Raw genomic sequence first — 144,179 nt, forward strand, 5'->3', positions numbered from 1 at the left:
TGTTCAGTTGTTGAATACAAGCAGTTGGGACACTCAGCCCAGCAACGGAGATATGAGCAGCACCTACTACAGTTTACCCTTGAGCTGTTCATTTCCACTTGCTTCATATATTTGAGTTCACTCCATACATACATGGCTTCCCCAGGACCCAGGGTTGCAATTCCTAAGGGAACTCACAAGAGAATTGCCAGCAGGACGAACTTTAGCCCTCACTGCTGTAGCTGCTTCCAAGGCCATCATTGATAATCATCATGGTTCTGTACTATAACCATATTGGTCCATTTTCTGTTGCTATAATAAAATACCTGAGGCCAGATAATTTATAAAAAATGGAACGTAATTTAGCTAGAGGCTGGGAAGTCTAAGAATATGGTACTGGTAGTATCTTGTCAGGGTCTTCTTGCTGCATTATAACATGGCAAAGGGCACCAAGTTGGGACAGAGACAGAGTGCTGATCTGGATTTTTTTTTTTTTCACTTCTGATAAAGCCACTTATACCATCATGGGGGCCCCACCCTCATGACCTCATCTAATCCTAATTATCTTCCCAAAGTGCCGCAGTCTGGCTGGGCACAAAATCACGAGCCATTCAAGCAGGAACAAACTTTATTTCCAAAACTCCTGCGAATGCCACGCACACGGTCTTCTCCTGGGACACACTACACCAACAGGAACTCCCTCCTCCGGAATTCCCTCCTACCACACTTCCCCAACCAATGGGAACTCTCCAGGAGTCCCGCGAAAGCTCCAAAGTAGCAGGGAGAGCTCCAAAGTAGCAGGCCGAAGTGGACAGCAGGGGTCTAATCTCCAGTTGAATGCACAACTTAACATAATCATATCATCTCAATGGCTTGCTGGCATCACCTTTCAACCAAAAATGCCATGCTGTCATTCCTACTTGGCTATGGCTCTGGCACCAAAGCCCTGCCTCTAAACACCATTAACATACGAATTGGGGGGTTGAGTTTTCAACTCCTGAAATTTGGGAAAAAAACAGTCAAATCCTAGCCACCACCAGTTCCAGATTACCATTTGCAGGATCTGAGCCATTTTAGCATGCTCTTGTCAGGCACTGTTCCAACCGCAACTGAAACTGAGCCAGAGGACACCAAGAACCATCTCAGAGGCTCACGAAAATGTCCAACATGGGCCTGCCTGTCCCTAGTGTAAAGCAGCAGAGGCAACACCCTCCTGATGACCAGGACCGCTTGTTCCTCCTGGTAAATGTCGGCATAAGGAAACCTACATGATAGAGGGGCAGCCACATTGTTACATTTACTGGGATTCTGCTAGGGTGAAGTTCTTGAATGTTCCCTGAGGCCCAACTGTTAGGGGCTTGGTCCCCAGGGTGGTGCTATTGGGAAGTGGTAGAGCCTTTAAGAAGTGGGGTCCAGTGAAAGGCCCTTAGGTCCTTGGGAGCATACCCTAGAAAGCTATCACGGGACCCCAGCTCCTCTTTTGCTTCTTGGCCATGAAGTGAGCAGTTTGTCTCTGCCGTAGGTCCTGCCCTGATGTGCTGCCTCATCACAGGTCAAAAGTGATGAGCCAACCAGTGATGGACTGGACCCTCCAAAACTGTGAGCCAAGATAAAACCTTTTCTCTTGATGAATATATCATCTCAGGTATTTTGTTACAGTGACAAACATCTGACTAACAGATCCCAACGGTGTTCTTTGTTAGAAGCAGCCACCTCCAGAACCAGGATATCTAAAATCATGTGAATAAAAGATAAATTTCTTCAGTCAACTATGGTGATAGAGACAATGAACAAAGTTACCTCTACTTCCTGGAGCCAGGTTTTTGTTTGTTTGTATGCAGTACTGGGGATCGAACCCCATGCCTTGCACATGCTAGATAAGCACTGAGCTACATTCCCAGATCTTTTTAATTTTGAGACAAGGTCTTGCTAAGTTGCTGAGACTGGCCTCTAATTTGCTATCCTCCTGCTTCGGGCTCCCAACTAGCTGGTATTACAGGCATGTGTCAACACATCTTGCTTGGTGAGTCAAGTTTTCTACCTCTTAGAGATTCAGCCATGTAATAGCATGAGTTTAAAAAGCCTTCTGAATCCTCTCGTGCACATTAGACTCCCTTCAAGCCAGTGATTGAACGCTTCTTTAGGGAACTTTACTATTCTCAGGCAAACAGTGTCTGAATGACATGCAGCAGGGTAAAAACAGTGAATCCTGAGGACATGTGCACACTGCTGCATAGCCTTTGCCATAAAGTGAGGGTTTAGTCTAAAGAGATGTTAAGTGTGACCCCATTGTCACCGAATCTGATGCCCCAAGTCCTTGGATAGTGTGAAGGCCGAGGTTCTGTGAGTAGGAAAGACAAGTAATCACACAGAATATGTGTCAGACTCGGTGAGTAGGAATCTTTTCTCTAACCAGGAAGGATAGGTTTGCCACAAGAGCCTTGCTGATCTGCTCAAGGAGTTCATCTTGTTGAACTGACAGATCTGACGATTAGCAGCAGCAGAGTCAGCCTGGGAGAGAGGAAGCCCATGCCCCTGGGCTTGCTCTTCATCTCCATATCTGCCCGCACGGCTGCTCCACCCATGAGTCCTTTGCTGGGAAGCCAAGAACAGGGGCTCACATCCCCTGGCCAGTTCCTCCCATCTGGTTGGTTATACTTTTGCTACAATGGCTCATGGGGTGCATTTACACACAACCCCAAAGATGGGCATCCTTCAGGACCTCTCCCACAGGTCCATCCACATACTTCTTCCCAGAATTTTTTTGTCCCCACTCCTCCTATGCCCCTTTTTGGTTGCTTCCCAGAGCCCATGTCTGTTCCCACCTTGACTCACTTCTCTTCCTCTACAAAGCGGGCAGTCAGAGGAAACTGTGGTATGAAGTTATATCCACGGAAGGGTTCCTTTTGTTCAGTGATGTTTTTCAAGGTCACAAGAGAAGCAGGAGTGTCGCAACAGATTTCCATCTTGCATCAATATAGCTAGCTGATTCAGGTGTGAGCCAAGCTCTGTTTTTCTCTTCCCTCTCTGATCACAAGATAACCCCCTATGTGGCAACAGGTGTGAGATGAGGGAAAGACATAGGTGCAAAGTAGCAGGTTGCATGGAAGGCCAGGCCACCTGTTTATGTAGCCTATATGTCGCCTCCCGACCAGCTCAAGTCCAATCCAGGTTGTATCGCTTCAGTCTTAAAATGCAGTATCTCTGGGCCTTCCTGTCTTTTATCTTGTTGGGGCTAATAATTCTCAGCTCATGAAAGACAGTTTGGCATGTGGGCAATTTATAGTCCGTCCATCTTTGGATGTTCCGTCTCTACCACTACTCAATAGCAGGGCAAGGGATGTTTTTCAAATGGCGTGTGTAGCACTCTGATTTAAATGTCATGACCTTGGGCTCCAGAACCCCAGAGTCTGTGCTGGAACTCTCCTTTGAGACTTTTTGAGCCACTCTAGGACCACTGTATCTGCAGGATCACATAGTTCAAACAGCAAGGATGCTTGTACTACAAGGACTTGTTTTACTCTGGAGCCAATTCAAAACTAGCAGCCTTCCATTCCCCCTTGGAAAACGAGTGAGAGAAATATTCTCAAGTGCAGAATATATCACTTCCCAAACTCAAAAGAGTTTTGACAGTTGCGGTGCTTCTCTATGTATAGTCATCAGTGCCAAGTATCTACTTGTTTCTGACTTTGCACTTTACTAAGAACACGGGGTCCCTTATTTTGGAGGGACCACCCTGGCATGCCCCAGATGGCAGAATACTTATAGCCTTTAACAATGTGGCAGGACCCTGAGTCTTTGATGAGCTTATGTCCCATTTTATGAAGCATTTTTTCTTACTGAGGCACCCAGAGTATTTGACCTAATGGATCAACGTTCTGCAGAATGTCAGGGCAGCCTAGGTCCTTTCAGAATATCTTAGGACAGAGCGCAGAAGAACTGACATATCTCTATGAGCAGATCATCACTATGCACTATTGTCTGTCCTAGATGAATGATAACTGCTTTTGTTCCTCCTTCCTGATAGAAAACAAAGCCCTCACCAGATCAATATCTGCATGCCTCATACCTAAAGGCTGTGATGACCTTCTCAGTAAAGATGGCGCTTCTGATAAAGCAGCTGTGATGGGAGCCATTGCTTGGGTAAGCTTTCCATAGTCCCTTGTCTTCTCCATGATTCATCTGGTTTTGGAAGGACTAGACTACCAACTAAGCTCTTCCTTCACTTTATATAAGTCACTTAGTGTACCAAGGACCTCTCTCATTTGTTCCAGATACCATACTGCTTTTGCTTTACTACCCTGATAAGGAAAGGCAGTTTCAGGGGCCTCCACTTGACTTTTCCTACTATAATAACTCATTCCACAGGTTAAGAAACCAATAGGAAGATTCTGTCAAACTAGGTATGTTCTTACTGATTATATATTCAGGCATTTGGGGATGACCACCAGTTGATCTGTGGACCAAAGATACCCACCATCAGATGGTCCGTGACTCTATGTATTACTTGCCCTATAAAAGCCTTTCACTAATTGCAACATGATAATGGTGCTTTGGGTCTCCCGGAATCCACATGAATTCAAACTTTTAACCAATAGCTATAGAACAAGCTATTCTTAAGAGGTTAGTTATTCAACTACATGACCACAGGTTCCTTAAAGAAAAAACTGGGGACAGCTCTAGTGCACACACTTGCCTCCGTGTCACAGAATCCTTCATTATTAGGACTTGGCCTTTAACCAATGGGTTCTGTGTCTGAGTCTAGGCCTGCGTTTGGGACTGGGCTAATAGATCACGAGTTTTCACTGGGACTTTGACCTTCTGTTTTCTTTTTCACTGTTGTTCCCTTCTGATGCCAGGTTTATAATGTGAAGCCCATGCTGGCACTATAGATATTAGGGTAGAAAATAGGTGTAGAAAAGATACAGTTTGGGCTGGGGATATAGCTCAGTTGGTAGAGTGCTTGCCTCACATACACAAGGCCCTGGGTTCAATCCCCAGCATCTCACACATACACACACACACACACACACACACACACACACACACACACACACACATATATATATATATTCCCCAAACTCCTGGAAATATTTTCTCCTACCTAGGTTTAGTCTGAAAGTCTATGTCCCCTCAAAGTTCATATGTTGAGATCCTAACCCTCAAGATGATGGTATCAGGAAGTGCAGGCCTTTGGGGTGGTGATTAAATCATAAAAGCAGAGCCATTCCAAATGGGATAAGTACCTTATAAAAAAGACCACAGAGAGCTAGGTAGCCCCTTCTACCACGTGAAGACACGTGAAAAGATGCTATCTATGAACCAAAGAGTAAGTCCTCACCGGACACAAATTCCACCTTGATCTTGGACTACCAGGCTCCAGAACTTTGGTCATAGGTATGTAGTGTGTGGTACTTTCTTATAGCAGCCTGAAAAGATCACAACGACCTTTTCTGGAACACCTTCTCTTAACATCACAGGCTGAAATACCAGAATGTAAAGACAGAGAATACTGTGGATTTTCAGCAGCTGACAGATTTGGAAGCAAAAATGACAATATGAGTAATGGTTAACATTGGGCAAGTATATTACTAAACATTCTAAGGTTTATCCTTCATTCTTTTATTTAATCTTTACAATCTGATGAGAGATGTTTCTTCACTTTGTGGATGGAGAGGTAACCAGGATTCAAATTGCCTCCCTAAAGTTGTTTATGACCACCCGAATAGAAAAATCAACAGAAAGAGAGAGAGAGAGAGAGAGAGAGAGAGAGAGAGAGAGAGAGAGGAGAGAGAGGGATTCAAGCTGGTGATAATTTGACCAGGGGAAGTCAAATTCTCCAGAACTCTTAATTTACAGACAGTGCCTATCTAAAAAATTCCCCCCCCCCTTATGATTCAAGCCAACCTAGTAATGCTAGGAAATTCAAAACTCAAGAGATTGCATTATCTAACTGAATGATTTCTCATTGGAACACCTGCCATGTACTGAATCCTCGGAAAAAACACACCATACCGTCCTGAACAGGAAGGGGTCACAGGAGTCCCCGCAGCCTGACTGGACACCAGTTTTCAAACCGAAGATCTCAACCCACTTTAATAGATTTTGACTCAGATTTTTTAAAAATGAAATAAACCACAATTAAGGATAATATTCCTAAGACAGAAAACTAGATAGATAGATAGATAGATAGATAGATAGATAGATAGATAGATGTCAGACTATATACCTTGTAGCTACAATAAATATTGGTTTGTGAAATTTTGTTACTTCAGATTAAGTAAAATGTATTTTTATTATAGGTTGAGGTTAAAAAAAAAAAAAGAAACTCTTGAAAAAAAAACCACATAGAACATATGTAAAATTATGCTCACAAGCAAACAAGCCAAACAGGCCAGCCTCCCATCAAGGGGCAAAGTAGGCCCTGAACTGGCATAATCTAAAAAGAAAATTGAATGACTAAAACAGAAGCAAATTCCTTGGCTATCTGAGATGACTATAATTATAAATTATAAGTATAAATGTTTCTATAGCCTAAAGAGTCATTTCCCTGAAAAGTAGTGTGGGGAACATTACATTTCAACAACAACAACAACAAAGAGCCGTTTAGACCTGCGGTGACCGTGACCTTGTCTCATGGACCTAGTAGAGACAGGCGTTGTGAGAGCATGAGGCCTTGCCCATCATAAAAGACCTGCTCCCACCTCCACTCACACATGCTGAGCACCTATCTCAGCATAAAGTGGGTTGGAGAAGACGATGTTAGTGCAGAGGTCTTCGCTGCCAAGCTGAACGTGAACAATAGTGTGTGTGTTAGATTTTCATCGCTGTGGCAACATATCTGAGAAGAACAACTTAAAAGAAGGAAAGATTTATCCTGGTTTATGTTTTCAGAGGTGTCAGTCTATAGTCTCATGTCACTGTGAGCTTGTGGAAGAGGAGGCAGAACATCATGGTGAGAAGCATGTTGGGGAGCCAAACTGCTCCTCTCATGGAAGCTGGGGAAGAAAGAGAGAGAGAGAGAGAGAGAGAGAGAGAGAGAGAGAGAGAGAGAGAGAGAGACCTACCCACTTTCAGGGCAGCCCCCAATGACCTACTTCCTCCAGTTTGGCCCCACTTCCTACAGTTTCCACCACCTCCCAATGGTCCATTCAACCATGAACCAATCAATGGTTAGTCCGCTGATGAGGTCAGAGCCCTCATCATCCAATAGCTTCCCAGGAGCCCCACCTCTGAACATTACTGTACTAGGGACCAAGACTTCAACACAGGAGTCTTTCAGAGGCATTCCAGATCCAAACCATAACACATAAGGACCCAGGAGGCTCATGTGGACTTGAGATACCTGTGATTGGTGCCTGAAGAAGGACTTTCAAGACCCCAAATGTCATTTCGTATTCCCAAGTGCCACTGTTTTGGTCTGCTATTTAGTTGGCCACCTAGATACCCAGGATTTCTTAACAATCCACTCACAACAAAGTTTCCTGACTTGAAATGTATTCTACTCCAGTCAAAGAAAAAAAAAAAGCATAAAAGGGAAAGGAAGAAACTTATAAGTTTTCAGCGCACTTTTCACTCAGGAAGGGCTCTCTATGAGTCATACTTCATATTAAATGAACACCTTCCTTCTGAAAGGTCCTGAGAGCTTTGCTTTGCTTATCGCTGCCTCCCACATGGGATGCACCAGCAAGAATCCTGGTTAAGGACTCCTTAGGGGCCCAGAGCCTAAAATAGGGGTGGGTCAGTGCGCCTGGGGAAGAAGGATATTCATGCTTCTATCCATCCTAAGATGCTGCACTTGCAAAGTCACAAATCATTTCCATAGCAGGCAATTTCATGCTTGATTCATAAACCAAAGCTCTGAGCTGCTGGAATGGAGGAAGTCAAGTCACGCTCTGCGATGAGAAGCACATTCAGAACTGATCTGCAAAGTGGGCTTTAGAAAAACAGTCCGGGAGTTTTATCCAGAGCTTGCCTGGGTCCTGTCCTTACCCGGAAGGGTCTTTCCTCCCACTCTTCACTGGCCTGGTTTCTTCTCATCCAAAAGCCTCCGCATAAATGTCACCTAATCAGAAAGCTCCTCACTGACCACCCTGCCAGAGCAACGTCCCCCAACCAATGCTTCCAACACATCCTCCTCTTTACCTTGGAAGCTCTGATTGCAATGAATAATTACATATGCTAATTGGTATGCTCACCTGTTTAATATCTGCTTCCCCAGGTGACTGAAACTCTGCGATAACTGTGGGTTTTCCCTGGACACCCAACACCTGGCACTCAGACGATAGGGAATGCTTGTTTCAGTAGTAAATGGGTCCTCTTTATAAAACTGAAGAGGCTGGGGGTGTACGAAGTGGGAGGGTGTTTGCCTAGCATGCATGAGACCCTGGGTTTGATCCCCAGCACCACAAAAAAAAAAAAATGAAATTGTGTTGTCTGTATTTTACCATTAAGCAATTATTTTTCCTTCACTTTTTGATAAGATTATATTATTATCAAAATATTACTTGTTGATATACATAGGTTCACAGCAACATTATTCACAATAACCAAAGGTAGAAACAACCCAAGCATCCAGTGAGGGATGAATGAATGCACAAAATAGGGACATTCAGTAGGAATACTACTGATGGTATTCAGCCTTCAAAAGAAATGGAATCATGATACAAAGTACAAGATGCACAACCTTGAAGATAGCATGCTAAGTGAAGAAGCCACATACACAGAAGGACAAATACTACATAATTCCATTTATTTGAAGATTACATATTTTAACTACAATTAAAATTGCAATTAATCAATTAAATCACAATTACAAATTTTTTACCTACAGTGGTCAAACTCACAGAGACAGAAAGCAAATGGTGGTTATCAGGGGTTGAGGGGAGGGAGCAGCAATGAAGAATTGTTCATTGGGTGCAGAGCTTGGGTTTGGGATGGCAGAAAGAGCTCTGGAATGGATGGTAGTGATACACACCGTAGTGGAGTTTATTTACTTATAATGGAGCCATACACTTAAAAATGTTGAAGATGGTAAATTCTAGATCATGTATGTGTATTTTACCATGCTTTTTAAAAACAGATTTTCAAAATGAATTTTAAAATATCAAGTGTTTATTAACCCACAAATGCATGTTTTTTGTGTCATGTTAGCATGGTGCATATTTTATATATTGGAGCATGGTGCATGTTTTATATGACATATAACTACTAAAAATGTTGGCCACATACAAAAGGAAAGTTTTGCATTCTGCCTGAAACTCTGCGATAACTGTGGGTTCTCCCTGGACACCCAACACCTGGCACTCAGACGACAGGGAATGCTTGTTTCAGTAGTAAGGGGAGCTTGCCGATTTCCTCTCCTCTGATCAGAAAGCCACATGTGGAGTCCCATGCCCCACACATGGCAGGTATTTAGAAATAAATACTCACTGGATGGACAGATAGAGAATCTTGAATCAAGAAATAGTTTTGAATCATATCACACTAGTGTATTCTGAAAGATGTGTTTTATTCCCGAAGAGTAAAAAAAAATCACAATTTTATTCTTAAAGACAAGTGTTTACAAAGTAGCTCTGATGATTGTCCATGCTGTACAGAAAGATAATCAAGGCAGAGAAGGTTCCATGCCTTGATTAAGGGTGCACAGCTCCAGAGCACAAGGGTACAAACCAGACACCATGATTTTAACCAGTGAGCTCTACTAGTTCTCCTGAGGAGAAACAAAAAGAGGGGAAATCAAATCCAGATTCTTAACATTTAAATCAAGTTATTGTCGACATTTTGGCCTCTTTTGATGGACACATGTTCACTCCAGTGGGCTTCTGTGTCTTCCTCCAGTTCGCATCTAGTGTCACCAGGTGGAGCCTGCTCTTGTTTCCCAGGGTGCTGCCCCCCTGCAGCTGCCATTAGAGCCTTGGCCAGAGGTCCCCCCACTCCCCCTCCTACACATTGCCTCACTCACTCTTCCTGTCACAGAGGACAACTTCCCTTAACACTCCACAGTTTCCAGAAGGATGCATTGTTCTCAAATCCCCATTTTGGAGTTCCAAAAGACCTCATTTCCTCTTGTTTTTCTTTCCCCTTCCTTGGGTAGGTAGGAGGACAAGATCAACTCTTCCATTCTCCTTTGCTCTAGTTCACTGTCTCTTAAGAAACCCTAGAAAGTATAATGAAAGTGATAAGGCCACCAATCTCATCAATACAAAAGCTTAACCCCACGTGCACAGACCCAGAACGTCAGCGTGGCATGGACAGCGATGAAGGCAGAGGGGGGATGTAGAATGTGCAATGTGGAAAATGAGGAAGGAAGTTGTGGAGAAAGAACTACACCCCCAAAATTTTTGAGATGACTGGCACAATGGCCTGTCACATCCCAGTGGCTCAGGAGGCTGAGGCAGGAAGATTGCAAACTCAAGGCTGGCCTGGGCAACTTAGTGAGACTCCTGTCTCAAAATTAAATGTTAAAAGGGTTGGGGGTGTAGCTTAGTGGACAAGCACTTGCTTAGCATGCATGAGACCCTGGGTTCAATCCCCAGTAATGAAAAAAAAAAATTTTTTTTTAAGAGGAGGAAGAAGAAAACAAAGAAAAGCTTTGCCTGTACCCAAAAATCTGATTGAATTGGAATTTTTTCAGATAAATATGTTTTATTATTGATGTCAAGGCAGGTCAGTTTGTATGTAAGGATAGTTCCTTCAAGTAATTTAAACAGAAAAATGAAAGGATTCAAGGAGGGAAGGGAAAACCCGGGGTTTACTAGCACTCTGCTCCCTTTGAGATGTAATTTATCACCATTGTTAAGGTGTCTGCCTGGTCTCCATTCTTTAAACAAGTCTAAGGGAGGCTTCCTGTGCCTGAGAGAAATGGTATTTGTGTTCTTCTGGGCAGACACCTGCAGCTTTGTGCTGGTATTTAGATTACACTAAACAGACCTTCCTTTTTTCCCCCCTCTCTGAATTCTGGCCATCCCCTGACAATGCAGACCAGTTCTCTGTAATGGTGAGACAGCTCAGTCACCAGAGGGTCTGGCCACAGGAGCCTGGGGCCATTACACACCTATTCTTCAGGATCAGATTCAAAGTGCTGGCAACCTCTCTCCTGGTCTTTGAGGCTACAAAATCTTAAAATCACCATTTTGATGTCTTTCCTTTATTTTACTAGCTGACTTTCAAAAGAAGAAACAAAAAAACATAGAACATCAGAGTGGAAAATGCAAACAATGGAAGGAAATGATGGAGACACTATGATATTTTAGCTCTTAGGAATGGTGCAACTTTAGTAAATGAGTCTCAGACCCTCCCCCCCTCCCCACCACATAACAATATTGAGGTCAGAGGAGAACACTGAAAGGTGCAGATCTCATCCAAAGAAAAAACTAAAGCTTTTACTTTTGCTTGATGCAATTTGCATCTCTATTGTCAATCTTCAACAAATAAATTTCAGGGTTTCCGAAAAATCAGAAAATATCGGGTAAACTAAGTTTTAAATAATACGCTCAATATTTCCTTAAACCTCCAGATCCCTTGTCAGATGAAACACTTCTGAACTTAAGGGATTAAGTCTAACCATTAGTCTGAGAAAGCAGGCTATATGTACTATTCAAAACATATACAAATACAGGGCAAGTTGTGTGTTTGCTGTACTTGAATCCAGCATGCCCTGTTTTTTGTTTTTTGTTTTTTGTTTTTTGTTTTGATCCCCTGTATTTCTACCCTACCCCCAATCCTTTTCCAAGTCATCTGCTTCCTTTTTGCAGTCACTGTGTTGGTTTTCTCCAGGAACCACTGAATACAACTTTCACGAAGAAAAATTGAAAATAAAGTCTCACTTTATTTGCAAAATGAATAAATTGCAAATAAAGTCTCATTATGCTGAAAGTAATGCCTGATTTTGCAATATGAAGTTGACCCAATGACATAAAAGGGAGCCATCCTTAGAGCATTGGAAAAACTTCTGCAACGATTTCACTTATTGGGAAACCTATGGCAATCCTGCTGATAAAGGCAGGGAGCAATATGGTGGGGGAGGCATGGTGTAGACAGGGAGGCAGGGGAGGAGGAGGAGGAGAAGTTGTTGGTCACATGGCACAAAGTTTCAACTAGATAGAAGAAATAACTTTCTTGAAATCCACTGCACAGCATGGTGGCTATAGTTAAAAACAATGCATTGTATATTTCAAAACTGCTAAGAGAATAAATTTCCAATGTTTTTACACACACAAAAAAGGATAAGTATTCCAGGCTATGGGCATGTCAATTAGGTGGCTAATTCACTTAGCTTAATCATTTCATATTGTCATACCATAGCATCACATTGTATTCTACAAACATACACGATCACAATTTTGTTAATTTATACTCCATCAATCAATAAGATTGAAAAACTCCTCAACTTGTTAGTTAATGGCTTTTGAGTATCCCAAGGGTAGAAAGGCCATTTCCAGCCCCAGGAGCTCTGGGAAAGGAATCTCTAACCTCTGAACTGTGGGCCTAGGGTAAAACCTTATGAGACCCTGGCTCTGAACTTTCCCCTTGAACTTATGGATGATGGAGCAGACTTGGCAGACCTGACAGCACCAGATGATCAGGCAAAGGAAGGCTTATTGACTGTGTGGACCCAGCTGAGTCTCTAAGACAGTGGATGTTGCTGGGCCCAGGCCTGTGACTTACTGGGAATGCTGGGAGATGTCAAACAAGCAAAGGGCATGTGACTGCACTTCTGCCATCCTCCTGAGAAGAAAAAGCGGTCAGGCCTGTTGCACCAAGAAAAGAAGTGAAACTAGGCCAAAAACCATGTCTGGCTGGAGCTCAGACCCTCCCATTTGTAGAAACTAACACGAGTCTGTTGTTTTAAATCTTGAGTTTGGAGAAAGTTTGATAGAATATTGAGACAATAGCTTAGTGATAGACATCCTGTTGGGCTTGCCCTTGGGGACACATTTTGATCCACTGCACTGCAATTATACTTAAGAAGAAACTTGAAAGTTAGAAGGCACTGGAAGAAGAATTAAAGAACCTGGCACCTGTTCTCTGCCCTTTCTCTATTGTCGCCCTTCCTGAATCTCACATGCTAGATGCTTAAACGGAAGAGATGTGTCACATGCAGAAGAAGCCATCCTCCGTCTTCCTTTCTTTGAACTCTAGAGGCCTACCATATTCCCTGAATCCCCTAAGGCCTAACTGGTAAAAAAAAAAAAAAAAAAAAAAAGTCTCTGTTGATGGTTTCTGGGCTGTTTCAGGGCTGGTCTGCCTCACTCACACTACCTTCAGAGAGTGAGAAGAGGCGGTTCCAGAAAAAGACTCTAGGTGCAGTGTTGAGAGCCACAGCCGAAGGGGCCCCAGCAAACTTTCAGACTGCCAGCTGATGATTGGCTCACAGCAGCCCCAGCAACATCTAGCTGATTGACTCCTCTGCGGTGATCTCATTGGACTGTTTCCCTGCCCTTTCAGGCCACGGAGCTGCTCATTGGGGGACTTTTTTGGCTCCGCCCACGCAACCCAGCCAATGGGCCTCAAGAGCAGGAGGATTGTGGGAGGTGGAGAGGCTGGTGGTTGGGGGAGTGGCTTGTGGGAAGCCGGTGGTGGCAGTTGGGCTCTGAGGGTTTTTCCTGAGGAGCGGGTTTTGTTTGGTATGTGTGGTTCTAAAAATAAAGTTAGTTTCTTTTGACAAGTGGCTCCTGAATTGTGCCCAGCCAGACTGCTGCAGTGCAGATGTCATCACAGGAAAGGTAGCTGCTAGTGAGGCAGCCACTTGTAATGAAGTCCTGTTTCCAGTTTCCCACTGACATTGGTCTGAGAAAGCACAGCAATAGGCATTCAAATGATGAAGACCCACAGAGGCAGGGGTGTGTTAATATGTAGCTCATCCCAACCCCCGGGGCCCTTTTTAGCTTCTGTCACCCTAGGGCCTTGACTGATCCCACCTTCTGGCCTCTCCCCTTGGAATGGAAGCAGCTCTAGTCAAGGGTAGAGTTTCGTCATCTTTGATGCTACATACACTTCCCAGGCCTAGAGCTGCTTTCTGGGCTAGCTATTTCTGGCTGGGTTGCCCCACCTGTTCCCCTAACATACAATATTTCTGAATTGACACAAAGATCATATTTGTTTTTCTGAAAACCAAAATTTCTACTGCTACGTTGTCCTAGGATTTATCTTATTTTTTTTCCTTAAATCCTTCTACCCAAATCCAGAAAACTTTCAATCCTCTACCTTCTGTATTCTAAAATCTTCATTTTATGACTTTCCCCCTATTTTCTCCCTTCATTTAAAACCCACGCCAATTGGTATTTTCTTGCTTCAATTGTAGTTTACTCCTCCTGAAACCCCACCTGTGCGATAGAAGATTTCATCAGTGAAAGCCACTAATCACCTTGCCCCATTCTGTATTGAATTATTTACGCCACCCACGCTGCTAGATTTCAAGGTTCCTCAATGGCCAGGAACTTTGCAATTTGTTTGGTTTATTTTCTCTGCTGTGCAGTTCTGTTCATTCACTACTCCAAACAGGGAATAATGAGGAAATAACAATGTGAAACTCAAAGGAATAAAACGATCCTTTTCTTCAAAGGCACGAGAAAAATTGGGGCATTATGAATTATTCTGCTGCTTTTCACTTCCACGGTGGCACAAAAGTGGACGGGTTAGCATTTTGCTCTGGGTGAGTCTGGATGTGAGCACAAAGAGGGCTGGAGGTGGAAGAAAGGAGGTGAGCTAGTCCCTGGATGGGGAAGAGCCTGCTTCCTGGGAAGATGGCCACAGTAAGCCCAATGAGAAGTGTTTGGCAAATGCCATGGTGCAGTATGGGCTTCTCAGTGACCAGAAGGACAGGCCAAGGGCACAAAGCCTTTTTTCCTATGACTCTCCTGACCCCAACCCATTCTCCCTAAGCCCAAGCTAAGGACTCACTGACCAAGTACCCAGACCTGGCATCCTATCCTATTTTGTTCTTGCAGAATCTTTCTTTCCTTAAATCACTGAAATTCTTAGTTTCTATCAATTATTATAATTAACTTAAATTTACTAAGTTGCTCATAACTATTTAGACTCTGATCAAATATATTCTGAATCTTAAATAAATGAACTCATTTAATCCTCACAATAAGCTGCAAAAAAATGGGTGTTATTATTATGAGTCATCCTTATCCTAAATGTTTGGGATCAGAAGTGGTTTAAATTTTGGATTTTTTTTTTGGGGGGGGGAATATTTGCATATACATAAGGAGATATCTTAGGAATGACCCTCAACTTGAAACAAGGAAGTTCGTTTGCTTCTTATACACCTTCTGCATGTAGTCCAAAGGTAATTTTCTTTAAATTTTTTTAGTTGTAGTTGGACATAATACCTTTACTTTATTTATTTATTTGTAAGTGATGCTGAGGATCAAACCCAGCACCTCTCACATGGTAGGTGAGCACTCTACCACTGAGCCAGAACCCCAGCTCCCCCTCCACGGAAGGTAATTTTTAAAAATATTTTTAATAATTGTGCACATTAAATAAAATTTTGTGGTGTGGAGTTTTCTACTTATGGTGTCATATCGTCAAAAGGGTTTCCAATTTTAGCTATGTGTGGTAGCACAGGCCTATGATCCTAGTAACTTGGGAAGCTGAAGTAGGAGAATCACAAGTTCAAGACCAGGCTAATACCTAGCCTCAAAATAAGATAAAAAGGGCTGTGGGATAGAGCACTAATCTCTAGGATATATAAATAATTCAAAAAACTTAACACCAAAAAAAAACAAAATAATCCAATCAACAAAGGAGCTAAGGAGCTAAATGGATACTTCACAGAAGAAGAAATACAATTGATCAACAAACATGAAAAATGTTCACCATCTTTAGCAATTAGAGAAATGCAAATCAAAACTACTGTAAGATTTTTATCTCACCCCAATCAGAATGGCAGTTATCAAGAATACAAGCAATAATAAGTGTTAGTGAGGATATAGGGGAAAATGTACACTCATACGTTGCCAGCAGGACTGCAAACTGGTATAACCATTATGGAAAGCAGTGTGGAGATTCCTCAGAAAACTTGGAATGAAACCATCATTTGACTCAGATATCCAATTCCTTGGCATAACCCAAAGGACTTAAGATCAGCATTCTATAGTGACGTGGCAACATCAATGTTTACAGCAGTTCAATTCAAAATAGCTAAACTATGGAACCAAACTAGATGCCCTTCAACAGATGAATGGATAAAGAAAATATGGTACATATACACAATGGAATATTACTCAGCCTTAAAGAAGAATGAAATTATGGCATTTGCAGGTAAATGGATAGAACTAGAGAATATCATGCTAAGCGAAATAAGCCAGTCCCCAAAAACCAAAAGCCAAATGTTATCTTTGATAAGTGGATGCTGATCTACAGTTGGCCCAGAGGGGGTGGTGGGATGAAGGAACTTAGGTTTGCATAAAGGGGAGTAAGGGGAAGGGTGGGACTGTGCAGATGGAAAGGATGGTAGAATGAGACATTATTACTCTGCATACATGTGTGATTACACTACTGAACTGACTCTGCGCTACGCACAGCCAGAGGAAGGAGAAGTTGTGCTTCATTTGTGTATAATTTGTCAAAATGTATTCTACTGTCATGAATAAATAATTAGAAAAAATATAAATAAATAAATAGATAGATAGATAAATAAGATGATTTGGGAGCCTACTTAAAAAAAAAAAAAAAAAAAAAAAAGACTGTGGGAATAGTTTAGTGGCAGGGGGCTTGCCTAGCATGTTCGAGGTCCTAGGTTCATTCCCCAACATCAGAGAAAGAAATGTTTCAGATTTTTTAATATTTCAGGTTTGGGAGTTTGGGATTGGGTTACTCAATTGGGTTACTCTGTAACTTTGTTTTACAAATGAGAAACTAAAGTCTGAAGAGCATTCATAACTCACCCAGTTACAAATCCAGCTGAGACTTGGTACCAGGTGACCATATCCCCAAACCTACACCTTTTCAGTGATTTGCATTTCTCTTGCACAGTGGCTGATCTCAGTGAAGTCTTTCAATGGTGTGGCTAAGATTTATGAGGATGTTCACTTAGTAAAACAGTCATCCTTTTAGGCACAGAGCTTCTTAGCACTCTAGAAAGCCTGATGCCTGTATATGTGCTCAATAAATACCGGTTGGATGAACGAATGAATGTCCTGCTTGTACAGTAACCACCTTCTTAGCCCAGAATTGCATCACTGGGCAGATCCTATCTTAATGGGACTTTGTCATGATTTCCTGGAACCCTAGAGGAGCCCAGGACTTTCCCCAGCATTAACTAGCCACTACATTCGTAAAGTACAAAGTACATCCATGTGCGCAAGGATGCCTTTACTTCTCCATAGCCAAGCTTAATGATCTCTCTGCACCCCCACCCCTACCCCCACAGATAAAAAATTTAGTCTGGCCAATTCATGATCATTTTTTTCTCAAACACTTTTGGATAAAGACAGTAAATTCAGAATTTCCTCTGGCCTTCTGCTTCCCTTCTCCTAGAGAGTGATCTAAGTTCCTTGGAGAGAAACATTTCTCCAATAATACTGAAATTATTTCCGAAGAAGGGATGTTCCAGTCCCTGCTGCGTGCTTGGCCTGGATAGAAACGGACATGTGAGGGTCACGTGGTCAGCACAGCGCTGCTTGGCCCAGGTGTTGATCTGCAGCCCCAGGGCCACCATCAGCTCCTGGGAGAGGCCAGAGGCCAGGCTGAGCCAGAGCCTCAGGAAAATTCCAGTGGCATCTGGAATTTCTGCAGGGATACCTCAGATGCAATTACATCTTCTGAACTCTTTGACTCAGAGGCCAGGTGTAGGAAGACCCTTCTCTCCCAGGAAACTGTCACTGATCATAACATGATTTTCCTGCTTTGTGGGAGTTATCAAATCACACTCACTGAGCCAATGAGAATTCAAATCACCCTAGACCTGCATTCCTGTATTCCTGTTTTTCACCCTACAAATGTTAAGGGAGCAAAGAACCCCAACATTTTTGTGACCTAACAATTAAAAAATATTTCTGATACAGAATAGAATCCAACCCCAGAGCTTCCTGTTGCCAGGCCCCCCCTCATCTGTGGCTGTACCATGCCACCACAGACGGGAGATCAGACTGGCTAAAGGCATCCCTTCTTTCAAACCCTCAGCCTAGAAGTGATACCTTTCATTTCCACTCATGCCGCTCTCTCTGCCAGCCTCTTCTGCCCTTCCCACAGATGACCCAGTTTCCTGGTATAGTTACCAGGGCCTCTGTAACCCAGTCACTCCCAGAACACCATGTCTCACCAGCGCCAGGTGGAACCTCACAGCTGCTTGACAGTCTGGGGGTTCAGAGTCAAATATTGGTGACGAATGAACATAAGTTAGAGTTCCTAACCCTCCTCTAACTTGCTGTGTGTCCTTGAGCACCTTATCAGCTTGTATGTCACAACTGTAAAATAGATATGATCTCCAACTCAGAGGGATATATCAAAATACAACTAGAACATTTAGCACAACCTTTGGGTCTGTGTAAGTTGTTAATAAATGTTAGTTATCATGTTTATTGTCTCCTGGTCAGTGTAGAAATGAGAGCTCTGGGCTGGGGATGTCCAGATGGGGGTTCTTAGGGAAATCCCTCGACCTCTCTGCATTCCAGCCTGAACCTATGCACAATGAGAGTTTTACTAGATCCTCATCTTTAAAGGTTCCATGTTCACCAAGAAGGTGTGGTTTGCTTGGCTGGTCAGCCCTTTTTTTTTTTTTTTTTTAAGGGTCTGCATAAGAAGACTCACCTCAAAGGTTGAGGAACCTGTGGAATTGAGCTTGAGGCGACCCGACCGCTCGGCAGTAGCCATGACATTTGTGACCCTCAACATTGTATTTTAATGCTTAGAACTCTAAGTGTCCTGTCGCCACTAATTTATTGGGTATTCATTGTAATTATCTCACTTGTAATGAATTCATTTGGTATTAATTTCAATGTCATATGTACAGTACTTTCATAAGAATTACTGTATGATTCAGCATTAATTTACTCTATCTTTAAAGTAAAATGTTAACAATCAATTCATATTACTCGGTTCCTTAAACCACTGGCGGAGCCTTTATTATAATTATTATTATTTATGAACTGCGCGAGGCATTTTCTATTAGCACATTCACAAGTTTCTCGTGACACCCCCTTCTCCTATCTATACATCACTGTTGCCTTGCCAAATAGATTTGTGGAATCAATACCTCAGTGTCCTTATCTTTAAAGATGTCACCTTGTGTTTGCAGCTGTTAGCCCATCGTTACATGTAAAGATTTCTGAGCGGCTTCTGTAGCAATGAAACGTATCATATTTTTGCACCACATTCATCTCAAGGGCCATCAAGAGAGGAAAAACATCAGGTTCTTTGCTATTAAACTATGAAAATATTCTCTTGATTGCTTAACACACATTATCACAGGATAGTCGATTCACCAGTAAACAAAATCGTGTTTTTAAATGTGAACATTGGAATGAGATTACCCTGAGAGAAATGATATTTTAAGGCATGTGATTTCATAGGAGTATATCTGGCATATAGCCTCAAATATCCTGATGACAAGTGAAAAATGAAAAACAATACAGATATTTGTCACATTATTCTAACCAGGTACTGGATATTGAAAATATACAGCCCATCAGTTCTCAGGTACAGATGGGGATGAAAGAAACAAAACACACCAATCCTAGACAAAGATATTCAGAAAAGAAACTGGAAACGGTAAATCATTATACTACTAATACTTCTTGAACTTGACCTTAAAGACCTCCACAGCAAAAAAGAATGATTTTTAAATGGGTCAAACTATGAACTTAATTTATGTAGGGTCTCGAGGCATAAACCCATGGCAAGGGTGATATACATATACCATTTTGAGTTAGACAACTCAATTTTATCAATTCTGTTCCTATTTTCGACATTTGATTAGGTCTTCAGTATTTAATCCCCAAATCCCAAGAGCAAATGTCTATGTCTATTGAATTCTCTTGTATTCTATGATGGTGGTATTGGTGTGTGTGTGTGTGTGTGTGTGTGTGTGTGTGTGTGTGTGTCTGTGCGTGCTCAAGACGCGACCTAACACAGGGCAGTGAATAGTTTATTATAAAATACAAGATCCCTATTAATTCCCATTCTTCTTGGTTTTTATCAGGAAGACAGTGTGAGCCCCCCGTGAGTTCATTTCACTCTTGGGGTGTGACAGAATATATATATGATGCATCATGCTCATTTCCTTCACGCATTCGTTGACCTACACTAGAACAGGCACGATATAATGGCTAATGGATAAAAACACAACATGACTTGCTTATTACTAAAGGTTTATTTACGGCTGGCTTCATGACCTGTATCCATTAGTAATCTCTCAGTTTCTTACAGGGACATTGGTAACAACACCTGATGTTTCAAAACTTCTATGGAACTTCAATAAAAAGATATTGCTTTGCTCTGCTTCTCTACTGCCTTCCTGAGATTCATTCTGAATTTTATCCCTACTTAAAAAAATAAAAATAAGTACGCTCTTTTTCAATGGGATTAAATTCTCATGATTTGATTTAGTTTTGAAATGTGCACTCACTGACCTAGAATGGAAAAAAAAAAATGCAGCTAAATGTTGTAGCTGTATTTCTTCTTATCTACGAAACTTAAATCCATCTTTGCTGGGCTTAGTCTCCGGATATCAAGCTAGTTTAGCTTCTGTGAGGTTACTACATACACAATACGGAATCAACCCAATGTCCATGGCATCCAGCAAAGAATCAGCATTGACCAAGCATTCCTGGGAGAAAACAACTGCAGTGATGAAAAGACTAATCAGAAAAAGCCCTGAAAGAGCATTTATTGATAAGGTCTCACCTTTCAAGTGCACAAGTAAAAAGTTCTCTTTCAATCAAGCCTTCCATCTGGGTGGCACACAAAGGAGCATCAAAACCTCTGGTATTAAAGTTTGCAGGTCCGCAGGGTATAACCCTGTACAAAATCATGTTCAGGATTTGCAAGAAAGAGCCATAAAGCACTAAGGTCTTGAAGTATTTTGTTCCTTAACAGGAAAGTGCTTTTTGTGTCCAGGTACATAAAGTTACATAGAAGACATCTGTTCCCATTAATAGCTACGATTTGCTGGTGGCCATAGTGTTCCGTAGACTCCAGTGCTAAGTTGTGGTTTACAGAGGATTCAGAGGATAAGTTAGGCAGAGCCCAGACCAGAGACCACCAAAGACCTCTAGTGTGCGGTCAAGGTCTTCCTCATGCAATTTCTCTACCTGGGAAGGTGAGTCCCAGGAACTTTTGAAAAACAGAAATTATTTTGAAATACCAAAATATACAGTTGATTGAATAAATTTCTTCACCATCTGTGGAAGTTTGCAAGGGCTACTATAAAAAAGGACCACAGACTGGGTGGTTCACACAACAGAAATGTACTGTCTCACAGTTCTAGAGGTTGCAAGTCCAAGGTCAAGGTGCGAGAGTTGGTTCCTTCTAAGAACTGTGAGGGAAGGACTGTGCCAGGCTGCTCTTCTTGGCTTGTAGACAGACAGCCACCTTCTCCCTGTGTCTTTATATTGTCTTTTCTCTGCACATGTCTGTGTGCACAGTTTCTCTTCTTAAAAGGGCACCAGTCATATTGCATTAGGATCTATCCTAAAAGTCACATTTTAACTATCTGTACAAAGACCCTGTCTCCAAATAAGGTCTCATTCTGAGGTAGTAAGAGTTAGGGCTTCAACAGAGGAATTGGGAAGGGGATACCATACAGCCTATCACACTGTCTCATGTGTGTTTTGGTTTCAGAAAGCATAAAGTCACAAGGTTAGTTTTTTGTTTGTTTGTTTGTTTTGGTTTTCTTTATTAAGGAAAAAACAGAATAAGGACTGACTCTGGGATAGCTAGCTAATGCCTGTTTCTTTGTCAACTCTTTTAATCTCTGTAAAAAAGAAAAAGAAAATAAAGGATTACTGGGGTAAACTAGAACCAGAAGGCCACAGCATTGAGGTAGGTCAGCATGAGGTGGGCAAATCCAGGCTGTAGCACCTGGGTCAGCACAGTGGCTGGTTGGTGAAGCCTTGTAGAACCTGGACTAATGCAATGCAGGCTCATTCACACCATGGCAAATCTTTAACAAAAGCCTCCCTAATAATAGTGGTAATAACACTAAATGACATGAACTATGAGGCCAGGATCTTAGAAGAACTAGCCTTCAGTTAACAGGTAAAAGAATGATGGTTCCACCTTGAACTTAACAACCTACAAGAAGAGACTGGTTTTTCTTCACATCACTGAGTAGCAAAGAAAGCACTCAGGCAGTCCTTTTGAGAATGGCATTTTCTTCACTAAATATAATGTCAGTAACAAGAGCCCCCAGCACCATTCAGACTTTTACTTTATTGCAATGCTGGGGATCAAACCCAGGGCCTTGCACATGCTAGGGGAACATTCCACCACTGAGCTACATCCCCAGCCCTCAATCTGGATCTCTCTCTCTTTTTTTTTTTTTAATATTTACTTTTTTTGTGTAGTTGGACACAATATCTTTATTTTTACTTATTTATTTTTATGTGGTGCTGAGGATCAAACCCAGGGTCTCACATGTGCGAGGCAAGCGCTCTACCTCTGAGCCACAACCCCAGCCCTCAATCTGCATCTCTTGAATTCAATGTTATGTTTTGTTTTGTTTTGTTACTTTAGTGTTGGTTTTTGCTGGGAAAATAAAATGATCTTGAAATCTCTGGAGATTTACAACCTAACACATCTAAAGAAACCATAAATTGTCTTTCTTCCAATCTGTCAATCTTTTCTTACATTTCTTTTCTGCACAAAACATAGAACAAAAATGCTTAGGAACTATGGGAGTGGAGAAACAAGGTGGGAGAAACAATTTCCTTTTAAGGAGAAGGACAGAGACTTCCTTTTGAAGATGAGAAAAAATAGATTAAAAAACTTTGAACCAGGAGACTGTATGAAGCATAATTTTTAAGAGGAGGTTTTCACTTATTAATGACAGAATAGACTTATGGTCACAGTTCTCCTGAGAAAGCACAAAATAGATCATCTTAAACTCACCAAAAGCCCAAAACACCATCTGTTGCTATGTTGAAACATTCGACTGCGGGGGGAGGGAGGAAGATGGCTGATAAACTGGAAAGCACTCAGACCCACACATATGCACTCTGCTCCCTCTATATTAAAAGCCTAGAGAAAAGGAACTTCCTGGATGCCTTTTGGAGATGCTTGAATTATTCTTTAAAATATGGAAAGCACATAAGTGGCACATTTATGTGACTTTATGGAAGCAAGATAGAACAAGCAAAGGCAGCAGAGAAGTTTGAATTAAAAAGAAATATTTTAATGCTGTTTGGAAAGGATTTCCCTCCTTCAACCAGATCACCATTGTCGGATGGCCGTTCATTTGTAAAACCATAATTAAACTATGATTAAACTGAATGTAAATTTAAACCAGCCTCTAAAACAATGCATGGCTTGCCATTGCCCTTACCACCCCGTTTCAAAAATGTTAAAAAAGATTTTCCCCGGAAATGAATTATTAAAATTAAAAAATCGAAAACACGACAAAATTATCACTGTCTTTATCTGGGAGGTCTTTTAGCACCAGCAGCCACTGTCTCTATGCACCAAATGGCCCCTTTGAACAGTAAGTGTGGATGAGCAGAGAAAGGGTTTGGGTAAGGAAGGGACGGCTTGGCTTTCCAGATCTGTAGGGCAAATGCGGTTCAATTAGTCATTTGGACTTTGATAAAGAAAGGGAGCCTCAGAACTCCACCAAACGTGTTGGCTTTGCAGGGGGAACCGAAAACACTCCCCCAGGCTCCGCCGCAGTCTCTCCGGGTTGTCTCCGAGACATCAAGCGAACCCACACTTGCAAAGCCCACGGGAGTAGTCAGCACAGTAGCTGACAGCATCGTCCCGTCTATGATTTTTATAGGAAGTGCGAAGTGGCCACCCTGGTTTTCCGGTCGACTCCCCCAACTCCGAAGCGGGTGGCTGATGAGGGGACTCCGGGCGCGGTACCAGAGGCGGCCGGTAGACGGCGCACCAAGCTACCGACTTAGCCGAGAGAGCCCTGAGCGGCTGCGAACCGCGAGGCAGGCGAAGATTTTGATTCATAAAAAACATAAATTCTACTTGATGAACAATAATAATAAAGGAAATTGACTACTGGGCACCATAGAGATGAATTTTTAAAGCCCCGAAATCAAGTTATTTGAGATTATTTAATTTAATTTACTAAATTTGAATAACTGTGCGATGTAATGGTGCATGGCAGGGCACTTAGGTTTTATAGCTTCTAAATGCTTCTCTTTAGGGTGATTGCCGTCAGTTGCATGGTCGCCAGAGAACCCTGTCCCCGTCTCCAAGCTGTGTAAACAAATTGAGGAGAGAATAATTACACACTGGGAGAAAGGCAGGGACAATCTATTGAGGGCAGAGAATGCCCCAGCTACTAAATATCCCACTTTCACCTAATAAACTACCTCAAAAGTACTCAAACATCAATGCTAAAGACTTTATTAAAATGAGCCCACAGCCAAGCCTAAGCTAAGCACTTTTCAGGTGCTTCTGGTAATAGGCTCCTCATTTCTTAATGAAACAAATAAGATCTGTGACCATATTATGAGCCCCTTAACATTTTTTAAATTGATGAATATATATTTCCATTAGCTCCCCCAATAAAAGATGAGCACATTGAAAGAAAAACTAAAACTTTGATCAAAGACAATTTTCTGGAAGCAGATATATAAAAATGTAGCCCTTACATTCTCCTCAGTGTGGCTCCTGTGTGTTTGCATGAATGGGTGTATATATATTTGCATAGAGGGAGTTGCACACACACACATTAATTCAAATATATCTATGCATGTGTATACATAGAGGAGTATACATGCTGTCTGTGTACCACTCTCCTCTATTGTGTTCAGCATAACTGATTTTGGCACCAGCTCGTTAGCACTTTGGAAGGGCCTTCATTAGCACTGGGATAGTATCCAAAAAGAATCCAGAAAAATCAACACATGGCTGCTCTTGTTCTCACGATAAATGACAGCTTTCCTGGAAAACAACAACAGTCAAGAAGCAAAACAAAAACCAAAAAGCAACAAGAATAGCAATAACATGAATAGAGGAAGTCAGACATCACTACTCAGATTTTTTTAAAATTTGGGGTTTTTTTTTAATTCATTTTTTACAACTGTCTTCCTTTGTTGCTAAGCCTATGGATATTTTCAAACAATTAAAAATAGTTGTATGATTAAAAAATAAACAAAAGTTTACAAAGAACCCCAGGAAAAGACAATTATGCGGGCTGTTGCAGACGCAAACATGTTAGGGATCTGTATGGTGTAAACTGTCCAATAAACCACACCAGCCCCTAAATGGAGGGCTGTCCATTGAAACTTCCACACGGCTAATCCACAATTCTTTGGTACCAGAGTCCTGAAGAGATAAGCCTTTCTTGGAAATCAGAATCTCCTTAATTACTTGAAAAGTCTCGTCATGAAACTGCTAGTAAGAACTCAGATTGTTCAGATGCCATGAGAATGTGCAGTGATATCTAAACTAACCAAAATCCAGTAAAATCCAGGAGGTGTGGATCTACATGAGTATGGCCTTACGTCATGCCTTACTTTGTAGATAATGCATCACACTTTGAACAAAAGCAATAACCAAACTACAGACGATATTGACTCAAAGGATATATCGCACTTTTGGACTTCAGCTGTCAAAACAATAGTGGAAAACTGAAGTAAACGTGGACCTTCAAGGCTGGTGACTCTTCACAGGGGAACAGCCATCCCCGTGGGTCTCAAGAAAAGAGAAATAATCATGCTCTTTACTCCTTTGATTCTGTCTCCTTAGTTTCTCAGATTCTCTCAGTTGTTCCCATTGGAGGATCTTGAAATTTTTCAAGAAAATAGGAAAAGGAATAGAAAATAGTGAAACTTTTTTTTTTTGGGGGGGGGGAGATAAGTACATAGAATCTTTAGGCATGTGCTCCAGAAAAGGAAAATGATATGTGCAATATGGGCTAGAACAGTCTTCACAGGGACTCCTCCATGATACAGGTGGTAAGGTATTAAGGAGAAGAAAGCTGGATGAGAACTGGTAGCAAGAAAAAGCGTATGAAAGAGTCAGATCTTAAATTTAAGACATCTTAAAAGTGTGACTCTAGAGTAATTCAAAATATGGAAAGAGCCAGAGATGATGGATCACAGCAGAGAAGAAGCTAAGTATCTCCAAATTCATTCATTCAACAAATATTTATGAAGTGCCTCTGATGTGATGGGCACATATCAATCACTAGACATGCAAAAGTAAGTGAAATATTTCTCCACACTGCCTTCCTTATTAGAACGATGGCCACCATTTTGTCTGACTTCAAACTCAATCAATGCACAAAATTCTGTAACCCAAGAGGCAGGAATTAAACACTTCATGAATCTGTGGACTGAGGAAAATTGCGCCTCAGAGCTGAGTATTCCTAAAATGACTGTCCAGCACCTTAAACTGCCTTGGAGTTATTGGTAGGCAAAATGAACCTTCTTTAAGGGGCTAAGCCATTTTTCCAAACTACAGCTGAAGTATCTGTTGACAACGGTTTGTCTTTACAAATGGCTCCATTTCAGCCTATTGCTGATAATTATTATGAATAAACTAACACAATCTCATGTTTGACAGAACTGTCTCACTCTCCAATAGGGGCCAGAAAGCCAACTGAAAGATTTCCAAAAAGGGGAGAGATTCCAAGTAGAACTGAGATTACTTCTCAAAAACCTATTCAATAACCCTTTTCTCTTTTATCTCCCCCAACATGAAGTTTAAAACAGACTGGTGTTTGGCAAGGAGACCAGTGTCAACACTCTCTATATTTACTTATTTATTGGCAGATTGGAAGGCAGCCACCATTTACAGTCCTTCGTTCCCAAATAGAGGGAGCAATGGTTCCTGCCAACAGTGTCTCCAGGCCACCTGACTGGCCTCTCTCTGCATAAGCCAAGAGGGGACTGAGTCCAGGACATTAATTGTTGGCCTCCATGTTTCTAACACAGTTAATATTTCCTATACTCTAAAAGGCTCCAACCACAGAAGATGGTGGGCTGTGAGCTCCCTGAAATGGTTTCATTCTCATAGAAGCAAGGCTTGGAAAGGCAGAATTTCACTATATCCATACCCAACCACATACTCCGCCGCAGATAAGCCTGTGCTATGGCTGTGTTTAGATGGTGCAATTACAGTGTGATGTGAAGACTTTGGAGAGGGTCCCAAAGTTTCACGTCCATATCATGATGATATATATTTCTGGGGAAAATGACATTCTGAGAAAAAGCTGTTAAATTGGGATTTGTTTAATGGAACTAAGAGAGAAAGCAAGAATGGGAATGACTTGAACCCTTATAACAGTCTTTCGAATGATAATGAGAAAGTAAGATTATCCAATTGAATGAGAGTAAACAGCTGGTCTCAACTTCCAGCAGAGATAAAATAAATCAGAAAAATTCTAGAACTGATAGGTCCTTAGGGATCATTGAGTCAAACCTCTTCATTTGACCAATGATGAAGTTTAGGGGAAGATTCTGAACTAAAAGTTGCCCCTCTAAGTCTCAATGGAGTGTTATTGGCTATCATCAGCACCAGAAGGATTTATTTAAACATTATTAGAACCATGGACTTGTCACCAAAGGTACTCCATACCTCAGATTAAATTCTAGAATGAAGTAGACAAGTTTGTCGAGTCAGGAACACAGCACACTCCTTTTCAGGAACCTAGAAGTTTCCGGAATACTTAGGATGGAATTTCACCACTCTTGATGAACTGCCTGTAAAGTGCATAAGAAATCCTGTCAACTTTCAGAAGAGGGTACAGGACAAGCGCATCTAGTCCAAGGCATAGGAGAGGGCAGTTGTATTAAGGCTAGAACAAGCCTCCTTGTGAAATCCATAGAGCCTTCTAGAGAAACAGCTCAGCTGCAGCTTCCCAGGTTGTCCACGCTTATGGGCAATTTCACGGGAAGCAGGTTGTGGATACACCATGTAAGTTACTAAAGCTCAGTTGGCTGCCACCACGGCTGCAGCATGAAATTTCCCGTTTGCTCCACAACCTCTGAATTCAGAGCAAAATTGCCACCAGCTGTGCTCAAACTGATTTTCCCAATTGCATGTGAAGAGAAAAATATCTCAGATGATAATGTAACTGGAGAAAAACTGAGGAAACACCTTTTGACTTAGTTGGTCAAGGTTGACCAAAGTCAAAATCAATCAAACCACTCCTAAAGATGCCACCTGATCTCCAAGATGATCCTGTGTAGCCCAGTAGATGAAAGGATTGGACCAGACTTGGGGGTCTAGAAAACACACAATGGAGATATGATTACTTCCATAGGAGAAATAAAAATCTCAAAAAAATTTCAGCAGGGTATCCATTAGTCATTGTTGTCAAGTGAGGTAAAGAGTATATTTTCTGTTCCTGAGATATTTTTCTCTCATTTTTTACTCTGTATCTTTGCACACACCATTCTCTCTACCATCTGCAACCCATCTTCCATCTCCACTGGATCAACTCCTGCTCATCCTTCAAAACCTAAACAAATACTATTTTCTTCATGAGATCTCAGTGTCCCCAAAGTAGAATTAGGCTCCCCTTACTGTAATTCCAGATATAAAATATTATATATTATGTATATAGGGTTAACACCCATCACATTAAATTATATAAGACAGTCAGGAAGATAGAAAATAACATGAGCTTTGGGGTTGGAGAAAAGAAATTCTATATCCCAACTCCTTAGTTTACAAATTCTGTGTCCTTGGGTAGATTATTCAATCTTTCTGATTTTCAGTAAAATTTCATTTGTAAAATGGGGGCAATGATGTCTACTTTAGAAAGTTCTTGGAAGGATGACATGTGATTGGCAGATAAAGACCTTAACCCTGGGCTGGACTCAGCCAGTACTCAATAACTCCCCTTTCTCTTGCATCTTTCCTCCAAAGGCAAAATCTCTGTGTCCTCAACATTAAGCAAAAACCTTCAGTAGGGACTTAGTACAGATGGTCCTCGACTTATGATGGGTTTGCATCCCAGTAAGCCATCATGAGTTGAAAACATCAAAAGTCAGGAAAGCATTTAATTCACCTAACCTGCCACACATCATGTCTGAGCTACAAAATGTGCCATAGTGTTGAAGTGTTGGTTGTCATTTGTCACTGATCTCTGGAGGTCCCAGGGCTGACCAGGAGCTGCAGCTCACTGCCTCCACTCAGTATCATGGGAGAATGTATTGGACTGCACATCAGTATCCTGGGGAAAGACCAAAAGTCCAAGTGCACTTTCTATTGAATGTGTCTTGCTTTTGCACTATTGTAAAGTCAATAAAGATGGACCCATGATAAGGTAGGGTCTGTCCACACAATCACAAAATGAAGGTGATAACTAGGGTCAAATAAGGGCCAGTTTTTTGTTTGTTTTGTTTTTCTTTGCTTTATTTTGAGTACTAGACCCTAGGGGTGATTTACCACTGAGCCACATCCTCACTAAATTGCTTACAACCTCACTAAGTTAGGGCTGGCCTCAAACTTGTAATCCTCTTGCCTCAGCCTCCCAAGATGCTAGGACAACAGGCATGCACCACTGTACCAGCTAAGGGCCATTCTTTAATTCATAGAATAGCAGACCTAGAATGGCACCTAAACCAAAGGCATTTGACCAGATGATCAAGGAGGAAGCAGTTGAGAGACAGCAAATAGCAAGCAACCAATGAGCCCCACACACCGCCCATCCTGCTCCCAGACCAAGGCTTCCCTGCTATTTCTCACTACCAACACATGCTTCCCCGCTTCAGGGTTTTGCAGATCCAAGCCTGAATGGCCCTTCCTGGGGATGCATTTCCACTGGGTTCTTTGCTTCTGGACCTGGAGACTAGTACCAGCCTTTATGGCTGCTTTCATATGAATCCTGTCCAGCTCTTCGTGGTTAAGGGCAATTTCTCATCATCCACACTAATATGGCTTCATTCAAATTGGAAATGATAGATGATTAACAGGCACGAGAAAACATGTTGTGCTACATTCAGAAAGGATGCAAATGACAAAAACATGTTGCCTTCTGGACAGGCAGGGAAATGGCATTCAGCAGAATACACCCGGCTTCTTGCACCTCCGTGTCTGGCTAGACGGTTTTATGGCATTTAGCAGCACTGTGCGAAGGCACCCACGGCATACCATAACTCTCACAAAACAGCGTTTTCATGTGCTAATGGCAACTGAATCAGAAACACATGGATTTAATTTCCTTCATAATACCCACGGGTATAAAAATCAATGCAGGAAAGCCATTTGGCTAACTATATTGGGGGCTTTTCTGAGCCCAAAAAATTGTGAGAAATTGTTGGATATGGCTGCCGAGCTCCAAATCCCACCAGGTTCATCCCTTCCCCAGCACAGCCCCAGCCTAATGTGATGTGAAGCCCCGGCTGTCTTTTTGGAGAGAGGCAGGTGCTTGCTGTGTGGTACCTTAACGGCTGCCATCTCTACAGATTTCCTGCTTTGTTCATTTGCTCAGCGTCCCTCACCACATTGCCGTCAGGGAGATCTCATTTTGGCAGCAGATCGGGATCCCTGCCTGAAAGTTGATAGAGGTTGAGCTATTTGCAGAAATAATGCTTTCCAGACGTACCAAACAGCACCCCTCTTTCCAGATGGAGTGGCATTAGTGTTGCTTCCAGCCATTTCCTCTCACCTTCTGGTATACTTGTCAGTTCTCCCATATGCACCACAAGCCTCCTGTATTCTGGGGAATCTCGGAAAACTGCTCAGACCCTCAGCTTCTCATCACTTGTGTGCAAAAATGCACGGGCAGGGCTGGGAATGTGGCTCAGTGGTTGAGTGCTTGCCTGGCATGCATGAGGCCCTGGGTTCGATCCTAGCACTGGATAAAAAATGCGCACACACACACACACACACACACACACATCTACATAGCTTCCACTCTTACATATGCACACACAATTTTCTTTCTCCCTGCATCCTTAGGTTTTTTGACAAAGCTGATCACTGAAAGTAATAGTTTAGCAACTCAGGGATTAGACAGGAATGAATACATGGGATATTAAAGAAGCCCTTTGGCTTTGGTGGTTATTCTCACCATCCATAGCCATCAATGACTCTGTTATTCTTGTTGCCTTTTGGTAGTCTCTAGTTTAAACTTCAGAGGGAGCCCTTGGTGAAGAGGTTGTTGCCTGGCCCAAGAGGAACCTCAGAAGATGGTTTAAGTCTCTTTCTGTTATGACCCTGCTATAGTTTGAATGTCCACTCATGTGGAAACTTATTTGCCCTTATGACAGTGTTGGTGATGGGTGGAGAGTGGGACCTTTACAATGTGATGAGGTTGCGAGAGCTGTGTTCTCCTGAATGGATTAATGTCTTTATCCTGGGAGTGGTTAGCTACAGCAAGAGTGAGTCCTAATATACTCTACCTTGCATACTCCCTTGCCTTTCTGCCTTCCATCATGGGATAACAAAGCACCAAAGCTCTCACCAAATACCACTGCCAAGCTTTTGGACTTCCTGGTCTCTCAAACCTTCTAATATCCAGTCTTGGATATTCTGTTACAGCAGCAGAAAAAAAAAAACTAAAACAGACCTATCTCTAAGATGCTTTGGATTGCAGGATCCCAGAATACTGCATCCATATGCTGTTTCCTTAATGAGAAGTTGCCCAGTTTGCCATGTTTTATTAATTCTGGATGGTTTAATCATGCCCAGGCCAGATAGCAGGGACTTCAACCATTCATGCACTGAGTTCCTTCTCAGCTCTGCAATTCAATGTTCTCAGGACCCTGATGAGCTACTGTCCCACACTCAGGCCATCTATCGTTAGCCATCACCTGAGTCAGACAGGCCCAGGATGGGTGGCCAGGTTGAAAGCTATCACATTTTTCTATAATAAGTATCTCCTTTGGTTTGCCATTCGGTCTTCTTTTTCAATTCTCTCCTGAAGCTCAATGTCCCTTTTTGAAGAAGATAAGGTAAGGAAAAAGAGTTTCATACAGTTTCTCCTCCCTGTTACTCTCATGTTTTAATTTGCCTCACTTTTATCCTCGAATATGTTCAGAATGGGAGGGTTCCTCCAAAAATCTCAGATCTACCCTACTTCCACTCTCTTGGAGGAAAGACTCTGTGTCCCCAGGCAGATGAGGGGTTGGGATAAGGGGAGTTGAACACTACTATACACCATGAGTCAGGGTGGCCAGCTGAACCTAATTAACACAATTAAAACAAGATGAAAAAGAGAAATGCATTTAACAAATACAAACCCTCAGATATAACTCATATCTCCCTTCATCACTCAACTCTTCAATTATTCCTCAAATAGTCCTGCATGACCTGAGACAAGGTATCCTCTCTGTGTCTCAGATTCCTCACCTAGTAAATACCTCCTAGGTCTATCATGAGGATTTAGTGTGATGAAACATATAAAGTACTTAGTGTAACTCTGGAGCGTAGAAAGTGGTCTCTAAGTATGGGCTCCTAACACAACCACCAATTTTCCTTTATATCCAGGAAACCTTACTTCCATGCTTTTAGGGATCGAAAAGACCCTAGCTCTCAACCCAGCAATTGCCACTGGTAGATTTGATATTTATGACACTTGTGGGTCATTGAGGTCATTGGCTTTCTTGTCCTCTCCATGTGAGTCAAATCACTGATGGCCGGGCCCACACAGATAGGCGGCTTCTTCCAGAGAGGCATGCTCCCTGGTCATGTTAGAAAGGAACTCATCCATTCTAGTCTCATTTCTTGATCTCCACATTTATTGATCTTGCTAGAAAAACAGAGAGAAGATCATTTTGCAATCGCTGTGCCCAACTGTAGTATGTCCTTCTCATCAGGGGAAAGTCATCTTAGTAATCAAGTTTATTGGATCAACTGTGCTTCACTCCACCCTCACCGAGTCTTCAAACACCCTCAATCTTACCCAAAGCTTTATGGTTTGGGCATGCTTCTCATACTTTGATCACATAAAGCACATGAAAAACAACGAATGAAAGACTTATCACAAGTCATAACAATTTCTTTTAACATTTCAAAAGGTACTCTGTTGCTTGATTGACATGTACAAAGAGCTTAAAGGTACTTATCAACTGGTCCTTTTTCATTCCTGGAAGTTGCAAAGAGCAAAATATTACCCTCCCTGATTCTTTCAGCTATGGCTATTGATAAAAGGAAAATGAAATGTGTTTGTCAATCTCTACCCATCAACTGAAGCTTCTGATTACATGTGAGACATGCTCATTAAAGCAGGTATGGGATACAGAGCAGGAAGGAGGGGTTTCCATTTAGCCGGTGATGGGAGTAACAAGTTGATCAGCATGACACACCAGCTCCACGAGGGGAAATACCTTAAACAATTCCATCAACATTGATTTACTTTAACCAGGTGATATTTTAATGAGCCAACCTCCATGCTCCCTGGATGACATGACTCCTCAAACTAAGAGAGCAAGCCACCTTTACAAGAAAAAAAAAAAAAATCTCTAAAAAAGGCAGAGCGTTGACACTTGCAGATGAGTCTAATTCCCTTTGTCCTGTGGATATGTGCCTGTTGGGAGACCTCCAAGTGCATTGAGCTGATATCTGCTGTCATCAGAACTGACCCTCAGTCCCCCAGGAGGCCTGCAGCCTGTCTGCTACAATGACAGGGAAAGGAGCCAGGCTTCAACTTGGGGCCCTCAGATGTGCAGCACAACAGGCCATGTCCAACCCCGACGGGGGCAGCTGGATCACATGAATTTTTAAAAGTAAAACAACTGATTTGGGAGAGGGGGAGGGAAGGGGGATATATTCTTACTTTTTCCCCCCGTGAAATCCCCATGGAGGAAATGCACGGACCAGCGTGTTGATTTTGGCATCGGCACACACAGTGCCTCTGTTCTGAAGAGGAGCTGACGCGTGCAGATGTGCAGATCAGCCATTTCCAAAGGTTAATTAAATATTACCATTGTTTTCCAAGCTATTAATGTCTGTTCTTTTATTTCTTCATGTGAAAGGCTTCACCCCACTCAAAAAAGCAGGGTTTGAATTTGCTTCCCAGTCCCTGCCCCTTTGTAAAACCCAGAAAGAGAATGACCAAGAGGCTCAGAGAGAGAAAGAGCTTTCGAGGAGAGAGAAGCAGAGACTCCCGAGCTAGAGGCAAATCGTAACTCAGAGCTGGGGAGGGAGGGACAGCAGCCACCATTGTCTGAGGTGGAGCCTCTGAAATCCTCTCTCAGCAACATCCAGGGATCAGATTCATATCATTCAAAGAAGGTTCTATAGGCCCCTGGAAGGAACCCCATGTCTCTCAGACTTTATTTACGAGTGACATAATTGATTGTGTTGGAGCTCAGGAACACAGCAGGTCTTTGCCTTCAGTGGTTCTAGGGGAGGATGGAGATGTGGGTCATCCTGAATGGGCAGTGAGGACACAGGCAGAAACATGTAAAACTGTTTTACAAGTCTATATGTCCCCTGCCACCTCCAAGTGACACGGTTCTTTCCCTGCCTGGGATAACCTGATGTTTGTAGGATGAGGACCTCTGTGCAAATGGGAGAGGGATTCCAAGATGGACAACAAGGGATAATAAGACAGAGGTCAGGGAGAGGACAAGGTTCCCTCTGGCAGGAAGTGCCACCCTCTGTGACTGCAGTTTACAAAAATCCTGAGCCATGAGCACAGCAGTCTGCAGGAAATCTCTACAGACAACCCATCTTCCAGGGTGAGCAGGACATGTTTTGTTTGCAAAATAATAATCCCTCCCTAGATGTGGGAGGAAACAGCAGACCTACAGCGTAATGAATGAAAAACAAGGGAGCAGAATGAAGGCAGGTGATGATGGAGTGTCATGGGGCGGGGGGCTGGCGCAGATGCAGAGAGGAAGAGAGAGCATAGCACCAAGTCTGGTCAGGGATAAAGGTGGAGGAGTGTTCAGTCAGTGCTGCACAGGACACCCACCCTGCCCACACACGTGCCATGCCCCTGAGGTTGTATCCTTTGAAGGCTACACGGTGGTACAACATGGTGCCCACAAATGCAGGCTCTGCAGTCAGAAGATCCATGTCCAAAGCCATCATCTCACTCTCTGGCCAGATTTCCTTAATATGTCTGATTTCCTAACAATCCCAACTTCCATTTGAAAAAATGGAAATAAATATGTTCATGCTGTAGCATTGTTAAAATGATAAAACTAAACAAAGGTATGTAAGATACCCACTATATAGTAAGTGCTCTTTGAGTGGGAGGAAAAAGAGAGAGAAGGGGAGAGTCAGAAAGCTCAGGAAAGCAGAGGGAAGACAGGCAGAAGCAGAACAGGGAGGAGTGTTAGAAAAAAGGTAATAGGAAGGGCACTGGGGGGATGCAGACCTGGGATGAAGGAGGAAAGAAGGGAAGGAATGAATGCAAGAAAGGGAGGTCTGAGATCCCTTTGCCCTTCTGGGGCCATCTGTTAACAAGAGCCCTACAACATGCTGGGCCCTGGCTCCCTATGCGGGCTGTGCCCAATGTCTGGTGGTCTGACCCATGTCCTGTCTGCTGCATCAGCCCCAATACCAGCTCCCCTTGCTAGAAGGCATGTATACCTTCCATAAGGGCATCCCACCAGAGCAAATTTGTGTGGGTATGAGGCTGGGTGATAAAAGTATCAAATACAAAGGGATATTTGTGCAAACTAAAACTGTAAATTAGAAAGAAAAATCATCTGTGCAACCTCTCCAGAGAAAAGTGCTGAGTCTCTCATAATCCAGCACTGGGGGGCAGGTGTATAAGGAAAATCATGTAACAAATATGGGGGAACTTAGACAGAATTTATACCCACCAAGTGTGCCGTGCCACCTAATGTGTGCTGGGCTCCTTATGCATAAAGTGTGGGGATGCACTAGAGAAGTTTCCACCAGGCCTAGCTCATCATATAACTTGGTATCATGGCATAAAGAACAGGGACCAAGATAGTGAACAATGACAGTGAATCTCAGAGGGCTGTCCACAGCACCAGAAGTTGCCCTGAAAACCAAGCAGAAAAGCTCACAGAGAGCTCATGGATACCTGAAGTGCATAATTTTTTTATGAAAAAATATTTATAACAAATAATGGAACCTGGGCTCATGTCCTAGCATTTCCCAAAAGTAAGGAGATCTTTGCAAAAGAAATATAGATTCCTATTGTTCAACCTCATTAATAAGCAAATACAATTTTTAAAAATATCAAAATATTGGGAGCATGGTTGTTGTTTTTGTGGGGGGTTTTGTTTATTTTGTTTTGGTGGTTTAATTTTGGGTTTTGGGTTTTTGCTATTTGGGGGTTTTTGTTTGTTGGTTGGTTGGTTGGTGCTAGGGATAGAACCTAATTGCTAAGCAAGTGCTACACTCCTGAAGTACATCCCCCAATCCCCAAATACTTTTTTTAAACTGTTAACTTGCAAAAGAAGGAAAATCAGTTCTACTGACTGCCAGAAAGTTTGCAACAGAGTGAGTACTCTCTGGCACTGAGATCCATATTCCTAATTTACAAAGAACATCCATAAAATAACAAATACGAAGAGCCAAAGAATGGGTGAAGAGTTTGAACAGACAATTCACTGAAGAGATGCCAATGGTTGAGACAGATTAGGTATAGATATCGACTCAGATGTGATAGAAACTCAGATATACACAAATGTTTCCCATCACAATTAGAGAAGGTCAAAAAAAAAAAAACAAGATAGCAGTTATTGGCCTATGACATCATAAATTTGGGAACTTCTATTCCTGAGAAGTTACTGTGGCTTGGAAGAGTGTTTTCCAAAGGTTCAGTGCTAAAGCCTTGGTCTCCAGCACAGTGCTATGGGGAGGTGCTGTAGAGCTTTAGGAGTGGGGCCTAGCAGGAATCTCCTAGGTCATTGAGGATTGAGGGCATGCCTCATAACTCCGAATCAGACTGTGGTATCCTGATTTATCCTCTTTTTTTTTGTTTTGTTTTGGTTTGTTTATTTGTTGTTGTTATTGTTGTTTTTTTGTTTTGTGTTTTGTGTTTTTGCTCCCCGGCTTGTAACATGAGCCATTTTGCTCCATCACCCACTGCTGCCATGACATGCTACCCTTGCCAGAGTTCCAGAGCCATGGAACACATGAGTTCAGAGTGGAACCTCATAACTGTGAGACAAAATATACCTTTTTTTCCTCCTCACAAGTATTTATCTCAGTTATTTTGTTAGAATAACATAAAGCTAATAGAGAAGGATTATTAGTAGGTATATATATCACTACAGCAGTTTTGAGGGATAACTCATCAGTGTTAGTCAAAATTACCTAAAATCTCTGATGTCTCTGTGTTTCTTTCTTGAAGATAGAAAACTGTTATTTAGGACTGGGGGTATAGCTCAGTGGCAGAGTGCTTTCCTAGCATGTCCAAGACTTTGGGTTGCATCCACAACACTGGGAAGGAGAAAGAGAAGGACAAGGAAAAGGAAAAATTGTTTTTAACACTCCTCCTTTTAAAAGTAAATTCCCAAATTTTTACTGTTTCAGGAAATAATCATTACCCCAAAGTCCTCTCTTTGCTAATTTAAAAAACACATTTAAATTTTTTTTCAAACAATAGGGTTGTTTTCCCTGTGTTTTGATTCATTTTACATCTCTTCCAGGCAGTGTGATGAATCATCTCTCATTTTTTAATATTCTATTAAGAGTACGAGCATGGCAACTATTGTGATACCATATGACCTTTTTTTTTTTTTTTTTTTAATTTTGGTACTAGAGATTGAACCTGGGGCCTCGCACATGCTCAATACCCACTCTACCTCTGAACTGCATCTCCAACCCCATATTACTCTTAAAAAACATATAATGAAGTAATGATACATTCTGCAATGATTGGAAAATAATGACTGTGTTTGAGTACACAGGAACTCCTGCATCCTGGGCATCCAAGTTGCCCTGCTAATATCTGGCCTGTTCCTCCTTTTCTATCCTTGGAATTTTTCCCACTGCCCTTTCAACTAAGCATATATTCCCTCCTTCAAGATTTCCTTGGTTCCTGGGCAGGAGTCCCTGTGCTTGGAATCCTGCCCCATCCCATCCTGTCAAGCTGTCTCCTGTGATCATTCCAGCAGCTCCTGAAATCCTGCTTCCTCCACAAAGCCCTCCCCAGCTGAGAGCAAAGTGATTTTCCTCCGGCTTCCCACCTGTTCCGAGCGTGGGCAGCTCCCTCCTTCCTCCTACCCCATGTGCACCTAAGGGCAGCAGGCTCAACAATGTCCTGCTACTAAATGGCTGCAATGTCCTGCCTGTCCTTTTCTATGCATCTGCGTCCACGATGGCAGAGGCTCGTATTTATAAATGTGTTTTGCTTGTATCAGCAATGCAGGAGAGCTGAGTGGTGACTGTTTATGTTCACTGGAAATGACCTTGCAGAACACCACCAAGTTCAAAGTTCCATGGTGCAGTAATGGAGTTTTTGCATATGGGGCCAAGTTTGCTGCCTGTGAGATTTACTTGAACCCTTCTCCACCTGTTTCAAGTTTCCATAGAATAGGGTAATTATCATGTAAAGTGGCAAGATCTGAACATCAAAGTGGGGGATTTGCTTTTTTTCCAAAATGGTTAAAAATACTGCTAGCCATCAAATCTGAATTTTAGAGTCTCCTCCCACAAATATATTTCCCTCCTGTGATTCAAAAACACTTCATTAAACTGGTTAGAAATCTAGTATCTAGGGCTATAAAACACCTTCAGGTGCTTTAAAAAAAAAAAAATGAGCTTTCTTTAAATTCCTTTCTCTGATCTTGTCTCTGCCCACCATTAACATGAACTTCACACCCTTTTCAACATTGGGGAAATGCTTACTTTTATAGCCTTCTCCTAATGTCAAAACAAAAGTTCCCTTTTACTTCTTAGCCTCTCCTCTATTTCCGATTAAGAGGAAAACAAATGTGCTTGAATCTAGGCAATTCAGGAATACTAAATCCCAGCAGAACCAACCCTCTTCAATTTCCATGAATTGGTAGCTCAAATATTATCAGGCAACATGAAACAAGGCAATGCAGGAATTGTATAATTTTCTGTTATCTTATCCTTAATTTTTCCTTCAGTGTTACATGGATTTTTTCAAAGCCCCAGTTTTGAATCTGTTGTAGTATAAAGTGAGATACAAAGACATTTTTACATTATCGTGTAAGACTGTGCTCTGTAGTCAGCAGCTCTATAGAAAAGCAAAGGATTTTCTCTCCCTCCTTTAGGAGGGAGCAAGAGAAACTGAACAAGCTCAGGTTCCGAATCTTTGGTCCACGCCGGTGGCATTTTTCTATTGTATATAGGTCCCTAAAAATATCCCCAAGGAGGACAAGCAATAATAATACACAAAACATTATAGATGTTAGAAAACTGGGAGCATATTAGGCTTTAGCATTTCTGCCTTCTAAGAAACCAGTGGGAATGAGATGCCCGTCTTCATCTGTCTGCTTACCACCGTTTGTGCATTCACACCCACTGTGTCGCGGGTCACCCGCACGGGACCTCAGCAGACAGACGGTAAAAGCAGGTGAGTGACCGCTGACTGCTGAACCCCGCCTCCCCCCTCCTCGGGGCCATCTGACTGGATCCAAGGGCATCCTTGAGAGTGGGGAGAGATGAAGAATGGTTCTCCTCTGGGTGGCAAGGAGGGGCACCGAAAACCCGCAGATCCCCCCCCCCCCCCCGTTTCTGCATGACCTTTGTCGGCATCAAGGGTCCTCTTCCCTCCCACACCAAGCAGACAATCCTTTCCCCCAAATCCAGAAGATCAGCAATAATTGATTTGGCTTCTGGCCCGTACCCTTCTGGTGCAAACGCAACAGCACAGTTCACTAGCTCTTTCCGATTTGTCCCTGCCCTCGCTTCAAGTGACTCCTCGCGTCTGATTAAAATCGGTAATGCGCTAGTCCTGGAGTGAAGAGGCGCTATTTATTTCTGTCAAGTTCTGCTTGGAAGGTTTGAGACTTCCTCCTACCAGACATTTTACTAGTAAACAGAAAAGTTACCCATATTGTCATGCTTGCCCTGACCTGCAAGCTAGTGAACAATAAATCTTAATTATAGTTAAATGCCAAAATCTGCGAAGAATGAGGCAGCACTAGTCAACTGTGAATTGGTCTGACTCCTCCGCCTGCCTCAGCCGGGCTGCAGCTGCAGGAATACATAAATTAGTTTGTGATTTGTTTGTGCCGGAACAATCAGTCGAGGCTGTTTCTTAAGAGCATTTCCAGTATCAGTGGACGCACTGGCATTCATCCTATTGCCATGTCAGATGCAGGTGGCATCTGGGAAGTTTTATTTTAAAGGACTTTCAGCATTATGCTTGGGTTAATAAGAAAGCGCTATTTTAAAAAATATCTCGGCAGTTTTCCAAAGTAGCGCTCAGTCTCCTGACATCTGCTCCGTCCGTACTTGTTACCTTGGGATTTTTTTCGGGGAACCGTTGAATGACCTTTTTGTTAGCAATCGCCTTTTTTTGCACCCTGCAGGGCTAGTGGAGTTCCAGACGGGGCATCCATACGGGGGTTCCCCCACCCCTTTTCCCTTCTACTGTAAAGTTTCTTGGTATTCAAGCATCTGCTTGTCATGATACTAAATAAAGCCGCCCTGTTGTCCTTTTGCCTGGGTCCTCTTGACATATTGGCACCTATGTGCAAGAATTAGAAAGGTGATTGCCGACATAACTCTGTTCAATGGCTTCAGGCTGTTCTATCAATTTTGAAACTGTCAGGAGATGGGAGATGGAACTCTGAAGACAGAATGGAGTTTGGGTTGTTGGGTACTCTGTCCCATGAATCAATCTGCAATCTACTTGTATTATTTTAGACGCCGATCCTGTTGTCATTGGGAGTCAATCATCTGCTAGATGCCTCCATCAGGCAGTTTTCTATATAATAAGGCAGGCTCCGATTTCCAGCCTCTGGGATCAGCAGAGTAATGGCAGGCCTGGGGGTGATATTCCACTAATGGCAAGGTGGATGTGTAAGTGGCTAAGAGGGATGAGGTAGAAAACCCTTCTCCCAACATTGGTGGCGGGGGTGGGCGGAGAGCTTGGGTAGGGAAGTTACAGAATAGGTAGCTTTCTGTTGTATTTTTAAGAAAAATGAAAAGGGGAGCTTTATTCAATCTTGAATATCAATGTGAATTTCACTCAGGGTCTGCACAGATTTACCTCCCTTCCTGTCCTAAAATGCATCATCCTGTCATCTCAGCTCCCAGGCAGCCCCCACCACCCCGGGCTCTTCCTGGCCCTCACAGGGCCCCACTCTGTCACCAGCTTCCTGTTGTGTCACTGCTTTGTTGCTTCCTGGCGGTCACTCTGAGCCTGCCCTTCAGCAGCGTCTCCACCTTGGAGCTGGCTTCCTTCCCAGTTTCTCTTGTGCTAGCAAATGTGACTCTGCCTGGGTCTATGATCCAGGCCTTTAAAGGGCAGGACTTGTACTAGAGTCTTTGCAGCCGAAAGCTATGTGGCAAAGACTGACGATTCACATGCATTCTTGCTTTCTGCACACCTTTAAAAAACTGAAGGGCTAGTTCAATGAATTTTTTTTTTCTTAATTTTAGTGCTGGGAATCAAACCTATGGCCTAAGACATATTGGGCAAGAGCTCTACTGCTAAACTGCCTTGCCAGCTCTTCAATGTATTCTTGTAGTTGCTGTCTTACTCTCCTCCTTGGGGAGAAGAGTGCAAGAAGGATTGCTTCTCCATTTATAGATTAAAAAAGAAACCGAGAGAGATTCAAGGATGATAGGAGACTTAGGTAAGAGTAGAAGGAGCCGGGTAAGGTGGCGCATACCTGTGATCCCAACATCTCATGGAGCCTGAAGCAGGAAGATCCTAAGTTCTAAGCCAGCCTCAGTAACTTAGTAACATCCGGTCTCAAAATAAAAAATAAGAAGAGCAGGGGATATGGCTCAGTGAATAAGCACCCCTGGATTCAATACCCACACCAAAAAAAGAGAGAGAGAGAGAGAGAGAGAGAGAGAATGAGCTCTCAATCTGCCCACCCTGGCTCCATATAAGAGCATCCACTATCATTGATAGCAGCCACCTGGGTACTTTCTACCATATGCTGAGCAGTTTGCATGCATTATTGCATTTAATGTGCACAAGCACCTTGCCAGGTGGGCATTATTGGGCTTATTTTAAACCAATGCTCACAGAACTTATTATTTTGCCCAGGGTCATGCAGCTGGTGCATTTGTCTCACTGAACTCTTCTCTTTGCAGATACCACAGAGCTTCCCCAGGGAGACACACTTCATCCAGGTCTGTGCTCAAATGCCACACCTTCAGATGAGGCTTCTTTAGATAGACTGCTCTGTCTCAAACAGCACTGTGTTACCTCCAGTCCCTTCAACCATCTTTCTCTGGAGCATTTATCACTACCTGATTTCAAATGTATATATTATTCCCTCAGTCTCTGTAGGAGATTGGCTTCAGGACCCCTGAAGATGTCAAAATATGAGGATTCTCAATCTCTTATATAAAATGGTGTGTGGTATCTGCCTATAACCTATGCATATCACACTTTACATCACCTCTAGATTATATCTTTTCATTCAGTACACAGCATATTTAAAAGATTTTTCCTTTTCCTAAACTTTAAACTCAGTGACAGTCAGGATATGTGACCAATGTACACTTATTTTCACATTATGAAGGGAACACTTAATTTTATACAGACTATATACAGATTACATTTCAATAAATATATACAAACATCCTACATGATATTTGGTAGACACGTTATATTTGATAGGTATAGTACTATACAATTACAGCTTTTCAATTTACTTCCTACCTCATTTTTCTTGAACAATATTTTAAAATAAATGTGAAAACACTATAAAATATTTAAATCATTGAAAAACTGTAGTACATAAAGTTTAATGATAAACAAAAGGTCTGTTCCCCATGTTTAAGATGGAACAAAGATACCTCATACAGTGTAAGTGCTTTATGAATGATTGTTATATGGAATTATTTAGGGAATAATGACCAAAAAAGAGTCTGTACATGTTTAGTACACATTTTTTTTCTTTTTGAATACTTTTAGTCTGAGTTTGGTTGAATCCACAAATGAGGAGTGTGCATATACAGAGGCCTGACTGTCTATGTATTTGTGCTAGTGTGTGAGTGAGATGAGAGATTCTGACTGTTTTTCACACTGCTGTATCTTCCTAAAGCATAGCAGGTATTTAAGATTTCTGTTCAGTGAATGAGTGAATAAATGAATAAATGGGTGCATGGAAGGAAGGAAGGAAGGAATAATGAATGGACATATGAATGAATGAGTGAATGAATAAATTGGCAGATGGATGAATAAATGGATGAGTGAATAAATGGATGAATAAGGCTGCTTTTATTTTCCACCTTGAAACTTAAATAGTCATAATGTTTAGTCAGATTGCCAGAAATGACAAGTAACAATCCTTCCTAGAAATGGAAAACTCAGAGGCAGCCATGTTCAGTATTCCGATACAGACCACTAACAGATCTATGACTAAACTATTCTGTTTGTGACTAACAGGTTGAGCTGCTTCCAATTATCTTAGCAGTGGCTTTCTATACCCTGCAAATCATGTCTGGGAGATGCTCTGGTAAACTTCTCAAAGTTTTCTTCCTGCAAAAAGCAAAATTCTTGCCTAGATGTTACCAATTGTACTGCCAGCACTTGGGGGACTCCAGAGAAGCGCCCGGCAGCAGACCTGTTGCACTGACACCAATGTCTTCTAGTCGAGGGGGGAGCATGGGTAACCCTCACTGCCCTGCCTCTAGCTGCTCGCCAGATCCATGTTGCCTTGCAGGTGGTGGGTGTAAGGGGCTCAAAAATGCATGTGGCATGGATTTCTACTTCAAAGAGATGAGCATTTTGAATTAGATCAGAACACAGGAACTAGAATACACGGTTAAAGGGGATTGATTGAAGATACTGATGTGTTCAAAAGCATGGAAAAAAAAAACAGAGTTGACAGATTAAGGGGATCAGGGAAGATTTCATGAAAGAAGTGGCTGCTGAGGAACGGCAGATTTCCAACAGGCAAGGATGGAAGGACAGCGTAAGCAAAGGCATTGCAGTGGAGAGCCAGAGCACCAATGCTGGAGGCAGGGTGGAGCCCAGTTGATTTTGGCCAAGCATAGAATACATGCCAAGGAATTTCAAAAGATAAGGCAGCAAGCAAATCAGGGTGCAACCAGCCAGCCAACAGAGCTAGCACTTAAAAGGCAAAAGGGAACGGGCCATTCCTTCAGTGGGACTGCTCTCCATAATAACCAGAGTGGGGTTTGGGGGCTCAAATATAAGTAGTCTAAGTCAACTCTAAACAGCTGATATTTGATTCAGTTATTGGAAAACTGTAAGGTAGGTTTGGTTTAGGAATCTTCTCTTAAACCTGGAAATCTTAGGAAAAGCTAAATAAAGATCAAGCATATCTGATAAATCTAACTTCCACATTGTGATGTGCTGTAAGACGTGCTGATGAGACAGACTGGATTTTGAGGCTCAGTAGGAAGAAAAGATGTCAAATACCTTATTCATCACTCTGATGTGGATTGTGTTTTGAAAATGATATTGTTTTGAATTTCTTGGATTGAAGAAAAATGCTATAGAAAGGAAAATTATAAAAAGCAAAAGGGGAACCATTGAAAGTTTTTGAGCTGGTCTGTTATATGAGTGAGGTGCTCTAAAATACAGATAATTTAGAAAATGTGTGTGTGGCAGGTTGTAAAGGGGAGAGATAGAGACAAGCAAGTCCATTGTAAGTTGTTTTTTTTTTTTCCCCTTGTGCTGGGGATCAAACCCAGGGCCTTGCACATGCTAAGCAAGCACTCTGCCACTGAGCCACACTCCCAGCTCTCCATATTTTTAATGGCTACACAAGAAAGAATCTGAATGAGTCAGTGACTCAAAGATATGTGCTCTACTTTGCAAATGTGGCTCAAGGGTGGACTCCCAGGTCTTAGGGATGTTCCCAGTAGGCAAACACGAACCCTTAATCACTCTCCAAATACTTCTCAGCCAGGAAAGTTCTGGGTTCTGTTGGGAGGGTTCAGTTACAGTGAAGGGTCAAAGATCACCCTGAAGGGTCCTGGATCAAACCTGACCCCTGATTTGACTCGAAGGCAAACCCGACAAGGTTTGTTATTGCATCTCGAGCTGGAATTTACCATTGGAAATGCAGCCTTTGTCACCAGCACAAGGAGAACTGTTTTGCATTTGATGACATTTTCAAAATGGTGTGAAAAAACCTTGACGTTTTTATTAGAAAATCTATAAAGCCCAAACAAATGGTTTCATGCTGCTTTGCCTCATTCTTCATAGGTTCATGGGCAATCCATCATCCCTCCCACTTCTACCGTGCCCTCCCACTCCCCTTGAACCCATCAGCAACAACATCTTGCCCACGAACAAAAGAACCACTCAGAGAAGCCCTTTCACCCTTGGTCGTCCCTTGCCTCTCAGAGTTCACCCCTTAAATCAACTACAATCATCCCCTTTTCACCAGCTCCCTTCCTGACGGGCAGAACAATGTTGTCACCTCCTTTGAGAAACTCTTTCCTTTACCTCTCATGACACAAATGCAGAAGCCTGACTTGCCTTCTCTTCAAGTAGAGCTGGAACACTCTCTCTCTCTCTCTCTCTCTCTCTCTCTCTCTCTCTCTCTCTCTCTGCTCTCTCTTCCATTTGCTTTATCTTCCGGTTTGAACCAAAGCACTGAATTGAGAGAAAATAAGGAAGTGTTGTCTCTTCTGGAGGGCAGGAGGAGGCAGGACTTAAGTCCCTTTCTTAGGTTGCTATTTTGAAAAAAGATCTCATCTGTCGTAAATGTCAGATATGGTGAACCACCTCAGTCTGCAGATGTAGCCCTCCCTTCTTACTCTCAACTCTAATACATCCAAGCCAACTCCACCTGTCTAAGTCATTATAAATTCTACCACTCCCTTCAGACTTACTATGTCAGTCAGCTTTTCATTGCTGTGACAAAACACCTGGGGCAATCAACTTAAAAGGAGGAAAGTTTTATTTTGACTCATGGTTTCAGAGGGTTCAGCCCATGGTTGCTTGGCTTGTTGTTTTGGGGTCTGTGATGAGGCAGAGCATCATGAAGAGGAGCACACAGTAGAGGAAAGTTGTTTACATTGTGGGAGGCAAGAAGCAAAGAGAGACAGGAGTAGGTCTGGTGCCTAAATCCCATTCAAGGACAGACCTCCAGTGACCTAATTTCCTTCCACTAGGCCCCACTCCTAAACACCACCTCCCAACAGCACCGCCAACTGGAATCCGAGCTTACAACACTTGGGACGATTTAGACCCAAACCATATCACTCACTAAACAGACTGTTGTTTGACTTTCTCCCACCCACCCAGTGGTGACCCTTCTCTCTCTGCCTGCCACTCATGCTGCAGTACGTGGGACTCCAGGTTCTCAAAGCATGGATCCTTCACTGGGCTGGGCCACTCTTTTTGCCATTTTGTGTGCATCAGAGCCTTTACCATTGGGCTTTTTCTTGGTTCTCTGCCCACCACCTCTATCCCATCCTCTTCCTCCATACTCCAAGACACTGGCTAGCCGCTTCATGGCAGGATTGTCCTGGGTGTCCCCAAACCACCAGGGGCTACAAAATCTTGGAAGCTTTTTATGGTATGGATGTGAAGTGTGCCCCCAAAGCTCCTGTGTTAATACAGGAACTTTCAGAGGTAAAATAATTGAATAGCAAGAGCTGTAACCTAACCTGTCCATCCTAGTTTGAATGGACTGTGTGGTGACTGGACACAGGTCCAGTGTAGCTGGGGGAGATGGGTCACTGTGGGGGCATGTCCTGGAAGGATTTATCTCCCCTTCCACCCCCTTCCCCATTCTTCCCCCACCCCCACACACCCCCCACTGCCATGAGGTGAGCAACTTCCCTCTGCCACACCCTTCCACCATGATGCTATACCTCACGTTGGGCCCAGAGCTATGGATTCCACTGACCGTGGATTAAACCTCTGGAACCATGAGCCAAAATAAACTTCTCTTCCTCTACATTGTTCCTGTTGGGTATTTTGGTCTAAGCAACAAAAAGTTGACTAACCCAGAGGCTCACCCATGTTTGTATATTTTCTCAGCCACATTGTATTTTGTAGTACTCCTGGGGGCAAAAAAAAACCCCAACAGGCAGAGTCTCTGGCAGCACAAGTAACTATACCTGCAAACAACACCATGTGAGACACTCAACAAATCTGCACTACAGGCAAAGAAAAACTTGCAAAAAATAAATAAAAAGCATTGCTTTTTTTGTGGACTGTCTTCTTTGTACACGGAGATTTGAAGGCCATGTTTACTAATTTCACTCCCAGGACCAGGAACAAACCCAAATAGCAAAAAATACAATATTACACTAAAAGGCACAAATTAGCCAGGGGATGGGAAGCAGTAAGTAGAATTCCTACAATCCCAATCCATCTCCTCTGTCCCCAAGTGTGACAGTCTGGCCAAACCAGACAGGAGAGCCACAGAGAAGAAGAGACACTCCCACCCTTATCTCTCACTCCAGGGACTGTCACCACCCGGGCAGGCATTCATGTCTTCCCATGAAACTGCAGATGGGTGTTCCTGTGTGACATTGAGGCAATGAATCAAGTCAAATAAGTCACCAAGCACAGTTGAGGGAGTTTAAGCCAGAAGATGTAGTGGGATGGGCAGGAATCAAGTTGGTCATGGGAAGAAGAAGCCAGCCCTCCCCTCATTGACATACGTTATGGTTTAGATGTGGTGTCCCCCAAAAGCTCACATGTGAGAGAGTGCAAGAAGGTTTGGAGGAGAAATGACTGGGTTATAGCCTTAACCTGATCAGTGAATTGATCCCTGATGGGATTAACTGGGTGTGAACTGGAGGCGGGTGGGGTGTGGCTGGGGGAAGTGGTTCATTGGGGTGTGTGGCTATGGGGTATATATTTTGTGTGTCTTGTGTGTTTTGTATCTGGAGAGTAGAGTTACTCTATCTCACTGCTTTCTGATCATCACATGAGCAGCTTCCCTGTGCCACAATCTTCCACCATGATGGAGCTGGCTCTATATGGACTGAGACCTCTGAAACCATGAGCCCTTAAATAAACTTTTCCTCCTCTATAATAGTGCTGGTCAGGTCCTTTAGTCACAGCAGCGAAAAAGCTGACTAAAATAATGCATTGCCCCCTCCTCCCTCTGCCTGTCCTCTCCCAAAGTGATTGCCAAGTTACATCCCCAGAACCGTTATGAGAGAACAAGACCAGACCCGACCCATTCTCCTGGTGTCCTGTCATCCCTGAGACAGTGCTCAATTAGGAGTGCACTGCATGGGTTCTTTGCTTACGGGAAGCAATGGGCTAAGCACCAACGCAGGGCATCTGTTTTTCTACAAGGGAGATGTTTTCCTTCCAGCCTCTTCACAGCCTTCCGACCACTGTAGATACACAGGCTTTCACCAGAAACCCTTGAGGACAAGGAGGACTCCTGAGAGGGCTGGGAACTCCTTTCTCATGAACTCTCCTACTTAAACATTAGAACATCTTTTGACAATGACCATTGGTTACCCAAGGTGACCTGTACTGTTTAAAAGAAAGTGTTCGGCTCTTCACAGCTCAAGAAGACAGAGGTTGGCTGGGCATGGTGGTGCATGCCTGCAATCCTAGGGACTTGGGAGGCTGAGGCAGGAGGATCAAGAGTTCAAAGCCAGCCTCAGCAACTTAGCAAGGCTCAGTCTCTAAATAAAAAAATTAAAAAGGGGCTGGAGATATGGCTCATTGGTTAAGTGCCCCTGGATTCAATCTCTGGTACCCCTCTCTCCAAAAAAATAAAAGAGAGCTTGATGGCAACATGTGGAATGGTGGCAGCCTCACCTTTTGTTGGTGGCCCAGCTTTCATGAAAGGCAGAGACGGTACTTGCCTGTGACTGTGCCTGTGCCTGGCTGGGCATCGTCCTTCACTCCAGCATGAAGTGTTGCCTTCCCAGATAGGCAACCAGGAGCTTGTACCTGAGGGCAACAAAGTTTGCAAGAGAGGGAGGCTGGGGACCTTGGGACTTACCAGCTCCCCTTGTTTGATTTTATTCTCATCAGTATATATTTAACAAAGGTGTACCAGTTTTATTTATTTATGCACAGGACTAATATACATGAATACATGTATATGCTAAATGTATAGACTGTTGGTTGGCCTGTGTGTTTGTCAGACCACATGCTCCAATTGCAGAGGCTGTGTTGCACTGAAAACCTATATTTTAGGCAAGGATGTCCTGCAATCATTTCTAGATGCTAATTGTGGCAGCTCCCAGGATTCCCAGCATGTCCGTCAGCTCTCTGAAAGCTCTTTGAGGGCTTCTCATCATTAGAATTCCCTGAGTTTCCGCTCCTTCCTTGCAAGCCATCTGGCCTCTCTGCACTGCAGCTGTAGTCCACCCTCCTCCTGCCCCCCACACCTGAGCCTTTGACATCCCCCACCTGAAGGGGATCCATCCATCAAGGAAACCCAAAATTACAACCAGCAATTTTTTTTACCCAAAAATCTAGAAATAATTTAAAAAAAAAAAACCTCCATTAGGTTTCAGCCTTAATCTTTCTTTCTCAAATTCATTATTTCTACTCGTGAAATATACATAACTGTATACTAGTGGGAAGGAAAAAAAGTCTACCTCCATTTAATCATGTTGCCCAATTAGCTAAGGCCTCTTGCCTCAGTGGTGTGCCTCTTGAACATTTATAATTGTCATTAAGTAAAAGAGCAGAGAAGGTCAGAATGCAGAGGACTTGGAGAGTCAGAGGTCGCAGGCAATGGTGCGGGGCTTGAAGCCTCTGTCTGCTTTGCTCCTGAAGAAGGGTAGGCGCCAACCAGCAAGTCCTTGCTCACAGTCATTAACCTCAGCAAGAGGGACATTTTGAGTGACAGAGAGCCACAAGAGCACCACAAAAAGGAATACATAACTGGTGGTGACATTTGTAGGATGCACGAGCCTGGGAACAAGAAGAGAATAAAGAAAATAGAAGCCCACTAGCAGCCGGGCCTGTGGTGGAATTCCCAAGGGACTGATCCTAGGAAAAGGACATTTGCACTTTTCTTATCTTTGGAGCCATGCAGCTCTTGCTCCCTCTTTTTTTACTTCTTTTATTGTTGTCATTTCAGCTATTTAGTTGCTTTTGTTTTAAGAACTGTTAAAAAGCTATTTTGCAAATACTGAAAAGCTATTTTGCAAAGATCCCACAAGCAACCTGAACAGCTCAGGACAGATTTTCCTCTATTCATAAGGTAACAACTGTGACCTTGTGTTCCAGAGACACATGGCATGTGACCAGTAAAAGCAAAATCCAGACAATCGAGATGATGTCCTAGAATTCCTAATAACAAGTGGCCTAAGGAGATTTACCAAATCAATTTTTCCATTCAATAGTATTGCCACACAAATTTTTTTTTTAAAGAAGGTATTAGCTCTTTCACCCCTAGCCAGTGGTAGCACATCAGAGAGGCAGGCACAGATGTAAGAGAATTGCACTGTGAAATAGAAAAAAATAAGGCCCAATTTCCAAATTCAGGCAAAATACAGTACAGTGATATATGTCAATGTATGAACAAGCATTTATCAAGTGCTGCTTTATTTCAAGTTTTAACACACAGTTTCTCATTTAACCTTCTGTTATGGGATGGAGTATGTCCCTACACCATCCCACCCTGAATTCATATGTTGAAATCTTAACCTCCAATACTTCAGAATGCGAGTGTATGTGGAAACAGAACTGTTAAAGTGATAATTAAGTTAAAGAAGGTCATGTGGATGAGCTCTAATTCAATATAGTTTATGACCTTATAAAACAAGATTAGAATAAAGAGGTATGCAGAGGAAAGATCTTAAGAAGTCATAAGGAGAAGATGGCCATGGGCAAGTCAAGGAGAGAAGCCTCAGAGAAACCAACCTTTATCTTGGACTTCCAGCCTCCAGAACTGTTAAAAAACTAAATTTCTAGCCAGGCGCTATGGCACACACCTGTAATGCCAGCAATTCAGGAGGCTGAGACAGGAGGATCATAAGTTCAAAGCCAGCCTTGGCAGATTAGCGGGGCACTTACCAACGCAGTAAGACCCTGTCTTTAAATAAACTATAAAAAAGGGCTGGGGATATGGCTCAGTGGTTAAGCACCCCTGGGTTCAATCCCCAGTACAAAAAAAAAATTTAAAAATTACATTTTTACTCTTCAAGCCGCCTGGTTTATGTCACTTTATTATGACAGCCTGAGCAGAAAAATAGACCTTTCCAGGAGCCAATATTCAATATCTCCTTTATTTACAATGGGCTACATCTTAATAATCCCATTGCAACTTGAAAATATTGTAAATCAAAAATGCATTTAATCCACCTAAACGACTAAACACTCCAGTTGAACCACACAGTGTGCTATAGAAAGTTGATACCCCTCATGATCATGGGGCTGACCAGGAGCTTCAGGGGACTACCACTGCTCTGCTAGCATCTGGAGAAACTCACACCACATCTCACCAGTCTGAGAGAAGGTTCAAATTCAGATTCAAAACATGGATTCTAGGGCTGGGGATGTGGCTCAAGCGGTAGCGCGCTTGCCTGGCATGCGTGCGGCCCGGGGTTCAATCCTCAACACCACATGCAAACAAAGATGTTGTGTCCGCCAAAAACTAAAAAATAAATAATAAAAATTCTCTCTCTCTCTCTCCCTCTCTCTTTAAAAAAAAAAAAAAAAAAAAAAACATGGATTCTACTGAATGCATATTGCTTTTGCACCATCAGGAGGGGAAATCAAGAACAGAACACCCATTGGTTAGGACCCATCTTGAATTCAATTTTGAAGCTAGGACACAAAGGCTCAGGAATGGAAAGTAGCTTGTTCAGAAGCCCAAAATTAAAACATGGCAGAACGAGAATGAAAATAGATCTTCTCTATTTGACTCAGGGACATTGGGAAGAAAAGGGCATTCCCTACCCCTAAAGACAAGAAAAACCCTGCCCTGTGTGCAGGCTGTTCAACCTGCCAGGCTATGGAAGCTCTGGACACATTACTGATGGGGCAGGTCAGTAGGAGGTGGTACTGCTGGCTGCCATGTTAGGGCTGACCCAGCCCAGCCACTCAGAAGAGTTTCCCTCCCTGGAGGCTGCTGGGACAGTCAAAAGAGCCAATAGTTGAGCGGAACAGATGCTCTCCTATGCTTTCATATGTGCTAAACCAGATAATCCTCACCACAGCTCAATAGGTTTTGGACGACCATTGTCCTATTTCACAAATGAAAAGTCCAAGGCACAGAGGTGAAGCAACTAAATCAGGTCAACAGTAAGAATTAAAGTAGGACAAGAGCCTAGGCTGGTTCAGGGTTCCTGAGCTTTCCCCTGCTGAAACCACTTCTGGAGTATATGCTGGAAACTTTAGCATAAGAATGTTCCATTCTGACAATGCCTTGATTTCCCCTTCTCTGCAGGGGTTATGTTCCAAAACTGGCAGTGGATGTCTGAGACCTCAGATAGAACTAAACCCTAAACATATTGTGGTGTTGTTGTGTTTTTCCCCTCCTGTTCAAGGGTACATACATTCAATGTCTTTGCCATTTTAACTAAGCAATTATCATAAATGGTGTTTGCAACTTTTGCAGTTTCAGGTAAAATAGCAAAATAGCATTGATTTCTTTTTCTTTCTTTACAACTTTACAAACAGAAGATTTGTTATTACTGTTGACCTTAGTGACCTCAGCATACAAGCTTTTTTCTTTCCTTATTGAGAACTTTCCCATTTTCACTTAGAGGAAGCAATTTATGGCTTCCATGTCTTCGGCATAAGTGCCAAAGTAGTGATATGCCAATATCACTACTTTGGCACTTAACAAAAGTAAGCAACAGAAGGATTGCATGCACGGAAGCACTGTGATAGTGAACCTGATGACTAGTTACTTGGCTACTAAGTAACTAATGGATGGGTAGCATATAGAGAGTGGATACACTGGACAAAAAGATCATCCACATCCTGGGTTGGATGGAGCTAGATACCCAAAATTTCATCACACACTGAGATTGGCATACAATTTAAAAGTTACGCATTGTTTATTTCTGGAGTTATTCCATTTAATATTTTAGAGCCACTGTTGACCTCAAGGAAATGAAACTACGTAAAGTGAAACTGCAGATAAGGAGGGAATACAGCATATAAACCAAGCAGAAAAAAAGATTGTGTAGTGTGAGGAAATGCTATAAATATCTTCAGAAAGTCAATGAGGGGCTAAAGACTAAGGCATCCTAAGAGCTTTCTCCTCCCTGTCATTCACTACTAACTGCAGTCATTTTTACATCAAATGCAATGGAAACAGCAGAAAACAAATTGAAGAAAGAAAAACAACCTACAACTTTTCAGAAGCAAATAATCTTTCCTTAGGCCCTTCCTTGTGAGGAAGATAAGAATATATATATATTTAGCACCTTCCTTTTTCCCAGCAGTGAAAACATGTGTCAATGAAGCAGATCACTTGCTACGAATCCTAGCCATGCTGGGGCTCCTCCCTTGTCTGTCCTTCCAGGAACCCCTCCATGCCACCCCCCACCCCTCAATGCAGCTGTCTACCCTGAAATGCTTCCCCAATTCACCTACTGGTTTTCCCCCATCTCATATCCCAGCTCTCGTAACTCACCTCTTTCTCTTCTCCTTAGTTTGTCTAAATCTGACGAGATCTTTAGTTCTTAAACCACCAGACTTTGTGAATGCTCAAAGCACAACGAAGTTTTCTCATGGAGGTTTTCGTGGAATTACCAGACCTCTGCAAACACCAACACCTCTCTAAGAACCCCTACATAAGTCGTTTCCCTTTACTTTTGAATCAACTTTGAAAGTCTTTTCTCTGCATCCATTTTTCCCCACAGCTCTCCTCTTCCTAGCACAAATGTTTGCCATCCCCTACGTGAAGTCCAGGAAGATCTCTGACTCCAACAGCCCTTCTTGTTCACCTCTTGCCCACTGGTGCCAATTCTTTCAATCATCCTAGCAGCAGGTTTTCTCTTTGTCTTCATTCACTTCCTGCAGAAACTCTCTCAGCCCCCGAATTACACGGATTCTATACATAAAAACCAATCCTCTCTTTCTTTTTCTGTAATGGTGGCTCCTTCACTTACATGTCCTGAGTTGAACTCCGCAAAATATGAAACTCAGGAAAAGGTGATGGAGCATAGGAAAAAAAGAGTTAGCTGGACTCCTCAGAGTTTACAGAGCAGTAAAAAAGATGAAATCAGATGATTGCACGCAAATGGGACATGTCACCCTGTCAAAAGAGAGTCTCAGGGTTTTCTGGAAGCATATACCAAAGGGGCTTAAAGCGAGTACCTGACTGGACTTCAGTCACTCAAGGAGATGAGGGACAGATGGCTGCCTGGGAAAGAGCTCGCTCGCACTCACTCTCTCTCTCTCTCTCTCTCTCTCTCTCTCTCAAGATTGAACCCACGGATGCTTAACAACTGAGCCACATCCCCAACCCTTTTTTATATTTTATTTAGAGATACGATCTCACTGAGTTGCTCAGGGCCTTACTAAGTTGCTGAGACTGGCTTTGAACTCTTGATCCTCCTGCCTCAGCCCCCACAAGCCACTGGGATGACAGGTGTGCTGTGCCTGGCAAGAGGTCTCTCTTGAGTATAACCCGAAGCAATGGTGGGACTTGGTCAGGCCACATGGGAAAGGAAAGCAAGCCGATGGAGCAAAAAATCATATTGGAGTCCAGTGTTGGAAGGAGCAGGGTGGAGCTGAGATCCTTGAGAGCATAACCTGGTGGGACTCAGGACTCAAGAGGTAGAGACTCTAGAGGGAGAACACAGAAGCCAGATTGTGGCTGTCCTGAAAAGCCATGGCAAGGACTTAGGATAATGAACCCTTCATAAGGATTCCATAGGAAGAGGAGCTTAGAGTGCTCCTCCTCCTCCTCCTCCTCCTCCTCCTCCTCCTCCTCCTCCTTCCTGTTTTTCAGGGCTGGGGATGGAACCCAGAGCCTTGCAAGTGCTTGAAGGTACACTGCCACAGAGCCACAGAGCCAAAGAACCACAGAGCCACAGAGCCACACCTCGAGTCCAAGCACTTGCTTTTTATTTTTAAATTTTTTTTTTAGGTGTAGATGGACACAACACAATACCTTTATTTTTACATGGTGCTGAGGATCGAACCTGAGTCCCGCCCGTGCTAGGGTGGGCACTCTACCACTGAGCCACAATCCCAGCCCCAATTTTTAATTTTTGAATATGGTATATATTCACATGTTTTCAAAAACCAGAAAGTATAAAAGCTATTCAGTAAAAAGCACCTCCTGGCCTGGTTCTCCTCCTTCCAACAATCAAAACCATTTTTCATAGTTTTAGTTTCTTTCTTTTTTTTTAATGCCAGGAATTGAACTCAGAGGCGCTCAACCACTGAGTCACATCTTCAGTCCTTTTATTTTTTATTTTAATACAGGGTCTCACTAAGTTGCTTAGGGACCCGCTAAATTATTGAGGTTGACCTTGAACTTGAGATCCTCCTATGTCAGCCTCCTGAGCTGCTGCAATTAGAAGTGTGAGCCACCGCACCTGGCTCATAGTTTCTTATATGTCCTTCCTAGCTTTATGCTTCTACAAACAAATATGAGTACATATTCTTATTTTTCTCCTTATACATTCAAAAAGTAGCATAACATGCATGGTGTTCTGTAATTTGAAATTCGAGGTCTCCCTTTGGACTGTTTTATATGTTGTTGACTAGCTTCTTATATTATTATTATTATTATTATTATTATTATTATTATTATTTACCTTTTCACACACAAGTCTCCTCTCTTCTACCAGATGGCAAGCTTCCTTAACAAAAAAGCTGTCTTAACAAATTTTGTACAAGATAGGTATTCAGTTAAAAAAAAAAAAATCTTCATTGAAGTAGGTGATGAAAAAAATATCTTTCTTTAATAAATCAGTTACTATTGAAAAGAAAAAAATACTTCCTGTGGCCTCATCTCTTGAATGTTTTTACTTTTAATTATGCCACTTTTCCAACATTCAGAAAAGTAAACAGAACATATAACGAACCCTTGGGTGTTTAGCCCCTGAGCTTCAGCAAGGATCAGCATTCTGTCATTCCTAATTCTCATCTATCCCACCACCATCCACTCAGGGGAAACAGAGGGCTGGGTGTTTTAAAACAAACACAAGACGTCATGTCATTTCCCCCATAAATACCCAAGAGCGTACCTCTAATTGATAAATGAAGCCTTTTTGCTTAGGTAACATAAACCACAGGCCAACAAAATTAACAGTAGTTCTTTAATATCATGTAAAATCCAGGCCATATTCACATTTCCCTGGTTTCTCAAATATGTCTTTATACAGTTAGGTTCTTGGGGTCAGAAGCCACACAAAGCCCATAGGTGACACTTGGTGGCTGTGTTTAGAGTTCTTGGTTCTCTCTGGTTTGATCATGGTCTCCTCCTTTCCTTCCCCCCTAGGTCTTTTGTGTCTCTGATTTGTTACAGAAACAAGATCATTTGCCCAGTACAGTGTTGGCATTCTGCAGGTCACCTTCTTGAACTGTTATATAACTTCTTTTCTATCCCCCCTGCTGGTTTTTTTTTTTTTTTTCCCTTGAAACTGTGTTTGGAAACATTCTTTTTTAGCTGCTGTGTAGAGAATGGGTCACAGGGTGGGACAGGAGGTGAGGAGGAGGCCATGTTGTTACCCAGGACCAAGATGCTCCTTGGACCAGAACAACAATCTGGAGAGAGGAATAAGCCAACTGGAGACATACTGAGGACAGAGGGTCAACAGGACTGGTCGACCAACTGGAAAGGAGTGTGTCTCTCCACACACTGGGAAACATCTGAGTCTTACTGTGAGACAAAAAAAAAAAAAAAAGAAAAAAAAAAGAAATCTACTTTCTCCTGGAAAAACATTTACTTGTTTACAGACATTCTTCTCACAATTATCATTTATGGTGAGTTTTAAAGGCATACAAAGTTGTAGTATTATTGTTGGTGTTAAATTTTATTGCTGTGGCTTTAAAACATAAACAAAAATAATTTCTTAAGTAGTTAGAGATTGTAATGATTCTCTTGGGAATAGATTTTACTGCTATGGATACTGTAAAGCACAAAGATAATAAATTTAAATTGCAGTATTAGTATTGGGAATAAATTTTATTGCTCTGGCTAGAACACGAAGAAGCAGGATTCATAACTCCCCTTCCCCAACTCTTTTTATTTCTTTCTTTCTTTTTCTTTTTTCTTTTTTTTTTTTTTTTTTTATTTCCAGCAGTGGGTTTATGTGTAATGGTATTGGGTCTGGTGTGCAGAGAAGATCAAAGGTCACTGGCAGGGCAGGTCATGGGTGGCAATGAGAAGTCTGGCAGGATTCTTACAGGTGGACAGGGAGCTACAGAGAAGCAGGCCTTGTCACCAGTATGTGCAAGGCAGACTGAGAAGAGGAGGTGCACGACATCACGTAGCATTGAGGAGAGGTCATCCAGGATGCTGTGAGCCCCATCTATTCCTACTGAGATTTTCTTCATCCCCACTTCCCCATTCAACTATGCTGTTTTGCATAGTTCTGATTTCAGTTCAGTGTTGTAAAACAAGCTCTGAAGATCACTGATTTGGATATCCGTGTTTGCTGTGGTTTGAATGTGTCCCCCCAAAAGAATGAGTTGGAAACTTAATCCCCAATGCAACAGTAATGGGAGGTGGGGCTGGTGGGAGGTGTAGGTCCTGAGGGCTCCACCCTCCTGAATGGATCAACACTGATTCCAGAGGCTTCAATCCAATCTCTTGCCCACGTGATGCCTTCTGCCACTTATGGCACGGCAGGAAGGTCCTCCCAGAGGCAGCCCCTGGATCTATACTTCCCAACCTTCAGAACCATGGCCAAGTAGATTCCTGTTCACAGGCAATCACCCAGTTTGTGGTATTCTGTGACAGCAACATAAAACAGACTGACAGTGTTGTGTGGTCTTTGACTTTGTGGGCATTCCCTGCTGCTCCCTCTGTGTCCATCTCAGCGGAGGAACCACCGAGCCCCCAACCAGACCACTGGAAGTTGTCTCACCAAGACATCCACACTCACTGACCCTGCCAGTACTGCCCACCACACAGCTGTCAGATCCACTGCTCTCCCCAGCCCATTTCTGGCCACCACCATTTCTCACTGGCACTTTGATTAGTCCTTGTCCTCCACACTCATTGTCATTATAATGATCACTGCTATTGAGCATGAACAATGCAACAGGGACTGTGCTGAGTACCTGACATCACTATCTCATTTGACCTTCATAATATTCCTTGAAAGCTTGAAAATAGGGATATGGGATATAGATATAGATATATGGAAATCAAGCTTCTGAAGTTAAATTTTGAAAGGTAGGTTTGTTTTTGTTTTTGTTTTTTGTTAAATCACCAGGCACACACAGAAAACAAATCTCAGATCTTTTCCTGTTCTTCATTGACTCCGCTGTTATTCTTTCTTTTCTTCCTTAAACAAATAAACTCCTTGCAACTAAGCGCAGGAGCACTGCCCAGTTCTCCAGACTGGACCATCACCACACCCCAAATGACCGTGGCTCTCACTAGTGGAGTTGCTTACTGAACAGATGCATGAGTAAGTGAATAGTATGAAACACAGTGAATTCAAGAGTAATTATTAGACCGCTTCGCTGGACCCCACCCCTGCTGCAGGGCTCCCCAGGCCACCTCCATTTTGGGACTCTGCAATTGCCACCCATAGCCCCCTCGATGTGGTACCTCCACCGTGGGACCCCAGACAGGAGCCACCTGCCACAGCACTTCCCACCACACCACTGCATCTCCAAACAGGCTACCCAATGCCACCGCATGGCCCGCACTGGCTGCCCCATCTCTGACAGCTGTCACCTCCATCTTGAGACACCTCCGCAGCCATCTTGGGTTACATCCACTGCTGCCATTGCCATCTTAAGTTGGTGCAGCTTCCATCTTGGGACACTGGCAGGGTCTGGAAGCCCAACATCAAGGTACCTACAGGTTAGCTGCTTCCGTCCCCACCAACTAGGGATGCAGCCACTTCCATTTAGGGACTACAGCCAAGGCCTGGTAGACCATCACCCAGGTCCCTGTAGGATTGGTTACACTTGAGGTCGCCTTGCTAGGTATACTAATAGTCACCATCTTGCTGCAGAAGCAGGAGAGAGCTTTCCACAGGATTGGGATTGGTAGGCTAGAAGAGGGTATGAGGGCATCTGGATCCTGGGTCACCCAGCCAACCAGCCTCGCACCCACTGGGTTCCCAGGACCAACTCAGGCAGCACTTGCTGGGACCCAACAGCAGCCTAGTCCTTGTCTCCGTTCCCAATCAGGCATCCACCCATCACCTGGTTGCTCAGATTTGGCAACAACAGGGCCCTCCGGCTCCCCAATCCTAGCCTCCCAACCCTTACCCCAGCCACCAACCTGGCCCAGCGCTTGCAGGCACATGGCCATCCCACAGCTCTCGATGCCTGGTCCTGATCTGCCTGATACAAAACAGCTGTCCGCAACAGGTACACAGGTCTGGAGAGAGTGGTTCCTGATTGGGAAATCAAAAGGGCTGGGGCAAGAGGGATATAGTTTAGAGACTAAATTAGAGACCAGGAATTATAGGGTCCACAGGGGAGGTAAGGGGCTAAGACCAGGCTCCCACATCACACAAGTAGACACCAAAGGAGATTCTTGGGGTACAGTCTTCCAACAGGGGCCCGCAATTGCTGTACCCCACCTCCAAGAGTTCCACCTCCAGGACTAACCCACCCATCCTAATAACCTCATCATCCTGAGAGTGGATATACCAGCAAACTCCAGACAACCCCACCTATCAGATGAGAAGGGATGCTGGGAGGATACTAAACTCCAACAGAAACAATGGTTCAATTTTCCTTTGAGATATTTTTTTTTCTTTCTTCCCACCACCTCCCGCCCACATCCCCAACATTTGTGAAACCAAGTAATTTTCATGCTTCAGGCTACTGAGAACTGGGATGTCTGAGTAGTATATTATGGTTTTGTTGTATATTATTTTATTTTATTTTTACATTTTTTGTTTCTTTTTCTTTTTTAATTTGTATTATTTATTTATCTATTTATTTATTTTACTGTCCCTCTATATTTTTGCCCATTTGTCTGTCTCCCTGGAATCTCTTTCTCCCTTTTCTCCTACTAACAGCCAATTTATTTTGATTCCTCTTTCACACTTTCTGTGATCTAATACTCTACGTTCTCACCTCTTACCTCAGTAACATCTCATCTTACACCCCTCCCCCTGTATCTCTTTGTCCACCATTATAAACTGTGGACATTTTTGCAAACCTACTGTTTATATTGTAGACAATAATCAAACACATCACTTCTGTTTTTTTGTGACAAAACTATAAATGTCTTAATAGGAGCTATTTGGTTTAAGGCTGCAGATTGTTTGTATTGGGTGCTGTTAATATTGATCTCCCCCTTAAAGACAAGGTATTAGAAACCTGCAGGGATACTATGAGTCTACAAGGTAGAAACTGTAATACCTATCCTTGATGAACATAGATGCAAAAATCCTCAATAAAATTCTGGCAAATCACATACAAGAACATATTAAAAAGATAGTACACCATGAGTGTACTACAAGTGGAGTTCATCCCAGGGATGCAGGGTTGGTTCAACATAGAGAAATCATATCAATAGACTTAAAGATAAAAATCATATGATCATCTCAATAGATGTAAAAAAAAAAAAAAAAGCATTTGACAAAATACAGCACCCCTTCATGTTCAAAGCACTAGAAAAACTAGGGATGGTAGGAACATCTCAACATTGTAAAAGCTATATATGCTACGCCCACAGCCAACATCATTCTAAATGGAGAAAAATTGAAAGCATTCCCTCTAAAAACTGGAACAAGACAGGGATGCCCTCTTTCACCTCTTCTATTTAACATAGTCCTTAAAACAATGGCCAGAGCAATTAGACAGGCAAAATAAATAAAGGGATATGAACAGGAAAAGAAAAACTCAAACTATCACTATTTGCCCATGACATAATTCAATACTTAAAGGATCCAAAAAATTCCACCAGAAAACTTCTAGAACTAATAAAAGAATTCAGCAAAGTAGCAGGATATAAAATCAACACCCAAAAATCAAATGCATTTCTGTACATTAGAGATGAATCTTCTGAAAGAGAAATTAAGAAAATTACCCCACTCATAATAGTATATAAAAAAAAAACTTGGAAATCAACCTAACAAAAAAGGTGAAAGACCTCTACAATGAAAACTACAGAACACTAAAAAAAGAAATTAAAGAAAACCTTAGAATATGGAAAGATCTCCTTTGACCTTGGATAAGCAGAATTAATATTGTCAGAATGACCATACTACCAAAAACATTATACAGATTTAATGCGATTCCAACTAAAATCCCAACAACATTCCTCACAGAAATAGAAAAACCAATCATAGAATTCATTTGAAAAAATAAGAGACCCAGAATAGTCAAAGCAATACTTTGCAAGAAAAGTGAAGCAGGAGGTTTCACAATACCAGACCATAAACTATACTACAGAGTTATAGAATCAAAAACACCATGGTATTGGTACCAAAATAGACACATAGACCAATGGAACAGAACAGAGGACACAGAGACAAACCCACAATTATTTCATACGAGACAAAGGTGCCGAAAACATACTCTGGAGAAAAGATAGCTATTCAACAAATAGTGCTAGGAAAACTGGAAATCCATATGCATCAAAATGAAATTAAATCCCTATTTCTCACCCTGCACAAAACTCAACCCAAAGTGGATCAAGGACCTAGGAATTAGACCAGAGACCCTGTTCCTAATGGAAGAAAAAGTAGGCCCAAATCTTCATCATATCGGCTTAGGAAATGACTTCCTTAACAAGATTCCTGAAGTGTAAGAAATAAAATGAAGAAACAATAAATGGGACAGATTCAAACTAAATAGTTTCTTCCTCAGCAAAGGAAACAATAATGTGAAGAGAGAGCCTACAGAAGGGGAGAAAAATCTTTACCACACATACATCAGATAGAACACTAATCTCCAGGATATATAAAGAACTCAAAAAACTTGATACCAAAAAAAAAAAAAAAAAAAAACCAAATAACCCAATCAATAAATGGGCTAAGGAACAGAGCAGACACTTCACAGAAGAAGAAATACAACTGATCAGCAAATATATGAAAAAATGTTCAACATCTCTAGCAATTAAAGAAATGCAAATCAAAAAATCCTAAGATTTCATCTCACTCTAATCAGAATAGCAATTATCAAGAATACAAGCAATAATAAGTGTTAGTGAGGATGTGGGAGAAAAGGCACACTCATACGTTGCTGGTGGGACTACAAATTGGTACAACCAATCTGAAAAGCAGTATGGAGATTCCTTAGAAAACTTGGAATGAAACCACCATTTGACCCAGCTATTCCACTCCTCCGTATATACCCAAAGGACTTAAAATCAGCTTACTCTAGTAATGCAGCCACATCAATATTTATAGCAGCTCAATTCACAATAGCTAAACTATGGAACCAAACTAGATGCCCTTCAATAGATGAATGGAAAAGAAACTTTGGAATACATACACAATGGAATATTACTTAACTTTAAAGAAGAATGAAAATGTGGCATTTGCAGGGAAATGGACGGAGTTGGAGAATATCATACTATGTGAAGTAAGCCAACCCCCCAAAACAAAGGCCAAATGTTTTCTCTGATAAACGAATGCTGATCCATAATGGGGGAAGGGGGGACAAAGGAAGAATGGAGGAATTTAAAGAATTGGGCAAAGGGGCTTAAGGGGAGGGGAAGGGTTATGGGGTGAGAAAGATAGTGGAATGAGATAGGCATTATTACCCTCTGTACATGAATGATTGCACAAATGGTGTGACTCTGCATCATGTACAATCAGATAAATAAAAAGTTGTGCTCCATTTGTGTACAATGAGTCAAAATGCATTCGGCTGCCATGTATAACTAATTAGAACAAATGAAAAATTATTTTTTTTAAAAAAAGAGTAATTATTAGAAAAATGAGACCTAAGCCTTTTGAGTCTCAAAGAAATATCAGCTCATGCTTTTCATTCAGTTGAAGGAACTATATTTATATTTATATACTGTATTTCGAATCCAATCTGCAATTACTCACCTGTTCTCATTCTATCATCCAGCACAATGTTACCTAGAAACTCAGGGCAGGATATAATTGATGGAGAATAAGCTGTTCCTTCCAGTGCCCTTTTACGGGTGCATGAAAAATAACACCCTAGTAACCACCCAAATAAATGTTGGGAGTGATGTTTACCGTGTTACAGCAAACTTGGAATGCTTCAAGTAGCAAAGAAATGAGAAGGTTTAGTAAGTTTGGATCCTTTCAAAGGCCAGAGTTAGCCTAACATCTGTGAGCTTTTTGTTTGGGGCAAAACTCCTAAATTCTCCAGTTATGTGAAGCTCCTTTCTTTGCCAATGGCCCCCACTAAGGTCATAAACTCCCAGAGCCACAAACGATGGAATTCAAGAATACGGAGAGACTGACATGAACCAGGCCTCCGACCCTGGCTGCTCATGGGCTGGTTCCTGACTCCATTACTGTTTCCATAGAAACAGCCATCTGATCAGCAAATATAAGTTTTGAGTTCTTTTCACTTTGTTTTCCTTTCTTCCTCCTTGAAGATAAACACGAGGCTTTGCTAATGAGAGGAACTGCGCTTGCGGGTGAGATTGGGGGTGCTTTTAGAAGTTCTATATCCCCTGAGTAGAAACAGAATGGCAACCCTCTCCACACACTGGCCCGCTCCATGGAACGGCTATCCATCCTTATCTGGAATAAGGTGTTCACAACCTCTGGATCAACAATCATCTTCCAAGTCACTTACAGCAGTCAAATAACCTTTATGACTGCAAACGTTGCTGGGTATTCATGATGGTCTCTATCAAACTGAGATGAATGTGTTCCATAATGTCTGTTTTTATTACATTAGTCCAGGAAGATGAAATCAAAAGGACTACTTTCAACAAAAATGTCCTGTGTCGACAGTTCAATACTCTTTCTACAGGCCCTGGTGATTGCCCTTATTGTACGCTGGATAAAGGCTAAACGTGCAGCTACCTGCTAGTTTGACAAGGCCGTTCTCGCACCAGCAGGTTGTGGGGCTTTTTTTTTTTTTTTTTCCTTCACAGCAGCCCTCTAATTCCACCAAACCCACTGGATTAACAAAAACCTGAAAGTAAAATAGCACAAAATGATATCCCTGCATGAGCTACTATTATCCTTCGCAACCTACAATTACATAGGTTCAATCTAAATGCCCCACAGCATTATTTCATTAATTCAAGCCATTGCAGAACTGGTAAATATTTTCTCTTTCGGGGTTTTCTATTCTTCTTCTTTTTTCAGCAGAGAAGGATGAAGCAGGCAAAGGCCACCCAGACAATCATCATGTGGAGTCAACTGCACAGAGTCAAGAGGACAGAGAAGGGCGGGGCCGGCTCAGAGATGGGGATGAGAGTGGACAAAGTCAATTTGGAGAAAAAGATCAAAAAGTGAGAGAGCAGTGATGATTAACGTGAAGCTCTCAGGGTGGCATAGGAGCTGTCTATTGCCTGCAAACGGCCCCAGTTATCCCTAAAGCACAGAGTGTACCACTGAACACACAGCCACTTGACATGCACAGAGGCTGGGGACTCGCAGCTAATTGAAAGCCCAATATTTGACACATCCTTAGGACTTTAAAGCAAGCCCTTTAAAGAGATTTCTCCCATAACAGAATCCTTGGACCAATATAGATACACAGTGTGTAGTTAATTGACTTTGTAAGTGAGTGTGTGGGGAGGGATAGCCCTAACATTCTCAAGTAGTCCCAAATTTTCCTTTTGAAAATAGCTTTTCAAGTTGGGAAACAGGAGTCGGGAGAGGATGTGGAGCTTGGGCAAAGGGTACAGGTGAACAGGTGCGTATTGGTGGACAGCTCAGTGTTGGGAGGAGGTGAGCAGAACCCAGGGTGCATCAGGATGAGGGTGAAGAGGAGATTTGGAAAGAGAGGGACCTCGATTCCAGCAGCAGCTCTGCCTCCACCTCACTGTGACTGGGGTTAAGTTATGTAAGTCCCATAAGCCACCATTACCTCATCTATAGGAAGCAAATTAAAACAGCACCTACCTCATAGAGTTCTTGGGAGAATTTAATGCAATGATGCAGATAAAGTGCTTAACACGTTGTTTGGCAGGTTTTGGATGTGAATGACATTTATAGTATTATTGGAAGCTTTTTTGCCCCTCCCCCCAGTATTGGGGATTAATCCTAGGGCCTGGAATAGGCTAGGCAAGCACTCTGCCTTTGAGCTACAGCCCCAACCCTGAAGCACTGTTTTAAATCATATGATAAGACTAGACCTTATGATTCTCTTCGAGTGTGGGAAAATGATCAAAGCCAGTATAGTTTTCATTCTTATTAGCAAATACAAGAACATGAAGTATCATATAAGAGACAGCAGATATTAGAATGGAAAGATGTCCTAGGAAGAAAAGGGGTTCCTCTGGGATGATCTGTACCATGTCTTCCCTCCATGAGGAAGGTCATTTGTGGAGACAAGAAAGGAGATTTGGGGGAGAAGGAGCATAGGGTGTAGACCAAGCTGGGACTCAACCAAACAAACTGGCTAGAATATAGGTTAAGTCAGAAAGACAAAATTCTCCTCCAGGAATATGTCATTCTAAACCTCAGAGGATGAGTGGGAAGCACTGGCAGGAAGAACAGGACCCACCAGGCCTCTGGTTGTGTGCATTGGTAGCTGCAGCTCAGGTACATGGCGCCATCTTGGATTGCACCCATGATCTAGCAACCAACAAAAAGGTTCAATTCCCTCTTCAGGCACCTGGACCCTGTATTTCTGAGGCTGTGGTGTAGCTCTCAGACACCTTCCTACTCCAGGGTAACCTCATGCATCTTGCTCAGACACCTTCCTACTCCAGGGTAACCTCATGCATCTTCCAGAGTCCTCCCTGGGGTAAGCCCACCCCTCCAGGGGATGGAGAAACAACTCTTGCTGGCTAGTCAAGGGCAGAGGATGGCTGCACACTCTGTGGCTCTTGGCTCTCCTGCCCTTGCTGGCTGCTGAGGAGGGAAAACAGCTGCATCCCAGAAAACAATTCCACTCCACAAACAATGTGGTGCCCCGACTAGTCATAATGAGGTCTGGTTCAAATGTTGGCACACACACAACATATTAATTAAAATAACGTGCATGATAAATAATATTTGGATCCAAAGCACAGAACTCCTCTAAAATCACAGTTGGTAATTATGCGAGCGCCTGCTAACACACACTTAGAATTCCAGTGTTGCTTACATGACAAAATTAGTCTCAGGGAGGTGACCTTGAGAGGTCGTCTTGTGTGAGCCTCCTCCTGCTTCTGAACCCAACAACGTCTAAGCAACCCTGGAAGAAGAGTATGCATCCTAACATTCAAGCCCTGAGGGAAGAAATTTCTAATGAGACCACAATGATTTAATTTAATCATTATTATTTGAGTTCCAGCTAGTATAGAGCTCTCTGCTTGATTTGGGATAAAAGGTTTGAGGGACTGGGAGAGATTTGCCATAGTTAATGTCTTCAAGAAGTAAGTAACTGGCTTAACATCTGTCCCAGACAGGAAGTCCTTCTCTATAGCTCATCTAAATTTTTCATGTGAAAAACTCATTGCCACTTGCTTAGTCCTTGATGGGGGATCTCACAGGATTCTAGTTGTAATGCTTTTATGGCTGTTATCACCCCAGGGGCTACGGGTAGGCTGACAGTAGGCAAGTGTCCCTAGTATAGTACTTCTACTCACCAATTATTCCCTCCAATTCCAACACAGTGAGGCAATCATGCACCACCTATTTTACTTAGGAACTCTTAAATTATTGCCAAATTTGACATTTATTGGCCCAGTTAGTACTGAAACCTAACAGGGAAAGGGCAAGACCCCATTATCTTGCTTCCAAAATCATTTTCCATTTGTGACTCAGTCAACATATCAGCAGCTCGGGTAAGTGTATTTTAATTTCATTCCCTCAACATTAACCCACGTACCACACCAGTGACCACAACTTTGGTGTCCCAGCTCCTAAATTCTATTAGCGTTCAGAAAGCCTCTTGGTTTCCACATAATGTTCCATCAGTGCAGAGAAATTAATTAAATTAAAATTATTTTTTATTGTGATTTAATTAGCTTGATTTAATTACTTTGTTCACTGACTGAGCATTCTGTTGTTACGGCCAGACCCTCGCTCTCATTCGTGGCATGAATGTTCCCATAGAATTACACATTTTCTCTGTTCAGTCATTGGAGCGGGCTGGTGGAGTTTGCCAGAAACTCACGATTTATCACAATCAGCATCATCACAAATTATAGGAAGCATCCAGCAATATGATAACTTCTAAATGAAGTGTCTGAAAGCAGGTCACACCACCAGCCTCGGCTGTTAATCCGTCATATTTCATAGTCAACCTGACACCCTGTCCAATTTGCCATGCCTGCCTTAACCGCTTGCTGCCTCCTACAGAGGCAGGGCGCGAGAGGACCCGCGCCTGCGCAGACCGCCGTCCTTGCAAACACCCTGACAGCTTGGCCCTCCTGGCCTTCAGGTCACCCCGCGCTCTTCCTTTGCCATTGAGACTGGGGTCTTGTGCCTTAGGTTCATGACCCAAAATTCAGCATTTTCTCCAATTACAAACAGGCAACCACAGAGCCATCTCCATAACTTAGTCACCAGGGGACACCAGATATTTTCCAGTGACTCTGCAGTCACTGTAAAAATCTGGGACTTCAAAACAAGAGGGAAGCGGAGACTTCTGTAGATGGCACATGGTCTCCACCTCCTTTCAAAGGCCCCTCTATCTTTCCTGGGTTGGCTCAGGCTGAGTCACAGCAACCTGCTGTGAAGTGCTCTGATGTCTTTCAAAAAATAATATCATCTCTAACTTCTCTGTATTTGAAATGCAGAACTACACCCCTAGTCTTTCTATTTTATATTCAGACAGTGCCTCTTTCGTTGCTCAGGCTGGCCTTGAACTTGCAATCCTCCTGCCTCAGCCTCCCAAGCAGCTGTGTTTACCACCGTACACCACCATATGCTGCTTGGAATGCCTTGTCTTGATTAATGTGCTCAAAGCCGCACCACTTTGTTTCTTTGTGTTCTAACAAGCATATTTCAGTGTCTTTGGCTCTCTGCATAATTCTGTGTATCTTATTGTAACAATTTAACATCGTCTGAGAAGGGATCTCTAGGCTTCACCAGACTCTCCTAACAACAGCACCCAGGCTCCTTCATCTCTGTTAGTTTCCTGTGGCTGCTATAACAGACAACACAATTCTGATGGTTTCAAACATCAGAATTTCTTCTCTCATGGTTCTGGAGGTCAAAAATTCAATATCACCATCACCAGGCCAAAATCAAAGTCTCAACAGGCCACCCTCCTGGGGCTCTAGAGGAGGATCCATTCCACCAGACCTCTTCCAGCCATTTCCCTTTGCTTGTGGCCCTATCACTGCATCTCCACCACCTTCTTGACACACCTCCCCTCTTCTCTGTGTCATCTCCCTCTCCCTCTCCAAGGACAAGCACCCCTTCTCCAAATCCTTAACTCAGTCACATCTGCAAAGATCCTCTTTTCAAATGAGGTAACATTTATAGGTTCCAGGGATTAGCAACCTTTGAACCTGATGTGTTTTGGCCACCGTCCAGCCCACAGCAGTCCCTATGCTTCATTTTATTTATTTATTTACTTGTTTACTTATTCACTTGATTTTTTTAGTACTGGGGCACTTAATCTCTGAGCCACATCTCTACCCCTTTTTTTTTGCACTTTATTTAGAGACAGGATCTGAGTTGCTTAGAGCCTCTTGTTTGAGTCAGCTTTTTCACTGCTGTGACCAAAGGAACCGACCAGCACAATTATAGAGGAAGAAGAGTTTATTTAAGGGCTCACAGTTTCAGAGGTCTTAGTCCATAGAAGGCTGGCTCTATTCCTCAGGGCTCAAAGTGAAATTGAATATCATGGAGGGAGAAGGTGGCAGAGGGAAACAGCTCACATCTTGATGATCAGGAAGCACAGAGAAAGTCCACTCACCAGATACAAACATGTACCTCAAAGCCAGGCCCTAAATCCCACCTCTTCCAGCCACACCCACCACTTCAGTTACCACTCAGTTAATCCCTATCAGGGGATTAATTCACTGATTGGGTTAAGGGCCTCTCAACCCAATCATTTGTTTTCTGAACCTTCTTGCATTGTCTCACACTTGAGTTTTGGGGGGACACCACATCTAAATCATAACACCTCTCTAAGTTGCTGAGGCTGGCTTTGAACTCACAATCCTCCTACCTCAGTCTCCCTATGCTTAATTTTTAATTGACTGTTCAATTCTGACCTTGAGTATTATTATAAAATAGATGAAATGATTTCAAGGATGTGATGAAGCAGGCACCAAATTAAAATAGATGCCCATACCAAAGCCCATTAAAAAAAATGCTCACCTCAAGTTATTTTGGGGGTTACATTGATGTACTTATTGTAAGTTGTAAAATGGCAAATGGAAAGTACACAAAATACTCCTGATCTACTAATCCTCAGGGCTTAGCCTCCCAGCACCCTGCAGAGCTTGGGCTGCTTCCCTTTGTGACAGGCAGCTGCCGCTCACTCTGACCAACCAGCATTGGGGCAGAGGGTCATGCTGCGTATGTCCAGAGGAAGATCAAAAGTCAAAATCAGAAGTATGGTTTCTACTAAATCCCTTTCACAGCATTATAAGATGTGTCCGCTGAAAACTAAAAAATAAATATTAAAAAATTCTCTCTCTCTCTCTTTAAAAAAAAATCATAAGTCAAATCATCATAAATTGAGGACCATCTATAATTAGTTAAGAGTCAAAGGTTAGAGAAAAGGGGAGCCTTTAACAGCTAAGCTTTCACCAAGGCCAAGGACAGGAACCTGGCCTTGTTTCCTCACCTCTGGAGAAAGAAAGCACACACTTTACAACCTGGCCACTGGAACACGCACAGTGCTTGGCCCTGAAGATCTCACAGGGCTCAAGTGAGGAGTTCCAATTCTCCTTTTCCCATCCTGCCCCAAGGATGCTGTATTTTGGTCTTCTGCAAAGTGTTCAGTGAGAACGTAAGTCACTGACCAGACACAGAAAAGGGCAGAGATTATGTCTTTCAATTAAGAAGAAAAAGTATTAATCTCAATATGAGATGGGTCAGGCTACTGATTACGACAAAATCCTCACAGTCTGGTGTGGCAGACTAGAGTTTTACTTCCAAGAAGAATTCTACAGTAACCTTGTCTGGACATCAACAAAATGGTCCAGGGGTTAACCCATGATAGCCTGATAGTGTGGCAAGATCTCTGGCTTCCTGTACCAGCCATGCCTCTTATTGTGTGATGTCATTCACAAAACCTGGTCTTTCTAAGTACCAGTTTCCTCCCGAGGTAGATATAGTATGTGGACTCTTTAAGGTAGAAAGAACTCACTCTGATTTTTTCTGTGTGCAGATTTGAGGACATGACGTGGCACACAAAAGGACTCTCCATGAATATTTGTTTACTTGAACTAAATGTCTCCCTAACCCAGGGCCTGGGAGGGATACCTCTGGAAAGAATCCAAAACACCTGACACAGAGGGAAGGTTTCTATATTGTGCAGATGTCGCTCTTGCACTAAATCATGTCTCAGCATCTCTTCCAACCATGTGATATTTTCATCTGTCTTAAAATGACTATCAGGGAGTACACATCTGCACTGGAAGTGAGTAAAAAGCAGTTTCCATTATTTATGCTCATCGATTCAGAAGGTGTGACCATAGTGCATTTCATAAGCTTGGAAGAGACCTTTGGAATTATCTAGTCCAACCCTGTGATGACTTGGATATGGTCTGAGTGTGTCTCCCAAGGGTTCATTGTTCCCAGTGTGGCAGTGTGAGGAGGTGGTGGACCTTGAAAAGGTGGAGCCTAGCAAGAGCTCCTTAGATCAATAAGGGCACTGACCTCAGGAAAGAGTATGGGATCACAATCTCTTGGATTTTTCTGTTTGCTAATATAATCTTTCCCTCTCAAATATGCTCTCAACATTGTAGTATCATCCACCATGAGCAAGATGATGCTAGCACCATGCTGTGAAACCTCCAAATCTGTGCACTAAATCAACTTTTTTTCTCTGTAAAGTTAACCTGTCTCTGGTATTTAATTACAGTAACAAAAGACTGACTAATATAAACATCTTCCCTTTACAGATATGAAAACATTTGTCCAATATTGCGTGGCTTGCTAATACAAAGAACCCAGACAGCTAGGACTCACTTTTACTGATTTCTAGTCTGCTAATCTCTCCATTTTACTATGTTCTTTCTTTAACCCAAGGCTGCACTTGGCCTTGTAAAAGTGACTCAATGCACTACCTCATGGCTAAGTTTCCCAAGTTATCAAAGTCTAGTGTATATAAATGGTTCCCTTTGTGATAATTCATAAATAAAAAACATTAGAAGGTGCTCTGAAAAAAAATGTAGAATGTTTTGGTAGTGCTTGGTTTTATAGCATTTTTAATTTCTTTTTTTTTCTTTTTCTGTATTTTTAAAGTTATTTTCTTAGTGATTATCTTGGGGATTACAATTAATATATTAAATGGGGCTGGGATTGTGGCTCAGCGGTGGAGCGCTCGCCTGGCATGCGTGCGGCCTGGGTTCAATCCTCAACACCACATACAAAAAACAAAGATGTTGTATCCGCAAAAAAAATTCTTTCTCTCTCTCAAAAATAAAAAATAAAAATAAATAAAGGCATTGTGTTGTGTCCTTCTACAAAAAAAAAGATTCTCTCTCTCTCTCTCTCTCTCTCTCTCTCCCTCCCTCCCTCCCTTTAAAAAAATATCTTAAATGTATTGCAAACTAGTGAGAATAATATTAGCCTACTTTCAATAATATAAAAACTCTCTACTTATATACATATCCTTTCCTTCTCCTTTATATAGTTATTGTCACCGATTATACCTTCCTATATTACATGCCCATTTACATAGACTTAGAATCATTTGGTACATTTGCCTATCAAATCATACAAGAAAAAAAGTGAACTTACACATCAAACCAAAAGTACCATGATACTGGATTTTATATTCACAAATTTAGTTGCTTTTACCAATGGTCTTTATTTCTCCTTATGGCTTCAATTCATTACCTTTGCATCTGAGACTGAAAAACTAACTGTGACATTTCTTGCAGAGTAGGATTGCTGGTGATGAACTCCCTCAGCTTTTACTTATAATTTCTACTTCATTCTTAAAAGTTGGGTTTTGCCATGCTTAGCGAGTCTTAATCTTTCAGGGCTTTATGTCAGCCCACTGCCCTTCAGCATCTATGGTTTCTGAAAAGCAATCAGTTGTTAATCTTATGGTGGAGACTTGGTAAGGAGTAGTAACTTGTCTTTTTCATTGCTTTCAAAATTCTCTTTGAGTTTCAAAAAATTATCCTCCTTGGAGTTCATTAGGCTTTCGGAATATGTATGATCATGTCCTCAAATTTGGCAAATATTTCAGCAATTATCTATTCACATTTTTTTCTTCCCCTTCTGTGACTTCTACAATGCTGATATTCATATTTTTATACTAATCTACAGATCCATCATGCTCTGACCATTTTTCATCTTTTTTTTTTTCCTTTCTGTTCCTCATACTGGATTATTACAATTGTCTCACCTTCCAGTTCATCAGTCATACACTTTGCCTGCTCAGATCTGCTGCTGAATCCCTACAGGGAGTTTTCTTTTTCAGTTTTTGTACTTTCCAGCTCTTCTGCTTGACTGGTTTTTATAATTTCTCTCTCTGTTGATTTTTCCCATTTTGCTCATCCATGGTGTTACTGATTTCTTTTAGTTCTCTGTCCATGGTTTCTTCTAGCACATTGAACATATTTAAGACAGTAAATTAAACATCTTCATCTTTCAATGTCCAGAATTTCTCAGGGAAACTCTTTCTACCTAGGAAGGAGTCACATTTCCTGTTTCTCTGTGTATACGTTGCTTTTCTGTTGCTGTTGAAAAATAGACATTTTGAGTATCATGATAGGGTGACTCTGGAGATTCAATTCTCCCGTACCTGATTGCTAAATCTTGCTTGTTGATGTTTCAAAATTAACTTTTCAGAAGTACTTTTATAATGTGTGTGTTTGTTTTGTGTAGTCACCGGAGCTTCTGTTCCTATCTCAGAAGTCAGCTACTGACAAGACCGAGATTTCCATACATGTCTGCCTTCCAAAGGGATTGGGGCTGGAGGATTAATGGCCTTGTTTATTTTTAAAGAACATATTTCTTCCCAGCATTTCTTCAATGCGGTGGTGGGGTGGGGGGTGGGTCTTGACTTTCTCATGGTATTTCATAAGGGATTAAACAACCCAGAGATTTTTTTGTTGGCCATCCTTAAGTTACACATACTCTAAAAATAACTATAGGAGGTAAGAAATATATAAAAATGCTATAAACATGATCTGGAAAATATCTTGGAACTCCAAGAGTCTAGTTGGAGGCTCAGAATTTGAGGGACAAAAGTGATGTCATTTCATTAGGTGCATCTCTCCCGGCAGTGAGAGAGGAAGCTAGTTCTCAGCATCAAGGGATGTTTGATCAAGAGAAAAACTGGGTTGGAGGACAAAGAAGCCCCTGACCTTCCTGTACTTATTGCAGGCACTCTTCCCTTAGCACTTGGCTTCCTGCTGGCTTGTGATACTCATTTTGTGGTCCTGTTTAGTCATTTAACTTGCATATCACTTACCTTCTGCTGGGACTTGTGTTCTTTGCTCCAGCATAATTAGGTCCTATCTTAAACATTATAATTAAGCTGAAGGAGGAGAAAGGAAAGAGAAAGACAGAATAAGGAAGGGCATATCTGTTTCCAATTATCATAAATTTGGTGGCTAAAAACAACAAAATAATTTATCCTCTCATAGTTCTGGAAACCACAAGTCCAAATTCAAGGTAGAAACAGAACCATGTTCCCTCTAAAGGCTCCAAATCCTTCCTTGCTTCTCCCATCTTCAAGTGGCTCCAGGTATATCTTGTCCATTTTCCAATGGCATTTATTTTCTCCTTTTTTTCCTGTCTCTTAATTCCAGTCTCTTATAAGAACACCAATCACTGGATGTAGGACAAACCCGAAACCAGGATAACTCATCTCAAAACCCTGTAGTGGTATGTGCAAAACCCAATAGTAGTACCCCCCTTGTCCATGCAGAATACATTGCAAGTCCCCCTAGTAGGTGCCTGTAACTGCAGATAGTACCAAACCCAATATATGTACACACTGTGGACGACAGGTACATACTTATAAAGTTTAATTTACAAATCAGACACAATAAGACATTAATAACATTAAATAATAATAAGAGAACAATCATAACAATAAACTATAATTAAAGTTATGTGTGACCTCTCTTTCTAAAAGCATATACTGGTAGTCAACTCTCTTGTCATGATGTGAGATAATACAATGCCTATTATGAGATGAAAGGAGGTAAATGACGTAGACATTGTGACGTAGTGTTAGGCTACACTGTAGGGGTAACTTGAACATAAGTACTACAGTACAACCACAATCAATTTGATAATTCAGAATGCTATTAAGGGACTACTGGATGATTAACATGCACAGGGTTGGTACACTGAACAAATGATTCACATCTGGGGCAGGATGGAGTTAAAAAAGGGAGAGATTTCTTTGAGCTCAGTATAGTTTTAATTTACATTTCTCTAATTGCTAGAGATGCTGAGCACTTTTTCATATATCCTCATACTTCTTCTGTAAAGTTCCTTTACTAACAGAGTTATCCTAAGTAGCGAGAAAAGTCAATACCTTCTAATTTTTTCTGATTAATCTCTATTCTGCTTTACAGAGCGGTTGCACAAATTTGCAGTCCCACCAGAAATATGTGAGTGTACCTTCTTCCTCACATTCTCACCAACATTTCTTGTTACTTGTATTCTTGATAATTGCCATACTGACTGGAGTGACATGGAATCTCAGTATAGTTTTAATTTACATTTCTCTAATTGCTAGAGACGCTGAACATTTTTTCATATATTTTCATACTTCTTCTGTGAAGTTCCTTTACTCACTTATTGACTGGGTTATTTGGTGTTTTGGTTTTTTTTTTTTGGGGGGGGGGTGGGGGAATTGAGTTTTTTGAGTTCTTTATATATCCTGGAGATTAATGCTGTATCTGAAGTGCAGGTGGTAAAGATTTTCTCCCATTCTGTAGGCTCTCTTTTCAAGTTTTGATTGTTTCCTTTACTATGAAGAAGCTTTTTAGTTTATTACCATCCTATTTACTGATTCTTGATTTTACTTCTTGTGTTTTGGGAGTCTTGTTGAAGAATATGCTAGAGACTTCTCTCTCTCTCTCTCTCTCTCTCTCTCTCTCTTTTTAGTAGTAGTAGTAGATGGACACAATACCTTTATTTTAGTTTTTGTTGGTTTTTTTTAGTTTTGTTTTTTTGTTTGTTTGTTTGTTGTTTTTTGTTTTTGTTTTTTTGTTTTTTGTTTTGTTTTTTTGGCACTGAGGATCAAACCCAGTTCCTCACATGTGCTGGACAAGCACTCTACTACTGAACCATAACCCTAGCCCCCATGATAGAGACTTCTTTTGTTTTAGTTAGGTGTGAGGTCTTTGCACAAACTTTATTTTAAAAAAAAATAAAATTTCTTCAAAGACTTACTCCACCTGCCCATCAATCCTGAGTTACATTGCAGATGTTCTCTTGGGAGAATTGGCATGAAATATGGATAACCTATCATAAGGGTACACTCAGTGAGCTGATGAAATTGTGATGGCCCTAGAGGTGAGCATTCAAATTCCTGGAACTCACTTGTAGGCCCCTCTCAGTTCCCTTCCTGGAAAGTCCCCTGAAGTTTCTTACTGTTAAAAAAAAAAAAAAAAATGGTGTTTTAGATTCATGGTCAAGGTCAGGCAGCCAACAAAAAGAAAACCATTATTCTCTATCTTGAGAGTTTCTCCTTTATTTCACTTTACTTTTCCCCTCTTCTAATATTCTCCCTCCCTCTCTCTCTCTCTCTCTCTCTCTCTCTCTCTCTCTCTCTCTCATAAAAAACATTCACATTCACAGGCGTGTGATTTTTGTCCTGCATCAATGCTATGAGGTAGGCATCCTTGTTACTATTTTGCAGAGAGAAACAGCATCCCAAAGAAGTAACATAAGGTTACACAAACATCCTTTGGAGCTGAGGACACAGGGATTAAATCCGGTGCTCTTCCCTCTTCCTGGTGATGTCTTCCTTTTTCCTTTTGATGTTTCCTTTGCCTCCTTTTCCCCTATTCCCAGGGCACTCACAGGCTCAGGATCCATAGTTCTCAGCTCACTCAATTCCAAATCCACCCCAGGGAGTTTGTATGAAAGCTGGTGGCTGAGCACTGGCCCAGCCAATCAAATCATAGCTTCAGGGGTGTAGCCTGGCCACTGGCATTTCGTCAACACACCCCCTGCAACCAGGATTGAGTGTCCCTACTGCAGGTGTTTCCTCTCTTCTTTTCCATAGAAAATAAAATGCCCATTCTTTTCAACACAATCAAATTTTTGGAGCATTTCTTTTTAGACCCGATTCAAATCAAGAAGAAAATGACCAATGAAACTTAAAAGATGGTAATTTGAGCTTGTTTAAGGCCCTCCCTTCCCAAAATCTCAATGAAATGATATTAATAGAGTTATCCTAAGTGGTGAGAAAAGTCGATACCATTAATGTAAATTAAGGGGGAAAATGGTCTCAATGGGCGAGGAACTTGGAGGAAGGCTGTGTGAATAATGGTGGAAAAGACAGATCAAAGTACTGACAACCACCATTCAACAGCAACAAAGAAAGCCCCTGTGGGAAGTAAGTGGGTGGAATCCTGCCCAAAGATCTGGGAAGTTCTGGGACTTGAACTGGAAGAGAATGGGACTGTGGCAAGTGAGAGCCATGCCCCTCAGAACTGCCAGCTGCCCAGGAGGGACTTGGGGAGACCTGAGGTGTCCCATCAGTACCTGCCCACAAAGGCTTATAAGGAACTGTTTTGAAAAGCAGTGAACCCCTGAGAAAAAAAAAAAAAAACTGCCCTCCAAACCAACTTCTCCCAGATGAATGGACACCCAAGAAAGGAAGATAAAACCATTCACTAAATAAAAAAATTTACCCTTTGGAACTAAGATAATAGGAACCAACACTATCACTGACAAAATCATCTTAAGTCTCCAAAGTGAATGAATTTAGATCCCCTTCTGAATTAAAAAAAAAAAAAAAAAACACAAAACATGAAAAAAAAAAAGACACAAAAAGAAAGAAAATGATTTGAGGACTCAGGGAAAATGTTTATTTATTTATTTTAAAAATAATTCTATGTTAAGTAGGCTGGCCTCGAATTTCTGAGCTCTTTCTGCCTCAGCCTCTTGAGTACCTGGGACTACAAGTGCATGAAAGATTGGCTGAGCACAATCTTTCATTTGAATTTTCAACAATGTTGCACGGACATTATAAAGAACAGCTATAAAAAGGAAACAAAATTGATAAATATTCCCATCCAATGAAAATCATGCTCACTAAAAGTTCTTTTAAATCAATTTTAATTTGACAGTGCAGCAGATTAAAGTTTCCAAGGATGACATTCTCTAAAGCTACATGATCATTTGCAATGTGGCCTTCCTCTTCCATCCAGAAGATGATAGAAGTCTCTGCCATGGTCGAGCACTTGCCTAGCTTGTACGGGGTCCTGGGTTCCATCCCCTGTACTTCTATCTTTTCATATCCTTGAATCTGAGGGACAAGGCAAGAGAACCATGCCAGTTCTAAGCACGAGCAGCTTCTGCTTCATGCCCACTGGAAGTTGGCAACACGTAAATAATGTGACCACACAGAGACCTCCATGCTGTGAGAAGCCCAAGCCACACAGAGGCCCTAGAGGGTAAAACACCTTGGAAAAAGATAGGCAAAGGCAGAGACAGAGACAGAGAGATGGAAAGAGACAGAGAGGCCAAGGAGCTCCAGCCATGCAGGGAATAAACCACATAGAAATGAACCTTCAGTCCCAGCTGCACCAACTGAGGCCATGTAACCCAACACACCACCCAACCAAGCTTGCCAAAAGCCTGATATTAAAGATCAGGAGCATCCTAGTTGGCATACCTTATATACAAACAGAGATATGATAAATGGTGGTATAAAGGTGTATTAAGAATTGTATGCAAAAAAAATAAGAGAGCTCATGTGTAATGGCATAATTTGGTGTGAACATAGTTTACATACAGAGTTATAAAAAACTGTGCTGTGAATGGATAATTGTGAATGTAATGTATTCCACTATTGTTATGTATGTTAGAAATAAATAAAAAAAAGAGAGAAAAAAATCAGAAGCAAAATAAAATGGTTGTCTCAAACCATGAAGTTTGTTAATGCAGAAATAGATACTGGCAGAGGCAGCCAAGAGCAGGCTGGGGTGCCCTATGAAAACAAGGGCTAGTGAATGTACACATGTTAAATGTTGAAATCCCAAGCCCTCAAGTCAACTCCCAGGAGTCAGGCAGCCAAGATTTTACCTGCCAGACTGACCAAATCTCTTCTGGGAAATCTGACCAGCTCTCCAGGAAATACCTAAAGCAACTAACTCACTTGAGGATTTCCCCCACAGCACCCTGCTGTTAGAAGGTCAACCGCATGCAACTAAACAGGCACAAACAACCCCAGAATTCTATCCATCTAGAGTATCCTTTATCATAAAGAGATATCAAACACACAGAAGAAATGGAATTGGGAAGAAACAGAGGGTATGTAAGGAAAAGAAAAACATTATCGTTCTTGAAGAAGGAGATATAGAAAATACATATCCATAAAACAAGAGCCAGATGCAATTAAAAAGGAAAGATAGTCAAGGAGAAAAAAAAAGAGCTTTGAAAAATCAAAAATATGATATATAAATGAATAACTCAGCAGAAGAGTTGGAAAAAAAAGCTAAACTTTTTAGAAAGAAGAGCAAAAGACATAAGTGGAAAATAAAAGAGAAAAGATATGACAATTTGAGACCTGTAGAGACCAATAACTATTTCATGCAAATGAAAAGAGAAGAAATGGAAAAAAATGGAGGGTAGGAAATCACCAATGAAGTAAGTCAAGGAAATTTCCCGAAATTGAAGTGTGTGGCTCACACCAAGACACATCATCATGAAAGTTTGCTGCGTTGGTGAAAAAAAAAAAAAAAAAAAAAAGGTGATTCTACAAGAAGACAGAGAGCAATACCTGCAAGAGAAATGGTGCATACAAAGGATAACAAATCAAACGACTTAGAGCTTCAACAGCAACACAACAAGTTGGAAGACAATGGCACAGTGGCTTCCAATTTCTGAGAAATTATTTCCATACAGGACTCACCTACCCAGACAAACTACATCAAGGGTGTATAGAGAATTTTCAAATGTAAGAGGTTGCAAAAAAATTACCTCCCACACACTTTTCTTAGGAAACTACTGGAGAGGGTGTTTCATTAAACAAAAAGGGAAAAGTCATAAGATTCGGTAAACAGGCACGAACACAATTGAACAATGTAAGTATTCCCAGGATGTTAGTGAAGGGGAGCCTCAGGATGACAGCTGCCAGTCCAGATGAGAGTTCATCAGAGGACACAGGATACAGAATGCTGGTGGGAATGCCCATCCCAAGAGGAAACTCAGAGCACTGCTGTAGGATTGGAGGTCGATAAATTCACAGAAAAACCAAACAAATAAATGAAATGTAATACCACACAGCCATATCCAATAGAAATGTGCCATTTTCAACAGTTTATAATCATGTTTTTAAAAGCCAGCTGAAATTCATTTTCATTTATATTTTCCCATCACTCCAGATGTGAAACACCTATAAAAACTCAATTTGGTTTTTTTTTTTTTTTTTTTGGGGGGGGGGTGTTGGAGGTGGTTACTAGAGATTCAGTTCAGGGGTACTCGACCACTGAGCCACATCCCCAGCCCTATTTTTTGTATTTTATTTAGAGAAAGAGTCTCACTGAGTTGTTTAGTGCCTTGATTTTTGCTGAGCCTGGCTTTGAATTCAGGATCCTCCTCCTTACCCTCTTGAGCCACTGGGATTACAGGTGTGCACCACAATGCCCAATTGAAAACTCAAATTTAATAGATAATATATAATTATATAGCATGTAATAAAGATATGATATGATAAAAGAATATAATTCTAATAATACTAATTATTTTAATAATATGTAAGCTCTGGATTAAGTTTTCCAATCTATTTTAATGCACCTATGTCAATTTTGTTGAAATATTTGCAGAATTAAATTAGGGGGCTGGGGATATAGCTCACTTGGTAGAGTGCTTGCCTCACATGCACAAGGCCATGGGTTCAATCCTCAGAACCACAAAAAAAAAAAAAAAAAAGGAACTTACTGGGTTAATAGTACATCATACTTAATATACCCAAAATATGATTTCAACATAAAATCAACATAAATATTAGTAATGAGATATTTTATGTTCTTTTTTAAACTAAATCTTTCAGATCCAATGTGTTTTTTGCATTTGCCACCCATCACAATTTGCACACTAAAATTTCTTAGAATACTTATTTCAGCTATATTGAGTTTTCATTAAATTAGAAAATGAAAAGCGATTTACATACCCAAGGTATGCCAAACATACTCAAAAGTTCTCAAAAACTGTCCATTTTTAAGTTTAGATGTAAAAACAATTAAAATTGAATGATATAAAGAATTAATCCTATAATTGCATTAGTTATATTTCCACACTGCTGGTAGATATAGCCACCAGATCCAAAGATCAAAAAGTTACCCGGAAAAGAAAAAAATAATCATAGTTGCTGAAAGGCTCAGTTTTGAATAACATACTCTGAATATTGATCCAACCAAATTATAATATATAAAGTACCTGGGGAAACGGGGGATAGGAAATGTTCGTGGCTAAGGGAGGAAATGAAAAGAAAGCTAACTGACCTTTTGCTTATACAATATGAGGTCCATAGATAGTGCCTAAAACGAAAAAATCAAAAGGCAGCAATATCACACCCATTAGGCAGAAATATAGATGTAAATGCAAAAGGAATCTATCCACACAGCTTCAAGTGACTGTGTCTGAGCAGGGAGAAATGGGAGGGAGGGGACTGGGACTCCTGGTTTGCTTAAGAAACCATAGTGAGTCAACTCTTTAAATTCCCACAAGTATGATTTTGACTTTTAAAAAGCTTTTTTAAATGATCACTGGAAGATCTGTCTGTGGCATGCAGAGAACTGTCTATGCAACGTTGCTAATGTAGGCCTGTTGCCTTGAGACGTGACCCCTTCCCTTTTTCTCACAGAAGGAGCAATGGAGCAATGTTGGGAGACAGCCCAAGTCTGAAAGGGCAAATAAAGTTACAGGGATGCCTGTGGTGACCAATAGGTTCTCGTGACCAAATCCCAAATCCCACTCTCAAGCACCCACATGCTGAACAGGGTGCAGGAAAGCCTGAAGGAGGTTTTGCCAATGACCTCCTGCAGAACCCTGGGGACAAGGCACAGTCCCCAGAGCTGAACGCTACCAGAAGGTAAGTGGATACTACACCCCAACTCACACCTCAAACTTGCATTTTCTGTGGGATCTGTCCCTGAATACAGCTGCTCCCAGGCTTCAGTTCTCTATCCCTCCACCAAAGCAACCCCCATCTCCTGTAAGGGCCAATGTAGAGCGTCTTTCTCTAGGAAAATTTCTCAAACCACTGTTTTCCTTACCATCTTTTTTTTTTTTTTTCTTTTCAAACCTCATGCAGCTCATGTGGTATATCTTCCACAGTTTGGGCCTTAATTAAAAGCTGTTTTGAATTGCAGGTTATTTTTCACATAAAATTTCCAATCTGCATGATAAGGCCAAGGACAATACCATATGCTCTCATATGCTTCTGTCATATCTAGTGCAGGACTAAACCCACAGTATAGGTCTAAAGAGTATTTGATGACTGATTGTTGATGATAATATTATATATGAATTGTGCATTTCTTTAGTACTTCTTACCACAGAAACCCTGCTATTTTTTAGGCAGGTAGATAGGGGAGAGACAGAAAAAGGAAAATTTTATACTTACGAATTTAAGTGCAAAACTGAGTTAATGGCTTCTTCACTCTATGGCACATTAAATTATCATCATTGGTCAGTTCAAACCATACCACTCTCTTCTTTATTTAATTTTTCCCCTTTCTTCTTTTCTTTTTTTTTTTGTACTGGGATTGAACTCAAGGGCACTAAGCCACTGAGCCACATCTCCAGACTATTTTGCATTTTCTTTAGAAACAGGATTTCACTGATTTGCTTAGTGCCTCACTTTTGCTGAGCCTGGCTTTGAACTCGCAATCCTCCTGCCTCAGCTTCCCAAATCACTAGGATTACAGGCGTGCATCACCATGCCTGGCTCCTTTTATTCTTGATACCCAGGGTCTTGTCTCCTTCCTTTCTCCCCACCCAATAGACACTCATCTAACGTATTAGGAATTTGCCCTTGGAGATATAAAAATACAGTATTGTTTATATTAATATACATTCCTTAACATTATTAAAGTGGTATTGCTATTGCTTGTATCTTGAATGTCCCAGTCTTTAAAAAGTAGGGCCTAGTAGAAGGAAGTTAGATCATTGGAGACATGCCATTAAAGGGGATATTTGTACCCCAGCCCCTGCCTACCTTATGCTTCCCTACGTGAGGTGAGCAGTATCCTTGTCACATGCTTCTGCCATGATATTTTGCCTCCCCATAAGCTTACAGCAACCATGGACTGAAACCTCTAATATTGTGAGCCAAAATGAAACTTTCCTCTTTTTTAAATTGATTCATCTCAGGAAGTTGTTACAGTAATGTAAAGCTGATTAACAAGTATCATTCTATAGATTGTATTCTTCTGCTGCCTGCATTTTCATTTCTTTCTAAAGAAACTGTGGTTCAGGGCTGGGGTTGAGGCTCAGTGGTAGAGAGCTCACCTCGCCCATGTGAGACCCTGAGTTCGATCCTTACCACCACATAAAAATAAATAAGTGAAAGAAAGGTATTGTGTCCAACTACAACTAAAAAATTAAATTAATTTTTTAAAAAAGAACTGTGGTTCTTCATGATGACAACTGCTGCATGGATATTCCACCATAAACTCCTGCCACATTTTATCCATTCCCCAAATTTTGAGTACTTATGCTGCCTCCAACTCCAACTGAAACATCTTTATACATTTGTTTCCATATACACCTATGCAAGAGTTTCTCTGGCATCTATAGGAATGATGTGCCATGACCTATTCAGATCTTTAATTCGGCCATACTATACTTTTGAATTGTTCTCTGTATCACTCCACCCATTACTTCTACCAGCTGTGTTGGAGAATTTGCTTGTATAATTGGGAAATCGCTGTGACAGAAACAGCTCTGGCAATACAGTTGAGCACTTCAGAAGATAAACTTTTCGACGATTCTCATCATCTCCATGAAAAGGAAAGGGCAAAACAACAGAGGCCATTACTTTGAGGACCACTTGCCTGGGCCGTGTTACTTGCATGCAGAGACTGTCGAGGGTTCTGTGAAAGATGTTCCTTCCCCATCTCCCCCTCTGTGCTTGCTAGCTAGGGAACTTGGGCGGACAGCTGTTTTCAGTCTTGTCTCCAAGGTCCTCTATCACGCGAGAAGAACCAAAAAGGATAAGAAAAATAAGGGTTTAAGAATGCTGAACTCGGTTTCTTAAATGGCAAATGGGTAAATACGCGTGTGCACAAGTAACTAGATTTGCATGATTCTGAGGTTGAGAATGACAGTTTATGCCCTGCTAACCCAAGAACTGATGAGCCCTTGGCAGGTGAGCTGAGAGAAACATCTGTGTCTCTTCCAGCCCGCATTTTCTTGTTTCACCCTCCAGTCCTGCTTGGTCTAAGCAGCATTATTTACCCTCTTCATGCCCTCCCTTTGGGGGTATTTAAATGGGGTTCCTCCGAGTGCTCTTTCGCTGTCACCTTTCCCCTCCAGTGTGTCATGCACCCGCCACATGCCCACATTTGAGCTTGCAGATCACACTCGGGTCCCCTTTTCCTCTCAGCCTCCGCTATAGAGAACTGGGAGCGGAGGGAATGCAGATGAGACGCAGAGATGGAAGCCAAAGCACCGCAGAAAGAGGCGAGGGCCTCCCCAGAGCCCCCTGTGCCCCCTCCGCTTCCTGGTTCCCACCATCTGGGGTCCACCTCTGAATTGACAAACTCCCGCTTGGTCACATCTGGTTGAAGAGAAAGAAACAAGGAGTTCGGAGACCTACCCTAATAGGCAGCACTTGGCACGCACAATAGAAGCAGCTGCTGTTTATAGCCCTTTATAAGGGTGGCCTCAAGCCGGACCTCACACTTCCCCTCCCTGTGGGGCATTGTTTTTTACAGAGAGCATCTGGAACTTCACAATCTTGAAGCTTAGGGGGGGAAAAAAAGAAAAGAAAGAAAGAAAATCACGCATGTCCTGGATCTATGAAATTTATAACAAATTCTTTTCTTGGGAAAACTTCCCAGTTGTGCCATTTCCCTCTTATTATAAGGCGGGTCCATACAGTTTCCAACTCCTCACTTTCTCTGTCCGCTAAATGGGAATAGAAAGATGGGCCAATTATGCAATGAAAGCAATATTCCATGAAGCCTTTCTCTAAATAACAGCTTACAAGATTTGAAACATTTCCAATTTCCTAACTGGGGGAGAGGGACAGTGTGGAGGGACCAGCATGCATTCAGGTTGCCAGTTCAAGATTAAAATGAAACTGCACAAAAGGCAAGGAGCAAGGCCCATCCTGCTTGGTATTGTTATCTGTGCGCCTTTTCTGACCCCAGGGTTTCTCTTCCCTGGCCTCGTACCCATAGAAACAAGCTTGGAGTTGGCAGGCGGCAAGAAGACTCTGAATGCATCATCTGACTCCACCAGCGCCCTTCCAATACCCATCCTCGATTTCAGACGCCTGAGCTGGCTCTGCTGGGCAAGGTGGTGCCTAATTACCTCCCTTCTGTTTTTTCCCTTCTCTCCTCTCTTGTCCTCTCCCCTCCCCATCCCCTCAGAGGACAGCCTTTCCAAGAAATAACACACACGCACACCTGGCACGGTGAGATAGGGAAGCTCACCATGGATACCGGGCTACCATTCCCACTCCGGCTGCGGCTCCTGGGAATAAGTAACTATCTCTAGAATGCTACAAACTCCAGATGTGCACCGACTAGTGCCTTGAGACCCAGCTTCCCTGTCTCATTATGCCTATTTTTTTTCCACAAGTTTCATATATGCATATCAAGCTTTCAGAAGGGGAAAAAATTGGAAATGGTAATCTTCCTTTTAATATGCTACCACATGCCAGCCCCGAACAGCTGTGCACACACAACACGTTGGACTGGACATGAAATATAGCCCAGGACCATTTTTTAAGCATTCATTCCCAGGGCTTACAAAACACATTTACTTGGAGGGAGGTCACACAGTCTTCCTTCTGAATAAAAAGGTGGCTTTGAAATAGGTACAGCCATCTGGAAACAGCCTCCTCTGCTATTGATATGTAAAATGCACATATTACACCATCTTGCTCCGGACCATGCAGCAGGAGGCTGAAATACACACAGGCCTGTAATTGTTTAAATATACAGCCTCGGGTTCTCTGCAGTGCTTACCTTACTCTGAAAAACCATTTGCCAGCAGCAGAGGTGATTTTGGACAGGCTGGGAGGCAATTTGCTTAGAGAGGTATTCATCTACATGTAGGAGAACTGTCCTAAAGCTCAGATTTTTGGGGAAAATCATTTGAACACTCTCCACCGCTGTTCCAAGCTTGCTAATAAGAAAGAATATGTCAAGTGCACAACCAGGAGTCAACAGCAAACACACCATCAAAATAATGACCCCTGCTTTTTTGCTCATTATAGCCATGACTTTGCCTCCCGCCCCCACAAGACTTAGATACCACACTAATAACTGGTTTTGTCCTGCATTTAAAGAACAAGGGCAACGGGTCCTGTATTGCTAATTGAGCTTCATGTAATCAGGGGGATGATGGTAAGTTTATTAACATTTGCTCTTTAAGATGAGCAGTCTCCCCTTCAAGAGTCTTTTTTGCTGTGCAAAGCTTATCCAAATAAATTCTTGACCTCTAGGGCTATTTAACTTTTGTGTTGTTCTTTCCATTTTATTTCCTGGGCTTGTTTTTCCATCTGTGTGTGTGTGTGTGTGTGTGTGTGTGTGTGTGTGTGTATATATATATATATATATATATATATATATATATATATATATATATATATCTTTATACACACACACATACATACAAGATGTCTGGTCAAAGAGGATGAAGGCTCAGTGAGACAGGATGAATAAGTTCTGGAGATCTATTGTACAGCATTGTAACTATAGTTAATAATAATGTATATTATACATGATAATGGCTAAGAGTGTAGATCTTACATGTTCTTACCCCCCACACACACACACACACACAAACACACACACACAGTGACAAGTATGTGAAAGATGGGTAGGATAATCAGCTTGATTGTGCTAATCATTTCACAATGTATACATACATTGAAACATGCTGTTGTCCATGATAAATATATATATTTTTTAAATGTCCGTTGTATCTCAATAAAGCTGGAAAAAAAATTGTAATGCTCTCCCAAAAGAAATCCCAGAAAGAATACAGAGCCTTGGATTGACTCAAAGGGTTAAGCTATTAAATGCACAAATAGCAGAGCTCCTGTTACAGAGAGAGAAGGAGCCTGCTGGAAGGAGGAGACAACTGTAGGTCAACCTGTCCTTTACATGGTGAAGAGCTTGAAAGGGGCTAATAAACCCAGCAGCCTATGGCAAAGGTAATTTATTTTATATTCCTAGTCATCACATGCAATATTTTTTTGGAGGGGGAGAACAAATATAATTCAAAGGTAGTGATAAACAATAAAAAATATATATATCTAGTGATGCTTCCGCCCCCAAGTTAGAACACCATGTGCCTTTTTCTCTCTCCTTGTGCTTTGCATCCTGTTTGTGCAACAACATTTTGGAGGTTCCTGCCTAAGAATCTGAGGCAACAGCCGCTTTACCCAGTGTGGCCCAACTGGGGTGGGGGAGGAGGAATCACCTGCGAAAAGCAAGTTCCAGGTGTGGGTACACATGTCTGCACAGGCGCCTCCCAGCTCCCCTCCCAGGAGAAAACATCCACTTGGCTCTGAGTCAGCTCTGGGCTGGAAATAATTACTAAGTGGACAGCTCTAGGGCTGATTCCCTGAGCCCACATGGAGGACAGCTTCTCCTGGACTCCAATGAGAGGCTGGCCCTGTTCTGCTCCCAGTTCCCACATGCTACATTTTACGTGGATGAAGTCATTGGGCTGCAGATGAGGTAACTGTGCAGCCTGCCCGTGAGCTGGAAGAGGTTACCATATGACCATCCGTGTAAACACAGTGAAGTCCCCTCGGGGCTGCAGACAGCTGGGCTCTGCTGCTGGCTGTGAGCAGTGGGAGCCTTGGAACACTAGCAGCCTGTCCCCACTCTTAAAGGAGCCAAATCGCTGCCTGAGCTCCTGTCACACCATGAGAGGGGTCCACCCGTCTCAGCTGAGAGCTCCTCCCTGCAGGAGGAGGGCTGGTCCTGTGGCAGGTTTACATGGGGGCATCGGTGAATAAAAAACACTTCCCCATAAAATAAGGCAATTTCCCAGCAGAGACACTGCCTACCCAGGACTACATGGCACTCCACAAATGTAGCTCTAAACCCCACTACAGGTTATCTGGTACCATTCAGATGTGTAGACATGTCTTCTAATGTTATTTAAGTTAGAAATATGGCTGAGAAACCAGCATTTTTCCCACATTTTTTGTTGGTGCATTATAGTTGTACATATTGATGGCATTTATTATTACATATTCGTACATGCACACAATGTAACAATATAGTTTGGTCAATATCACTCCCCAGCATTTTCCCTTCCTTCTCTGCCTCCCACTCCTTGGTCCTTTTCCTCTACTGATCTTCCTTTAAGTTTTTAGGAGATCCACCCCCACCTTTGTTTTCCTTTTTTCCTCTCTAGCTTCTGCATGGGAGAAAACATGCCTTCTGAGTTTGACTTTTTCACTTAATGATGGTCGCTAGCTCCATCCATTTTCCTACAAGTGGCATAATTTCATTTTTCTTTATGACTGAATAAAACTCTGTTGTATGTATATACTACATTTTCTTTACCCATTCATCCACTGGTGGACACCTAGGCTGTTTCTATAGTATAGTTATTGTGAATTGTGCTGCCATAAATATCGGTATGCATGTATCGCTATGGTAAGATGACTCAAATTCTTCAAGGTAAATTCTAATGCTACCCCAAAATTACCCTAAATTCTTCAATGGTATAGCTGGGTCATGCGGTGGAGAAACCAGCATTCTTAAGGGTAGATGAAGGAATACACTTACTAAAGATCTTCTAAATTATACAATGACTGGTGCATTGCCAGAGGTGGAGCTGTCTTGCTTGGGTGTTTCAGGGTCCAGGGTCCCTGAGACCTCAAGGTCAGAGTGTTCTTCCCAAGATCAAGCCAGATTAACTGACTTCTGCATCTGTCTCAGGTGTTCCTCATTTTTTACTGAGTCCTCCCATTGCCAAGCACTGTAGAGAACACTGGGAGTGTTGTAGAAAACAGGGCAGTGGTCTCCACAATGGTGGAACTCATGCTCTCACAGACAGTCTACCAGGATGACAAAGTGGGTGTGTGTCATCAAGATAGAGCAGGGCAGCAACAAGCAGAGGGCATGGGGAAGCCATTCAGAGAACCTCATTGAGACCAGATGGTGAGAGACGAGTACCAGGTACTACAGGGCAAAATACAAGTCTCCAACAACCCACAAGAAGTGAAGTTCACCATGATCCCCATGTCACAGGTGCTCACTGAGCTTACAAGAAGTTAAATAACGTGCCCAAGGAAGGAATAGTATCAAGATTTCAATGAAGAAGGTAGGACCCCAGAGCCGAGAATGGCCATGAGCCCTCATGAGTAGACTAGTGCCATTATAAAAAGGGCTGTGGGAGTAGGTTCATTCTCTTGTGCTCTTGACCTCCTGCCTTCCAAAATGTCCCATCTGCTGCCAGACTTGATCTGGGATTTCCCAGCCTCCAGAACCACAAGCCAACAAATTTGTGTTCATCATAAATTATTCCTCCGTTAGCACAGAACAGTCTAAGACACTCTTGAATGTCTTTAGGCAGATCAATGAGGTGATAGTTTCTGTTTGAGACAAGGCTCTGGCTGCCGTGTAGGAGGATGGATTGGAGAGCATTGAAAAGCATGTTGCAATAATCCAAGTGAGAGATGGTGACTGAGGAGTGGTGGGTACCATACCTAGACAGGAAGTTGAGCTCTAGCTACACAGGAGGTACAGTCAGCAAGCCTGAGCTTCCAGTGATTGCTTCTAGATGGTGGGAGGATGGGAGAAGAGAAGGGAGATGGAAAATGGAAGGAGTGTGTTTTGATGGAGCTGCAGGATACTGGAGGAAGATGGGGTTTGCGATGTTCATTAGACACCCCTACATGCAGAACTGACCCTGTGGAATAAGATCTGGATTGAAGATAGAGAATAAGGAATCACCAAAGTATACAGGGCCTTAGAACCTACTGTTGCTAAACGTGATGGAGATATCAATGATATCCCAATTCCTTTCCCTTTTTTTTTCAATATAATTTTTATTAAGAAATTTTGGCAAATTTGGAGGGGGTTTTTTTTAAGGATTTTCCAAAAGATAAATTATTTTATTTATGCTTTTACTAGTACATTAGAGTTTTACACCACTTTGGAGTTCATTTTGACATATTCATTAGTACACATAACATACTTTGCTCCATTTCAATCCTCAGTACTACCCTTTTACCTCCCCTCTACCTTCTCCCAATCCTCTTCCTTTACTGTATTGGTTTTCCTTCTATTAATTTATTTTTTCTAATTTATTCATTTATTATTTTTCTAAAACATTTTATTAATTCATTTTAATTTATGTTCAATAATTATATATAAAAATAGAATTCACTGTGATATATTCATACATTGACATAGCATAATTTAGTCAATTTCATTTTGTAGTTCCTCCCCTTCCCCATCCCTCCTTTCTTCCTCTAAATTATACACAGTTATACATTCTATTTTCATTAGGTTCCCCCCTCCCTTTTTTTGTTCATTCCTTATTTCTCTCTAGTTTTCACATAGGAGAGAAAACCTTCAACTCTTGACTTTCTGAGTCTGACTTATTTCACCTAGCATGATGTCCTCCAGTTCCATCCATTTACCAGCAAATGCATAATTTCTCTTCTCATGACTGAGTAAAACACTATTGTATATGTATACAACATTTTATTTATCCATTCATCTCTTTTTTGGGGAGGTACCGGAGATTGAACTCAGGGGTACCCAGCCACTGAGCCACATCCCCAGACCTATTTTGTGTTTTATTTAGAGACAGGGTCTCATTGAACTGCTTAGCTCCTCGCTGCCTCGCCTTTGCTGAGGATGGCTTTGAACTCATGATCCTCCTGTCTCAGTCTCCAGAGCCACTGGAATTACAGGTGTGCCCCATTGTGTCTGGCTTCCATTCATCTTTTGAGGGACACCTAGGTTCCATAATTCGGCTATTGTGAATTGTGCTGTTATAAACACTGGTATGCACAAATCACTATAACTTGCTGATTTTAGTTCTTTTGGATAAACACCAAAGAGTGGGATAGCTGGATTATATGGTGGTTCCAATCGTAGTTTTTTAAAGAATCTTCATATTGCTTTCAGAGTGGTTACACTAATTTGCCATCCCACCAACAATGTATGGGCATACCTTTTTCCCCACAACCTCACCAACAGTTATTATTATTTATATTCTTGATGACTGGTCATTCTGACTGCAGTGAGATGAAATCTCAGGATAGTTTTGATTTGCATTTCCCTGATTGCTAAAGACATTTGTAGAAAGGCACATTCTCCCCTAGTGAAATATAAGCCACATGGGGACAAGGATATTTTTCTCTTGTTCTCTTCCTCAGTGCCCGACAAATGGAATGTAGGAAATGTTCCATAAATATTGTGAAATAAAAGAACTACAGGATAACTCTTTCTAAAGCAAGGTTATAAAAATGATCCAGAGGCCGGGTGCAGTGGTGCATGCCTGTAATCCCAGCAGCTAGAGAGGCTGAGACAGGAGGATCACAAGTTCAAAGCCAGCCTCAGTAAAAGCAAGGTGCTAAGCAACTCAGTGAGACCCTGTCTCTAAATAAAATACAAAATAGGGCCAGAGATATGGCTCAGAGGTTGAGTGCCCCTGAGATTGAACTCCCTAGTATAAAAAAAAAAAAAAAAAAAAAAAAAAAAAAGATCCAGAGAGTTTTAAAAGTTTTAGAACATACCAAAACTTTTAAAACATAAATTCTCCCTCAAACTCTCACCCCTCATACTACTACTAATTCAGAGACAAGATTACTCCTGGAGGGTTTTGTCCTCCCAGCCACAGGCAGCTGTGTGCAGACCTCTGAAACTCCCAGATTTGTAAGATTCACCATTTTCCTTAATGATAGCTGGGACTTCCTTGCTGTGTCAATGTAGGTTGACCCTAAAACTTTAAACTTGGAAAACATGTTTACAATACTACTGATGCTGCATAAATACTACACACTATAGCACTGATTGTTCTCACTGAAAAGACCATCATATCTCTCTCCCCCACACACCTTCTCTCTCTCTCTCTCTCTCTCTCTCTCTCTCTCTCTCACACACACACACACACACACACACACAGTAACAATTAGAGGTAATGGTTATGCTAATTAGCTTCATCATGGTGATCATTTCAAAATGTATACATATATCATAACATCAAGTTGTGCATCTTAAATATATAGAATTTTCATATGTTAATGTTATCTCAATAAAGCTGTTTTTTAAAAAAATCTCAATATAGCAACTGGACCATGTGTCATTAAACCTCTGTTGTCTAAAGGAGGATATTCTATGCACCAAAATCAAATGCATTCCCTTTCCTTAAATTACATCATCTCCTCTAAGCCATGCCACATTTCAGTTTATGTCATATTTGAAAAATGAGTATCTTATAAAATTCTTATTTTCCCCACAATTTCAAAAGGTTTTGACTATCTCATGTAGTTTTTTGAATACTGTACTGAAAGTGGAAAAACTGAATAATTGCTCAGGTATGCTTTCACACCATTATAAAGTTGAAAGCTCATAAGTCTAATCATCATTAAGTCAGGTGGGGACTGTCTATACTCCATCCTCTGACATAACAGAAAAGAAGTCAGAATCTTAGCATTTATCATTGGAAATCTTGCTATTTTGAGACTATAAATTCTCAGAGGCAAAAGAAACTATAAATTGTTATGACAAGATGTTAAAGAACTCAAGAGATGCTTAAGGAAAATCAGATGGCTATCATTTAGCTAACTTATGAGTTTTTGTTGAGCTCATATATCAACTAAAGAGGAAAGAGAAATTGTGGGATTTTGCTACAGGAACGATAGAAGATATTTTTTTTTAAATCCTTCCATTGCAAAACACTGAGATGTTGGATAAATTGAAATGTTAAATGTGTCAAATGAGTTTATTAACTTTCAAGATAATAAAGAAAATTTCCAGAAATATAAAAAGTAAAACAAAACAAAATTAACCATGTACCTTCCTCCTCCCCCAGAAAAATAAGAGTTGATGCTATTCAGGAAACACTAATACCAGAATTCCAGAACAGTGTTGGCAAAATAGCGCTCAGGCCAAGCACCTGTTTTTATAAATAAAGTTTTATTGGCACATGGCCATCCCTATTCATTATGCACGGTCATTCATGTCCATTTATTTACAAACGGTCTATGTCTGCTTTTGTGCTACAATGATAAGTTTAAGAGGTTGCAATTGACCCCATATGGCCCACAAGCTGAAAATATTTATTGTATGAATCTTTAAGAAACTTTTCATGATTGTTTAGGTAACTATGGCCTTTGGAGCCTGCACAAAGAGAAGGAGTAGACCTGAGACTTAAATAATGCTTAAACCTTCAAAGAAGCTCACTTGGCAGTGAAAGAGTGGACTAGGAAAAAAAAAAAATCCAACTTGCAAAACAAGCCAAAGGGCAATTTTCCATAGCTCCAGTGGAAAATATTAGTAGTAATAATGATAAAAATAACAAAGATAGTTGTTTTAGTCAGCTTTTGTATCATCTAACTAGAAAAACCTAGAGACAAAAAAGAATATGTGGGTTCTTGGTTTCCGAAGTCTCCATCCATAGATACACAACTCCATTATTCTAGGCCCAAGGTGAGGCAAAATATCATGGCAGAGATCTTGGAGGAGGGAAGCTACTCCTTCACATGGCAGCAAGGAAGCAGAGAGAGAGGGGAGAAGGGGCCATAGAGAAGATGAACCTTTCCAGGGCACACTCCCTTGACCCAGGCCTCCAGTCATGCCCCACCTGCCTACAGTTACCACTATAGAGTCCATTCAAACTAGGATGGAATGATTAGGTTACAGCTCTCACAATCTAATTGTTTTGCCTTTGAATAATCCTGTAGCAACACAGGAGCTTTGAGGGGGACACCTTGTATCCAAACAATAACAATGGTCTCCTGAGGAGTTGCTAACTATGTGCCTGCTTTCATGAGGGACACCCTTTCACTGCAGAGCATTATTTAAGTCTCAGGTTTACCTCTCCTCTTTGTGCAGGCTCCAGAGATGGTACTTCCCTGAACAACCATGAAAGGTTTCTTAAAGGTTCATACAATAAATATTTTAGGCTTGTGGGCCATATGGGGTCAATTGCAACCTCTTAAACCTACCATTGTAGCACAAAAGCAGACATAGACCATTTGTAAATAAATGGGCATGAATGACCGTGCATAATGAATAGGCATGGCCATGTGTCAATAAAACTTTATTTATAAAGACAGGTGCTTGGCCTGAGCGCTATTTTGCCAACACTGTTCTAGAATTCTGGTATTAGTATTTGTTTCCTGAGTAGCATCAACTCTTATTTTTCTGGAGCGACATCCCCAACCCTTTTTATTTTTTTAATTTTGGAACAGGGTCTTGCTAAGTTACTGAGTCTAGCTTTAAACATGCTATCCTCCTGCCTCAGCTTCCTGGCTGCTGGGATTAAAGGCGTAGACCACTGTGCCCAGTCCAGATAATCTTAAACACCCCAAACAGAGAAAATTAATGTCTGGCAAAGGAAAATGCCAATTCTCTCCTACAAAGTCCTACAAAGATTGCTACAGGTTAAGTTTATTGTTTTTTATTTTTTATTTTTTTGGAAATGTATTTACTTTATTTTGTAGATTAATTACCAACTTATTTGATCTCAGCTATTTTTAGCCTACCACTAAAAATATCTTGCCATTATAAATTGTGTGTATCCTGAAATTTTAAACAAATTATAATACTTTAAAAAATAACATAGATAAGATATCATATAATGCATTATAACTATAATATATATTTTGCATAAGGCATTTCATAGATTTGACATACAAAATTTTTATAATATTTATCATCTTTACTGATTTCTTCCTACCCCTTTTCTTTTTTTTTTTTTTGGTTGTTCAAAACATTACAAAGCTCTTGACTTATCATATTTCATACATTAGATTCAAGTGGGTTGTGAACTCCCATTTTTACCCCAAATACAGATTGCAGAATCACATCGGTTACACATCCACATTTTTACGTAATGCCATATTAGTAACTGTTGTATTCTGCTACCTTTCCTATCCTCTACTATACCCCCCCCTTCCCTCCCATCTTCTCTCTCTACCCCATCTACTGTAATTCAGAAAAAGGGAAATTGCATGGAAATGGAAGGAGACCCTCATTGTTATACAAAATTACATATAAGAGGTTGTGAGGGGAATGGGGAAAAAAAACAAGGAAAGAAATGAATTACAGTAGATGGGGTAGAGAGGGTTAAGTTTAATTAAATCTAAGTTTCAAAAAACAGAAAGAAATTACCAAACCTATAGATTACCGACAACCACAAGTAAGATTCAATAGAAACAATAAGCATTATTTAACCCCAGAGGACTTCAAATATTAGAATTACCAGATATAGATTATAAAATAACTATGTTCAATGTGAATATGCTTAATGCCACTGAATTGTATACTTAAAATTAGTTAGTATGGTAAATTTTATGCTATGTATATTTTACCACAATTAAAACATACATACATACATACATATATAAAATATGTATAAAATGTTGAAAGAGATAGAAAAAAATGAACATGGAAAGGGGGATTATAAAAAATGACCAAACAGCTGGATGTAGTGACACACACCTTTAATACAAGCTATCCCGGAGGCTGAGACAGGAAGATCTCAAGTTCAATGCCAATGTGGGCAACTTAGCAAGATCTTGTCTCAAAATAAAAGAAAGAGTCAAAGGTGTAGTTCAGTGGTAGAGCATTTCTGGGTCCAATATTTAGTACCACAAAAAAGAAGGGACAATAAAAGACCAAATACATTTCACAATGAACGAAGTAGAATTTATAAAAATGAAAGCTACATTTAATTAAACAATCTGGCTACATTAAACTATACATATATACATATGTGTATGCAAAGATGGTAGTCTAATAGGTGAAACTGCAAAATAAATATGAAAGAAGAAAGGAGCCGTGAACTGAAAGTTGTTCTAAAGAATGCAACTCAAAAAGATAAGAAAATAGAAAACTGTTAAGAGAAAGGAAGGAGAGAATGAGAAGTTCTAATGTACATCCAAACACTGTTCTACACTAGAGAACAGAAAGAATGGAGGAGAGACTGTGTGAAGTTATAATAGCTAAGAAAATGCTAGAACTAATGAAAGACATAAATCCACAGGGACAGGAATTATCATGCATCCCAGGCAGAACAATTCCTCAAAAAAATAATCATATACACTAGGTACATCATGTGAAACACCAAAGCCAGAGAAAATGTTAAAGCAACAGGAAAGAAAAAACAAAGTGTTGAGCATGGTGGCAGATTCCTATAATTCAAGCAGCTTAAGAGACTGAGGCAGGAAGGTTATAAGTTCAAGCCAACCTCAGCAACTTAGTGAGGCCCTGAGCAACTCAGCAAGATCCTTACTCAAAATAAAAAAAAATAATAATAAAAATAAAAAGGGCTGGGGATGTGGCTTAATGGTTGAGTACTCCTAGGTTAAATCTCCAGTAACCAAAAAAAAAAAAAGGGGTGGGGGGTAGGAAGAGAAAAGACAAAGCATCTACCACAAAATATCTACCACAAAATAACAATAGTTTGAAAGCAGACTTCCACCAGAAATTATGAAACCAAAAGGCAGTGGAATTGTGTCATCAAAGGCTGAGAGAAAATTAAGTGTCAACCTAGAATGGCATCGGAAGTATTCTCTCAAGAATGGTAGAAAATACGCCAGGTGCAGTGGTGCACACCTATAATTCCAGCAACTCAGGAGGCTGAGGAAGGAGGATTACAAGTTCAAGAAAGAAAAGAAAATAGTATTCTTCTGGCTCCATCATGGAAGCAGGACTGCACCATGTCTTATTTAGGAAGGTCAAGAACAAAAAGAAAAAGCACCTGGACTTTCCCAGAGCCCTCTGCATGTTGGAGCATCATGGAGAATTTGGGCTTCTCTGGCCCAAGCTATGCTGCTTGATAAAATTAAAAATCAGCCCTTCCTTCCTCAGAGGACAATTTTTTACCTAATATAAGAGTCTTCCACTGAAGGTTCCATGATTGTTCCATAAGCCACAGTAATCTGTGCCCAAGCTTGTGCGACACCTGCCCTGTCAATTGTCCATAAAGGAGGTGAGGTCAAGCTCCGTGGCCTGTCCTATTACTGCTCAATTCAGGACATGCAGAACTTTCTGTGTGACTGCACAATTCACACTGGGGTCCTGGGGTCCATTCTGTTTTCACTAGAGAAGGCAGACAGAGTGGTGAGGCTTTTGTTGAACTTGAATCAGAAGATGATGTTTAAAAAAATAAAATGGCCCTGAAAAGACAACAAAAACATAGGACACTGGTCCTTTGAGATGTTCCAGGCACACAGAAACTGAGGTGGATTGGATGTTGAAGCATAGGGGTCTCACCAGCTCTGACACTACCAATGACAGCTTCATGTAGCTTCAGGGAGTCCCATTTGGATGCACAAAGGAAGAAATTATTCAGTTCTTCTAAGGACTGGAAATCAAGCCAAAAAGGATCAACGTTACCTGTGGACCCTGAAGGCAAGACTACAGGGGAGTCCTAGTACAGTTTGCCTCACAGATTAGCTGAGAGGCACAGGAGAGATGAGGGCATAGGTATATGGAAGTGCTTAAAAGCAGTCAGGAGGAAGTTAACTCATCCTCTGATCTGCCTCTAAAGTTATGTCGGTGCAGTGGCCAGGGCCCTATGACTGTCCAGGCAGAGCCTGGAACTACAATGGCATTGTGAGGTGGGCAGGGCTGGAGATGATGAGGTCTGGTGCCTACTGGGCAGGCTCTGGAGGTTTTGAGAAGTTCAGCTGCCTCAGTGGCGGCTACAGTTTCCCCACTGACCATTTGGGAGAGGCTTCAATTAATCTCCAGGCATGTATAACTGTAGACATGGAGATGGTAAGTTCATGTTCAGAACACCACTAGCCACTGTATCCATATGGAGTCGGGGTCAGGGAGCTGGCCTACAAAGCAACTGAGAACAATATCTACAACTACACTCAACATGGTGAGCATCCATTCTGAGACTAGCCCTGATGGAGCAATGATAGGCAAAACAGACGTTCAATCTGCCACTACAAATAAGCTGTGGAGGCTATGTCAAGATACAGGGCCATCGTGCAACACAGACACATAGAACTGTTCCCAAATTCCACAACAGGGGCCAGCGCTGGGGATTACAGCAACCAGATTATGGAGGGTTAGAGGTGTCGGAGGCCTAGGCCACCATAGTGGAGTCATGTAGTGAGGGGCTATTATGGGCTGGCTACATCAGTCAGAACAGCATGGGTGGAGAAGACTAGTTTTGTAGGAACCTTTGAGTTATTTCAATCAAATTTTCACAGGCAGCCAACAATTAGTGAAAAGCAACTTATAAATAGAGGAAGCTGTGGGACCCATTTTGCACCAAGAGTCTGTGATATCTGGAATTAAAAAAAAAAAAAAAATACCTTTTTGGTGCTTTCTCATGCAAACTTCTAGTATGTGAGATTGAATAAACTAAAATCTATTTTCATCTGCTTTTCTTGAGTAACATTTTGGTAGTATACTTCAGAGTGATGTTATTTGAGTTAAAGTATGTTAAATGTGGATCTTTGAGCTGGGCAAGGTGGCATGGTCTATAATCCCAGTGGCTCTGGAGTCTGAGACAGGAGGATCTCAAGTTCAAAGCCAGACTCTAAGCAACTCAGTGAGATCCCGTCTCGAAATAAAAAATACAAAATAGGGCTGGGGATGTGACTCAGTGGTCGAGTGCCCCTGAGTTCAATCCCCAGTAATCCTCACACACAAAAAAATGTGGATATTTTGCAGCACATGAGAAGCCATGCTCTAGCACTGAGATATATCCCCAACCCTAGGGATCGAGTGTCTTTGAGTTTTCTAAAAGAGCGTATCTGCCCAGTGTTCACAAGGGTGTGCTACAAAAATCCACATGTAAGTCCTAGGTTTAATCCTCAGCGCGCGCGCACACACACACACACACACACACACACACATAGTTTAAAAATTTAGCAAGATTCACTTATTAAAATACACTCAAAAGGAAATCATAATACAAAGAAAGTTTTAAATCAAGGTCTGACCAATCCCTACAGGATTAGCATTGTGTTTTTGTTCCTAAAACGAACTTTAAAATAGTTTGAACTTAACCTACAAGATTTAAAATGAAAAAAAAAACTAGAATGAGAAATATTTCTCTTTGAATTGGGGATCTATTAATTTTTCTTAAAGACTTTTTCATAATTAACAAAAAAAAGAAAAAATAATATTTTGGTAAAACAAAAATTGAACAGTTTACCACTCATCTACAATTAAGAAAGGAACATCTGAAGGATGAACACTTAGAAGGAACATAATCCCAGCAGGATATTCTGGGAAAGAACAAGAAATGCTGAGCTGAATTGCTCAGGAAAATAGACAGGACTTGGAGGCAAGAGAAGAGAGGAAGACCAAAAATACTGGCAAGAGCTGGGGACGTGGCTCGGTGGCAAAGAACTTGGTTAGCACGTATGAGGCCCTGCAAAAGAGATCAAGGTAGAGGAGGGATGGAAGGAAGATGGGAAGGAGGGAGAGAAAGAAGGAAGAGAGAGAGAGAGATCTAACAGAATAAAAAAAAATCTAATGGAACGTAGCTTTGTGTTTTTGCACTATGGAATGCATTATGGATTCTCCCTCCTGACTTTCCTCCGTATCTTCAGTTAGATATACATTTCTCATTTCTCTTACATATTTTGTGGAGCTGAATCCATTTTTCAAGATGGGATTAAAAGCCAGATGAATGTCCACATTTATTCAAGGCAGAAATAGGATTACACATATCCTCTCTGTGTGTCATTAAGACAGGTATTGACATACTCGAGATGAGTCCCCCAGGTCAGGTGGGCACAGCCTGAATTTTCTGATGGGAGCCACTAGTTTATTTCCATAGTACACTTTCACAATTTTTCTCTCTATACATTTTCACCATAAGCAAGAGGATTTTTGCCAGGTTGAATTATGGGTGGACTATGTCTCAGGAGAAAAGTTTACAGCACCCCCATTTCCACCAAGGTCAACCTCGGCCTTATTGGTGCAGATTCCAAGCACAAAACAGAAAAGGAACATTTACTAAATACTTATATGACAAAACATCAGGCACTGCTTTTTTCCCATATTATGTCATTTAACCTTCTCATGTAAAGTACAAACAGCCCCCAGTTGCTGATGGTTCAACTTAAGATTTTTTAACTTTTCAATGGAGGGAAATTCTAGCCATACAAACATCTGTTTCCCATGTTTAGTCAAGTAGTCAATAAATTACATGAGATAGTCAACACTTTGTTATACAATAGGCTTTATGCTAGGTAATTCACTCAACTGTAAGTGAATGTAAATATTCTGAGAACATTTAAAGTGGGCTGTACTAAGCCATGATGTTTGGTGGTAGGTCAGATATACTAAATATATTTCCAACTTATAATTTCAACTCACAATGAGTTTATCAGGAAGTAATCCCATCCTACATGGAAGAACATGTTGAAAACCGTAACACTAATGTGCTGGCATTAGAAGGTGGGCTTTGGACTTGATTGGATGGTGAAGGCACACCCTCATGAATGTGATTAATGCCTTTATAAGAGACCCTAAAGGGTTGCCTTGCCTCTTCCATATTGAGAAGAACACGACCATCTATGAATCAAGACGTGAATCCTCACCAGAATGCAAATCTGCCAACCCCTTGATCTTGGACTTCCCAGCCTCCACAATAGCCAGAAATAAACTTCTATTGTTTATAAGCCACCTGGTTTATGGTATTTTGTTACAGCGCCTAAAAAGGGTTAAGAAAGTACCACAAAATTTTACTGGAGCACAGCCACACTCATTTTTTTACAGGTAGACAGGTTGTTTTTGCACTTTAATGGCAGAGTTGAGCAGTTTCCACAGAAATAACAGAGTATGAGTGACTAAGGCATGGGGAAATAGGCAGGAACATCATACCAGTGGAAATAATGTCCACATAACAAGGATAGCCCAACATCCATATCCATCCCACATGTCCAGTTGCTTGTCTTCTGCTTCTGCCACTCTGTCCTTCTCACCCTCCTCCCGTTTCTGAGTTATAGAATACTTCCACAGCTTCCCCATATTTCACATGCCTGTTGGAAATACATGACCACAAAGCTACATATTTTCCTTGACCATGACCACAGACCCACTGTGCCTCCCACAGCCCCAGCTGACTCAGCCCTGGTCAGGACAGTCAGTCTGCAGAAGGCCCTTGATTTTGCCACAGCTTGAGTCATCCAGAGTAATTATAAGAGCTGATAAACTCTGCAGGAACCAATTTCTTCTCTCCTGTAATCAGAGGCACAGCCCTGCCTCTGTCTGCTACAAGGTGGTGACAGAAGGTCCTGGCCCAGTAGAAGTTCCCCTCAGCTCTGCTGTTCCTATGGGCACCTGTTTGCTTCAGGAAATGATGCACACCTTGAACTTATACTCTGACATCCTTTGTTTTTTTTTTTTTTTTTGTTTTGTTTTGTTTTGTTTTTGTTTTTGTTTTCCCTGAAGAGCATGGACAGTATGTTAAGAAGGACCTGTTTTGCATCTAGGCTCTCCCATTGGCTGTGTGAGTGGCCACCTTGCTTCTTCTCACTTGCAAAATGAGGACAGTGAGCTCCTTCCTATAGACTGCGGGAACTGGCATGGACTCCCCACCCAACTTGAAAGCTTCTCCTGCCTCTGCGAATCCTCTCTTGTTTGAAAACTTCCCTCCACTTTTCTTGGCATCATGCTTCCTGTCCAGCTCCCCTAGGAAGTTTCCAAGTCCCAGGCTTGTTTGGTTACCATTCCCCTGTGTCTCCTGGCCTCCCCACCCCCTCCATGTCATAGCCCTTAATGCTTCCAAATTATTTCCACGCCTGCCTGCCTCACCTATTCATGAGCTCCTCCAAGACAGGAAGCTTGTTTCTTTGTTCTTCATTTTCAAGTTCATTGCCTGCACATTGACCACTCTGGAAGGCAGGGTGAGGGGGATGGGATGGGAGGTGTTCCTATCACAGCATTCTATGAGAGTTCTTAAAAATCTGCAATTCATCCCTTTCAGTGTCTGCAACTGGCCTCTTAGAAATCTTAAAATCTGACCTCATAGAACTGAAAACTTTCTTTTAAAGGCTGTCTGACACAAAGCACAGCAACTGAGCAGGAAGTTTTTTTTCTGTTCCCGCACACCCCACCCCACCCCGCCACAACTCCCCCCCCACACACCCTGTGCACACGCACACACCACACCAGACTGGCTCTGCAGCTCCAGGCCCCTGATTACTGAATCTTTGGGGGTGGAGTGTCTGTCCTGGACACCACCACCCCCATCATGTGCGTCATGTGCACACAATCAGTAGCCTGTCCAATGCAAACAGCCCAGGAAAAGACAATACCAGTCTGTTCCTAAGAGAGAGGAATGCTAAGCAGTTGCTATTTCCTGGATGACTGAGTGTTCTTTACCCTGAAAACATGGACAGTCTAAACAGAAATTATTCCATAGCCTGTGTTCCCCTAATTTCATGTTCAGAGATGCAATGTCACCCCTGACCCATGGATGATAGTTATGTCCAAAAGAGGGAGGTCTCCAAAGAATATTTCAGAACTATTGCCGCCTCCAAGGAGTATGCAAATTCAAGTTCAAAAACCATAAATAAGAGTGCCAAAAGAATGTCAAGTGTAAGCATGCCATTTTCTAGTAGATCTGTAGGTATAATTTCTACCTCCAGTCAGTCTCCTTGTGCAAATGATTTTGCATGCACCATATAGACATATTTTTTTTTTAGCTTAAATATCAGTCAAAGGAGGAAAACAGTGTGGTCCTTTATAAGAGAAAGCATCTCTCTCAGGAAATAATTGAGGGCCCCAATTGCTCCAGTCTTTCAAAAGAGACTGTACAAAGCACCCCTGAAACCCTGTGGGGAATAATTCTGTGTTCGCTGGGGAATTGGTTGGATGATCTAATAGGTCTTTGCCCTCACTCTAATTTCAATGATTCATGTGTGACTTATTTAATTGTTATCATCTATTGCAGATATATAAAAGAATGCTTTTATTCTTAAAAAAATCTAAATTCAAATCATCTTTAATATCACCAAGTTTTTACTCCCATCACCCTTCAGAACATTGACATATTAACTTTTTGACCTACCCTCAACCCTCCCGCTACCTCCCAGGATACAAAAAGTACATCTGCTGCGCAGCTGGGTGTAATGGGGAGCCCCCACCCAGCAGTGCATTGAAAACAGGTTGGGAAAAACTAAGGGTTAAATGAAATCCCCCAGGAATTCCAATCTGTTGTAAACTGCTAAATCAGAAGCTGCCTGGGGCCTAGGTGTAACCACAGCTAGGAAAACAATGCCTAACTGCCTTATCCTCCATAGCATTTAGCATTTATCATGGTCAGAAAACCACCTGTTAGCTGAAAGAGAGTCAAAAGAATTCTGAGCCATAATTAAAGCAATAATGAATAAAAACATATTGTGAATTGCTACAACAAACCCTAGGCAGATGTGCTGTTTAACTGTTGGCCTGATCTGTGATATTAATTCAGAATAAAAACACAGGCAACAAAACATATACCAATTCAAGATCCCTCTTGCCCCAGCGTTTTGTATTTTTTTTTTTTTTTGAAGACTTTGACAGTTGTGGTTAGTAGCCTAACTGCAAGCAGAGCTGATACATCTTGCAATCCTGACTGTGCTAGATAATACATTAGAACAGAGCTAGCAGCCAATCAGAATCACAGGAACCACTGGATCACTGCGAATATCCAAAAATGACAGTTGAAGCAGATGACAGATGAGCAGCAGGAGCCCCTTGGTGTCCATCCTCCCTCTGCAGAGGGCTCTCTCTAGCCCAGGCCTTTTAACCCTGTCAAAGCCAAGGGCCGATCTGCCCCAGGGAATGCATACCTGACTACCCAGCCCCAGCCAGAAGATAATTCCAGTGTTTCACTAGGCAACATCTGAAAACACTCCAACTACCAGCCAATAGGCAGTTAAACACAGAAACACAGGGAAGGTCAGTGGCAGGGTGTGTTAAGTTTCTTTTGGGGAGTTCTACTCAGTTTGGCAGCCAGCGGTTTGTCTTTAAGGCTCTGGTTCCACCTCTGTAAGCTTCTCCATCTTCAGAGAGGAATGTGCTTCAGAGAGGGTGAGGGTAAGGGCATGGGGATGTGAACCGAGGAAGAGAGGGGCAAAGCAATTTTGTGGTACGCGGGTGTTCATAACTTTGTATTAAGCATTGCTCTTAAAAGAATTCAGAGTTCAGTTGACAGATCTATGCAAATGTGTGAAAAGTGGAAAAAAGACAAGCTAGCATTCATTTAGGAGGTTGAAAGCATCACTTTGATTTGCGATGATCTTTAATCTACCTCTTTCACCACAAGGAAACACTGCAGAGACAAAAGCCCCAAATGTCACAAAATAAAGCCTGCTAGTGTTCTGTTGGCATATCTTTTAATTCTTGAACAATTACCCTGCCATATACGTTTATTCTTGAATTTTATATAGTGACACATTAAATTTTGAAACTAAAAGAAAATGACACATGTACATACCTCCAAGTGCAAAACTGACTTTAAAATGCACTCTATTGGTAATATGTGTGAGTGTGCGGCCATGGGTTTGTGCCGTGCGTTTACTAAGTCTGCAAATATCTCATGTATTGCAATTGACTTAATATCACTCTCAAAGACTGAATGTACATTTTCCTGCCCTGAAAAGGTGTTGAGTAGATCTTCTTGGCACAGAAGATCATCTACATTGAAGACTTGATCTCTATCCCTGGTTAAGTTACACTAATGAGAATTCATAGTCAAGAGTGGCCTTCATGTGGCCACAAGAATATTATGACCCTACAGTGGCTCCCTAGTACCTTTCAAAGATTCAAGACTGCCCAGCATAGCCCCATATCCTTTTTCTGGATTCACTTTCCATTACTCTACAAATGTCACACCATCCATACAGAACTGCTGGATGTTTTATAAAGCTTGCTTATCATTCTTCATGGCTATGTCTTTGGTCATCCTATTTTCTCCTTTCAAAATGTCCTTCCAAACTCCCTCCATCACAGTTAAAGTCTGACCCCAAAGTCATTTCCTAGGTACCCTGACTACATCTTATTTGTGGTTGTAAATCACACAATTCCCAGTCAGGGGTAGAGATTCAACCTGCATCCAACAAATGTATTTTCTATTTCCTTTCAGCAATGCAGTTTTAAATCAAGCCTTTTCTGATTCTGTCCTCTGCAGAGCATGACATTGAAGTTCTTCTGGGGTGTCTTTCATGTTCAGTCTGGAATCACTGTTACTCATTAGCCTTCCCTGCCCTCATCCCAGATCACAGTCTTCTCCACTTGCCAACTACCTGCCGAAGTTGTTGATTCACAGACCTCATGCACCACTTGCAGTCAGTCCATGTTGAATGAGAACAATAATAGTAATAGCTGAACAGCATAGAAAACTTAGAAAAGCACTCTCCCATTCCTTACCCATGTCATTCCTACAATCAGTCCAGTCAGCCCTCTGTATCTATAGGCTCTGCAGGCTTGGATTCAATGAATTGTGGGTCGAAAAAAAATTTTTTTTAAAGATCACATCTGTGCAAAACATGTATAAAGTTTTTCTTCTCATTATCTCCTCAACAACACAGTATAACAACTGTTTGCATTATATGTTAAGGTAATCTAGAGATTATTTAGCATATGAGGGAAGATATGTGCGGGTTATATGAAAATACTGTTGTTTTATATAAGGGTATTGAGCATCTGAGTATCTGCTATCCAGAGGGGATCCTGAGAGACAACAGATACTGATACTGACAGGCAACTCTATATAAAATAGGAAGGGCCACCATATGGTAGATAATAATCACAGATAGCATTTATAGAGGGCACATGAAATACATAACCTGTTTAACCTTCAAACCCCTTAAGAATAGCCCTGTTTTTGTCCTCATTTTACAGAGGAGGAATCTGCAGCCCACATCGTCTAAGTCAAAGACAAAGGGCACCCAGCTAGTAACAGACACATGGTGTGTGGGCCAGGTGGCTGTGATTCCAAGGTTTGTCCATGTGGTCATTGCCCCTGACTGAAGCTTTCAGAGTCCATCTTAATATCTCAGAGCTAAGACAGGATGTCGATGCTTTCCACCATACTCTCCATCTAGTATACTCTCCTACTAACCGTTATGGTATTGTGCAAGGTGGTTAGTATCTCTGCACCTCTGTACAGTGTAGGCAATAATAGTATCTCTTAAACAGGGTGTTGGAGGCTGAGTTAATGTATGGTATACATAAGGACAGGTGTGTATTTTATGTACACAGGTGCTTTGCCCCATTCAGTGGGGTCTGAAGCCAATGGATGATCCAAAGAACATTTTCTCGGGCTTTGGGGCTCTATGTTAGGACCACCTCTAAACATTCCAGAGAATGAATGGCCCTCACAGTCGGGGGCATCCTTGCCCCAGTATCATGACTTTGTGGTCACTCTACCATTTACCCAGCCTCGCCTGTGTGCCAAAGAGATGATGAGGGCCGAGGCTGACACCTCCTGCTGGGGAAACACAGGCCTCCTGGTCTCATCCTACCAGCTCCTCCCAGAACTCACTGTTGGCCCACTGGGAATACACTAGCAACCATACAGATGCTCATTTTGTCCTCATTTCACACATGGGCCTCCAGATGGGACTGACATTCTACACTGTCCCATTTTCCATTTGTGCACACTTAACCCAACTAAAAGGCCACCAATGGTGCCTGTGTGCACAAGCCCCCAAGCCCCCAAGCCCTCTTATCTGTCCATCTCTCTACTCCTAGCTCTCTGCCTCTCTCTTCCTTTGTCTCCTATTGCTCTACTCTCCTTTTCCTGGGGTCTCTCCCTCCATCTCTCCCAGTCTGCATCTGAGTTTTGTTCCTCTCAGCCACTTTCCCACAGAACACATGCATCTCTTTCTCTTCCCCCACCTTTGCTCTTAAACACAGGAACCACAATAACAATAACAACAACTCCCCGCAACAACAGGACATGCTAATTGGGCTCCCCAGTGAGTTTGTTTCACCCCTACAGGCACAAGTGAATCAAGACGGGTTAGAAAGAACATACTTCACACCTGTCAATTAAGCTCAATCGCTGGTTGTGTGAAACAAGACCCTGATGCCCAGGGACAGGCCGACCTGGCTGGATTGGGTGAGCCTCAGCTGTCCCTCCAAACTGGGCTCAGGGAACAAATGCTCCTTCTGTTCTTAGTGGATGAGAGCATTCCCTGGAATGTCCGGGAAGCAGCTGTGGGCCTCTCCATAGGGTGGACAGTGGGGTCTGTACTCAGCGAGTTGTTAGAACTATATGTACCACAGTTGGTCAGCTATTTTTACAAAATTCCAATTACACAGCAAAAAGACCAACACTGCATAAGGAGGAAGTCGGTGATGTCCTGTCTCTGATGTGGCTTGAGGATCACGGCAGCAGGGAAATGTCTTAAGGGCTGGACTGGCCATAATAGGAAAGAAATATTACCCAAAACAAAGGTGCCTCTATTAATTTATTACTTTCGACTTATAAAGGTCTGCCAACTGGAGCTGAGCCCATAGGGAATGAACACTGGCTATGGCTGCAAAGAAGAAGAGGGAATATTTTTAAGAGTAGGCTGAGATCCAAAGTTTCATCTATCATTTCCTTTACTTGCCTATTACTTGAGGGCTTCCAGCATTGAAATCCTGGTGTTAGCCACAGGGAATGTCCCCCCAGCCTCACAGAGCTTACAGTTTAGAGAATAAGTACTCGTGAAACAAAAATAACTATTGTGTGCACTGTTAGGAGCATGGAAATCCAGGGACCTGTATGCAAAAAGGAGACAGGTTGAAGTAGGTTCCTCCTCTCAAAAGGAGGAACATGGAAGCTGAGATCTGATTCATGCATGGGGACTAAGAAGCAAAGAGAAGGAAAGACTGTTTTAGGTAAAAAGGACAGGAAGCATAAAAGCCCCAAGTAGAGAGAGGTCAGGGAGGGGGGAGAAGGCAAATGACAAAGGGTCTGATAGGCCCCATTAGGGAATGTGGGTCATGGAGTTTTAAGTGCAATGTAAGGGTACAAGGTAATCAGAATGCATTTCAACACTAGGGCTCTGGCTGTGGTGGAAAGAAAAGAATGGAGGCAAGCAGGAGGTGCTGCAGTAAACACAGCGGAGAAGGAAGGAATCAAAAGGCATTTAGGAGGCAAATCAATAGGGCTTGATGGTTGATTGTGTGAGGGGCTGGTTTAGAGAGGGAATCAGGATGACTGACCCTTTGCCTTCGGTTTGAATGGTGATGCCATATCCTCCTGCAGAGACTTGTGGAAGAAGGGCAGAGTGGTCAGGAGGTGACCCCGCCCACCTGGAGCATGTTAAAGATGCTCATGGATATTGTGGCACCCAGATGCCAGAGTGGCCCCATGAACCCTAGTGTTCCCACCCTTGGATAATCGCCTCCCATTGTGTGCAGCAGGACTATGACTTTGCTTTAACCGACAGAATATGGCAAAGGTGAGAGGATGTCACTCCTGTGTACTTGCATTATAAGACACTCAGCTAGAGCTGGGTGTGGCGGTGCACATCTATAATCCCACAGATTCGAGAGGCTAAGGCAGGAGGATTGCAAGTGCAAGGCCAGCCTCAGAAACTTAGTGAGGCCCAAGGCAACTTAGCAAGACCCTATCTTGATATTTAAAAATAAAAAGGGCTAAGGATGTAGCTCAATGGAAAAGTGCCCCTGGGTTTCATCCCCAGTCGAAAAAAAAAAAAAAAATTTACGAAAAAAAAAAAAAGACAGTCAGCCAGGTAAGGTGGTGTGTGCCTGCAATCACAGCAACTTGGGAGGTTGAGACAGGATGCCAAGTTCAAAGCCAGCAATGCAGTAAGACCCTCAGAAATGGCAATGTAGCAAGACCCTCAGCAACTTAGCAAGATCCTGTCTTAAAATAAAGAATAAAAAGGGGGCTGGGGATGTGGCTCAAGCGGTAGCGTGCTCACCTGGCATGCGTGCGGCCCGGGGTTCGATCCTCAGCACTACATACAAACAAAGATGTTGTGTCCGCCGAAAACTAAAAAATAAATATTAAAATTCTCTCTCTCTCTCTCTAAAAAAAAAAAAAAAAAAAAAAAAAAAAAAAAAAAAACCAACCCTCTTTAAAATAAATAAATAAAATAAAAAGGACTGGTGGGATATCTCAGTAGTAAAGTGCCCCTGGGTTCAAGCCCCAGTACCGGGGGAAAAAAATAAATAAAGATTTATTTAGCCAGCGGGACTGAAGACTCCCTTGAATGCTTGATGAAGTGAGCATGTTGGGAAAGCCCACGTGGCAAGGAACTGTAAGCAGCCTCTAGAACCTGAAGACAGCCTTCAGCAACAGCCAGCAGAACACCGAGATCCACAGTCACACGACCAACAACAACCTAAGCAAGCATGGAAATAGATTCCTTCCCATCTGAACCTCGGGATGAACACAGCCCAACCAAGACCATGACTGCAAACTTGAAAGACCGTGACCAGAAGATCTGGTTAAGTCAAGCTCGGACTCCTGGCTCACGGGGACTATGAGACAATAAATATGTGTTGGTTTAAGACACTAAGCCTCTGATAATTTGTTATGAAGCAAGAGGGAAAATAATATAGCATCTAATTGGAGATGGTAAACAAGTAACTGGGTATTTAGGTCTGGACCTCAAGACAGAGGTCAGGCCTGGAGATAACGCAGCTGACAATGGTTAGCATACAATCAGTGGCCAAAACCAGGAGAAAGTCTAGGACAGAAACCAGAGGACTTAACAGAGGGTGCTAGGAAAGAATGGCCAGAGAGTCAAGAGGAAAACAAGGAATAGTTTTGTTTATAAAAGGCAACATTGACTAGGAATGTTCCATGCACCAGGTACTGTTTGTTCTAAGCAGATGACAGATATTAACTCACTTCATCTTTACAACCCCTCTATCCAGTAAGTGCTATCATAGTAGCCTCCTGGTATTACAAATGAGGTGACTGAGGCACAGAGGGGCAATAGGTAACTTGCCCAAGACCACACAGCTAAGAAGGCAGAGTGATTCATGTAGCTGCTCCAGAGCCCACTTCTTACCCATTTATGCTATATTGATACTTTCTGTTCCAAGGAGCAAAACAACGCAAGCTGATGGATGTGGCATTGCCACCTGTAATCCCAGTAACTTGGGAGGCTGAGACAGGAGGATTGCAAGTTCAAGGCCAGCCTGCACAAGTTAGCTAGATCCAGTCTCAAAATAAAAATTACAAACGGTGAGGAATATAGCTCTGTGGTAGAATGCCCAAGGATTCAATCCCCGGTAGCAAAGAAAAAGAAAAGAAGGAAACAAACAAACAAAAAAAAAATCTCAAATGGAAGCAGATTTAACCATAGAGGGGAATTACTGGTTCCCCAAAACTAAAATAAAAAGATGAGGGGTGGAACGTATAACATATACTGCTCAGCAAGGCCATTATTGAGGTCACCTTCAAAGTTATGTCAAGATCCAACAAGTTGGCACATTAGAGACTCAGAAGTGAGTCAGTCTCCTACAGCTGGCACCTTCAAATGGATAGATTGTGTAAGACAGTCCAGATAAGAAGGATATGGGTAGCTGGATGTAGTTAACCTGGGGAGACTAAAGGTGACTCCCCTCCACCCCCAGCTCCGAACAGCAGCCACCAGCCAAGTCCATGGGTGAAGGATGCTGTTTCCATTCAATAAGTAAAAAGGGAAAGGGTTCCCCCCCCCTCCCCCATAGCAGCTCATCTTCCATTCTGCATGCCAGGGCTGAGCTTGCATTTCCAAAGAAATTTTTTTCTCCTTGAATTCTTTGGACACAACTAGATAAGAGAGCTGTCCCAGTTGTGGGCCCCAATTTAATCACAGAAAAAGCAGAATGGCTCTCGTTCCTTTGATCCTTTTCCAAAAGGTGAGACAGTTTCTGAGCTTCTGTTTTTTTTTTTTTTTTTTTTCTTTTATGACCTTCTTCTTAGGAACTCACCAAAAGGCAGTTACCCCATTTTATCAGTTCTAAGATGTACATTTTCCTTCCATGTGATCATCTCAGGAGGGGGGAATGCATTTTATAGTCTGTGGCACCTTAGTAGTAGTTCAATTGGTCCATCGTACAATCAAAGTCTTTGTTTTGATGAACCACAGAAATTGCCCTTCAAGTGAGTGATTCGGTGCAGGTACTTAAGTGTTTTCTATAATTTTAACCGCAACCCCATTAATTTGATATGACTCCCCCTGTTACAGTAGAACTCAAGGGTTAGACAGATGGGATGACCTGCTGAAGGTCACATGGTGAGTAAGTAATAGTGAAAAAGTGCAGTCATGCTGCCTACTGAAATACTTCAGTCAGAAGCATTAACTACATCCATTGAACAATGCCACCATGGTGGTGATGTGTATCCCAGATGCTCAGATGTTGCAAATTTGGTGCCCAGTGCAACAACATTGGAGATGGGATGTTTGGGAGCTGACAGAGTCATAAGGGAGGAGCGCTCATGAATAAATGTATTCATTTATGGATTAATGGATTAATAGGTTTTCACAGGAGTGGCTTTATTATAAAAAACAAACAAAAAACAGCTCTCTCTAGTATACCTCTGCCGGTCATGTCATGCCCTCTGCCATATTAACTTGCAGCAATAAGGCTCTTACCAGGTAGGTGCCAGGTACTGTGCTCTTAAACTTCCCAAGCTCCAGGACAATGAACTTAATGCACTTCCATGATTTATATATTACCTAGGCTACAGCATTCAGTTACATCAAGGAAAGCAGGCTAGAGGAGACAGGGGAACAGAAAGGGAGAAAATGAGCAAAGTACATAGGAAACTTGTAGCTTAAACTATTTCAACATACTGTGCAGAGACATACAATGACAGCCAAATACAGAGGAATTTCAAAACCAGCAGTGGCAAGAAGCAACCATAGAATTGTTATCTCACTAGAATCTCAGGCTCCTCATCTGTAAATATGGTCACAATAGCAACAGTGGCTACCAATTGACTGAGGACTCACCCATTATGGTAATTATGCCAAGCATTTTGCCACAATGTCTTATTTCATTCTCACCATAGCTCCTCCCCAACCCCCCCCCCCAAAAAAAAAAAAAAACAGTTATCATTGTCCTCATTAGAAACTGTTTCTTAGAGTGTTCAAGTAGCTCACCAAGATGGCAGACATGGCAAGTGTGGGACTGGGGTTCAGCTCTACCTGTCTACACCAGGAATCACTCAATCCTTTTCTCATTCAGCATATCCATCAAGGGAGGTGACTGGATCAGAGGACTTCTGATGTCCTGTCTCTTCGAAGAAACAGTCCTGCTTTCACAAATAAGTATACAATAGTCCCATGTTTGATGATCTTGACCCATGATAAGGTGCTTAAAGTGATTTGGCTTTATAGGATTCCCAAAAGCTAAACATAGAATGATCACATGATCCAGCATTTCCATGGTTAAGTATACACCCAAGGGCTGGGGATATGGCTCAGTTGGTAGAGTGCTTGTCTTGCATGCACAAGGCCCAGGGTTCAATCCCCAGCACACACACACACACACACACACACACACACACACACACAGTATACACCTAAAGAATTAGTAGTAAAGACTCAAACAGATACTTGTAAATTAATATTCATAGCAGCAGTACACAGAGAAAGATGGAAACAATGCCAATGTCTGTCAACAGATGAACAGACAAACAAAATGTGACATAGCTATACAATGTATACAATGGAATATTACTCAGCCTACAAAAAAGACTGAAATTTTGAAATGCTAAAACATCTATAAACATTGAAGACATTGTGCTAAATGAAAAAAAAGAATGAATATTTATGATTCCATTTGGATGAGATATCTAGTCTAAGTAAATTCATATATACAGAAAGCTGAACATAGTCTCTTAGGGGTGAGGGGTAAGGGAGAATGAAGCATTCAGGTTTAATGGATAGAGTTTCTCTTTGGGATGATGGGAAAGTTCTGGAGATGAAGGGTGGTGATGGTTGTGAATGTACTAATGTCACTGAACTGTGCACTTAAAGATGGTTAAAATGGCAATTTTTATTTCATATGCATTTTTCACCATAATTTTTTAATCTCCAAGAATAAAAGGATTTGACGCTAAGTATGCCATCCCAAATGAAGAAAAGAAAAATGTCGAGACCTGCATAAGGGTAGAAGTGAGAAGTCAGGTTCCAGGAGGCTAGGCTGGAGGAGCAGGTGAGGGCCTGAGGGAGAAAGGCCAAGCTTTCTTGGGGAAAGGAAGACACAGAAAAGGCAGAGGACATGAGTTCTGCTAGGCAATCTTGGGCACAAACCCAGAGCATCTCAGAACAGATGGCAAGTTCCGTCTTGACAGCAAGAAACGGCCAAGGGATTCCATGTCCTTGAGAAATAAACCATGTCTCAGGACTCGGGGGGATTTACTTTCTTAAACACACACACACACACACACACACTCACTAGCCCACACATATCAAACAATACCATATCCTTCCTCAACCCCAAATAAACATCTGTGCATCCTAATTTTAATTGCAATAAGGAAACAGTTGACTAATGAAGTCACTAGTTGGCCTTCAAGTGACATTGGTGCAGAGTCCAAATCCAGAGTGCTGTGCTGCTCATGATAAATGCGTGCTGACGGGCAGTTCCTGCGTGGCAGGAGGTACTTCGTAGGTGGACTCTGAGGGGCTCTTTCCCCATCAGCCGGGCGGAGGTGGAACAGTAGGAAGTCACCAAGCACCAACTCATGCCACACCTGCCTCCTGTCGAAACCGGCAGCACCCTGACCAGAGGCTTTCATACTGTTTTTTTCAGAGAAAGGAATCAAGTACTATGTTCAGAAGAATCAGGAAGGACTCTAGTAGTCAACCCCGTCTCAACTCTTGTTTGTGTGGGTGTTGTGGGCGGAGATGAGACAAGAGATGAGACGGTGCATGTCTCATCTGGGTATCGTGGAGGCTGTGGAAGAGTCTGCACTGGTTTCAAGATTTATCAGAAAAACAAACAAAGGAAAGTATTCTCTGAAAAAGCAGCAAAAGTCCCAACTCAGGATCAGAGGTCGATCTCATTTAATGACTCCAGTGGGTTTCCGCCAGTCTGCAAAGAACCTGGGTTTTACCTGCCCAGGGTAGGCAACGGGGGTTGGTGGCTGGGCCTGAGCAGCAGCCTGGGCAGCTTGTTCAATCTGCTGTGGCTCCATGTCTTACTCCCAGATGGGGGTGTTTCTAAGGGCGGTATCTATGCAATGTCTCCCCAAATACTGCACTTAAAATTTTAAAGGATAAGAGCGCTATAGCACAGAATGATAAAATTCATGAAATAGGAACAAATTTGGGGTTGAGGATATAGTTCAGTGGCAGAGCATTTACCTAGCATTAGGGAAGTTCTGATTCCCTCCCCACAACACACATACACACATCACCACCACCACCACCACCATCATCATCATCATCAACTCTAATTCTAGTACCCTAAGAAAAATACTTTAGTTTTATGAATTTTTAAAATATCTTTATTTATTTATTTTTATGTGGTGCTGAGGATGGATCCCAGTGCCTCACACGTGTGAGGCAGGTGCTCTACCACTGAGCCACAGCCCAGCCCTAGTTTTATAAATTTTTAATCTTGTGGAATAAACGATGCATCACTGGCTCTGAAAAGTATTGAAATGTTTTAGCTAGTTTTTTTTCTGAAAATTAATACGTTTGATTTTTTTTTCAAGGCTAAGCCTTTATACTTTCTAAACTCCAAGGTCTTATTCCATGTGGTAATGACTCTTGGTGAGTGCTAAGGGCTTAATTGAGCCCCCACCCCAATTTATATGTTAATGCTCAAACTCAAGTACCTCAAAATGTGAAATGTATCTGAAGATAAGGTCTTTAAGAGAAGTGATTTAGTTAATGACATGGAACCATTAGAATAGGCCCTAATCCAAGCTGACTTCATAAGAAGTAAAGATTGGGGACACAGACACGGAGGATGGGACGCCATGTGGAAGACCCAAGAAAGCAACCATCTGCAAGCTAAGGAGAGAGGCCTCAGAAAACCAAACCTAGTGACATGGTGATCTTAGATGTCTAGCCTCCAGAACCATGAGAAAATCAATTCTTGCCATTTTTTAAATAAAATTTTTATAGTTGTAGTTGGACACAATACCTTTGTTTTATTTATTTATTTTTATATGGTGCTGAGGATCGAACCCAGGGCCTCTCATGGGCTAGGTGAACATTCTACTGCTGAGCCACAACCCCAGCTCCAATTCCTGCCATTTTTAATCCACCCAATCTGTGGTGCTTTATTACGGCAGATCTAACAAACTAACACAATGATGGCCTTTCTTGGTAAACTATACCAATCACACGTAAAAATCACTGACCACAAAAATGTATTAGAGACCCAGGAAAACACCTACACACACATAGACATACTTACCCACACACATTCCTTTCATTGGTACAAACTTATTAAATTATAACATAAATGTGTTTTGCAACATTTTTTTTTTTATCCTCTAACAGAACTAGGGTCTTGCAAAGTAACCACATCCTCTGCCTTCAGTTGCTTCTCCCTTCCTGCCAACCAGTGGCAGTCACGCCGAAGCTACAAGAGTGAGCCCAGGACACGCACTTAAGTGGAGTAGCTGCCTCCAACCCACCCTGCCTCTTGAGTTCTTTCTGAAAAGATCTGGCTAACAGTTATTCACTTTTCCAAAAGAGAAAGGAGAAACACCCCCTCCCACCCTCTCTACATGCCCAAAGCTTCTTCACAGAGGTTCTAAGCAGGAAGCATTTGCCAGAGATCAGACCTCTGATGGTTCATTTCTACAGTGCCACAAATACTCCAGTGATTCCCAGCCACGGCCACAGCAGCCCCCATTCACCTGTGGTAATGAGCACAGTGACATTATTGTTTGCTTTTGAATTTAAAGCTCCAGCTACCTCTTTCAGACCTGGGTGGCAGCTGCTTAGAGACTCAAATATGTCCTGATTATTGTAGCTTTAAACAACAACAAGGAACAGAGGAGGAGTCGGGCAGTCTTACGGTTGGTGAGCAAGTCCATCAGTTGTGAGCTGGGATAACCAGAAACCACCAAGAGTTGAAAAGGTAAATAGTTCACCTTTTCTTCATTCCAGAAACGTTCTAAAGAGAAAGTAGAGACTGATAGGTGAGTGACTGGTGCAAGACCAAATAACACAATGGAGTTACTGAAAACAGCTAGAGCCCAGCACCCAGGATAACCTTCAAAGGTAGGAAGCAAGAATACGCATCAGCCCAAGAGCATGCTAAAAGTACCTTCCATGTGCTGAAGAGGAAAGGGCATGAAACAGAGGATTTCTGTTCTACCAACCTGCAACAGTGCCTGGCGTCATTGCTAAACAGCACCACAACCTTAATGAATATCAACAACCACTGCTGTGGTTACCACCTCACCTCCTTTCAGCTTCTGCCTCAGCCTCAGCCGGGCAATTCAACCTCTTTCTCTCGTGGGGAACTCTCCCATGACCACGGTCACCTCCTCTCATTAAAAATCCTCTGCTCATTAGCACTTCCTTTGCATTGTCATTGAGGCCACAAGGTTGTCAGAGAGAGAGTGATACCCCAACTGGCCCAGCTCATAGGGCCTCCCTCCAGCCTCCCCAGGAAGTAAGGCTTCCCAGGGTCTCCCCTCCAAACCGAGGCTCCCCGAAGGAAATGCAAAACAGGGAAAACCATCATCGTCTGAGTCATCAGAGGAAGGACAGCTTTCTACCATTCAGAGATTTCAATATCCGTATGTTTAGAAGGAGACAAAGTCAGGTGGCCTATCTCTGTGTGGACCTTTCTATGTATGTTTTCCCATTAACTCCCCATAAATTTGAGAAATATTAGTACCCCCTTTCAACAGATACTTCCCCTTCCTTTAGTCCTTTGCTCAGTATCAACACCTTTGGAAAGCCTTCCCTGACAGCAGTCTAAAGAAGCAACACACCACTCTCCATGTGTCTTTTTCCTTACTTCTCTTATAATCTGTCTCCCAGATTAAAATATATAATAACTATAATTATCTAGTCATCCCACAGTATTCTCAGGGATTGGTCCAGGAACCCCTGAGGATACCAAAATCTGAAGATGCTCAAGTTCCTTATGTAAAATGACATAGTATTTGCATATATCCTACATATACCCTCCCAGACTACATTAAACTACATTATTTATAATATCTAATATAATATCTTATACAATGTAAATATCATATAAATAGTTGTTATACAGTATTGTTTAGGGAATAATAGCAAGAAAAAAGTTTGGACATGTTTAGTACGGAGCAAGTTTTTTGGTACTGGGGATTGAACCCAGAGTGCTTTACCACTGAGCTACATCCCAGCCCCCCCCCCCTTTTTTTTTAAGAGACCAGGTCTCTCTAAGTTGCTAAGGCTAGCCCTGAATTTTTGAACCTCCTGGCTCAGCCTCTGGAGAAGCTGGGACTATAGGCATGCACCACCATGCCTGGTTCAGATGCAATGGAGTTTTGTTGTTTGTTTGTTCTTAATCTGCAATTGGTTGAATCCACAGAAGTGGAATCTGCTACATGAAGGGCTAGTCTAGGACTAAGCCATATCTACTTTGCTCAGCACTGCATCCCTTAGAGTGGTGCTCAGATAGTAGAGGCTCACACAAATTGGGTCAATGAATGAAGAAAGCACTGAAGCTCCCCAGATTTGAATCCATCGGTTCAAGGTATTAAAAGGCAGAACAAGTGCTGGACTGAAATTTTCAATATGTGATCTTCCCTCAGGTCCACATGGCCTCCCCTTCTGAGAGAAGTCCAAAAGTTGCTACATAAGCTGGCATCATATGGAGACCACCAAATAAAATTAGTGCAAGAGGACCCAATGGGGAACAAATACATATTGTTTGTAACTTCTTTGAGGAGGAACAGAAAGTGACAGCTAATTCCAGGCTGGCAAAGGAAGAAAAACATAGGAAGATGAGGCAATATGAAAATAAGAACAGAGCTCTGGGGCACATGAATCCCCTCCATTCCTGGGCAAGCCCATCAGCCCTTTTTATTTTGTATTATGAGACAAGTTCTCACTAAGCTGCTCAGGGCCTTACTAAATTGCTGAGGCTGGCCTCAGCCTCCAGAGTCACTGAGATTACAGGCTGGTGCCACCATGCCTAGCTCCCAGGGCTTTCTTTAGCAGCAGAGAGAGAAAGGAAAAATTTGTATAGCTTCCTAGAGAATCAAGAAAGGACAGAGAATGAGCAACATCTAAGAGATGAACTTCTGAAGAGCCTGAAAGACCTCTGAGGGTTGGTTTGAAGGAGGGGTAGGAATGAGGGTGAGGGGAAAGAAAGGGGTCCTAAACCAGGATGGAGAGGGTGGGGCAGAGAAGGCTTTTTTTGGAGTAACTCAATGAACAGTCAAAGAGTCTGGGTACAGGCCTCACATTGAAGCCTCGTTGAGTGAAATCTAAAGGTAACTCAGTGTCTTTCCAAAGCAAAAGTAATACACAGGGCTGGACTGCTTCAGGGCCCACACCTGTGTCAGGAGGTTATGCTGGGCTTCACTGCCGGCCATTCCTAGAAACTGCAGCAGGAATCCCCTTTTCCAATATTAGTAATTGTAAGAAGGGGAAGGTAGCCCAGAGCCGCTTCCCTTGGGGTATGAGTTCAAGTCCTTGGAGAAGAGCCTCTGATTCAAAATATAATTGTGGGTTCACATTTTCATGGGCATCACCCAACCCAGTGAGGTTCAAAGCTCCATTCTGGGGGAAGATGCCTTGTTAGCCAAACACTCCAGAGGAATCAATCGTCCTGGGAGTATACCATATAGATTGGGGATAACTACTGGCGTTGAAAGACGTGGATCAGGTGGTACCCGAGGCCTGGCCAAAGCAGCTCGCCAGAAGATCCAGTGACACTCCAGCTCCTGACAGGCTTCAGTACCGAGGAAACCCCCAGGGGTGTTCTCAGCACCAAGATGTAGGCATGGCTTTTACAGAGAGAGGTGCTGGACTCCACCCCAGTGTGAAATGACCAGAAGGAAAGTTGGACTTCCTGGAAACACATAAAAGGCTTCTCCAGTATCCCCTGTAGAGTGTAGTACTCCCGGCTTACTACAGAATTAAAAATCATCCATATGGGTAAAATGACAGGACAACTGGGATTTGCTTTAAAATTCTCCAGCAAACCAAACAAGTTGGGGGAGGGGATGAAGGAAACATGAGAAAATGTTATACATATTGAATCCAGAAGAGGGTTACCTAGGAATTTATTACATCAGTGGATCTCCCAGTGCCCTTTACAAGTCAGCAGTATATGGGAATGCTAACAAAGTCACAAATTCTCAAGTAGGGTCACCCCAGATTTACTGAAAAAATACACAATAAGCAAAACAAAATAAAAACAAAAGCAAAAAGACAAAACCCTCTAGAATGAGGCCCAGTAATCTGGGCCCTCCAGAAGATTCTGCTGAGAAAATTCTGCCCCACAGTTCTCAGACACCCTCATATTTGAAACCTGCTGAATAATATCATTCTGTTTTGTACGTGTGCCATGGATTTCCTTAATAAAAGGTTTTTAAACCATCCCGGTGGACATTTTTGTTGTTGAGTTGTTTATTTGTTACATCATTTGTCTCCGATTGCTATTTAACTATTGTTTTGATCTTTTCCAGGAGCCTGAACAAAAAGTCAGGAAGCAGAAGTCACCAAGACTCTCTCCCTCTCTCTCCCTCTCGGATTCAAGTGTAAACTTCCTGTCACAGACACCCGGCTGGCCAGCGTGCACTCCACTCACACCTGAAGACTGCGGCTGCCAAGTGACCGAGAGCAGCTCCCAGGGCGAGGTGCAGGCCGCACTGCGGAACTGCCCAGCTCTCTCTTGGACCTCCGGCGCTGCTCGCGGGCGCACGACTGTCCTGGCCCCAGGCGCGCCCGCCTCCCGCCGTCGAAGCGTCGGGGGCCCAGGTGGCTCCATCCTGTTTGGTCACCGGGGCTTACGAGAAACTCTACCCAACCCCCATTCCCCTTTGACTTTCAGAATTGCAGCAAACGAAAAGTGGGTCCCCTGATCCTTTCCTTCCCCCTTTCAGAGGTTCAGTAGAAAGAAGACAGGGAAGGGGCGGGGAGGACAGTTTGAGGTCGGGTCACAGGGCGGTCCCCTTCAGGAGTGATCATCTTCCCCCACGATGTTCCGGATCGTGGGTGCGGGTGGGAGGCTCAGAGAGACGTGAGCAGCAGCGGGAGAGGAAGGGTTAAGAAGCTAGGACCACCTCCCCCTCCCTGAATCCAGTGCCCCGTCCCCCCCCCACCACCATCCCCGCCCCGTGCGCCTTCCCCCCTTGTGTGCTGTAAAACAATCCTTTTGTTTCCTCTTTAAGACATTAGCCTCAGGGGCCATTATAGGAAAGAAAGGTAGCCGGGCTCTTTTATCTGCAAGAATCCATTAAGCGTGGCCTCTGTGCAGCAAGCCGCTCGTTTATGCGTAACTCCTCGAGGGGTTCTGGGGGGGACCCGTCCCAAAGCAGGACCCAGACGCACCTGTATCCCATCCCACTTCGTCCCCCTGGGATCTGGAGGCCCCCAAACAAGAGTTCCAATCATTGAGTTGTGGAGCTGGGCCGCTAGGAGGGTGACCCCCAACCTTCCCTCCCGCTCAGTTTCACATCTTCCGGCCCTTGCGGCCATCTCGTCCTACACACCCCAAAAGGAGGGGCAAACTTTCCATGGCGAAAGGGGAAATAACCCTCCCCTTCGGTTTCCTCTGTTCTGCACGCCAGTCTGCACGTTTCCCCGGCCGTCTCGGTGTCGCGGCCCGGCCACCGAACGCAGAGGAGGGACGCGCAGTTGCATCTCGCGGGGACTAGGTGGTGGGCACACGTGTGGCTGTCTGGCCGCGTGGCGGCGGGTCGGAGGGCACGAGTGAGCTGTCTGTGCTGCGGTCGGACGCGCGGGCGCTCAACCGCACTCGCTGCCTTCCGCGCCCGCTGGATTGCGGTACTGCAGAACAGACGCGAATTTTTGCCCCTGGGAGACCAAAAGAGAGGGCCTTTTACCTTTCTTAGGAAGCTGTGATGCAAAATGCCGGCCGGAAAGCGCCAAGGCACTGAAGGTTTCGTGTGTCTCATCAGAGAGTAATCTAACACCGATTAATTATTTATAGCTCCCCCAAGAACCTGTCGCCCCAAATGCCCACTCTGCCTGTGCGCTCCGCCTTACCTAGTCGCCTAGTCAAAACCACAAACGCCGCCGACCAGCCTAAAGCACAGGCACAAGAGATGGCTTTGAGTGCTGGTCTTTGGGGGCAGAGGCAGGAGGAGGGGAAAGGCGAATCAAGTTGGGCAGGGCCCAGGCAAGGCCCAGTGTCAAGTTTAGGAGGAGGGATAGTCCCTGTTCCAAGGGCCAGCAATTCATATTAAGAGAAGGATAGATGGCAAGGAGAACAACGAAAGAAATCCAAACTCTTTAAATTTCTCCGTGGTGTCTGAGCCAAAGACAGAATACCAAGTCTGCAGCTCTCCTGCTTAAAATCTCAGTGGAATGATCCTCTTTGGATCTTCTCCTGTTCTTTCACCATGAATATAAATATTTTCTCCACTTACCATATGTTACCCACGCACTTCCACAGACCCCACCGCCACTGCCCTGCTGGGCTCCTTGCAAAAGGAAAGCGGCCCTCTCTCAGCCGGGAGGGCAGAGGGAGGAGGGAGCAGTGTTGTTTAAGGGACAATGTCACTTTCCTCTTCATCAAGATTCTTTGTCAATTGCTGGGGAAATAATTGACCTCAAGCTACTTCAGTCACAACCAATAGAAAAATGGAACCGTGATGTGTCCAGCTGTTAAGGGGAGGCAGGCGAGCAGGCTGGGGAACAAAGGTGGCGGGGAACAGAGCTGACAAGGAAAATATGCAAAGCTTCACGTGGGAATTCTTGGCAAACAGGAATTTCACTTAGAAATCAAGCGGAACAAAAACTAGAATTCTGTTGATATGTTCTATCTCCAAGGTTTCGATCTTGAATGCCTGCCTTTGAACTGCTTAAAGGGAGAATCCCAACACAGGAGCCCTTTAATACAGTTGCTGTGGTTTTGGATCTGTGACCCTTTCCTTAACTTGCACAATAGTACTTTCTTCCAACATCCTCCACTCAATTGTAGCCAGAATGATTCTGTCAGTGTCCAATTCAGGGACCTGGGGAAAATTCTAGAGTTCAGCCAGGATTGCTGGGGGGAGGGGTTGTTGTTTGAAAGCAGTGGGAGAGAGTGGCAGGGGAGGAAAAGGGGCACCGGGAGGAGCCAGAGGAGGGGTGGGGTGGGGACATAGCTCAGCAGAGCACTTGCCTACCACGTGCAGAGCTCTGGGTTTAATTCCAGAATTGCCAAAATAAATAAATAAATAGAAGTTAACAGAGACAAAGCCAGAGAAAATTCAGCATTGCCTTTCAGCAGTGGGTGTTCCCTCGGAGAGGTGATGGTTAAGAGTGATTTGTTAAAATAGATCTCATATTACAGACCACAAGATGTCCCATTTATGAGGCTGATCCTGTTCCAGTTTGCAGCAATCATGCAAAAATCAAGAAGGACATTTGATGCCATCAATGTGGGTAACAAGAAAGAGCAATATCAACCAGCAACTCGACTAGATCTCAGATGTGAGCTCTGAGCCTGACCTGTGTGGTCTCAGAAAAAGACGTCTGGAGGCAGAAGGGTGGGGGAGCCAAATACATTGATGCTACACATTTTCGCCTTTAGTGTACAACTAAGTGATTGTAATAGGTGTGAGTGTTGACAAGCAGCCACATTTGGAAGAACCAAGGTCCCTGACTTCTTTGGGCTTAGCACTGAAATACAAAGGGCAAAGGTAATAATCTGTATGACCCTATCAGTATGACACCAACTCCTGTCACCTGGCAGGAAAGTTCATGAGAGCCATAAAAGTATTTCTCAATAGCCTTGGTCTTCTCCTTGGAGTTTCAGGGAGTGCTGGGTGTGTGAAAATCATTCGGGAAAGAAAGCATCAAAAGCAGTTGTACAGTTAAGACTGGTGATGATAAGTGGAATATTCAATGACAATATTTGGCGTTACTGTAGAAATTTCCCTAACAGCAGGATGCATTTTCCTTCAATTGAATTTTTTAAATCTAGTTTCTGTTCTAAGATGATCCTCAGTAAATGAGCTAATGGGTGCTATGGGCTGAATGTTTGTGTCCCTTCGAAAGTCATATGTTGAAATCCTAGCCTTCAACTTGATTTGGGAGGTGATTATGCCATGAGGGCAGAGCATCCATGAATGGGATTAGTGTCTTTATAAAGAAATCCGAAAGAAATCCCTCACCCTTTTCACCACATTAAAACGTAATAGAAGGCTCCATTTAAGAATCAAGAGGCAGGGCTTTACCGGGCACTGAATCTGCCTTCCTTGATCTTAGACATCCTAATCCCCAAAAGTGTGAGCAATAAATTTCTATTATTAACAAGCCCCTGAGTCTATCATGTTCTGTTATAGCAGCTTGAACAGACTAAGACAGTGTATTAGTCAGTTTTTCATGGCAATGACCAAAATACTCTACATGAACATTTAAAGAAGGAAAAATTCATTTTGGCTCTCAGTTTCAGAGATTTTTATCTGCAGTGAGCTGGCTCCATTGCTTTGGGCATGAAATGAGACAGTATATGATGGTGGGAGGGCAGAGGATAGAAAAGCTTAACAGTTTAATAGCTTATGAGATTCTGGAGGAGAGAAAGAGAGAGAGAGAGGGAGGGAAGACAGGACCAGAAACAAGATATAGTCTCCAAAGGCACACATACCCCACTGGCCTGCTTCCCCAACCATGCCCCACCTGCGTACAGTTCCCCCCACCTCCCAGTAGTACATTCATCTATCAATAGATTAATCATTGATGAAGTTAAAGCCACTATGATCCAATCACTTCCCAAAAGCCCCACTTCTAACATAGCTGCACTGTGGACCAAGCCTTCAACACATGAGACTTTAGGTGACAGTTCATATCCAAACTGTAAGAGACAGTCAGGGGTTGGGGCTGTAACTCAGTGGTAGAGTGCTTGCCTCGCACATGTGAGGCTCTGGGTTCAATCCTGAGCACCACATAAAAATAAATAAATAAAAATAGATATTGTGTCCATCTACAACTAAAAAAAAAAATTTTTTTTTAAAGAGACAGTCAATATGGGCTAGGGCTGTAGCTCCGTGGTAAAGTGTTTGCGTCGCATGTGAGGCACTTGGTTCAAGCCTCAACACCACATAAAAATAAATAAAGATATTGTGTGTTTATCTACAACTAAAAAAAAGTTTAAAAGAGACAGTATGTTCCCCAAATTCTCAAACCTCCCACAAGAACTCTTCCTGATCTTCTCCAGGGTTCAGTCATGTCATGACACAATCAATAGCAAAATTTTGTATCTCTCAGAATAACTCCGACCAGCCATAAGTGGTGGTACATGCCTATAATCCCAGTATTTTAGGAGGCTGAGGCAGGAGGATCGTAAGTTTGAGGACAGCCTCAGCAATTTAGCAAGGTCAAAGCAACCTAGCAAAACCCTGTCTCAAAATAAAAAGGCTGGGAATGTGGCTCAGTGGTAAAGTGTTCCAGGGTTCAATCCCCAGTACCAAAAATAAATGGAAAAAGGAAAAGAAGAAGAATTCCTGCCAAGTGGTGTTTACTTAAAGAAATCCCTTCTGTAGGATTTCTCTAGTTTCCATAACTCTTTGGAGCTGGTTAACCCTGATTCATTTGAAGTTAGAGACATTTTTACATGTAACATCTTGAAATGAGTTAGCTCTGGACTCATTTTTTTTTTCCTGACTGGATCTAGTAATTTTGTTCTAGAATTCAACAATCATTCAATCATAAAATATTCTGTGTCTATTAAGCTCCCCTTACTAGCTCATCAAGTTCAGCTAATGGTTCAAAACCAAAGCTGTCTTTAACGATAATAGATCTGCAATGAACCCTCCATGTTCTCTTTCAGTCTTCCTTGTGACCACGGACACTCACTTGCAAGGAGAAAGCTAAAATTGAGGTGAAATCTGTGGCCATATTAGTTAACGATAATTGGCTCATCTTAGGATGAAACCTATGGCGTGGCCTTGTTAGCCCTACATTAAATCTAACATATCTAAGTTTGAATGGGCATAGCTTTTGCCTGGAACATATTTGCAAATTGGTAGCATCCAACATGGTAGAATCCTACATAGTAGAATCTTACATGGTAGAATTCTACATGGTAGAATCCAAAATTGACATGGTCCTCAATGAATGAACACCGTCCTATTCCTGAGGTGTTCTGGGTACAACCAAGAAAATTAGAGTAAGATGTCAATCAATACTCTAGATTAAGAAAAATCAAGTGCTTTTTAAAGCATGAATCTTTCATTCTGAAAATAAAGTTTCAACATTTTACAACACTCTATTTTTATTGTGCACAAATTGTAATTCTATTTAAGTAAAAACAAAAATGCACCTGGAGCAGTGGTGCTAAACAACTCAGTGAGATCCTGTCTCTAAATAAAATACAAACAGGGCTGGAGATGTGGCTCAGTGGTTGAGTGTCCCCGAGTTCAATCGCCAGTACCAGAAAAAAAAAAAAAACAGAAAAAGTTAAACAAACAAAAAAAATCAAACGACTTATATGTCTTTATTTACGTGGCAGGATTATGGGTAAATGACTTTTCTTCATCTCATTGTCCCAATGAATGATTGCAGCTACTTTTTTTTTTTTAATATTTATTTATTTATTTTTTAGTTATCGGCAGACACAACATCTTTGTTGGTATGTGGTGCTGAGGATCGAACCCGGGCCGCACGCATGCCAGACGAGCGCGCTGCCACTTGAGCCACATCCCCAGCCCCGCAGCTACTTTTTAATAGAATAAAATATATGATCATCTCACAAATATTTGTTGATGTTCATGCATTGGAATCACCACCAAAAAAAGTGACTTAACAAGTATATTTCCTGTTTTCTGAGAAAACAGTGGCTTGAGCAAGCAGAAAGGAGAAGTAACAGGAGAAAAGGAGCAGTCACTAAGTGCTTTCCACCATCTGTCGAGCATTTCACAGAGTTATCTCATTTAATTCTCTCTCTCTCTCTCTCTCTCTCTCTCTCTCTCTCTCTCTCTTTCTTTCTGACATTATCATGGATTTTCCAGAGCAGGAAACCAAAGCCCTGTGAGTACAGTGTTTATAAATTGCCCAAGATTTTCCTGGCAAAGGGAATATTCACACTCAGCTTCGTGTGCCCAGGTTCTTTCTTTCTGCAACTCTGCCACTTGAGAGATATAGAAGCCCCAGAATCAACATTTTTGAGGTTAGACAAGTAAACATATATCAATACTCTGTCCTACCAAAAGCCCTATACTCTACATTACAACTGATTAGACCACACAGAAACACACACACACACACACACTACTGTCACTGCTTGGACCAAAAAATAGTTATTTGACCCAAAGCCACCATGTTACTGATTTCTTACTGGCCAATTAGATCCTTTCTTCTCAACAGTTTCAATAAAGAAATGTATACATTGTAGTAAAGTCCCTAGTAAGCTTTTAAACTCAGATCATTAAGTCAATTGGAGGGTAGAACAAGAGTCAGTTCTCAAGAGAGCAAAGTTATGGAGGATAAAGTCTCCATATATAAGCAGAGAAGAAGGTCCTACAAAGTGGGGGGAAAGGAGCAGAAATGAAGGAACAAGTGGCCACATTCCTCTGTGGAGTCCAGAAGAGCTGATCCCCTCCGCAGAGTATCCCTGTGAGCAATGTTCCTCGTGTAGCCCTCTCTATTGGAACAATACCATGCTTTATTTAAGATAACTGGAGTGAATTTTTTCCGTTACATCCAAAGACCTCAGATTCCAGCCGAAATAACTATAACTTATGGGAATCACTTTCTTAAGTCTATGCCTGACTTTGCTAACGATGACCAGTGTTCCCAAATGCATGCCTCTCCCAGGAACCTCAAACTCAATATGCAGAAAAGCAAATCCACACTTTTCTTTCACAATTTCTCTCCCCAGCACATTTCCAGGCTCAGTGATGTCCCTAATCTCCTTCCAGTCGTTTAAATCAGTGATCTAAGAGTTATCCTCAGCTTTCCTCTCTTCACCTCCTTATCCAACCTATTACAAGTCCTGTCAAACCTGCTCCAATCCATCCATCTCTCTGCCTCTCCCCTACGCCACCATAGCCCAGGCCCCATCACTTCTCATCTGTCAAGCCCAACAGCCTTTTTACAGTTTCCCTGCCTGGGTCTTGATCCTCTCCAAAAGCCAGATGGACTCTCTTAAAGTCTAATGGATGTATACACACACACACACACACACACACACACACACACACACACCAGCATTGAAAACCCTCCTGTGACTTTCCTTTGCCTTTTAGGGTAAAATCAAAACTCGTGTACATGTTCTACTGGCCCCTGCTCATTGCATGCTCTCCAGTCCTACCTCTCAGCATCCTGCCCACACTCTGCCCAGGCTGAACCTCTTTCAGTTCCTCAAAAATGTCATGCTTCTGTGCCTCAAGGACTTTTGTGTATCCTGTGCCTCTCAATGTGGACCTCTCCCTCTACCTGGTTGACTTCTACTCCTTTCTTGTGTCTCAGCTTAGATTCTGTGTCCTCCACAAAGCCTTATCAGATTTCCCAAGCTTAAGGTTAAGTATCGCTATCTTAATCTGCATTCCTTCGACCTTTTGTCCATGATCACCCATAGCCCTTTAGACTTTCACTGTAATTACTTGTTTGCACTCACTGTCTTCCTTGCTTGACAGTAAACTCCAGGCACACAGGACATGGCTCAGTTACATTCCACAATCATGCTTGTGAGTTACAGCTCACAATCATGCTTGGGAAGCACTGGGGGGAGCGCCTGTATCCGTGTATCAAAGCATTGCTCCTGTCTCAAAAAACATGAGCTTATCTTCCTAAACCAGCTCTTCTACTCATTTAATTACAGCTTACACTATTAAGGATCTGGAACAAGCCTGAAAGGAAAGGCAGGGGATGAAACTAAAGAACCCCAATAATAATATTTATTATTAATGTTATTATAAGCCCACCAGAAATTTCCCCTCCCTTATCACACCTCCACCAGTAGCTTATACCTATACTACTATTGATTCTTCTCATCTGAAGGGTCAGTCCTTGTCCAGGATGATCATGCATTTCAATCTGAAAGATCTTTCCAGAAGTCTCTCCTCTTAACATTAAACCTATGATGGGTCTAGGCCAAAATACTTAAGCTAGACATGTAAGAGTGTATCATGCAGAGGAGGAAACAGAGATCCCAAACAGTGAGGCTGAGACCACAATGTTCTCCCTTTCCACAGGCTCCGGGTTGGGGGGCTGCCAAGAATATGGCAGGATAACCAGAGGAGAGAATTTGGAGCCTGGGGACAGTTAGGTAGCATCGAGAGCATCACAGCCACGAGGTTCTAGAACCTAGACACCTATGACAGTCTTGGAAAAGAAATAGTTTTAAGTGGGAGACCTTGTGAGCATAGATGCTCCAGATGGAGAATAGATGGAGACAGTGGTTGAGGAGAAGAGTATGCAAGGAAAGATGGAAACAGTACAGCCCCCAGGATGGACCCACTCGTTTGGAAGTTGGGAGATTTGTGATTGAGAGAGAAGATGATAATTTGGGGTTTTGACAGATTTGATTTGGGATACCACAGGAAGCCCAAGTGGTGCCACTCACAGAGGGGGTATGGGATGGAGATAACAATTTGGAGGTGATCTAAAGTTGATAGTGGTAAGATGGATAAAGGTGATTCTAAAGGGTGAGCCAACTCCCTCAGACAAAGAAGACAGAAAAGAAGATGGAAAGAAAACTTCAAGGAGAGAGAGAAGGCAGAGAGCAGAGGCCATCCAGAACATGGATGGGGCAAGAAGTAGGAAGTCAGGAAGGTTAGAAAGGACGACATTAAGAAGGCCAAGGGAAGAGGGAATCTAAGGGGGAGCCCACCTGCAGGATCCAGCACTGATCCTTGTAATGGCCAAAAGGTTTGCGTCCTTGTTTTAAGGAACTCTTCACCAATGATCTCCTTTAATTCTCATGGCAACCTATCATCTTTGTTTCAAGAATGAGCTGACTGACACTCTGAGAAATTAGGCCTGTCAATGTCACAGCTAGGATCCAACCCATTGTCCTGGAACCCAGAGGTGGATCTTGGGAGATCAGGCCATGATGGAGTGGTAGGGATTAGGCAGAATATCAGTTTTCTGTAACTCTAGAAACCTTGATAAAACAAAACAGAATTCTCTGCATTTTGGAAGATGACTGAAGTTGGAAAAGATAGGAAGCCCAGGTATGCTTCTGATGACATGGGGAGTCTGAAGATATGAGAGTAGGAGCACCTGGCTGCAAGACCCAGGGCCCTGTTTCTCTCAGCTGCTGCCTCTGCCTGGGTAGACTAAGCAATAGAGACTTCTCCCTTCACTGCCTGGAAATGCAGCCCAGGGTTGGCACTCTGGGTACTAAGGGCAAGGAGCCATGAGCACTGGCCCTGGGGGTTGGAGGATAGGCCTGAGAAAAATCCCTGCAACACAGGAAGAGGCAGAGGCCCTGGGAGAAATTGGAAGTGGGCAGCCCAACTTATTTAATGACCCAGTGGGGAACTCCTTAGTCAAACAGCTGGGGTGTGTCCACCACATCCCATAAAGAAGAAGCCAGAACAAGAATCATAGCAGCTCCTGAGTTTGCTTACAAGTGAAAATGATTCTCTTTCCCCAGTGTCTCTCACTTACCCCAGTCCTTACTTCCTTTTCTTCCTAGGCCACATGGAATATTCTTACATTTCTTACCCTCCCTCATATTCTACTCCAGGATCGAAAAATCCTAGTCCATCAAGAATCCAAGTTTAGGCCAAGTGTGATGGTGCATGCCTACAATCCTAGCCACCAGGGAGGCTGAGGCAGGAAGATCTCAAGTTTGAGGCCAGTCTGGGCAACTATTCGAGACGCTGTCTCAAAATAAAAAATAGAAAGATGTAGCTAAGTGGAGAGAGTAAATTCCCATGAAAAAAAAAAAAAAAAAGTCCAAGGGAAAATTAGAATTAGCTGGGAAAGAAGAGAGATGGACTGCTTTTCCAGAGACTCACAGGCAGCATGGTGCTTTACAAAAGAGAAGAACCAAATCTGCCAACTCACTCCCTGGTTGCTGGGACAGAAGAGAAAGTGAGGGATAATGTGTGAGCAATCTGAAGCAGATTGAGGGGCTGAATGTAAGGCCCCTGGGATGTATACAGGAAGAGAAGGAAAAGGAGAAAGGAAGGTCACACCCAGGTCTGAGGAAATTGCTTCTTATGGGCACAAACTCACCTGAAGAAAAACAGTGGTCCTGCGGGCACGGGTCATGAACATAACCTGAGACAGATCATGGATGCCTCTCTTCAGATCTATGGAACCCAAGGAGCCTGTCTCTTGCTCTACAAGATGAGCACATCCACAACACCACCACCATTTTTTTCCCTCTGCTGCATCTACTGCGTTCATTAAACATGTCTGGGGTTAATGTCAAGGCAAAGGAAATATGCAGGCGAAGAAGACAGGTTTTGGCTTCTCAGTGGTTTCGCTGGCTTCCAGTGGAAGTTAACCAGGGCAGGTAGGCTAGAGCCAACGACAGTGCCTCTGGCGTTGTGCAAATCGCCAACTCTAGCAAACACAGAAAAATTAGAAAGAGAGTCTCCCTGCCACCCTATTTTTCCCTCAACCCTGAGACACAGGACTTCTTTCTTTTTCCAGGTCTCAGGCCTCCCTAAGTCTCTCTGCTTCTCCTATGTAGCACCTTTTCTGCCTCTCTTTAGTTTTTAGATCTCAGCTCAGATATCAGCTCCTAGGAGAGGTCTACTCTGTGTCCTGTTGTATTATCTTCAAAGTATATCCCTTCCCAAATGGTATTTTAAAAATTATTTCTCTGGCTGGACACAGTGGCCCATGCCTGTAATCCCAGCAGGCAGGAGGCTGAGACAGGAGGATCATGAGTTCAAAGCCAGTCTCAGCAAAAGTGAGGTGCTAAGCAACTCAGTGAAACCCTGTCTCTAAGAAAAATTCAAAACAGGGCTGGGGATGAGGCTCAATGAGCAAGTGCCTCTCAATTGTTCAATCTCCCATATAAAAAAATTATTTCTCCAGCCAGGGATGTAACTTAGGTAGAGCACTTGCCTGGCATGTGAGAGGCCCTGGGTTCAATCCCCAGCATTGCAAAAAAACTAAAATAAAACATACTTCTTAGCTCTGACCCTGTAGAATATGAACCCCAAGAGTGTGTGGCCATGGTGTGTATTTTCTGCTCCCTCCCCCACCCAGGGCACTGTGGTTTGTAACTACTTGGCTTTTACTGAGCAATTTAGTCAAAGAATGTCAAGTTGAATTCATTGAAATCAAAGTTTCGGACCACAAAAAAACAAGTAGTCAAATGTTCAAAATGCTTTGTTGATCAGCCATTAAAATTTAATTACAAATCATTAATTTTGTCCAGCTCTCTAAACGGTCGACCTTCATCCCCTTCACCATTCCCGCTTTCCTTTATTTCAACAGATATTACATTTGGAACGTTGAGAATATCTGTAGACCCCCGGTGGTTAAAGGAAACCCATGGCTTTAAAAAGACGGTCATCCTGAAAATCGTATTAAACACGCTGTAAAAGGAAAATCTCCAAAGGAGATGAAGGGTGTCAGGAGTGGGGTGTCTCCTTTCTATGAACAGCTCTGAGGTGGGGCCTGGTCCAGCTGCCCCACCCAGCAGGGAAACCTACAGTGGTGGTCTCCTTTAACCCTTCCGTGGCCCTCACCTCGGGAAGATGCTGGGGAAGATCAGAGGGATGCACGCTCTACTTGCTGACTGGAAGAAAACAGCAAAAGGAAGGGGGGAAAAAAGACTGATTCCAATGTTGCTCCCCCACCCCCATCCTTTCTTCTCCCAAAGAGCCTTCTGTTCCCAGAAATTAAAGGACTCTGATAGCAGATCACAAATTCAGGACAGAAAAGCTCCAGTATGTAGCCAGAGACTGTATTGTAGGTCACCAGACGCTGGACACTTTTTTGCTTATGAACTTTTGGAGACCGTTTATATAAAAGACTATTTGTTCCTAGACAAACACTCACCAGCAAAGAAGCCCTTAAGAGGAGGGGGAATTTTTGTTTTGCATTTTCTCTTTGTAAAAGAGAGAGAGAGAGAGAGAGAGAGAGAGAGAGAGAGAGAGAGAGAGAGAGAGAGAGACTGACTTGCTCTACTTCCTTTTCAGATAGAAAAGCTTAGACTAATTTGTTTACAATTGCTGGCGATTCATGTTTACAAGTTCCTGTGCCATTGTGGTAAAAGAAATGCTATTTTTAAGAAGTTAAAAACCCACACAAACCTCTGCATTTAGGACTCTTCTTCCCCTTCCTGCCTTCTCAATTCCCACTTTCATTTTACCAATGGTCATCAATACATGGGCCAAGTCAAAGTAGTCAGAAGATTCTTTTCCTACTAGGTTCACTTTCAGACTTCCCTCAGAAAAGGCCTCCTGTGAACTTGAAAAGCCATCTCTAGGCAAAGTTCAGTGCAATTTGACTTGCCTCTTCAGTCACACCCAGATTTGCTTGCTTTTCTTTTAGCAAACCTAACTCCTGGCACATTCGAAATCCACACCCCAGGTTTCAATCCCCCCACCCCACCCCTTATAGTTTTGTTCTTCCTTGTGTACACTGACGGTTTCTGAAATGGAGCTAGCAAGAAGTTGAATGATGTCCTTTTAAAAGAGGGTGTGCCATAACTGGGTCACTAACTGTGTGACTAATCACAGTTGCCTGTAACCACAGTGACTGGGGCTTCAACCTGACTTGGTCATTTGTAAACCACAAAATGACCCAGCCATCTGCAGGGGCTGTCAGCTCTGAAGTCTGCAGCTCTTCCCAGCCTGACCCCTCTTCACCGGGTAGGAGGAATGGGAACAGCCCTTAGATAAGGGCCTCCCAGCATTTGCAGCCTCCAGGACAGGGAAAATCACTTCAAACCTCTTCCTCTTCAAGACTTTCAGTCTTCCCCTGCTGAGACAGTCATAGCAAGCACTTGCAACAGTTCCTAGTAACTGGTTCCACTTAGTAACACCAAGTCCAAACAAGAAAAGGAACAAGTCTACAATAAATTTCTTTTGAAGGAAAAAAAAAGAAGAGGTAACAATAAAGAGAAAACTTCCCTCTACTTAGTATGGGGCCCTGTATTGTGCCTGTCACTTATTTATTGCACCAAAATTTCGATTAGATCCAAAAAGCTTTCTCCAATCACTAAAGCAATTTAAGGAATTTTCTGACCAGTAACACTTTTGCCCAAGGGTAGAAGGTATCCTAAATTAGAAGTGCCTAAGTTAGGCCACCAAGGAACAATGCAGACCCCTCCCAGGGATCAGCTGAGAATAGAGTAGCAGGGAGGTGCAATTAACCCTATTCCTTCCTGCTATCCAAGTTAGCACAGAACAGAGTGGCTAAAAAAACCACTTAAGGTCAATAGGCTATTTATAAAGGAGCAGAGTGGTGGCGGTGGCAGATCTGTTCTGGCTACCCTTCAGCACAAGCCCCACTTCAACTCTATGGAAATAGTCTTGATTTTTATTTATTTATTTATTTATTTATTGCTTAGTTTGGGTACAGTTAGTTCAGGTACACAGTGGACTAAGCAACCTCTCAGCCTCCCATCAACCCCTCTAGTAAAACCCCAGTGGGTTTTTGTTTGTTTGTTTGTTTGTTTGGTTGGTTGGTTGGTTGGTTTTCTTATCACATTAATCCAGTTTCTGCTTCTGTCTTGGGGAAAAAAAGAATTTTCTCCAAAAGGACGAACAGAAGCAACAAATGGAAAGGAAACAGACAACACTTGTGAAATCCCAAACCGGATTGGTAAGAACAACATCATAAATTATGGATCCCTCGAGCCGCCTCCGGCCTGTCACTGCGTGGTCTGTCTCCATGGACATGCCCGGCTCAGGCGACACTGTTGTCCGGGAGCATGGGCCTCCCGGCCTCAGATGTCCCGCCCGGCCAGGCCCCAGCGCCCCGCGGGGCATCCAGACCTAGGGCCGCAGGGACAGCTAGGCGCTCAGCCCTAAGGGAAGCGCCAGCTGCGGGGACATCGCCCTCCAGCCGGCAGAACACAGGATCGCCTTTGTTTCCAGGGACTCCCGCGGGAACACCCTGAGCTGGCCTGGGCGGTCAAGTCCCAGCGGGGCCAGGCCTGGGCAGGGAACTCGAGGGGCACCCGAGTAGGGAAGGTGCGAGTTGCGCCTGCCACCACCCGCCCGCCCCCCCGGCCCCCAGGCGCGCAGGCCCGCGCTCTTCTTGGGCGGCGTGGTAGGCCCGCTGGGGCAGCGTGCGACATCTGTGCGAGAGCGCGGAGGCGGGAGGGGACGTCGTCACACTCAGGACGCCCATCTGGACCTACTCTCCCCCCGGTGCCAGAAGCCAGGAGGGAGAAGTCAAGGTTAAACGCTGTGGCTGGGCTGCGACCGGCTCCGCCCGCTGCCCAGCTCGGCTCGCGCGGTCTCGGTCGCTCCAGGAGCCACGACGCTGGCCACAGCGGCCCCACCTTGCCCTTTGTCTTTTCTCCAGAGCAGATGCGCTGTGACCCCTGGTAGTATTCTTACGGTCAAGATTAAAGGAGCCTCTCCCCTGTTTAGAAACTGCAAGTCTAGTCCCCTGATGCGAACCCCACTTCTTTTTTTTTTTGTTTGGCGACAAGTCAACCATTCATTGTCAGGTGGGCAAACCCCTGAGTTCGCATTTAAATTTATTTGTGTGAACTGTTTGACTGCTGTTACACGCGTTTGGCGGCTGTAACCAGAATCACAGAAACAATGAATTACGAGATGAAAGTTACCAAAAAACTCGTCCTGCTGATGATGTCTGCGGCAGGCTGTTCTTTTGGCGAACATGTAAAGGGTCTTTGTGTGTGTGTGTGTGTGTGTGTGTGTGTGTGTGTGAGCGCTGGGGGGGGTGCGGGGAGAGGAACCAACAGCCTCACATTTGTTCTTTGGTCATTTGTCGTCAATATGCCTTTTTGATTTAATGATGAAAGTTCTATTACCAGACTCAAAAAATAAGCAACCTTATCTGGCAAGCCCTAGTTCTAGCAATGAATGGGAGAGTTGGGGGTTCTCATGGGGCAGTGAAAAGGGAACTCCGAATCAAGCATGAATTGTGTATGACTCAGACCCCGGAGAAAATTGTGGGCAGAGGAAATGTGTGTGTGTGTGGACGGGGGGGGGGGGGGGGGGTGTTTCCTGGATTTCTGTTGCAGGAAGAAACCACCGGTGGGAGGGAGGAGGGAGGAGGGAGAGGAGTTGGGGAAGGGTGAGGGAGGGGTGGAGGAGGAGAGCGAGGCCAGTGGAGGGAGGGAGCAGGGCCTCCTTAAGGCGGAGAGGGAGGGGCGGGTGGATCGGTAGGAAGCCGGGGCTTTCTTTGTTTTGTTTGTGTGGGCAGGGGCTGGGTCCTGTGAATGCGCTTAAGTGTGCATAGTGCGGTCAGCTGCCCGGCGAGGTAACAGCTGGCACCTGTGCGCGAAATGCAGCGTGCATTAGCAGCATCATTATTTAGCATTAGAGCATTACAAAGATAATTAGAAAAGCAGAGGACAGAGGGAATTGAAACCCCAGAGCCCTTAGTAAACTAAGTCCCAGGTTACAAGTGTAATTTCAAGAGAGATTTGGTGGGCCTCCTCTCACAGAGCTCCCAGTCTGTGACTTTAAAGAGAACGCCATGGAGACAAGACAGCTGGAACCAGTGTGGGGAATTGGGGGGCGGGGAGATTGTCTTTTTCAGGACTCATCCTGGCTCAAGGGTCAAATTAGGGTCAATAGATAAGATGTCAAAGGTCACTGCACTAACTTGTTTGTGTATATGGTACTGGAGATTGAACCCAGGGATGATCTGCCACTAAGCTACATTCCCTGTTCCTTTTAAATTTTTTATATTGAGACAGGGTCTTGTTAAATTACCCAGGCTGGCCTTGAACTTGCCATCCTCCTGCCTCAGCCTTCAGTGTAGCTGGGGGTCACAGGTGGGCACCGTACAGTCCACTAACATTTTCTAATATCCAAAGCAGCTCTACCTGGAATTTAATGGGTCAAATAAAAGAGAACAGGTACTTTAGACTTCGGCTGATAATAACCTCAACAGATGACCATTGTTGAGTTTTTTGTATGCATCAGATACCATAGAAGTACTCAGTCCTCACAGCAGCCTTAAAAGTGGGGCAGGATTAGTAGGGCCATTTGATAGAAGAGAAAACTGAGGCTTAGAGAGGCCTGGAAAAGTACCTCTGCCAATTTCTGTGACCTTTCACTTCTGCATTTGCTTTCTGCTCCCCAACTCCTGTGTTGGGGATCAAACCCAGGGCTTGTGCATAAAGTACTTAGGTACTGAGCTACTCTGCCTTACATTTCCCATGGATAGCACAGGAATATTCTTTGACCCTCCTGCCTGGAGGTTGAGAGGGTGTCATGAGATGCTAAAAACTGACCAAAGAGCAAGGGAACTGAGTACATGCCTTTTGGTTTTCCCCAGCCAATAAAGACCCTTTCCTAAAGCTGGGAGAATTAGGATAAATGCTATCCTTCTAAACACATCTTCTCTCTACATATATCATTTGGTCAAAATTAAATTTTGCAAAAGTAAATATTGTAAATTCTGTCCAATAAAATATTCTGAAGAAGTTCCTTTTTTAAACCAATTAATGAAAATATCTCACAAACTTCCTTAGCAGAAAGCCTGCATGCAACACATGCACTTAATTACATGACAGTAAAAAGGGGGAAAAAATTGAGAAACCCATATTTGCTTCAAATTCAAGTCCTGCCTAAGGACTCAAAATGTGCATCCAGGCAGCAAGGACTCACTTCCTATCTCTTTATCTAATTTTTTTTTTCCTAACATTGTAGTGACTGAATTCAGAGAGGGCATTTGATTTCAGGTATACATGCTGAATTTTTTTAAGTTGTTGATAAGTCTTCATTTTATTTATTTATATGCAGTGCTGAGAATCAAACCCAGTGCCCCACACATGCCAGGCAAGTACACTTCTGCTGAACCCCAACCCTGGCCCCTACATGTTGAATTTATACCATCACATTATATTGCCAAACGAAAGCATTATTGTTAGTAATAGTAATGCTAATTGCTAATAAAAATCACTGACATAACCAGACAAATATTATGTGTCAGGTATTATATAAAACATCCTTATTTAGGGCTGGGGTTGTGGCTCAGTGGTAGAGCACTTGCCTAGCATGTGTGAGGCACTGGGTTTGATTTCTCAGCACCACATATAAATAAATTAATAAATAAAGTAAAGGCTCATCAACAACTTAAAAAATATTTTTTTTAAAAAAATTCCTTATTTAATCTTTAAAATGAAAGTCCTGGCTTCCAGTCCTTTTTAAAAACTAAATGAGGTCAAATCTTGCCCATGGTTAGAGTCTTCTAATGGCTTCCCTCTGTATCCAGGAAAACTTCTGCTGCTTCCTTTGGCCTCTGAGGCAGCACCACCTGGACATACATCTGGCCTTTTTATTCTGTCAGCCACATACATCACTTTCTTCCAACTTTAAGTCACCTGCTTGGTTTGAACAGTCTTTAAAGACACTCCTATCTCAGGGCCTTTGCACATGCACCTTCCTTTGCCTGTAATATCTTTTTTTCATCCTTCAATTTGAATGTCTTCATGTCAGTAAAGCTTCCTTTAAAGCCTGTTCTTTCTTTCACAGCACTTGTCATTATGTAAAATTCGTTTTTGCCTGCTTTCTTTTCAGTTTTCTCCATGAGTCCTAACAGCATGGAGTCAGGGACACTTATTCAACATTGCTCCCCACTCTGTCCTCAATACTTGACACTCCAGGGACAAGGAACAACGTTTGTTAAGCTACTAAATAGGAACCCTCAGAGGTAGACACTCTTACTGTTCTCACCTTTTATCTGAGGACCCTGAGGCATGGCATATTTTAAAACTTTTCAAAACCTGTACCACTGGACCTAGAACAGGCTGGTGATGATCTTAGATTGCTACTATTTTTATTTGTTTCTTTATTTTTTGATACTAGAACCCACTTAACCACTGAGCCACATCCCCAGCCCTTTTAATTTTTCATTTTGAGACAGAGTTTTGCTAAGTTGCTGAGAGCCTAATTAAGTTGCTGAGGCTGGCTTTGAATTTGTTGTCCTCCTGCCTCAGCTTCCCAAGCTGCTGGGATTACAGGTGTGCATCACCATGCCCAGCTCAGATTGCTACTACTGATTGAAACCAGAAGCAAAAAGGACAAACACACATGATCACAAGGAAATGTTAGAATCCAGTTGGATTCTACAGGACTGGGTGGTAGGGTACTTGCTTAGCATGTGCAAGGCCCTAGGTTTGATTACCAGCACCACACGAAACAATTGTATTTTATAGACAATGTGCTTATCTTGTGAACAACCTCAGTTTATACAAAGGCAATGTCTCCAAATACATCAGAGACAGATTGCACACCTATTCCAGCCACACAGGATAACATTGAAGCATTTAAGGACTTTGGAGGCTGTTTCCTACTAGTTCTGACTTTTAAAAAAGTTCCAAAGCTTTTGAGCATTTCAAGTGTTCTTTTCAAATAGTACGGGTGGGGAGCATTTTGTTCAGTCATTTTGTGCGTATCTAAAGAAGGGGGCAAACATGTTCTTATGGTACCAAATCAGGCCCCATGCGTAGCCACAAGCCCAGTAACCTCCTGGCTACTTTCTCAATCTTTGCATGACTTATTGGCAGCCCTCACCCAAGTTTAAATAAAAAAGGAGGGGATGTTTTCATGCTTAAATCGCCAGAGTGCCTTTAAAATCAGGGATTCACTGTTTCCCCAGATCTTGTAACTTTTTTTGTAACAAGGAAAAAAAAATCATGGGCCGTGTCTTGGTGCAGTTTGCATGGTTTAGATAAACCTGTAGGTCCTTACAGAGGAAATGCAACAACGGGATTTCCAGTAAGGGAGTCTAGCCTGCAGAAGTAGCAGCTTCCAGACAACTGAAGTCTCTCCTTTCCTTCCGGCAGGAACCAGAGATGCTCTGTAGGAAAAGACAGGAATATGATTCACATAGAACAAAAATCAACAACCCCAGGGAGAGGGAGGGGTTTTCCTGAAATATGAGTGTCCCTGTTTTCACATGACACTATGTATGGTTTGTACTTCATGTACCACAGGAGGTTGAAAATTGTCATTTCCTGGCCCCTCCAGTGGTGGTTTTCCAGCGTGGAGAGCATTCTGACTAACCACTGTTATTTTTCTTTTTTTTTTTTACTTTGAGTTTTCATGCTTCTGAAAGAAGGCTGTCTTACATATGCAGGGGGAAGGGATGAGAAGGTGGCCTGCAGAGAAACAACCTCCGTTGGTCTTATTATCAATCATCTTTGCCCATTGTGAATTTTAACTAGCAAAACCTATCCACACAGACCGGCATTGACATGCATTTTCAGCATGTTACTTAAAGCACAAAACGAGACATCATCTACCTTTCAATCACATGGGGTTTTAAATACAAATATTCAGTCTACGCTGAGATTTTTAGAGCTTTGTAACACATGAACTCGACTGTCACGACAGGAGACATTACACATACTTCCAATGTTTTTTGTTTGTTTGTTTGTTTTGTTTTATTTTAGGACATACTTGTGTTCCCACTGATTCGCTTGCTTTTTCGTATGCTGAAGTTGTGCATGGATGGGCACACATGCACACGTGTGTGGGGAGGAGGGGCTTTCAAATCCTGAGACCTCAATACAATGACTATTTGCTGTTACACATAAATGAGGTTGAAGCACAGCAGAAGGCAGACAAAGCAGGTCTTCAGGTCACTTTGGTTTCATAAATACATCCATCATTTCTTCTCTTTTGTGTGGTTGTTAAAATGGTCCATGCACGGAGGCACCGCTGGAGCCACTCAGACCTCCAGGAAAGGCTCCCTGTGACGTTGGGAAATCTTTAGGGCACCAGATGCAGTGAAATGCCTGCAGAAATGGTAGACTCTGAGGAATGGCCAATGAATATATGGCTTAGAGAAATTCAAAAACCCCAGCCCTGCAGGGCGATGAGCGCATATTCTCAGAAAGGCAAAATTACCTCATTGAATGGGCTCTGGAATGATCACACTGGGTAAAATGAAAGACTCTTCCAGAACCAAAATGATGAATACGGAGACTTTTAAAAAGAGAGTTAGAACTAAAGATTATCACTTTCCGTCCAGTATTGCTGGGGAAGAGGGAGAAGAGGATGACCTGACCCCTGAAGAAAATTATAATGTCCTATGGGATGTACCTCCCTATAACCAAGATGGCTGCAGGAGGCTTTTGTGGACAGCAGCCACCAGCATTATACATATCCTTAACTGCCTGCTATATTTTGCACTAAGTATGAATGAACTGGGTTGATGGTTCTCATTTTCTTGTGGTTTTGGTTAAGCAAGAGGCCATCATAAGCCAAACACCTCCAGGCACCCTAACAAATCATTTCTTGTCCTGGGAAGTCTAGAACCAGACTGGGAACTCGCTTCCCCTGGGAGACCAGCCTGATCAGCCAAGCAGCCCCCCTCAATGAAATCTCCAGCGCTTGGAACTGAAACCACCAACCAACAAACACTAAAATGAAGCCCCCAGACATCCTGAGCCCATGACAGGGAAAGTGTCCATTTCTTCACCACACCCCATTACCAGAGTTGCAACACCATCTAATATTTTTTTTAATCTGATTCATTACTGGCAATCAAAAGGCACTTGTTTTGTTTTGGTTTTTTTCAACACAATCTGAAAACAGCCCTAAGTCAAGGTTTCTAAGGATTTTTCTTCCAGAATTAAATGTCTAAGGAAGAATCCTCCCACATGAACATAACTATTTCTAGTAGGGCAAGAAGACTGGTATATTTTCCAACAAAATATTATGCTTATCATTTTGTCTTCAAAGTGATTACACCATTTTATGTTTAGGATATGCTTATCGTTTTAAAGGATGTTCAACTTGGAAAATATGGCCTCTTCAGAAATGGAAGAATAAATAAATGAATGCATGAATACAGAACCACTCACTAAGAAAATGAGTGAGAATCAGTCCCACTGTTTTCTGAGAAACATCCTTGCTTATAGGTCTTTTCTTTTTCTTTTTCTTCCTTCCTTCCTTTCTTTCTCTCTCACTATTCTTTTTTCCTTCTGCTTGGAAGGAAGGAAAGCTGTGCATGATGTGGTCATGTCAAACAGCCTGGAGACAATTAACACAGGTTTTCAGAGACCATTCTGGTCCTCTCTGGGCTAGCGCTTGCCTCTAAGTCTTCCTCATCAGCCTCTGAGTTACTCAGGTGATCCTTCAATTTACCTGAAGGCGTTAGACGAGTAATGTAAAAATCTAGAAGAATTGAGCTCACAACGTGATAAGTAACAGAACTCTGCAAGCCTATTAGAGGGGAAAATTGGAAAGGTTGCAGCCAATTATTAATAAGACAGATGAACATGAGATGTCTAGAAAGTGCTTGGACTATGGAGGAAAGATTGCCAATGTGAAAATGCTCAAAATAGAAGTGGCCACCTCACAACCCTGGGGACAAATTCAGTCAGGAGTAGGTGTTTTGATACTCCACAAGGAGGTTTTCTTTCTTTTTTTTTTTTTAATAAGCTAACATGAAATTGAGTTTTTTTTTTTTAAATTTAGACATTTCTACCTTCTTTTCTCACATAAAGGCAAAGGAAATTCTTCATTTTTAGTTTGAGTCCATCAATCCAGTTCAGAAAGAGAAGCATGAGGTGCTTTGCTCATCTGAACCATCATAGTTTTGTTTTTAGGAAAATGAAACTACCATACTTCCATTGAAGAGGGCCTAGAGCCCAGGGCTCAGCTATTAAGGAGTCCACACCCCACTTTCAGGTTCCTGCAAGTGCAGGCTTAGCACTCAGGAGTGAGGGCCTCCTTAAATTTTGTGTTAGTCTCACCCTAGCTGGGCACACTAGTAATTACCTCGGGGAGGAGGGATGACAGAATGCAGCTATAAGGAAGGCTCCTTTATTAATTAAAATTAGTTAAAGAAATGATGGGTTCTGAAACTAGAAGGGAAACCAGCAGAGTAGAAGAAGGGGATCAGGCAGAGGTAAGAGGGGAGGAAAAGAGGAGGTACTGGGGAAAGAGATTGACCCAATTATGTTATGTGCATGTACGAATATGTCACAATGATTCCCACTATTATGTGTAATTATAAGGTACCAATTAAGAAATTAATTTAAAAAGAAGTGACGGGCTCAATATATGCATGTGTGGAAATGTCTATACAATTACTATGTGTTAAAAAAAAAGGTCTAATAAAAATAAATAAAGTCCACTTTAAAGTATCTTAAGAGAAAAAAAAGTGATAGGCTTCCTGTTTCTATTATATTTCAGAACTCAAATTACAAAGCTCCTAAATTTCAATCCCCCTGTCTACATTGAAGTACTCTATGACCCAATATAGGAATAGGCTCTTAGAATATAGAAGCTTCTCTCAGTACTTCCATCTCTGGTTAATAAGTTTGTTTCTTGCTACCATTGAAACTCATCTACCACCATCTTGGATCCCTATATGTTTGAAATAGCTAAGCAATGTCTTTTTTAACTCTTATTTTTCTTAAAACATCTGGTAGTCACCTTTTTAGCCTTTCTTAATCCCTTTCACCTTTTCTTATTAAATACATCTTCCTTTAATCATTGAGATGAGCTTATATCTAGTCATCCACTCAACAGTGGTACCACCTAGAGTTGAAAGAAATGTATTGTTTCCACTTTCCAAAGATCTCTTTATAGGCCCTGATCTTCACCGCTTCAGCCTAGGATCTGACTTCCTTAACAAGACTCCTGAAGCGCAAGAAGTAAAATCAAGAATCAATAAATGGGATGGATTCGGGTTAAAGAGCTTCTTATCAGCAAAGGCAACAATTACTAATGTGAGGAGAGAACCTATACATTGGGACAAAATCTTTACCACATGTACCTCCAATAAAGCATAATCTCTAGGATTTATAAAGAACTCAAAAAACTTAACACTAAACAAATAACCCAATCAATAAATGGGCTAAGGAACTGAATACATACTTCACAGAAGAAGAAATTCAATTGATCAACAAAAACATGAAAAAGTGTTTAAAGAAATGCAAATCAAAACTACTCTAAGATTTTATCTCACTCCTGTCATAATGGCAATCATCAAGAAAACAGGCAACAATAAATGTTGGTGAGAACGTGGTGAAAATGGTACACTCAGACATTGCTGGTGGGAAAGCAAATTGGTGCAACCATTATAGAAAGCAGTATGGAGATTCCTCAGAAAATTGGGAATGGAACCACCATTTGACCCAGCTGTCCAACTCCTTGATTTATACCCCGAAGACTTAAAATCAGCATACTATTGTGACACAACCACATCAATGTTTATAGCAGCTCAATTCAATAGATGAGTGGATAAAGAAAATGTGGCATATATACTCAATGGAATATTACTCAGCTTTAAAGAAGAGTAAAATTATGGCATTTGCCAGTAAATGGTTGGAGTTGGAGAATATCATGCTAAGCAAAACAAGCCAATCCCATAAAACCAAAGGCTGAATGTTTTCTCTAATATGCAGATATAGTCCCACCAGCAATGTATGAGTGTACCTTTTCCCCCACATCCTCATCAACATTTACTGTATTCCTGATGATTGCCATTCTGACAGGAGAGAGAATTAGAATTAGAATCAGATAAAAAATATATTAGATGGTGTTGCAACTCCGGTAATGGGGCATTGTGAAGAAGTGAACACTTTCCCTCTCGTAGGCTCAGAATGTCTGGGGGCTTCATTTTGGTGTTTGTTGGTTGGAGGTTTCAGTTCCAAGCACTTGGAGATGTCATCGAAGGGTTCTGCTTGGCTGGTCAGGCTGGTCTCCCAGGGGAAGTGGGGTGGGGGGCCTAGGGAGGAATAGCATTACCTTAGATTAGGTAGAGGGAAGTGAAGGGAGGGGAGGTGAGGGGATGCAGGGATAGGAAAGATAGTAGAATGAAACTGACACTGTTACTGTATGTATATATGTGACTACATGACCAATATGATTCTGCAACATGTACACTCAGAAAAATGATAAATTATATCTCATCTATATGATATATCATATCAAAGTGCATAAATGCATTCTACTGTCATGTATAACTAATTAAAACAAATTTTAAAAAATCAAAAAAGATCTCTTTCAGTAAATGTGACTTTAGATTTAAATGGTATACCTCATTTATGAAAAATTAAAAGATCTTC

At 42.3% G+C, this 144,179-nt stretch overlaps 1 pseudogene; it reads left to right on the top strand.

Moving 5' to 3' along the window:
- The first annotated feature begins 1,137 nt into the window (after positions 1-1,137).
- Positions 1,138-98,039, top strand: LOC143381932 (heterogeneous nuclear ribonucleoprotein F-like; annotated as a pseudogene).
- The last annotated feature ends 46,140 nt before the right edge of the window (positions 98,040-144,179 follow it).

Source organism: Callospermophilus lateralis, chromosome 16 (assembly GCF_048772815.1).
Source record: "Callospermophilus lateralis isolate mCalLat2 chromosome 16, mCalLat2.hap1, whole genome shotgun sequence".
NCBI classification, from domain to species: domain Eukaryota; kingdom Metazoa; phylum Chordata; class Mammalia; order Rodentia; family Sciuridae; genus Callospermophilus; species Callospermophilus lateralis.